General features: G+C 41.0%; 3 protein-coding genes and 1 long non-coding RNA gene across 4 annotated transcripts; 2 read left to right on the forward strand and 2 right to left on the reverse strand.

The window, feature by feature from the left end:
• Positions 1-3930: 3930 nt before the first annotated feature.
• On the forward strand, positions 3931-21895 carry LOC125263004 (trichohyalin-like). The gene is made up of 5 exons (XM_048181838.1): positions 3931-4897; positions 10798-11203; positions 12035-12441; positions 17658-19155; positions 21823-21895. The coding sequence occupies exons 1-5, from the start codon at positions 4069-4071 to the stop codon at positions 21893-21895; spliced, it is 3213 nt and encodes a 1070-aa protein (XP_048037795.1). The 5' UTR covers positions 3931-4068.
• A 7502-nt stretch (positions 21896-29397) lies between these two features.
• LOC125262783 (guanylyl cyclase-activating protein 1-like) lies at positions 29398-34120 on the reverse strand. Its single transcript, XM_048181665.1, has 4 exons — positions 33118-34120; positions 30100-30249; positions 29917-30007; positions 29398-29836 (listed from the first exon to the last, which is right to left on the reverse strand). Exons 1-4 carry the CDS (start codon positions 33313-33315, stop codon positions 29697-29699), a joined length of 579 nt encoding a protein of 192 aa, XP_048037622.1. The 5' UTR covers positions 33316-34120; the 3' UTR covers positions 29398-29696.
• A 6733-nt stretch (positions 34121-40853) lies between these two features.
• On the reverse strand, positions 40854-104137 carry LOC125263006 (trichohyalin-like). The gene is made up of 6 exons (XM_048181839.1): positions 104056-104137; positions 82165-82818; positions 76439-77098; positions 75431-76027; positions 69523-70794; positions 40854-43749 (listed from the first exon to the last, which is right to left on the reverse strand). The coding sequence occupies exons 1-6, from the start codon at positions 104069-104071 to the stop codon at positions 41909-41911; spliced, it is 5040 nt and encodes a 1679-aa protein (XP_048037796.1). The 5' UTR covers positions 104072-104137; the 3' UTR covers positions 40854-41908.
• Positions 57999-58885, forward strand: LOC125263085. The gene is made up of 2 exons (XR_007183682.1): positions 57999-58256; positions 58636-58885. It is a non-coding gene; the product is annotated as an uncharacterized LOC125263085 (long non-coding RNA).
• Positions 104138-105606: the final 1469 nt, after the last annotated feature.

The following is a 105606-nucleotide window of genomic DNA, read 5'->3' on the forward strand; positions in this document are numbered from 1 at the left end:
TATTTTGAGCTGAAACTTCACAGACACATTCAGGGGACACCTTAGACTTATATTACATCTTTTAAAAACATGTTCTTCGGCACCTTTAATGGACCGCGTTTCAGTCGCTATTTATAACAAAAAGAAAAATAAATAGATTAATTAATTTTTGGGGGATTTTGGCTGCATTAAAATACATTATGTTAGTACAAAGAGTAGCAGCAGAGAAGCAATCACATATGTATTTTATTATAGAAATTATAGCATAGCAAACATCCTGTTACAAAAAGGATAAAAAGCAGATCCATGTGTGAGATGACAATAAAATAAATACATAGATTTGATTAAACATTTAAACATTTAAACTCTGGAGCAGGTTATGTTCAGAGAGTAAGTTGCTATGGCTACCCTGAAAGTTACCTCCATTTTCAGAACCGAAAGTTGAGGTTATCCGCTTACTTACTCTTAAACACCCATATATGTCACATAAGCTGAATAATCGATTAAAGCCTTCTGATTAATCTGTGAAATAATCAGTGACGAGTCGATTAATCATTCTGATGATTGTTAGATGAATGTGTTGTTTTGAAGCCCCAGGGCTCTGTGTTCCTGTCTGCAGGTGTGTCACTCGTCTGTAAGCGTTTTTCTTTCGATTTTGATTTGAAGGTGTCGGTGTTGAAATGGCATCAAGTTCAGGTAAGAATCAAATATACAAATATATGCAGCACAGTTTCCTCAATGATTTCTGAAGTATTTATGAAATATTAGCCATCAGTAGACAATTGTTTACTTTGTTTAGTTTATTAAATGATATTTCACTGCGCTCTTACATTTCTGTTTAAAAGTGTCTTTGAACACCAGGAAGAAACTAATAATGACGTGAAAGGAAACATCTCACATACATTTTTATGCACTTTTCAATACACATCAGATCTGTTATCTAGGATTATTGCTTTACTTGTTTAGTTTCTTTTGCAGAAGAGATGTACGTGAGGCTTCCTCTATTAATCTCTGATTCCTTTACAGTTGATTTGTGCAAATTTATTCATTGTTATTCTTTTATTCATGTAGGCTATAGATCATTATGAGTTGAAGTGTAATTTTGACATACTGAAGATAAGGAAAATCTCAAAGTAATGCCACCAACTGAGTTTGTGTTGATCTGTGTATCATCAGCACTGTTCTGTACTCAATTATTTCTGATTAGTTTTTGCAAACATTGTGAAGTCACAGATTTTCAGTGCACAAAATGTAATTAATTTATAATGCTAAACCATCATTTATTTGTATTTTTCCCACAGCAGCAGCAGATAGAAGTAGTCCAGAATCTGATCATCCTAACAGTAAGTACATTTATAATGCAAAAAATTAGTTCAACCAAAAATGAAAATGACATTTACTCACTATCAAGTTGTCTTAAAATGTTTTCTTTTGCTGAACACAAACATCCAAATCGCTGCATTTCATATTGCAAAATGGATGTTGATTTTATGATTAAAAATAATAAAACTTGTACAAACAACAATACAGTATGCGCTGTAACCCAAGATTTGTGAAACCATTTCAAACAGACCAACAACTGAGTTGAATATATCACAGATTTGTGTCAGAGAAAAACAACATTATGTTCAGTAAATGCAATGATTATTACATGATGCATGATGTTTTCCAGGTCCGGGCATTAAAATGTTTTTTTTTTAGTCCTAAAATTGGTGTCTCACTCAGGTGTATCAAACTTTTCCTGGAAGACCTGCAGCCCTGCAGAGTTTGGTACATGAAGCAAGAATAAAATGATGTTTGTTTGTTTGTTTAAAAACACACATTCTTTTGATATATTGCATGTTCACATATTCTTAAAAATATATATTCATGAAAATTTGCTGCTGATGGCTTAACTCTGCTAAAAAAAATTCCTCATTTCCAAATCTCAAATATGCCGCACATCCCCTGAGGGCTGCTGCACAAACACAAGCGAGTTGGACAAACTCTACTGGTTACAAAAGTGTTTCAGTTTGACAAATCCAAACAAATCCAACTTTGCTCACAGCTGATTGGTCCAGATTTGGTTTGCAATCTCTAACCCAGAATAAAATCGTTAGCTGTGTAGCGCAAGTTACCATGATAATGAACACCGCTAAACACCAGAGGTGTGGACTCGAGTCATGTGACTTGGACTCGAGTCAGACTCGAGTCATGAATTTGATGACTTTAGACTCGACTCGACAAAATCTACAAAGACTTGCAACTCGACTTGGACTTTAACATCAATGACTCGTGACTTCACTTGGACTTGCGCCTTTTGACTCGAGAAGACTTGCTACTTCCCATGAAAACCTGGGGAAAAAAATGTTCACACGGCCGCGCCGCTCTCAGTGTATCTGCATCTGTGAAAAAAATGTGCACCACCTGTATGCATGCAGAGAGCACGACATCCAATCACTGTAGTCCCACGTTGGTTTGATTCGACAGCATCTAAGCAGGCACATTGCAAGACAACCACTGAAGCGCAACAAGCAACAACGCGCCAGTTGGCAAAATGATACCAAAGATAGTTTCGTTTGGCTATAAAAATTACGAGGTAGTCGACAAAAAACGAGTCGCAATTTGCAAAACATGCGGGTCGAACATTACAGATGGAGCTGCCACAACGTCCAACTTTGTTCGACACCTGAAGTTGCACAAAGAAAGGTAAGTTTTGAACGAATGCTAAGCACCTTATCGGATGTACCATAACTTGCTAGCTGAAATACAAGCATTTTTTGTGAAAATTTAAATTTTCAGTTTTTTACTGTATTTGATTAATGTCATTGTATAAAAAGAGGTTTAAATAAATACAAATCTTACAGACATACATGATTTGCATAAATTTTATTTCTGTGGTAAGAGGACTTGAAATGACTCGAAACTAAAATGGTAGGACTTTGGACTCGACTTGAGACTTGTTGGCTTTGACTTTTGACTCGACTCGGGACTCGAGGGCAAAGACTTGAGACTTACTTGTGACTTGCATAACAATGACTTTGTCCCACATCTGCTAAACACCAATCCACCTTCTTGAGCCCGAAAAAACTAGAGTTTGCTTAAAAGGGGGGTATAATGCTATTTATTTCATGCATTCTGACTTATTTACACAGTTAAAGAGTTGGATTTTCATGCTAAACATGGCCAAAGTTTCAAAACATGAGTTGGACATATGACGGAGTATTTCTGTGCCAAAAATTCTCTTCCAAATGGTCACAGGATTCAGATTTTTTTTTTCGAGCATCGGCCTGAGTGATGTAAACTGGGGAGGAACTCCTTGTACGGGCATTTCTCCCGGAAAGGCGCGCCGCACACGTGGACCTGAGCGAGAGAGCAGGGTAGAAACCAAAACTGGCTTCATCCAATTAAAAAAAAAAAAAATTAATCTTTTATAAATGTTATTAAACCTTCTGAAAGGGTTACTTGATATTTTAACATCACTGCTAGTGTCTTGTGTGAAAACTGGTTGAAATATTAAGCCAGACTACTGACACATTTTCATATGGCCAGTAATTTAATTCTGTCATAACTCTTGTAGAATTTTAATATGAGATTCTTCAGTGAAGATTGTGCAGTGCATTTTTTTTGCCTCGTGTGAGAGTGAGTGTTTAAGTGTATGTGTGTTTATGTGTGTGTGTGTCTGAGTGTGTGTCAGTGTTCTTGTTTAACCTACATCGTGAGGACCAAATGTCTCCACAAGGATAGTAAAACCTGAGATCGCCTACATTGTGGGGACCAGCCAGCAGTCCCCATGAGGGAAATTCATTAATAAACGTACTAAATTATGCTTATTTGAAAATTTAAAAATGCAGGTTAGGGTAGGAGATAGAAGATACAGTTTGTACAGTATAAAAATCATTAAGGAGAGTCCCCACAAAAGATGCAAACCAGACATAAATGTGTGTGTGTGTGTGTGTGTGTGTGTGTGGTATTCCCTAAATTATGGAGGCCAAACATCCCCACAAGGATAGTAATACCAGTAAATTTTGACCTTATACTGACATTTTTTGGTCACCATGAGGAAAACAGCTTATAAATCATATTAAATGGAGTATTTTGAAAATGTAAATGATGGGTGTGTTTAGGGGTAGGAGATATAATATACAGTTTGTACAGTATAAAAAAATGTTGTCTATAGAATGTGGAAATCCAGCATGTGTGTGTGCGTGTGTCTGCTTTTTTTCAGTCAGAATTGTTCTGCTAGGAAAGAATGTATCAGAAAACAGCAGAGTTGGAAACACTATACTGGGAACAGCAGTGTTTCACAGTGAAGCTCCTTCATCTTCTTCACAGCAGCACAGCGTGAGAATCAGTGGAAAGGTGGAGAAGAGACACATCGCAGTCATCAACACTTCTCACCTGCTCCAGCCAGAGCTCTCAGAGCATCAGATCACACAGACAGTGAGAGAGTGTGTGTCTCTGTCTGCTCCAGGACCTCATGTGATCTTACTCGTACTGCAGTATAATGACTTCACTGATGAGGACAGACACAGAGTGAAAACTGTGCTGAAACTCTTCAGTGAGAAGGCCATTAAACACACTATAGTGCTGACTACTGATGAAGAGCCACGCACATCAATGTTACCTTTTAAGATATGGAATAACACTATTGATAATTTAATAAAGGAGTGTGGAGGAGAACTTCTTCAGTTTGATACAAGAAACCCAGAATGGTGCTCTGAGATGTTGAGAAGGACAGAGGAGATGCTCAAAGAAGAACATGAAGAATTTATCTTCTGTAACAGGTATGAGGATAAAGATGATGGAACATCAGTGGACGAAGATCCGGCCAGATCTGGAGGTTCAGTCCAAAGAGACAACAAAGAGGAGGAGGATTCTGACCTTAATGAGGATGGAAAACTCCACAAGAACAAAAAAACAGGAAGTGATGGAGGAGGTTTGTCAAAGTCTTTTTTCTGGATAATACCTCTAAGAATATGCTCATGAACTACTGTTTTGTCCTTTAATAGTTAGAGTGTAGTAGAAAAAGAAAATGACAGGTAGAAAAATTAGTAGCACTACTTTGTGACTGGAACTGTTATTTATTCTTTTTACTGTTCTGTTTTGTTTAGGTTGAAAAGTTTCTAAAATGTTTGTACATAAACTGTTGTAACCTCCATTCCATGATGTAGGGAACGAGACATTGTGTCAAATAATTTAGACTCTAGGGGTAATTCTTGGAAAACCCAAACACCTCTGGCGTATTCAGAAAAGACCAATGAATTTGGCGTGTGGAATTTGCATGACTGGACACTCTTCCCGAACATACCAGTATAAAAGTAGGCCAGTGTAGCAAATTAGCTCAAAGGGGAAATCTTAATAATTATAATAAAAATATTAATAAATTAATCATAACTCATTATGATTATTCATTATGATAAATTATGAATATATGCATCAGAATACTTGATGTAGCTACATTAACTTTACAATCAATCAGTTCATCCTGTGAACACTCGGTACTTTTATTTATTAATTCTAAGAGAAGGTTATTTTTCATGGCCACAGAAAAATAATTCTTTCTTAGCATTTACAGCACTTAGAGCATGTAACATAATCGATCATTTAAGTGACAATTGATTTGCAGGCAGGGAGTCAGAACCAAATATGTTTTGTGCACAAGTTTTATTAACTAAATCACAAACATATAACTAACAAACACATACACACACACACACAAATCACACATACAGTACACGGGTAGAATGGGAACTAAAAATGAAAACAGGGAATGAAGCTAGGGAGAAGAGTTATTACAAGTGAGGCTCCCGCACTTCCTCTCTCGCACCACCGGAGGGAGCCATCACCTGAATATTGACTTGCTCATTTGGACTTAATTTCCCAGAGGCCTTCATTCCTGGGACTGATTGCACACACCTGCACCTCATTACACTCACACACTTTATAAGCAGCACGCACACACACACATTGCAAAGTCTTGATTTGCCCCGGTGATCATTTCTGAGGGTTATTGTGGATTGTTACTCTTGTGTTTGACTGGACTCTTCCTTGTGTTTGATTCTCTGCTGCCTGCCCCGACCATTGCCTGTTTCTGAACTATGTTTGTTTGCTGCCTGACCTGATTTCTGCCTTGCGAATCTGCCTTATCCTTGCCCTGTTGTGTTTGCCTTTTTAATAAAAGCTGCAAATGGATCTTCACTCTGTCGACCCATCATTACAAGAGTGATTAACCAGGAAGGAATCATCATCTTATCATTACAAAGCTCCTTTGTTTACAAAGGGGGTTCACAACTTTAACTAACTAGCAGCAATTTAGTATAGTGTACGATACTTGCATTATGCCTCAGCTGTTGAAGAGCGTCCGAATATACTGTTGCAGTAGAAAGTCCTGAGAGTTTGATCTGATTGTGTTGAAGTTGCAATCGAGCTCTCCTGTGTTGAATGAAGAAGCGATGCCAAACTTGTGTGTTTAGTTTGACTCTTAAGAGTCTCTACTCTCTACTAAAGGACATGGCTGGAGTGCAGGTTTAGGCCTACAGGCCTTGGCCTGAGAGGGCACCCAGCAGGAGTTATCTTGGGGCAGTCGTAGACTCCAAACTTGGTGTAGGTGAGGATACATTAACCTTTGGTTCTTATCATAAAATATGCATAAAACAAAAATACCATACAAAAGACACTACACAAAACAGTCATAATCATAAACATAATGTTGTGGGATGCATGTTCATTTATAGATCTGTTTATCTATAAATTAATGCAGGAAAGTCTGTCTTGAGGGCTATGGGTTTTTCTATGGCCTCTGCTTTTTCATGTGGCTACATAGTTCAGGGCAATAAACTAAGCCTTATCAGATGCTGTCCATAGTAACTGAGGCCGTTGCCCAGGCTGGTCCATTGGGGGAGGGTTCTGCAGACCCCAGAGTGAGTTTTAAAGATTAATTGTTAAATATGACAAATAACTGTGTCTGATTTGTCTCAGTAGTTACTCCAGGATGCTCCACACATTCAGCTTTGTGCCAAGGAGCCGAGATAGCGTCTCTACTATTTCAGCAGGTAGTTCAGTGTTGTGACAGGAGGCAAACAACGTCTTGCGTCCTCCATCAGGAAATGGGGGTTACATCAGTAACCAAAATGTTCCTGTCTATCGCTCAATTGACATTGTGTCGAATGAATTAACTAAATACCACAACTACTGAACTGTGTCACGAGACCTGGCGGTGCAGATGCATGCAAGCTTTCGTGTGCTACAAGCAAGTGCAGCTATACTAACATGTCAGGAGGAATCGCTTCCAAATTCACCACTTGGTCCCTGAAGGGAGTTGTGGGAACTTTAGGCACATAATCAGGCCAGGGTCTCAGGACCACATGCGAGTCTGCTGGGCCAAATTGTAGGCATGATTCACAAACAGAGAAGTTTTGTAGGTCCACCACACTCTTGACAGAGGTGAGCGCAATCAGAAGGGCCGTCTTCATAGAGAGGGCAGTGAGCTCAACTGATTGAAAGGGTTCAAATGGATCTTTATTTAAGGCTTGTAAGAATAAAGAGAGATCCCAAGAGGGGATGAGGCAAGGTCTTGAATAATTCAACCTTCAGGCACCTAGTGATCAGGTCATGCTTCCCCAGAGAACTGCCACCCACAGTGCTAATGCAGCTACATACACTTTTAGGGTGAAGTCGGAGAGGTGCCTCTTAAGGCCCTGTTGGAGAAAGGAAAGCACAGACCCAACACCAAACCTCAATGGGTCTTCACATTGGGAAGAACACCATGTAGTGAAGAGGCTGTACTTCAAGGCATACAGCCACGTAGTAGAGGGAGCTCTTGTCTGAGTAGGTATCGTATCTGGTAGGAAGCAGACATGTAGGTTCCACAGGTCTGGGAATGGGTACCAGATTGTGCCCTGCCCGTGAGACAGAAGGTGCCTTCTCAGGGGAATTTGCCAGGGAGGTGTTGACGCTAACAGCGTGAGCTCTGAGAACCAAGTCTGGCTGGGCCAGTACGGCTCAACCATTAGGACTTGTTCATCTCACTCCCTGACTTTGCACAATATCTGAGCAACGAGGCTCTCAGTCTGTCCAAGGGCTGAAAGTGCAACAAAACGGCGTGATGGCCATGATACGTGTGCCATGGCATCATGCCCAGCTTAGGACTCAAGCATGAAGCCAGGGCTGAAGCAGTCTCATATGCATCAACCCTAGCATCATTATCTCAGCTGAGGATGTCATTTGCCCTAGGAGCCTCTGGAAATATTTAAGAGAAACCACTGTCTTGTGCTTGAACAGATTCAAGCACCTGTGCAAAGTCCGGACATGGTGACTGACTCCACACTGAGAAAAGAGATGCTCGGCAAGGGGATGCTCTTCTCCCAACTGACTCAAAGTCCCAATCAGGCTAGCTGTTGAAGGACCAAGTCCCTGTGTGCACATACCAACTCCTGAGAGTGAGCTAGAATTAGCCAGTCATCGAGGTAGTTGAGTATGCGGATGCCCACTTCCCTTAACAGGGCAAGGGCAGCCTCTGCGACTTTAATAAAGATACAAGGAGACAGGGACAACTCGAAAGGGTGGGCCTTGTGCTGGTATGCCTGTCCCTTGAAGGCAAATCATAGAAATGATCTGTGACAAGGAATGATCAAAACATGAAAGTACGCGTCCTTCAGGTCAATCGCCGTGAACCAATCCTGGAGTCTGACATATGTGAGCACGTGTCTGTGCATCTTGAATGGGAGCTTGTGTAAGGCCCAATTCAATACTCACAGGTCTAAGATTGGACTTAACCCACCGCCCTTCTTGGTTATGATGAAGTATGGGCTATAGTACCCTTTCTTCATCTCGGCCAGAGTGACAGGCTCTATCACGTCTTTGGCTAGAAGGACTGCAATCTCTGTCTGCAGGACAGCAGCATCCTCACCTCGCACTGAGGTGAGAAGGACACCACTGTATTTGGAGGGGTGCCTGCAAACTGGATTGTGTAGCTGAGCTGGATTGTCCTGAATAGCCAGTGTGACAGGTTGTGAAGTACTAGCTACGTGCCCAAATGAGAATGTCGGGTGGGAAGCTTGCGGTGAGGTGGAGCAAGACATGCCATGTCAGGAGACTTTGCACCCCTTAAAGACCATGACGAATGATGTACAAGAGCATATACCTTGGTCCGGAGGCCCGCAGTGGCAGAGGTTAGTGACGGTGAAAGAAGCTGTGCTTCTTTGCAGCTTGTCAAACTTAACTGTGTACAGGCCTGATGCTGCAGAACGTGGGAAGTCATTTCCATCCACTGAGGTTCTAGTGCAAATTTCTGATGCATGGCCATCATAGTGATGATAGAAAATTCACTTCCCCCTCCGATAGGAGTGAGATTTATCCCCAGTCCTGGGGCAAGCGGGTCAGCAGTCAAAGCCCTGTGTGGGTTTTTGGTGGTGCACCTGCCTGCGTGAGGACAACTGGGATCTGGCTGCCAGGCAGGGCCGATGCAGTCTTCGCATGAGGCCGGCCCTGACAACGAGCAGGCAGGGCTTGAGACCTCAGGGGTCTGGCTTCCCTGGAAGTGGACTCATGCCAAGGCATGATATGTTTGATGGTCTTTGTCTGCTTTTTTTACTGCCAAGAACTGCTGTGCGCTGAAGAGGCCACCTTGGGCAATGGCGGCTTTCTCAAAATCCTGCATCTACGCAAGATTTAGCCATGGATGGTGCTCCTGGACCACCAATGTGGACATTGCCCGACCCAGGGCCTGCACCGCAATCTTCATAGCCCAAATGGAACGTAGTTCCTGCATTACCTCTGGGTCAGAAATACCCTTGTGCAGATCTTTTAATGCTTTGGCCTGGTAGACCCTCAGGATAACCATTGCATGCAGAACAGAGGTGGCTCTTCCAGCAGCGTTTTACATGCCTTGGACATGAGCCTCAGATGATTCCTCCAGGTGGCGGCAAACTAATTGTCCAATCGCGAGCCCTCGGAGCATGGTGGAGGATTCTGGTCCAGCTCAATATTCGCAACTGCCCTGGCAAGCACGGTTGCCAACTCGGCGTCAGCCTCAGACTGAGCCAACAAACCTGAGGGGGGTCTTACAATGGTACTTGTTGTGAACTTACAAGGGTACATTAAGTACTGGTTGTTTCAATAAGTACTGTACAGTGTTTCCTTTACTCTTTACTTTAAAAACTATGTCTATAATGGGTAATATTTTATGTATTTAAGGTCTGAGATGTGGCAAACATTATTATCTAATCAGCCAATATTGTCTTAAATATCCTGTATAGCACTTTGTCTTTTATTACATGAGATTTTAACCAAATGTTGATTTTGGTAAAATGTTGCAACAATGTTAATTGACAATTATAAGTGTTTGTATGAACATATGGGCATATGATGATATAATTGTTAGTTTTGGATGTTATGTTGTCATAAATCCATACTTTCTTTTTACAGTCAGTACAAGAGAGCAAATTTCCAAAACATGCATTCACTAAAACGTTAAGTCATAAACTATTGCAAAGTAGCATTCAATAGATAAAATAACGTATTGCGATCTAATATTTTACAATATAATATTTTGTTGTTGTTGTTGTTTAAGGAGCTGAACAGAGTCTACTGTCTCTAAATATTGTTGACAATTTTCACTTAAAATTCAATATACTGTTTTTAATTTTTATTTGATCTTTAGATTCAAGAGAGAGAGCAGATGATCTGAGGATTGTGCTGCTGGGAAGAACTGGAGTTGGGAAGAGTTCAACTGGAAACACAATCTTAGGAACAGACGCATTTATATCAGTACTAAAGAGAGTCAAGGAGATTCATGTGAAATTAACGGCCGGCACGTTACTGTGATGGACACTCCAGGACTGTTTGATACTAAACTGAGTAATGAGGAGATCCAGAGAGAAATCACCAACTGCATCTCCATGATCCTGCCTGGACCACATGTGTTTCTCTTACTGATACCAGTGGGACGATTCACTCAAGAAGAAGCAACAGCAGTGAAGATCATCCAAGAGACGTTTGGTGAAAAATCTTTAATGTTCACCATGGTGCTCTTCACCAGAGGAGATGACCTGAAGGACAAAACTGTTGAACAGTATCTGGGAAAACCTGGATCTCCTTTGATGAGCCTGATTGAAGCATGTGGAAACAGATACCATGTGTTCAATAATAATCAGACTGGAGACCGAACACAGGTGTCTGATCTACTGAAGAAGATAGATGACATGGTGAAAGAAAACGGAGATAGTTACTACTCATGTAAGATGTTCAGAGAGATGGAAAGAGAAATACAAGAAAAAGAAAAGATGATTCTGATGGAGAGAGTGGAACAACTGAACAGAGAAAAAGAAGAACTGATGAAAAAACATGAAGAAGAGAAAAAGAGGATGATGGAGGAAGAAAGACAAAATCATAATAAAGAGAGAAAGAGAAGAGAATAAGAATTTAGAGAGAGAGAAGACCGATATAAAAAAGACATTAAAGAAAGAGAGGAACAAGAAAGAAAGATACGAGATGAGATGAAGAGAGAACGAGAGGAATGGGAGAGACAGAAACAACAGGAAAAACAAAGAAAAGAAGAAGAGGATAAGAATAGGAGAAAGAAAGAACAGGAAATGTCAGATGAATATTATCAAAGACTTAAACAAGAGGAAGAGAAAATGAAGATGATACTGGAAAAAGAAAGACAAAATCATGATAAAGAGAGAAAGAGAAGAGAAGAATTATTTAAAGAGAGAGAAGAACAATATAAAAATTACATTAAAGAAAGAGAGGAAGAAGAGAGAAAGACACGAGAGGAGATGAAGAGAGAACGAGAGGAATGGGAGAGACAGAAACAACAGGAAAGACAAAGAAGAGATGAAGAGGATGAGAGAAGGAGAAAGAAAGAACAGGCAATGAGGGATGAATATAATCAGAGACTTAAACAAGATGAAGAGAGAATGATGATGATGATGGCGAAAGAAAGACAGAGTCATGACAAAGAGATAAAGAGAAGAGAAGAAGAATTCAGAGAGAGAGAAGAACGACATAAAACAGAGATGGAAAGAGAACGAGAGGAATGGGAGAGACAGAAACAACAGGAATGACAAAAAAGAGAGGAAGAGAATGAGAGAAGAAAAAAGATAGAACAGGAAACATGGGATGAATATTATCAGAGACTTAAACGAGAGATAGAAAGAAGACAGAGAGAGAGAGAGGTTCTTCAGTCCAAACATAAAGAAGAGAGAGAGATAATGAAGAAGATGATGGATGAAGAAAGACAGCATCATGATAAAGAGAGAAAGAGAAGAGAAGAGGAATATAAAGAAAGAGAAGAACAATATAAAAGAGATATTAAAGACATAGAGCATCATGAAACAAAGATAAGAGAGGAGATGAAGAGAGAACGAGAGGAATGGGAGAGACAGAAACAACAAGAAAGACAAAGAGAAGAAGAGGAGAAAGAAACACATATATCCAATGAACTTTATATGGGAACTCCTGAGGATCAGCTCACAAGCAGTAAGTAAAAATAATAACCAGCTAATTTTGAAATTAATTTACTAAAATATTGAACAGACAATATTAACTGAAGAAATCTACAAAGACAAAGAAATCATAATTTTCCAATTCATAAAAAAAAAGCTAGGAAATGACTCAGGAAACAAGTATTGAAACACACTAACTGAAATTGTATTCAATAGTTGGTGGAAAAGTCTTTTTTTGCAATGACGGCTTCAAGGTGCATCCTGTATGACCAAACTTTAAATCTTGAATATTCTGGGGATCTCTCTTGTGAATTTTGATCTTCAGTTCCTTCCACAAATGCTCTGTTGGGTTTAGGTCTGGTGATTTACTAGGACATTCAAACAGCTTTATTTATTCCTTCTTGAACCAATTCAAACTCTCCTTTGCAGTGTGTTTTGGATTGTTGTCCTGGTGGAAGGTCCACTAAAGTCTCATCTTCTTCTTCCTGGTGGATGGCAACAAATTTATCTCAAGTATTCCCAGTTCATAGTTCCATTCATCTTCCCTTCAATAATATTGATTCTGCCAGTACCATGAGAAGAGAAACAGCCCCATACCATGATGCTTCCACCTCGACAACATCAATGTTGGTGTGGTATTTTTAGGGCCATATGCAAAGCCATTTCTCCTCCATACATGGCATGTGGTTTTGTTGTGTTCGTTTTTTGTCACATCTGACCGCACTAAATACTCCCAGTAGTCCAGACCTTTTCAAATGTTGTGTAGAAAACTTAAAATGAGCTTCAACATGCCTTTTCTTCAATAATGGAGCTTTCTGTGGCGAGCGTGCATGGCTGTGGCTGTGGAGTGCATTTCCTAATGTTTTCTCTGTGACAACTGTACCAGCTGCCACCAAGTCTTTCTGGACCTCTTTCCGAGTGGTCCTTGGTTCTTGAGCTACTCTTCTGACTAACCTTCTGGCTCCCGGATCAGAAATCTGGCGAGGAGCTCCTTTGCATGGCCAATTGATGGTGGAATGATATTCCTTGTGAATATCATTGTGATTTGTGAAAAATGGCCCCAATGGTGCTTACAGGAACATTTAGGAGTTGGAAAATTCTTCTGTAACCATTTGTTAGGTTAGAAAAAGGCTTACCCACCTCTGAATGCAAGTATTGGACATCTCCTGATGGGTGGAGGCAAAGAGCTCTCCCAAGACTTTCAAAACAAGAATTTAAATTACTGTATTGCTTCAATCACAGCTTATCCTGCCATGAAAACTCCCATAGGCCAGAAAACCAATGAGAACGTGGGACAATAATGACGCTCCATAACAAAAGCGCGAAGGCGCAAAAGCTGCTGTAGATCAGCTTACGCGGAAGTCTCTGTAACTGGCAGATTTAAAGAAAATTACCGTCGTTTGGCAAATAAATAAATTAATGACAGTTACATAAGCATTACCAATCATGTAGGCTTTATGGTACACCTCAAACATGGGATTTATTATAATTTATAATGTTAATATTAATTGCCAAGTCCACGAATGGCTTGGGTATGCAGAGCATTCGCAGCTTATATGGACTGCACGCCACTGATATACTTTATATATACTTTCACTGCTTTTCAACAGTGTATGTGGTTGCTACTTACAGAATCATCTTAATGATGCTACGCTAGGGCATATCATCAGTGATATTACCTGGGGTCACAGATTGTTTCTGGTCTTTCCAATATCATACACTCTCACCCAGGTGACCCGACCAGGGTTGATCAGACCCCGGCCTGTGCCCTAGCAGCAACCAACATATCTGCCCTTTTTAGCCAAATCCACCTAGATGCTTCTGTGCTGCGTCTGTGGTGGTGTGAAGAGCACTCCTTCGTCTCTCTCATGATACCAAGTGCCCTGTATGCCCTGCACAACCCTGACATCCACCCTCCACAGGCCAACACTTGGCTCTCCAACCTTTTCTTTGGCAGTCACTCCTCAGTTCCTCATACTCTGCTCTTGCTTCCATCCTCCAATCCTGTGCCAAAAGAGTAGCCCAGTTGCCTTCTGGTGTTCTCTAGTTGGACTTTCTCCCTCTTTGACAAAGTGAATAGCATTCCTGCTCGGCCCTGTCCTTCGGCAGATGTTAAGAGTATTGCAAATGGTTTCTGCTATTGTTCTGAGGACCTGGTCATGCCGCCATCAAGAATGACCATCATTCCTTCCCTTAGAAACTGCTCCCATCAGCACTTTGTGGCGCAGTTACACCTCAGCTCCTTCAACTGCAGCTTCTGCTCTCCATTTCCTTGCTGTTCTTACTGCCAGTCTTGCTCCTGTAACCTTTGTGTCTGATTCACTGTACCACAGCACTTCTCTCACTCGCATTACCTTCAACTTCTCAATAAATTTCCAGGGGAGTCTCAGTTTGCAGGAGCTCCCATACAGCACAATACTATTGATATTTCTTGGTAAACCCAGCCATCTTTGCAGAAACTGGCTGACTACTGTCTCCAGTTCGGTAACGGTAGAAATTTGGAACTCACATAGCAGCAGTGGCCATAGGTTTCTTGGTAGTATGCCATGCTGGTAGATCCAAGCTTTAAACCGCCCTGGAAGGCCACTCCTGTCAACTTCCTGCAGCCATTGCTTACACTCCCCACAGGTGTATCTTATTGAAGCTTTGTCCTTGAGTGTCGCATTAAATATCTAACCAAGACTCTCCCCTTCTTCAGCACTACAAATCTTTACTTTGCAGGCTTGAAGGATATTCTTGCCCTCCCCATCAGCCTTTCCAGCCCCTTCAGTATCCACCTGGCACCTGGTACTGACTCTGTTGTAATCATCAAGAAAATCTGCCAAACATGACAGTTTATTGCAAACATGTTTATTGCCAGGCTCAATAGGTGACTGACATAGTGCAGCCTGTGATAATGCCAACCTCCAACCTGCACCATTCTGAGGTTATTGGTCCTGCTGAGACTCTCAGGTGGAACTCGTTGTAATAGCCATTATGAGCTTTCTGATGCCTTCAGGAACATGGTGCCTCTGCAGAGCACTCTCAACAACTTTGTGGGGAATTGAGCCATAGGCATTTACCAAAACTAACCACAGCACCACTAAGTTTCCCTTAGTTTCTCTGGCCTCCCTCAGCAGCTGTGTGATGACTCCTGTATGCTCCAAGCAACCTGGTAACTTTGGGATGCCGCCCTTTTGGACAGAGATGTCGCTGTAATTGTTCCTCAAGAAGTATTCAATTAAGTGCTTTGCTGCCACGCTAAAGAAGAATTTCCATCAACACTTAGCAAGGATATTATCCTAAACTGTTTCTTCTTTCAGGATCTACACACCATTCACATACCTCAATTGCTTGAGCACTTTGCCTCTCCTCCAGATACATTTGAGTATTTTCCACAACTTTCAGAGAAGACGAGGGAAGCATTTGTAGATGTTATAGGTGGTACCACTCAGACCAGGTGCTGAGCCAGCTCTGGCTTTCTTGAGGAGCGGCTCTCGAAGTCAAAGGCCTCTGCTGATTTTGGGGCTAATGAGAATGTCACATTCTCCAAGTTCAACTTCTCTGTTTGGATCGCTGTGTTACAATCACGCCTTCCCGGACTCCAGTTCCCAGCATCCTCCTGTTCTGTACACCTGTCTGCACTTCCTTCCTTAGTCTTCCCGCCATCTCCCCGGATTCCCAGCACCTGTTGTCCTCGTCAGCACTCCCTTTAAGTTGGACTCACTCCCTGCACTCCTTGTCAGTTCTCTTGTTTAGCATATGTGTGTGAAGCTGTTCATCTGCTCCGTTGTTGTAAATAAAGCCCTTGTTATTGTGGATTTCCGTACTCGCCTCGTCTCTACAGCACGTAACAGAAGAACTGACCCAAACCGCCTGGAAATCTACAAAGAAGATGGGCTTTTTCCTTGTTCCTGGCTCTCCCGTGTCTCGCAAACAAACTTCAGCGGAGGATCGCCGATGTGGGTTCCGGCAGGACGGTCGCTCGCTGGAGAGATATGTGGAGGAATTTGTTGAGCTTGCTTATTTGGTGAACTGGCTGGATGCCCCGTTGAACGCCTGTTTTCTGGCGGGGCTGGACGAGGACATGATCCGTTTTGAAGAACCTGCCTGTTGTTTTTCCCTAGTCAAAGCAATTAATCTGATTTTGTTTCTAAATTGTTCTGATTTTGTCATTGAGGAGGTTCTAGAAAAATCATGTAATCCTCGTCCAGTCCCCACAGAAACACAGGCGGCCTGGCCAGTTCACCAATCGCCGCTTTCCTCCACCTGCCCCTCCAGTGGGGATTCCCCTGGTGTCCTGCTGGACCCAAACCCTGTGAAGGCCGAAGATAGATCCTCTGCTGGGCCCAGACGGCCAAGAAAAAAGAGAAAGAAGGCCGCCAAGCAACCCCAGTCTCCAGTGTCTGCTGTCTCCGAACAGCCCCAGTCCCCAGCGGTCTCCGCCTCCGAGCCTGAGCCGTCGCCTCTAGCGATAACCCCTCCAGTGTCAGTGTGTCTCTTAATTGAGTATGAGGGGATGGACTGGACCTCGTTTTTAGACCCCTCTCCTACCCTCGACGAATCCACTCCAGCCTTCCATGAGCCCGCTCCCGCCTTCCACGAGCCCGCTCCCGCCTTCCACAGCAGCCCCCGAGCCCAATCTAGCAGCCTCTGAGCCCGCTCCAGCAGCCAAAGAGCCCGCTCCAACCATTCTCGAGCCCACTCAAGCCCACGAACCCACTCCTTACCACGAGCCCTTCCAGCCCCCCCTAAGACTCCCAAAAAATTTTTTTGGGGGGGCTATGTACCTGTGGGTGGGCCGCCCACGACCCCTGACCCGCCATGGCCGCCCACAGCTCCTGAACCGCCATGGCTGCCCACAGCTCCTGACCCGCCATGGCTGCCCACGTCTCCTGACCTGCCGTGACAGCCCAAGGTCCTAGACCCGCCCTGGAGACCTCCGCACCCGTCTAGCAATGGGAAATGAATGACAAAACAGACAATATTAAATATTTGGCTACAAAAGTTTATTTACAGATTTTGTTAGTAAGAAAGTAGGTGCTATACAAAAAACAAAAAAAAAACATAGATCTTTCTGCTTTTTTTCTTGTTCTTGTTTTCCATTGGAATCATTAATAAGAATTATTTTTGTTTGCTAATTAGTTCCATTTGTTTAAAACTGAAATATAATTTCTATTCACATGGAATGCTTTTGCTCCCTGTAAAACTCAGGGTCCCAAATTTAATCAGTTGTTGTTAATCTCTATACTCTGTTATTATCTTTTTCAGGTGATGAAGATTCACTATCGGATTCAGGATGTTTGCGAATCTTGATGTTTGGGAGGACAGGAAATGGAAAGAGTGCCACAGGAAACACTATCCTTGGAAAAAATGAGTTTCACAGTGAAGACAGTAAATGTTTGGTGACCACTATTTGTAAGAAGGGAGTTGTTGAAGATGATGGTAAATCAGTAGCTGTTATTGATACTCCAGGTCTCTTTGAGACGACACTGTCAAAAGAACAAGTGGTGGAAGAAATAATGAATTGTGTTTTACTGTCAGCACCTGGACCTCATGTGTTCATCATTGTGTTGAGTTTGGGAAGAATCACTCAAGAGGAGAGAGACACTCTAGAGATGATACAGAAGATCTTTGGCCCAAAAGCAGCAGAGTTCAGCATCGTTCTCTTCACTAGAGCAGATGATCTGAAAAAACAAACAATAGAAGAATATGTAGAGAAGATTAACAATGATGAACTCAAGAAACTGATCAGAGACTGTGGAAACAGATTCCTGGCTTTTAACAACACAGAAATGCAAGATCGGACACAAGTTACTAAACTGATACACATGATAGAAGAGCTGAAGGAATCTAATGAGGAACGATGCTTCACTAATGAGATGTTTGAGGAGGCAGCGATCTCCATTGAAAAGAGAAGGAACATGCTAGAAGAGAATAAAAGAAAAAAACAGGATCAAGTTGAAGAACTAGAAGCCAAATATGACATGGAAGACAAAAGCATGAGAAAGATACTGGAGGAAAAGAAACATAAAAAAGATGAAGAAAGAGTGAGGATGGAGAAAATGTTCAGAGAAAAAGTGGAAACACTCTGGAGAGAGTTTGAGGAGAAAGAAAAATCAGAGCAGAAGAAACGAGAAGAAGAATATCAGAAACGATCAGAAGAGGAAGAACAGCGAAGAGCTGAATATGATCAAAGAATAGATGAGATAAAGAGAGAGTTTGAAAATCAGAAATTACAGTATGAAAAACTGCAAAAAGAAAGAGAAGAGGAAGATAGAAAGAGAGAAGAGGAACATAAACAAGATCAAGAAAAGATGAAAAATGAGCAGGAGCGCATCCTGGCAGAGTTAAGAAGAAAACAGGAAGAGGAAATAAAAAAGAGAGATTCCGAGGAACAAATGAGGAAGAAGCAAGAAGAGAAAGAGAGAGAAGAATGGACGAGAAAAATAAAAGAGGCTGAAAATGATGAAGAGATTAAACGACGGCAGAGAGAATGGGAGGAAGAGAAGAAAAAACAGATGAGAGAACAAGAGGAAGAGGAAAGACAGAGACAAGAGAGACACGAGGAACAACTGAGAGAAAAACAAGAAGAACTGGAGAACATTAGAAATGAATTTGAAACCAACAGAGAAGAAGAAGAACAGATGATAGAGGAGGAGAAACACAAACAGATAAGAGAGAGAGAAGAAAAAGAGAGAGAATATGAAGAAAAGAGAAATGAAAAGAAAAACCGTTATGAGCAGCTGGAGAGAGAGAGGAAAGAGGAGTGGGAGAGAAGAAAACGAGAGGATGAAGAGAGAAGATCCGAAAAGAGAAAGAGATGGGAGAAAATGATGGAAGATCTGAAACAAGATCAAGAAGAAGAGATCAAGAGAAGAGAAAGAGAGGAGAGAGAAAGAATAGAAAGAGAAGAAAAAGAGTGTGATGAAATGAAACAGAAACATGAAGAAGAGATAGAGAAGATGAAGGAGAAATATCAAGATGAAGGTAGAGAACAAGAAGAAGAACTGAATGATTTCATAAGGAGAAGAGAGCAGCATGCTCAGCAGTTCAAGGAGAGGCTTGAACAACTATATGAAATGAAAAGGTTAAGAAAGGAACTAAAAGATAAATGGCCATGTCATGTCATGTGAAACATTTGAAGACTTCGGATGCAAAAGCCTCTGAATTTTTCAACAAATAGCATTTTTATTAAGCTTGTATGTTTATGTTCAGTTATTTCACTTTAATGGCAATGAAAATGACCTATTAAAGTGAAATTAAAATTGATAAAATTTTCAATTTTCCCCTATGTTTCTCTCTAATGACTTAATCAGGGCTCTTGACGTCAGCTCCTGCCCTGCAGAGTTTAGTTGTAACATTAAGCACTAAGTGATCATTAAGTGATCCTGAAGACCTTGATGAAGGTGTTTGTTTAGAGTTCAAGCTCTACAGGAGCAGATTTGAATAGAGCTAAAGTGATCAAACAAAATATATTTTCTCTTGGTAAATTTTAAAACATGATGGATATAACAAACCTCAAATACAACAACAACAAACTGATGTCAGCTGTTCATGTATGAAGATATAGATGAAATGAAGATAATAGATGAAACCTGAGATGCTGATGCTAAGATGCTAATTTTACAGTCCTGTTTCACATGTACATACTACTGTATATACTTATTGTAGTAATTACAATAACTGGGTAAAAACTAGGTACTAGTCCTGAACCTACCACTAAACATAATCTTGGGATGTGCCCAAAGCCGAATACTATATTCTGAACGGAAATGACGTGTACTACAGAGCCCCTAAAGGGAATACACATGAGATGGGAAGAAAAAATATATATCTTTCTATATATATGCTTTCTCTCGCAATTATATATTTGGGTAATTATAATGTAAATAATTTGCCAACATCAGGAAGCTGCTGTTAATATGCAGATTATTTTTTGAATGCACGCACGCTTTTACACTTTCGAGATTCGCAATCGCACATGCTGTGTGTATAGTGAAATCTGTTGTACTACAAAGTAACAGGCTCCTGCTAGAAAACGACTAACCATGTCCCTTTCGTGGCATCGTAGACTGCGTTTTTCCCCCCCCGTGCCTTTATGAATACGGATTTAGTATTTGGGCACACCCTATGTTATTCAGTACTTTCTTGTTAAGTACACTGTAAGTACATTGAAAGTGCATGCACTGTAAAATAAAGTGCAACAGAAGTTTTTATTTACTTCATATGTTCTTTTCATTTAATTATTTGTAACATGATCATTGTAATCTGAACATTATTCTGAAATTATGCTGTACTTTCACATATTTACTGATTACAAACACATAAAAGAATAAAATTTCTCATTCACACAGATCATGTGATGCTGTTCGTCTTCATCAATGAGATTCTGAACAGTAACCAAATAATACATTTTACAAACATGCAACAGGTCTCCACGGTCTTTAAACTGAGGCCCGAAACAGCCCGTACCTGAGATCTGTCGCTGTAGAGATGTACCTGCATTATTGCTATTATAAGCCAAGACAGCTTTGTAAGACCTATACTGCACATAACCACTGAGCTATTCATTGGTTAAAATGACAAGAACATATACAACGTTTAAATAGACATCAAGTAGCAGAAAAGAAATGCACAGAGATGGCGACACGGCTATTTGACTTGCTGTCACGTTTCATTTCATTCATATAGTTTGCACTCAATCATGTATCATATCATAGAAAAGCTTTCCAGCGCTGGAGAGAGTGGGAAGGCCTGAAAACTGGAAGAGTACCTTTTTATAAGTACTTGAGCATTTGGATTGATGATAAGCTATTGTTTAATGTACATTTTGCTAATCTAATCAGGAAACTCAAACTGAAGCTGGGCTTTTATTTTAGAAATAAATCTAATTTTACTTTTAAGACCAAAAAGAAACTTGTAGAAGCTACCTTTCTAACTGTGCTTGATTATGGTGGAATATTATACATGCATTTGGCCTCTTCTATCTTAACATGCCTTGATTTGGTATACCATGCTTGACTACGTTTTATTACAAATGCAAAATCCCATACTCATCATTGCATTTTATATGAGATGGTGGGTTGGTCATCATTAGCTATACATACATTATTATTTATAAAGCAATGTTAGGTAAACTTTCAGCTTATCTCTGTACTCTTCTTTGTCTTTGTTCTGGCAATTACCAGCTACGCTCTTCCAAGTGTTTGCCTTTTAACGTACCTCGAGCTTGTACAGAACTGGAGAAAACTGCTTTTCACATTATGCACCCTGGGCATGGAATAATTTGCAAAAAGATCTAAAACTATATAAATTTGTGTCTATTGGTGAATTTAAAGGCATTATAAAGAGAGAAGCTTGTATATATAAAGTATAGGAAGCTTGTGATTGTTTTTGTTGAGAGGATATGTTGAAATATTGTTGTAATGTATAGTGTGGCCCACATCCGGTACGTGCGGATTACACGTGGACCAGATGTGGGCTGGATCTGGACTGACACGATGTAGCAAGTTGAGTTGCAAGTCTTCTTTGATTATATCAAGGATTATGAGGACTGAGGCGGAGCCAGAGGGAAGCCGTAGAGGTGGATGATGGGCGACGACACCAATAAGGGATAAGCATGCTTAAAAAAAACGAAGAAATTAAAAAAAATTGATAAACTGTACTGTGAAACCTTTTACAAATCAGAATAGAGAAGTTAGGGACTCACAAATTTCACTAATCATAGATAGTCTATTTGAGCCAAGTATGACCTGGCTAGATGACCATTTTTAAACTTAAACTGATTTGACTAATGGCTTGGATTGGTGCAGACTGTTTCTTATTAATACACAAGAAAAAGAGGACAGAGCAGTGAAAAACATTGAAACACAATAAAATCCAGTTGTGAAAGTTTTCACAAATCAGGCTCAATCTAAAACAGGTGATTTTGTATTAATGCGGTCTGTGTGTTTATTGGAAATAGACAATAAACATGCTTATATTTCACATTCCTGACTAGCGAACATAACAAGGGGTTTACGGACAAGAGGATTTTTTTGCAATAAAAGAAAAAACATGGATCATTATAAAATTGTAAAGATCCCCCTATTGGCCCAAAAACGGAGTCCGACGGTGTTGGGCGAAGGTTAACGCGTGTATGCCTTTTCAGCGTCTCTGTGAAGTTCACTTAATTTCACTCGTTTAATCTGACTCCAATTTCAAATGATTCTTATTCTAAGGGTTGTGTCTCCAATTAGAAATTAATCATTTGTTATGTATTCATTTAGATATTTGATTATTCTGGGTATCTCTTATTTTCAATTATTCTTTCATTACGGACCCATTATCGCATCGGCCGACTGCGTTCTCACGGACATAAATTCGCCAGTTTATGATTCTTAGTCAGAGGGTGCAGAGTTTACTAATGCATTTGAGTCGAACCGCCACATGCTTGTTCATACAAAAATACAGTTTTCTTAGTCACGATACTGCAACTTGCTAAGTCAATAACAGACAAACTCAAAAAGTCCCATGATGTGCCCACATGCTCCTTTCATGGGGCTCTCTAGTTTGACCTGCCCTGACGCAGATTTACGGAAATAACAGACTCCAATAATCTACCGGTCATAATGATTTCAGAAGAATCCAGAGTAAATCAAATATAACATTTTATTTGTCAAGTAAAAATGGATCATGCCAATTACATTACAATTAGACAATTAGAAGCCAATTCAGAAATGATAAATGCATAACATCGATTACTCAAAGAAATGCATATACACACAGTGAAGTGTGAATATCTTCAGACATTCACCCATCTCTGTATGGGGGTTCTGGTTACAGAAGTTCCCACATGACTGCTTTGCTCTTTACCTTTTATACCAGGACCAGAACAAAAGGATCGTAAATGTTTATTACACCAACACCTGTTTTGGGGGAGAGGAGAAGAGACACCACCCAAAAAGAGGACAGAATTTTCCTTAGTTTTCCATCTTCTTCATAATTCTAGTGACTGCTGTGAAATTGAGACCATTTTACCAATCGCACCTGAGACATTTAAAATGATACCAAACATGAAAAGGGAAAAACAATAAATACACAAGTTACATTATATGTGTTGAATAACTTTCAGTCAGGGGGAAGGAGAGTTTGTGTGTGTGTGTGCGGGGGTTGCATACTGTAGATGTGTGGGGGCAAGGCGTTGTCCTATGCTATTATTCAATGCTTTATTGTTTTATTGCAGAATGCTTGATCTCAGTTTTCGTTTAGCAGGAAAATCAAGCCTTACAAAATTAAGAGTCACTATGAACAATAGATAACGCTATACAATGAGCTCTGTTTGAGAGCTGCATAATGCAGTTTATCTGTTCAATAAAACACCTTGCTCACCTGTTGAGTCATAAAAACACCATCTCCACGTCACTTTTATAACATTTCAAATCCCTCAGTTCTCGCCATTTCCAAATAATGTTTTATTAACGTAGTTCGGGAGGAACAAGTCAAATAAGCTATCCAATTATCACATCATCTCAACCAGCTGTCAACAATCAGTAATCAACATATCTACCCAATCAGAATGAGGCATATATATAACCACAGTCAACTCACCCATGAATCCTCTGCAGTTTTCAGCATCCTTCCTCCACCCCGTCTCCTCACACTCACTTAGTTACTATTTTATCTGACTTATTTGTAAGTGTGAACTTGTGAAAAAGCCAAACTGATGTTGATTCATGTTTTATTACGAGCTCTGTCGCATTCTCTTTTTGCAAGCAGACTCTCCTGTTTGGCATTTGTTTAAAACGGGTGATTCCCCGGAGATTCAAGATATAGCGGCGCCATGTCAACCTTTCACAACAAACCTGTGCCACTCCCACACCAGACATGTCTCGAAGCAGCCAGAGTAACTCTTCTCTATTTACGGATACAGATTATGATTTTGCCAAGTAAGACATATTCCTGGATCAACATTTTTGTCTGAAAATTTAAACTAATCCCTACATAACCCTACCCATAACTCTTCCCTAAAATCAGAGAAGTGAATAACACTACTGTAACAGCACCTAACCCTGGTTTTAACTTGGACTGGTAGATTGAAATGTTGTTCCAGAATCAACAAAGATGTTGAGCCAGGAACATGTTGTACTTGCACTTGCATGGGCAAGTGACGTATGTATGCAATTTTCCGTGAAAACCATCCTGACAGGTCTAAAATATAAACACTAATAACAGACTTACCATAGTGAATCAAAAACCCAGAGCGAGGCTTTGAACTTTTATTTTGAAATCTCGATGAACATTTTGCATATTTAGAAACACATTGATGTGTTCTCCTGTGTTGGCATAGGTTTAAAAATGATTTATTTTACAAATCTTGTGAAATGACACACATTGCGTTCCCTTTTGTTATGCTGTCAACAGATGCTGTTCTTCACAAGTCTCTGCGGTCATCATTGTGCCATCAGACACAATGAGAAGCTCATCAGAAAATGGAATATAATGTGTAATTTGTATTTGTGTATAGAGGGTCACCATGGTCCAATATTTTTTTTTTTTCTTTAATGAAAAACATGGTAAGTTTTGCTGAATCTAAGTTTAAATAAAAACTATTGGATTTGTCAATGAAATATGTCTCTTCATTAGTGATGTTGTTACATTTTATTTATTTTAATGGCCTTGAAAACAAATGCATTCAACTTTGGGAAAATGTGTTAAACTGTTTAAATAGTAGCACAACTGTATTGTGTGAGATTATGTAATTCAAAGTACAGTAGTCAACATTTGAAGTGGAACAAAAAAGTCAGGACAACTTTGATTAAAGGTTTTGATCCGCTTGAAATGTTGACTATATTATACAAAGTATAAGTAATAACAAAGTGTATTGTTATTGACTGCAAAGTGTGTAATGTTTAATATTTGGAATAAGCCAAAGGTACTGAGCATACAGTATATACTATTACCTGTAAAATAATATATTCAGTGTATATTGCTTGTGTTTTCTGAAGACACTCGTAATTATTTTGTAATGTACTTAAATCACAAATAAAGTGTACTTATAACACAAAGTGTACTCATAACAGAAATAAAGTATACTATTAACACAAATAAAAGTATACTTATAACACAAATTAAGTACACTTTAATATCACTAATCAAGCATGTAATTAGTCCCTACACAGACATATACTTAAAGTGTACTAAGTATACTTGAAGTTGTTCCAATTTAGCACACATAAGTATACTAAATATACTTAAAGTTGTATTTTAATACTACTTAATTTCAACTTAAATATACTTAGTACAAAATTAGTTGTTTCAAAATAGCACACTTTAAATGAACTAATCATTAACACACTTGAAATATACTGATAATTAGTCTTGCTGCAAGTATACTTAGTATACTTTTTTTTCACTAGGGGTGCATGCTCCCAAAACATCACTCCTTACCTACTGGCTTGCGAGATGGAAGTCTAACACATTAGAAAGAGGTACGTCATTGTATTTAAGTCCACATAGCAAAATAAGATGGATAGAACATTCTTTTTGAAGTGGTTAAAAAGTAATTACTTATTCAAAATAAATACCTACTCAAGAGAGTATGCGATTTCAGACACAGCCACACTGGTACGATACAAACACACTAATATAGGGCAAAATAGAGTGCCCCAGGGATGACGCATTTTTGTAGGCAAAACCCGGAAGCGAGTTAGCATTTTAGGGTTTCCGGTTCCAACGCCGTAAAGTCTATGGGTTTTTTGAATGGGTTTTTGCTAAATTGCCTGAAATAAGGTCTGTGGTTAACAAAGCCTCTAAATACTTTCACGTTTTGATCTATGACATAAATCACACCAGTTATAACCCGCTTGGGATTTTTTAAACCTTTACTGTGTCTTAAAAACGGTGGTTGCTAACAAACTGCTAAAAGGGACTACTTCCTTTGGCGGGGACTTTAGACGTCATCATTAAAAACGGGACATTTGGACAGCATTTCTCATGAAAAAGGGGATAAGTATTCACCCTAGTGAAAAAAAAGTATACTTTATTGTATTTTAAATATATTCCCTTTTTCTATAGTACACTGCAAATATACTAACAAAAAATGTACTATCATTAAATATATAAAAAGTATATTAGTATCATATTTTCACAATGCAACTTTTAACACACTTTAAAATAATTGTACTTTAGTATATTTTCTAAAAAATATATTTTAGAAAAATATACTTGAAGTGTAAGTTCAGTTTATTTTTTAAAAGTGTATTTATTTGCACTTTATAAAAATATATTTGAGGTATATTTTAACAGTGTGCTGGAAATGATCATTGTAACAATGCACTGAAAGTATATTTAAAAAATACATTATTTAATATCCTGAAGTTGTAGTGTATCTAATGTTAAATTTGAGTATATTTTTTAAGTTTACTTCTTCATCCTTGGAATTCATTATATTACTTGTGCTATTTATTTCAGTATGAATGCATTACAAGCCCATTTAGTATATGCAGTGTAGCCTATACAATTTCCAAATATGTGTAAATGTTTATTAAGTTTACACTGGCAGAATCATTTTACAATCGTACACACAAATCTATATTAAACAACACACCAGCAGCACAAGTAATGCGAAAAAAATATGTCGAGTGGTTAAACTTATCGGAATTCAAATGTCTCTTCAACTTGGTCTGTGACCAATCAGATTTTGTTGCTCACTGCCTTCAGCCAATCAGAGCTGCTGACGTCACGGTCGTCGTCTGAATCTCCTCGCTCAGTCACTCAGGTGAAGTATAATGTCGCAATGTGTAATTTATTTAATAAAACACTGAAAGCGCAATACATCGCTCAATCTTGGGGATTCTGACCAGTTCAATCAAGTGACATCGCAGACTGACCGTGATGGCGACGACAACCGGGAATTTAATGGCCTACGCGATCCTGAAAGAACCGGAGAAAAGTGCTGCTATTGGGAGGTGAGTTGTAGTCTACCAGTTAACAAACTTTATTTTATTTTCGTTAACAAACGGAGAGCGATATTTCGGCTTGATATCTCCTTTTTGAGTTTTTGTGTGGTGGTTTATGGCACGTTTGTATGCAGCACCAAAACATTCATATGATTGGTCATATCGGCCCGTATTCTGTACGATATTAATTCATAAAGTGTTTTATGCTTGACTATGTACCGAAAACAACATCGACATGCCATTCTGATACAGTTCCTGCTGCTAATCCTCATTTACTGTTCAAAAATAGTATTGGTTCAATGTAGGATTTAGACAGACTATTGTAAACGTGAATAAAGAGTTGAACATGCTGTCTTATATCTTTGGTATATTCTGTCAACGGATGCTGTTCTTCACGAGTCTCTGCGGTCATCATTGTGCCATCAGACACAATGAGAAGCTCATCAGAAAATGGAATATAATGTGTAATTTGTATTTGTGTATAGAGGGTTAGGGTTCTTTAATGAAAAACATGGTAAGTTTTGCTGAATCTAAGTTTAAATAAAAACTATTGGATTTGTCAATGAAATATGTCTCTTCATTAGTGATGTTGTTACATTTTATTTGTTTTAATGGCCTTGAAAACAAATTCATTCAACTTTGGGAAAATGTGTTAAACTGTATTTAAATAGTAGCACAACTGTATTGTGTGAGATTATGTAATTCAAAGTACAGTAATCAACATTTGAAGTGGATCAAAAAAGTTAGGACAACTTTGATTAAAGGTTTTGATCCGCTTCAAATGTTGACTATATTATACAAAGTATAAGTAATAACAAAGTGTATTGTTATTGACTGCAAAGTGTGTAATGTTTAATATTTGGAATAAGCCAAAAGTACTGAGCATACAGTATATACTATTACCTGTAAAATAATATATTCAGTGTATATTGCTTGTGTTTTCTGAAGACACTCGTAATTATTTTGTAATGTACTTAAATCACAAATAAAGTGTACTTATAACACAAAGTGTACTCATAACAGAAATAAAGTATACTTATAACACAAATAAAAGTATACTTATAACAGAAATAAAGTATACTTATAATACAACGTATATTATAACAAAAAATTATACTTTTAACACAAAGTATACTTATAACACAAATTAAGTACACTTTAATATCACTAATCAAGCATGTAATTAGTCCCTACACAGACATACTTAAAGTGTACTAAGTATACATGAAGTTGTTCCAATTTAGTACACATAAGTATACTAAATATACTTAAAGTTGTATTTTAATACTACTTAATTTCAACTTAAATATACTTAGTACAAAATTAGTTGTTTCAAAATAGCACACTTTAAATGAACTAATCATTAACACACTTGAAATATACTAATAATTAGTCTTGCTGCAAGTATACTTAGTATACTTTTTTTTCATTAGGGCATACACAGCACAGATCATAATCAGCGAGCATGTTTTTAAATAATGTTGTTTTTTAAATACAGTTTGAGGAAGTTTGGTGGTGATGATGTTGATCCACGACCATGGTGTGCTGTAGTCCGTTTATAGCCTACTGTTAGCCTTTTATATCTGACGACTTTATTTAGGCTTCAAAATCTATACATGTTGTGTTAACTTGTAAAGATTATCTTGATAGACAAAACGTGTAAGTGTCATAACCCTTTGTTAAACACAGAGCTTATTTTCTGTGATTTTCCAAAAGTCTATTGGAAAAATGCATAGGCTTTCAACCAAGGGAACCCGTGCGCCGCTAACTTCCGGGTTGGCCTACAAAAACACGTCATCCCTGAGGCACTCTATACAGGCGTAACAAATCAGGCGTAATGAGTGGTGTTCAGCAGGAGTGAAGAGTGGTGCCATCTGCTGATCTGGAGGATATATGAGTGTTAGTGCTTAGAGGCTGATTTATAGGGTCGCTCAGAAGAGAGCGCCTCCTGCTGGCCAGGAGTGGACTAGCAGTCCAGTGATGAGTCTATACAAGCATGTTCTTGCATGACACATTTTTTTACTGATATGCATCACAGGACCGAAATTTTTTTGCATTTTGCAGGTTTAATTTAATAAAAATTTTTTTTATTTTGATTGGACAGAAGTGCACTTAAATAAAGCATTTGCTCTAGTCTCAGTTATTCTGTGAGATTACAGGGAAATAATCATTCTGCTGGCTTTTGAAATGCAGTGCATCTAAGACGAACACTATTCTGTTAATAATACTGTTAATATCTGATGTGTTAAGAGTTTAAACCTCTTCGGTCAGTGCTGAATCAACAGGTTCAGTTCAGAGTTCAGAAACGGTCCAGACTCCCTTCCCTACATCATCATGTTTGGCAGCCTGATCTCAGTCTGGTCTGGGATCAGTCGACCTGCTGTTCAGAGTCAGTCTCGCTGTAGATATTACTGACGATATGAGTCAGATCCAAGCTCTGGGTCAACATCACCGTGAGAACCTCGTCTGCCCCGATGCCTTCAATGAACTCATCCAGAGACAGCTCGCCTAAACACACACAGCTACATATGTAAATCTTATTGTTTCATTTACATATTTAAATAGCATAGATTAATAAAAAAGATTACCGTCTCCATTGACGTCAATCTTGCTAAACACCATGTCAGCCAAGTCCTCAGCAGAAATCTCCGGCTCTAATCCGTTAATGGCTTGAACGGCCTGGAGCAGAAAAACAGGAAGAGATGAAAGTGAGCAGACATTCGGTGACACCAGCAGGTGGCGCCGAAGAGAAACTGAATAAAAAATGACACCTTGAAGATCAGCAGCAGCTCGTCGCGGTCAATGCATCCACTGCCGTCCATGTCAAACAGTTTGAAGTACCAGCGCAGCTTCTGCTGAACGCCGCCCTTCAGGACCAAACTCAGAGCCGCGACGTACTCCATGAAATCTATACAGCCGTCCTGACAACATCAACACACAATACACTTAAACAACATATCACCATATACATATCAAATTATCATAGTTATGATATAATAGACGTTCTTTCACTTACAGATATTATCTGTTTGATTATTTATGTCACGGCCACAGAAATAGAGCAGCAGAGACCAGGTGAGTGAAGTTTGATGACAAACTTTTATGTTGGCTTCTGTGAAAGTTCACAACACCTGCCCCTCACTCACAACGCCCCACCCCTCACTCACAACACCCCACCCCTCACTCACAACACCCCATCCCTCACTCACAACGCCCCACCCCTCACTCAAAACACCTGCCCCTCACTCACAACGCCCCACCCCTCACTCCCCTCATCCCTCACTCACAACACCTGCCCCTCACTCACAACGCCCCACCCCTCACTCACAACACCTGCCCCTCACTCACAACACCCCACCCCTCACTCAAAACACCTGCCCCTCACTCACAACGCCCACCCCCTCACTCCTCTCATCCCTCACTCACAACGCCCCACCCCTCACTCACAACACCTGCCCCTCACTCACAACACCCCACCCCTCACTCACAACACCTGCCCCTCACTCACAACGCCCCACCCCCTCACTCCTCTCATCCCTCACTCACAACGCCCCACCCCTCACTCACAACACCTGCCCTCACTCACAACGCCCCACCCCTCACTCACAACACCTGCCCTCACTCACAACACCCACCCCTCACTCAAAACACCTGCCCCTCACTCACAACGCCCCACCCCCTCACTCCCCTCATCCCTCACTCACAACACCTGCCCCTCACTCACAACGCCCCACCCCTCACTCACAACACCTGCCCCTCACTCACAACGCCCCACCCCTCACTCAAAACACCTGCCCCTCACTCACAACGCCCCACCCCCTCACTCCCCTCATCCCTCACTCACAACACCTGCCCCTCACTCACAACGCCCACCCCTCACTCACAACACCTGCCCTCACTCACAACACCCCACCCCTCACTCAAAACACCTGCCCCTCACTCACAACGCCCCACCCCTCACTCCCCTCATCCCTCACTCACAACACCTGCCCCTCACTCACAACGCCCACCCCTCACTCACAACACCTGCCCCTCACTCACAACACCCCACCCCTCACTCAAAACACCTGCCCCTCACTCACAACGCCCCACCCCTCACTCCTCTCATCCCTCACTCACAACGCCCCACCCCTCACTCACAACACCTGCCCCTCACTCACAACGCCCCACCCCTCACTCACAACACCTGCCCCTCACTCACAACGCCCCACCCCTCACTCAAAACACCTGCCCCTCACTCACAACGCCCCACCCCCTCACTCCCCTCATCCCTCACTCACAACACCTGCCCCTCACTCACAACGCCCCACCCCTCACTCACAACACCTGCCCCTCACTCACAACACCCCACCCCTCACTCAAAACACCTGCCCCTCACTCACAACGCCCCACCCCTCACTCCCCTCATCCCTCACTCACAACACCTGCCCCTCACTCACAACGCCCCACCCCTCACTCACAACACCTGCCCCTCACTCACAACGCCCCACCCCTCACTCAAAACACCTGCCCCTCACTCACAACGCCCCACCCCCTCACTCCCCTCATCCCTCACTCACAACACCTGCCCTCACTCACAACGCCCCACCCTCACTCACAACACCTGCCCCTCACTCACAACGCCCCACCCCTCACTCAAAACACCTGCCCCTCACTCACAACACCCCACCCCTCACTCAAAACACCTGCCCCTCACTCACAACGCCCCACCCCTCACTCACAACACCTGCCCCTCACTCACAACACCCCACCCTCACTCAAAACACCTGCCCCTCACTCACAACGCCCCACCCCTCACTCACAACACCTGCCCCTCACTCACAACACCCCACCCTCACTCAAAACACCTGCCCCTCACTCACAACACCCCACCCCTCACTCAAAACACCTGCCCCTCACTCACAACACCCCACCCCTCACTCACAACACCCCACCTCTCACAACGCCCACCTCTCACAACGCCCCACCCCTCACTTACAATGCCCCACCCCCTCACTCATAACACCCGCCCCCTCTCACAACACCCACCCCTCACTCACAATACCCCACCCCCTCATTCACAACGCCCCGCCCCTCACTCACAATGCCATGCCTCCTCATTCAAAAAGCCCCGCCTACTCAGACTGGCCAGTAATGGTTATTAACATACTAATTTATGACTTATATCAATTCAGAATCACACTTATGCACATTTGTGAAATTATCTTAGATCAAATGTAGGACAGTTTCTACACAACATTTTATAAATTAAAGCCCCAGGTCTTCTAGTTTTTGGTGGCCATGTAAAGATGAGTTTTTAAGTCATTATGAGCAAAAAATCAAGCTGTAATAGAGACATTAATCCATGACGTAATATTACAGACGTTCATGGAAAGTGTCGTGACGTGAATGAAAGCCGGGATCAGACATAAAGTAGAGCGGTCAATGAGGAGTATACACACACACTCCTCTGTTAACCAGATTACCGGCTTTGATGGGTCTTATTAAAGATCTCTGACCTTCTGCAGTGCTGCTGTTTGATCTGAGTTTACTGTATTAACACAGATCCAATTACCCACAATCCTCTGCTGAAATGAAGCAGAAGGGATGCGAGGCCATCGCTGACCAGTGAGTTCATTCAACACTCACATCTCTATATATCAGGTTTACACTTAAGGAAATTTCCTCATTTCATGAGAACTGATAACACACTTCAGAAAAGGATAATATAATATAATATAATATCAACAATGATGAGAACATTTAGCAGAACAGTAAATCATAAACAGAATAATAACAGACTGTCTTACGTCGTTGATGTCGAAGGTCTTGAACATGGTCTCGACGTACACGTTTGAGGACTCCGACAGATTCTTCAGCCCGAAGAACTTCTTGAACTCGTAGAAGGCGAGCTGACCGGACGGACACTCGGTCATGAATTTCCGGTACCACTTGTGAGAGTGGAATGCGGTCAGCTCCTCCACAGTCATGCTGGCCGAGTTCCCCATGATGCCGCGCTGCAGTGCCGGAGCTTCAGGAGAGATCGCTCACAGCTCCGCAGACAAACACACACTGAGACAGGAGCTCTTGCAGGACAGGGAGAGTGTCCTGACCAATTACTGCTGACGTCACTGCTTGGGCTGTTCTTTCCGCTCTGGAAAATACCATGAATTACTACCTGATTACAGGGAATCCGAGCGGAGTGTGTCAGCATGACCCAGTGACCTAAGATCATGACCATGACATTTTCAAAACAAAAGATTCATGTCGCAGTGCATACTGTGTGCTGTTGTTGAGTTTGGCACTTTTGTTTTGTTGATTGCCACCATTGCTGTGTTTTGTATGCTGAATTTTGATGTCTAGGTGTGAAATATTACGAACACTAGGGGGCCCCCAAGACAATTCTCTTTTGCGTTTTACAGTTTTTCTCAGTTGTTTTGGTACATTTCTCGAATCATCCTTAAAATTTGCAAAACAGTATGTTCATTTCTCAAAACAATTCGTAAAAAAAAAAACGGCACAACATATTGGATTACCTGCAAAAGCCTGTAACTTGCTCAAAATCCTTAGTTTATCTCTCAAAAGGAAGTATTTATGTCAATGAACATATCAGTGCCATCAGAATGACAAGTCCTTGTGTCATTGTTCTCGAACAAGATAGTCAATATGCTTAGCCATGTTGTCAATATAACAGTGATGAATATTTCAGATGCAAACTATGGCTACAGTTTTTATGACAGTGATTGAAACTGCACAACACTGCACTTTATCTGTATGGCATATCAATTTTAACAGTAAATGGACACATTACTGTATATGGGAGACTGCAAAAGTCTGGACAGGATTCACAGTTTTGTATTTACTGTTGGTCTGTCAACAAATCAATGTAAAATGTCCTTGTGATAAAAAAGACAAGACTATATACATATACTGTATATATGTATTCTTGTGTATATTATGTATAAAGTTCATTTAGCCTGCTATACTGTAAGTGTAAAGCAAGTGTAATATGCTACTGTAAGCATAAAAATGCTACTGTAATATTAGGATTATAGCATGCATACCATATTAGAGTGCAGTGCACATTGCTGAAATACATACGTCTATGAAATGCTTGAATGATTGAGGAAAAGGTTTTTCTCCAAACATTCAGCTGCACATTTAGACCTGCATAAGCCACTGTAAGGTCACGATTGAAAACATTGTTTACAATAGTGGTCCTTATTTCACTAGAAACATGCCTACGCTCTTTGCCTTATCCACCTCTTCCTCTGTTTTGCCTCCTTACCCTTCTACCACACATCCTTACTCTTCTTCTTCTTCCCAGCTGTTGACCCTGTTTGTTTCCATGATGTTCTTCCATTATCAGAAATTGTAAATGTAAGAAAATATGACAGTGGCACAGCATTTGAAAGCCGAAAGTTTGTTAATTGGGTCCCACTTTATATTAAGTGGCCTTAACTACTATGTACTTACATCAAAAAATAAGTACAATGTACTTATTGGGTTCATATTGAATTGCAAAACACTTTTGCTGCTATTGAGGTGGGGTACGGGTAAGGTTAGGGAAAGCTTTGGTGGTATGGGTAGGTTTAAGGGTAGGGGTAAGGGTTAAGGGATGGGTCAACAGTGTAATTATGAATGTAATTACAGAAATTAATTACAGATGTAATTACATGCAGGTGTTTTTAAGATATAAGTACAATGTAAAAACATGTATGTACACAATAAGTGCATTGTATCAAATGATTAATTTAAATGTAAGTACATAGTAGTTAAGGCCACTTAATATAAAGTGGGACCGTTAATGGTTTATGAAAATTTACTAACAAATTAAAGATGACAGTTAAGTACAAATCTTACTGCGATTATGGATGGCTGCACTACAAATAATGTGAAGTTCAGGCAGTAACAGAAAACAGCAAAGATTAAAAGATATTGAGAAAAAGATCCATATAAGTATCAATTAAAAATGGGGGCTTTGCATTCGTTAGCCCAAGACCCCGCAAAGGCTTAACGCAACACTGATCATGCCGTAATTTACAGAGGTAACACCTGCTTATCTGACCACAACACTATTGAATACTAAAAAGAACACTGAACATCATAATGGTGAGTAACTAACTATATTTACTAACAGCTTGCAGCAGCGCAAACCCTCTTTCTGTGTTAAAAAGCTACTGTCAGGATTTACTAAAGACACACAGTGCAAAATTTGCAGTAAAAAGTCTTGGACTGTTTTGTTTTTGTGGCTGACCTTATTCCATATGCATTTGTAGGAGTTTAGACCTATATATATGTAGGTGTTTGTCAGATTACATGTAACAAGTTGCGCCTGTGTTGACCTGCATGAGAGCATCACCTCTGCTTATTTGCATCCCAAAGCTAATTTGCACTGCTCTTGGTAGATTGCATTGGTAAATGATTTGACTCGTCTGTCTGACGTCTGTGTTCTTTATTTTGCGCTTCAGCAATAGATTGCACGCAAAACTTGTCACTCCCATCGGCACATTTGTGGAATTGCGCTCTCACATTAATTTGCCCTGTTTAGTAAATCTGGTCCTAGAGCATCTATCTAGAGCTCAACCTCTAACTCTAAATGAACAATTTTTACACCCAAACTATATACAATAATTAGGAACTCCCTTGGAGTGTTTTGACAAACCGCTTCTATATATTAGCAGTTCTGAACAACACATGCAGGACTTTTTTTGCTCTGAATGAGCAGCTTGTTTTGTGAGGAAAACGTTTAATTGTGAACAATGATCAACAATGAACAACATATTTCTTTAAAAATTATTGAAAATTGTGCATATGTTGTTAAAAAACCAAACCCTCATCCTAACCCTAACCCTATAGTAAGTATACATATAGTTAATTGTCATCACTCAGTACTTAAATGTATAATTACACCTTAAAATAAAGTTTAACCTAATATTTAAACAATAGTTGAGTTAAATAAAACTACCCAACAGGTTGGTCAAACATTTAACCCAACCGCTCGGTTTGTCCATTTTCAACCCAACTTGGGTTGTTTTTAACCCAGCATTTTTTAGAGTGTAAGTTTGTATAGAAATAATAACAAACTAAGAAAAAACTCAAATCTTGCCTAATGCAGAAGCTCTCAAATCACCATTTATCCCTTTGTACATCCAAACCTGATACACACCAGAACTAATTAGTTTGCTCAGTTTCTCATTGTTCTTTTACTCTTTCTATGGTGTTAGCTGTGCGCTGGGATTCTTACTGTGCAAATAATGAAGTTCTTGCATGAATCATGATTTTGAACATGCATGAGTAAACATTTTCAGTTAATAAAACTCTAATTTTTGATAAGTTCCTTACACAAAGTTATTGTATGGCTTTAGAAGATGATGTATGTTAAAGCTGAGGTGCAATTCATGACGCACAGTATAAGGAGCTGTTGATTCACAAGGTTTAAATATATTGTACCCATGTCTCAATCCCAATCCCATCTCTTCATCCCCAAACTTTTGTGTCACATTCAACTGGATTGTTAGCTTGTATTGTGTCATTCTTCTTGTTCCTTGCTTTGTTTGGGGATTTATGTATGTCTATTTATGCAACAGCAGCATATCTTACATGCTCACAGCAGTGTGTCTGTGTGTCCATAGAGACAGAGCGACATGCGTCATAATCTGAAAACTATGCCCACAGGGGGGAAAACAATGCAACCGTCTCCATTGACTTTGTCTTGCGTGTGGCTGCCTCCTTGTCATTTCTGACTTTTAACAAAAACAGAACGATGTCTTAAAGCTGCTGCGTGACATGGTGTACAGAAAACAAGCTAAAAAACCCAGAAGTTTTTATAAGCTGTCGACCCAAAAAACAAAAAAGCATTTAAGGACTAAAAAGTGGATACAGGCGATTGAGACAGAGCGCAACATGTCATATTACCAGTGTTGGGGAGTAGTTAACTACATGTAGCGGCGCTACTAGTTTAACTACATTTTTCAGTAGCTTGTATGTAGTTCAGCTACTTTTAAAACAGTGTAGCTTTTCCAGTAGTTAACTGCATTTTCCAGCAAGTATCGGTGTAGCACGACCAAAAGCTACAAGTTACATTCCGTTTTGCAATGCATTGAAGCAGCACAGTGTCTTCAGATCACGAACTAAAATCGTGCATTACCGCCATCTATTGATATATCACGCATCTTGCGGCTTTATCAGTTCATCGAGAAGAGATCGCCTGATGATTATGTAAAGGACAAATCATCCGTCAACTGAACAGAAAACAAAATCGCGTTACAGCTTAGTGCGCTTATCACACGGCAAAGGCTGATCTAATAAAAACGGTTGCTCAGGTATGAGAATATTCACGCGAGAAGCACATTCGCGTCTCAAAGCTTTATCACTGCATGTGCTGTGAGTTTAACCTGTATTTTTCTGTGCATCCAATTTAAGTTCCGGTTCGGTGCAGGTCCGGTTCCAGAATCAAATCATCGAGGGTGCTTCTGAAATCAGTGAGGGTGTTATAATAAAGTGCAGATGTAGCCTAATGTGTAAACAACGGCTCCACCATAATAAGAATAGCAATTTATAGTGAGACATTTAAGATTAAGTAATTTTACAAATAATTGGAATAGAATTTCAAAAATATTGATACAAAAATTCTAATATTTTTCTAGTCTGCATTTACATTTCTTATTCTTATTATTGCATATTTTTGTCCCGTGTTATGGTTATGGTAGCAATTTTGAGCATGAATCCTGCATTTATATGTAGAAATCTTCTGAAACTGCAGAGTGCAATTGGTGGGTGGTCCTCTCATAGCATGAAAAACAAAACTTATATTAAAATTCTGAATGTATTATATATAAAGTGTGCAAAGAGAGTCAGTGTGTCATGATCATGAGTTGGAGTGCCCCGTTTAGCCACCAGAGGGCACTCCAACATGGACTTTTGTCACTTGTCTGAACTGCAATTCCCATAATTCACTCCTGGACTCATTAACCTCGTTCATTGCACTCAGCTGTTTTGTGTTTTTTCATTAGTGTCTGTCTATTTAGTCTCAGTTGTTTCTGTCCTCAGTTGTGGTTTGTTGTAATTGTTATGTGCACTTTCGTTACCTCTGGTTTTGTGGACTGTTATATGGATTTTGACCCTTGCCTGTTCCCTGGATTTTGACTTTTGGATTACCCTACAATAAATGCTGCAACTGGATCCTTAACATCTTGTTCTTGTGTGCACCGTGACAGAACAAACCACCATGATCTCCCCAGGGTCTGACTACACTTCGCCAGAGGGGTATTGAGGTGAGGGCCTTCACCCAATGATTTTGGTCGCGGGCAGAGAGGCTAAATCTCCCTGATGTGGTCCTCAAGGACATATTCAATGGGTGTCTTGATAAACCTCTGCCGCAGTGGGAGATGGAGCTGGTAAGGGGGTTAAACTTTTGGAATTTCTCCAATTACCTGCATCTGCGTGGGAATGGGCTGATTCGACTACCTCCAGCACCCGCTCCAGCCCGTGAGCCCACTCCAGCCCGTGTGTCCACTCCAGAGTCCGCTCCAGCCCGTGAGTCCGCTCCAGCCCGTGAGTCCGCTCCAGCCCGTGAGTCCACTCCCGAATCCACAGAGGAGGTGGGCACAGAGTCACCGCCTCACTCACGTAAGAGGAGGAAGAGGAGGAGGAAGGCTTCAGTCATCCCTCAAGGCTTGGAGGCCTTCCCAGAGCCCGTTCCAGTCAGTGAGTCCGCTCCAGCCAGTGAGTCCGCTCCAGCCAGTGAGTCCGCTCCAGCCAGTGAGTCCGCTCCAGAGCCCGCTCCAGCTAGTGAGTCCGCTCCAGCCAGTGAGTCCGCTCCAGAGCCCGTTCCAGCCAGTGAGTCCGCTCCAGCCGGTGAGTCCGCTCCAGAGCCCGCTCCAGCCAGTGAGTCCGCTCCAGCCAGTGAGTCCGCTCCAGAGCCCGTTCCAGCCAGTGAGTCCGCTCCAGAGCCCGTTCCAGCCAGTGAGTCCGCTCCAGAGCCCGTTCCAGCAAGTGAGTCCGCTCCAGCCGGTGAGTCCGCTCCAGAGCAGCCTGCTGTCCTGGTTAGTCCTGTCTTGGCCCAGAGGGCTGTGTTCACCTTTTATGTTTTGGTTGTTCTGCGCGGGTGGAGGATGAACTCAAGCTCTATGGACTTTGGAGCAGTCTGCCAGCCCAAGGCCGCTGTCGTCCCAGAGCAGCCCGAGCAGCCTGCTGTCGTCCCAGAGCAGCCCGAGCAGCCTGCTGTCGTCCCAGAGCAGCCCGAGCAGCCTGCTGTCGTCCCAGAGCAGCCCGAGCAGCCTGCTGTCGTCCCAGAGCAGCCCGAGCAGCCTGCTGTCGTCCCAGAGCAGCCCGAGCAGCCTGCTGTCGTCCCAGAGCAGCCCGAGCAGCCTGCTGTCGTCCCAGAGCAGCCCGAGCAGCCTGCTGTCGTCCCAGAGCAGCCCGAGCAGCCTGCTGTCGTCCCAGAGCAGCCCGAGCAGCCTGCTGTCGTCCCAGAGCAGCCCGCTCTCCCTGATTCTGCCACGGAGGCCGTCACCGAGCTGCCCGCTCTCCCTGATATGACCACGGAGCACCCTTGGCCAGCCCTGCCGCCGCCACCGCCCAGGTCGTCTGCCCTGCCGCCGTCAACCGAGCCTTCTGTCCTGCCGCCACTGCCACGGCCGTCTGAACCGCTGGAACCCGCCTGGTCAGTTCCTCCAGTGCCGCCCTGGCATTCAGCCAGGACCCTGACCTTCTTAGAGCCCCCGTGGTAGCCGCTCCGTAAGGAGGGGGTACTGTCATGATCATGAGTTGGAGTGCCCCGTTTAGCCACCAGAGGGCACTCCAACTTGTCTGAACTGCAATTCCCATAATTCACTCCTGGACTCATTAACCTCGTTCATTGCACTCAGCTGTTTGGTGTTTGTTCATTAGTGTCTGTCTATTTAGTCTCAGTTGTTTCTGTCCTCAGTTGTGGTTTGTTGTAATTGTTACGTGCACTTTCGTTACCTCTGGTTTTCTGTTTTGTGGACTGTTATATGGATTTTGACCCTTGCCTGTTCCCTGGATTTTGACTTTTGGATTACCCTACAATAAATGCTGCAACTGGATCCTTAACATCTTGTTCTTGTGTGCACCGTGACACAGCGTGAGATATAGGCTACATTGAGTATTATCTTTTGATATAGTTTACAAAATAAAACAGTACACTTTGAAATAATTGTAGTGAATTGCTTTGTTTTAAACCCCAAACATCTTACTTAAACATTCTTCATGAACAGTTATCCAGTTATTTGTAATAAGCTAAAAAAAAAAAATCAAAGTAGTTTCAATGTAGCTAGCTACTTTTTGATCGTAACTTGTAGTGTAGCTAACTACTTTTTCAAAAGGGTAGCTTGACTGTAGTTTAACTACTTTAATTTATGAGTAGCTTGTAGCTCGTCAAACTAAAGTTTCAGAGTAGCTTCCCCAACACTGTATATTACTATGAGAACTACACTGGAGGGGAACGTAATCAGCGACAGGAAATATAATATATAAAACTGACATTTGGATATTTGACTTAACAGTGACTAAATTTTTACTGCACACGTAGGCTTACTGAGGCTTCACTTCTTATTGCCTGTATCCACTTTTGTCTCCTTAAAGGCTGGCTTTTATGGTTCAGTAGCTTATAAAAACTTAGTTCTGGGTTTTTTAGCTTGTTTGCTGTACACCTCGTCACACAGCAGCTTTAAGGCATTGTTCTGTTTTTTGCTATAAGTCAGAAATGACAAGGAGGCAGCTTCACACCATACATGCAGATGAAACTATTCAGAGAGTTGTCATGATTGAAATAGTTTTAAATGGTTTGTAAAATGTATTTGGTTACTGTTGTACATTTTCCTCATTGAAGGACTGACAGCATCACATGATCTGTGTGAATGAGTAATTTTATTTGATTTTTTTTATTTGTTATCATGTGAAAGTACAGTGTAATTTTAGAATAATGTTCAGATTACAATAATCAAATGATTCAAAGAATACAACATCCAAAGTAAATGAAAAAAACTTCCTTTAAAATGCTTTCAAACCTGTTACTGTATTTTTGATCAAATAAATGCAGCCTTGGTGAGCAGAAGATACTTTCAGAAATACACATTAAATGAATCCCAGAATGATGCTCTTTTAGTTTCTTAGTTCAGTTTTTTCTTCTTGCATTCTCGGTTTCAGATTCTTTCTTTCTTTTCTATCTTTTTATTTATTACTTTTCCTTTCTTTTTTTATTTTATTTTATTTTATTTTATTTTATTTTTGTCTTTTAAGGTCTGTTATAATTCATGTTATTTCATCGTGTTCTAAAATCTACCAAGAGAAAATGTATTTTGTATGATCACTTTAGTTCAGGTCTATTCTAATCTGCTCCTGTAGAGCCACAGCTTAACTTCACCTCTAATCAAACTCCTTCATCAAGGTCTTCAGGATCACTTAATGAGTGGCCAGTGTGTTAGTGCAGAGTTACGACTAAACTCTACAGGACAGGAGCAGATGTGAAGAGTCCTGACTGAAGTGAATAAAGAGAAAGAGAAATACAGAAAACCCTTCACATATATTACAAAAGACAAGTGCCTAGTTTTTGGCTCATCAATGTTTAAATCTGTTTCACATGACATGACACCGTTTTTCTTGCTTTCTTTTAAGTTCATATAGTTTTTCAAGTCTCTCCTTGAACTCCTGAACATGCTGATCTTCTCTCTTACTGAATTTATTCAATTCTTCTTCTTGTTTTCTGGCTTCATCTTGATGTTTCTTCATCATCTCCTTTATTTCATCTTCATGTTTCTTTTTCATTTCATCACACTCTTTTTCTTCTCTTCTAATTGTTTCTCTCTCCTCTCTTTCTCTTCTTTTTATCTCTTCTTCTTGATCTTGTTTCAGATCTTTCACCATTTTCTCCCATCTCTTTCTCTTCTCCTTTCTTCTCTTTTCATCCTCTCGTTTTCTTCTCTCCCACTCCTCTTTTCTCTCTCTCTCCAGCTGCTCATAATGTCTTTCCATTTCATTTCTCTCTTTCTCTTTTTCTTCTATCTCTCTTTTCTGTTTTTGTCTCTCCTCCTCTATCATCTGTTCTTCTTCTTCTCTGTCTCTTTCAAATCTCTCTCTCATGTTCTCCAGTTCTTCTTGTTTTTCTCTCAGTTGTTCCTGATGTATCTCTTTTATCTCTCTTTCCTCTTCCTCTCGTTCTCTCATCTGCCTGTTCTTCTCTACCTCCCATTTTTTCTGCTCTTGTTTAATTTCCTCTTGAATCTCTTTTTTGTCATTTTCAGCCTCTTTTATTTTTCTCTTCCATTCTTCTCTCTCTTTCTCTTCTTGTTTCTTCCTCACTTGTTCCTCTGAATCTCTCTTTTTTATTTCCTCTTCCTGTTTTTTTCTTAACTCTGCCAGGATGTGTTCCTGCTCATTTTTCATCTTTTCTTTATCTTGTTTATATTCTTCTTCTCTCTTTCTATCTTCCTCTTCTCTTTCTTTTTGCAGTTTTTCATACTGTAATCTCTCATTTTCAATCTCTCTCTCCATCTTGTCTATTGTTTGATCATGTTCAGCTCTTCGCTGTTCTTCTTCTTCTGATTGTTTCTGTTTCTCCTCATCCTCTTGTTTCTTCTGCTCTGATTTTTCTTTCTCCTCAAACTCTCTCCTCAGTGTTTCCTCTTTTTCACTGAACTTGTTCTTCAGCCTCTCTCTTTCCTCATTTGCCTTTTGTTTCTTCTCCTCCAGTCTGTCTTTCATGCTTTTGTCTTCCATGTCATATTTGGCTTTTAATTCTTCAACTTGAGCCTGATTTTTTCTTTCTTTCTCTTTTAGTTTTTCCAATCTCTTTTCAATGGAGATCGCTGCCTCAAACATCTCATTAGTGAAGTATTGTCCCTCATTAGATTTCTTCAGCTCTTCTATCATGTGTATCAGTTGAGTAACTTGTGTCCAATCTTCTTTTACTGTGTTGTTAAAAGCCAGGAATCTGTTTTCACAGTCACTGATCAGTTTCTTGAGTTCATCATTGTTACTCTTCTCTACATATTCTTCTATTGTTTGCTCTTTCAGTTCATCTGCTCTAGTGAAGAGAACGATGCTGAACTCTGCTGCTTTTGGGCCAAATATCTTCTTTATCATCTCTAGAGTATCTTGCTTCTCTTGAGTGATTCTTCCCACACTCAACACAATGATGAACACATGAGGTCCAGGTGCTGACAGTGAAACACATTTCATCATTTCTTCCTGAACTTGATCTTTTGACAGTGTCAGGTCAAAGAGTCCTGGAGTATCAACAACAGCTACTGATTTACCATCAACTTCACCATCTCCCTTCTTACAAGTAGTGGTCACCAAACGTTTACTATCTTCACTGTGAAACTCATTTTTTCCAAGGATAGTGTTTCCTGTGGCACTCTTTCCATTTCCTGTCCTTCCAAACAGCAAGATTCTCAAACATCCTGAATCTTCATCATCTGAAAATGACAATAACAAAGTTTAGAGAATAACAACAGCTTATTAAATTTGGGACCCTGAGCAACAAGTTTTAAAGTCAAACTTAAAATTTAAACTATTTACAATAGTCCATCTCTCAGTGGTTCTCAAGTATGGAGGACCAGGAGTGCCACTTAAAAATAAAATGAAGAATCAATTAATTAATTTAATAATTCAAACATAAAAATGTATATAAATTAATCACTTTTTATATGGGCAAATTAATAGACATATTTAAAGTTGTTTATTTAATTCCTGTTTTTAAATGTAGTTTAATAAAACAATAAAACAATAAATTTAAAAAATCTTTTTTGAATGTAAAAATAAATAGACAAATTTGAAACGGGTTATTTAATTCATTTTTTAAAACGTAGATCAATAAAACAATAAAAAGTTCATTAGTAAATAATTTTAAATGTGCATTTAAATCGCTTTTTTTTAAAAGAATTTGGCAAATGCTTTTTTCTCTCTATTTACCAATTGCTTTTCTTTGTCGGCTTGCCAAAATCTTTTTCTTTATCCATTTGTCAATCGAGTGGTAAAATGCCATTGGACAGTACACACGTGGGAGCAACCAATCAACTTTCACCTCAATGGGTTGTTTGTAATCACGTGGCTCTGGTGACGTGGGAAATTCCGGTGGAGGGCAAGCAGATCAGAATCGAAGAGATGGAGAAAAGTCCTTTCTGTGCTGGTTTAGAAAGGTTTAAACAGAAAATCACAACATATGTTGGACGTGATCCTTATGTTTTGAAGAGGAGCAACTTTTCCATTGAATTGAAAGACTGCCATTTTGGAGGACAGGCATTTCGCGGTCAGCAGTGACGTCATGTGCAAACAACCTTTTGAGGCAAAAGTTGATTGGTTGCTCCCATGTGTGTACTGTCCAATGGCATTTTACCACTCGATTGACAAATGGATAAAGAAAAGCATTTGGCAAATTCTTTTTAAAAAAGCCATTTAAATGCACATTTAAAATGATTTACTAATGTACATTTTATTGTTTTATTGATCTACGTTTTAAAAAATGAATTAAATAACCCGTTTCAAATTTGTCTATTTATTTATACATTCAAAAAAGATTTTTTTAAATTTATCCTTTTATTGTTTTATTAAACTACATTTAAAAACAGGAATTAAATAAACAACTTTAAATATGTCTATTAATTTGCCCATATAAAAAGTGATTAATTTATATACATTTTTATGTTTGAATTATTAAATTAATTAATTGATCGTTTTATTTTTAAGTGGCACTCCTGGTCCTCCATACTCAAGTAATAGATTTATTTCCTTGTTTCACAGGGAGCAAAAATATTACGTGAAGTTAGATTAAACAAATATAAAAACAACTATTACAACTGAACAAATATTTAAACAAATACAACTATTAGAAATTTTACATTTAGTGTTTAATTAGCTTATCACACACAGCAGCCAGCTACTGTGTGGAAATTATTTGGTCTATAAAGGAGGAAATGGAAACAACCTTTTTGTAAAAAAGAAAGAAAAAAAAAGCTTGTTCTACATTAGACAAGATTGGTTTGAGCTTTTACAAATATAAGGTCTGGAATATCAGTTTGCTTTGTTGAGAGGGGCTTAAAAGTACTTGGACAAGGAATATGTTTTAGCTGCTTGCACGCACGAGAAACAAATACATATTTGGGAAAAAGAAGGATATTAAAAGATATTCTTGGTATTCACACATATATTCCACAGTCCACAAAGCACACTAAGCTATGAAGACAGCTAACTTGAGTGTCAGTATATACAGTGCAAGTATTCACAGCGCTTCACTTTTTCCACATTTTGTTATGTTACAGCCTTATTCCAAAAGGTATTAAATTCATTATTCCTCAAAGTTCTTCAAACAATACCCCATAATGACAATGTGAAAGAAGTTTGTTTGAAATATTTGCAAATTTATTAAAAATAAAAAATGAAAAAAATCACATGTACATAAGTATTCACATCCTTTGCCATGACACTCAAAATTGAGCTGTATCCTGTTTCCACTGATCATCCCTTCTACAACTTGAGTTGATTGGACATGATTTGGAAAGGCACACACCTGTCTATATAAGGTCCCACAGTTAAAGGAACATGTCAGAGCACAAACCAAGCCATCAAGTCGAAGGAATTGTCTGTAGACCTCAGAGACAGGATTGTATTTAGGCACAGATCTGGAGAAGGGTACAGAAAAATTTCTGCAGCATTGAAGGTCCCAATGAGCACAGTGGCCTCCATCATCTGTAAATAGAAGAAGCTTGGAACCACCGGGACTCTTCCTAGAGCGGCCCGTCTGGCCAAACTGAGTGATTGGGGGAGAAGGGCCTTAGTCAGGGAGGTGACCAAGAAACCTGATGGTCACTCTGACAGAGCTCCAGCATTTCTCTGTGAAGAAAGGAGAACCTTCCAGAAGAACAACCATCTCTGCAGCACTCCACCAATCTGGCCTGTATGGTAGAGTAGCCAGACGGAAGCTACTCCTCAGTAAAAGGCACATGACAGCCTACCTGGAGGACTCTCAGACCATGAGAAACAAAATTCTCTCGTCTGATGAAACAAATATTGAACTCAAGCATCATGTGCACCGCTCATCACCTGGCCAATACCATCCCTACAGTGAAGCGTGGTGGTGGCAGCATCATGCTGTGATGATGTTTTTCAGCGTCAGGAACTGGGAAACTAGTCAGGATCGAGGGAAAGATAAATGCAGCAATGTACAGAGACATCCTTGATGACGTGCTCCAGAGTGCTCTGGATCTGAGGCTGGGGCGAAGGTTCATCTTCTAACAGGACAACGACACTAAGCACACAGCCAAGATAACAAAGGAGTGGCTACAGGACTTGAGTGGCCCAGCCAGAGCCTAGACTTGAAACCGATTGAACATCTCTAGAGAGATGAAAATGGCTGTGCACCGACGCTCCCCATCCAACCTGATGGAGCTTGAGAGGTCCTGCAAAGAAGAATGGGAGGAACTGCCCAAAAATAGGTGTGCCAAGCTTGTAGCATCATACTCAAAAAGACTTGAGGCTGTAATTGGTGCCAAAGGTGCTTCAACAAAGTATTGAGCAAAGGATGTGAATACTTATGAATATGTGATTTTGTTCCTTTTTTAGTTTTAATAAATTTGCAGATTGTTTGTAGAATTTTGAGGAAAATAATGAATTTAATCCCTTTTGGAATAAAGCTGTAACATAACAAAAGGTGGAAAAAGTGAAGAGCTGTGAATACTTTCTGGATGAGGGCAACGGACAAGAAAAATGCGGGTAGTTTTGGTGTACCCAGGGCAGGCTTAGTAACAATCAGGGCTTGACATTAACACCCGCCAACCCGCCAAATGCGGTAGTTTTTAGCTGTTTCAGTTCACACCGCACCGACAAACGCCAACAAACTCGTCTGTTGGAGTTTGTTGGATAGGTGTTGGCGTTGTCGGAGTCTGTTTACCCGACTGAACATGTTTAATCTGCGTTTGTTTGGTCGTCTGAGCATCCAACAAACTCTCACGTAATCTGACCTGTTCACGAACCATTACCATGACGATGAGGCAAGTCCCCTGCAAAGACAGCTGTTTGATCACGCCCGCGCCTCACGCACACACAACAAAGCACTGGAAACGTGACATCGCAGCTTGTTCATTATAAAAAATAAAATACAGTTTAAAAAAACATATGAAAGGTAAAATAGTCTGTAGTGCAATCCGTGCCATTCAGCAAGAGCACTGCTCCACTTCACCGAAAGAGAGAGGTATAACACCATGAGAGCAACGCAGGTTTACCTTCAGTTTCATTTTAAATTAATTAGTTTTGGCTTATTTAGCTACATGGTTGTATAGGACTATGGGTCACATAAATAAAAGGGTCACGCTTAAATAAAAAAAAAAGTTTAAAAACCGGTGTATACGATTTAAACGTCTCTCTACCGAACTAATGTTACCTAGCTTAATTTGCAGAGGACGAAGAGAAAGCACCCGTTTGATAGCCTAAATGATCCAGTAGTGGAGAAATAATAACTTATAAAAATCATCTTTTTTGAGTAATGCCCCCAACACTGGCTATGTCCTCCTTGCTGGAGTGTGACGTGATTTGATGTGCAGGTGTGATGGATCGCGTACAAACCAATAGGGTGTCAGAATGGTACATGTTTTATCTTCTCATCCAACCACAATCAAATTCATGCCGGATGGCGTGATTTATCTGGATAGTTTTTTTTTTTTCAAGCCGGAATGAAAACAAGCCGAGATGAAATAGGAGTAACGAGGCTATTTTTAAAATGTAAGGAGTAGAAAGTACAAATAATTGTGTGAAAATGTAAGGAGTAGAAGTAAAAAGTCAGCTGAAAAATAATTACTCCAGTAAAGTATAGATACCCACAATTTCTACTTAAGTAAGGTAACAAAGTATTTGTACTTCGTTACTTGACACTTCTGTACATAACGTCTCTGTTTCCTCCTTCACGGAATGAGGGTTACATACGTAACAGAGGCATTTCTGTTGTTTTACATCTTTACTGTTATAGATGATAATTAGCAGTGGGAACTAGTAATGAAAAAATAAGAGTATAGTTAAGAGTGGAAATCACCAGAACATAAAGTACAGAACATGTACATGTCATGATTTCGGTCTGATTTGCCAAGTTTTGTTGTCTTGTCTCTGTGTCTGCATGCCCTGTTGTCTTCTAGCTCATCAGTTTTGTTTTGACAGCCCTCCATGTGCTCTGCTGTCAGTGTTGCATTTTCCCCTCCCACTCATTATCCTTATCTTCAATTATGTTCTCTGTCACACCTGTTGCCACTTATCCCTCATTAGCTTTCCCCATATTAGATCCTCTTGTACTCAGTCTTTTGTCAGACCGTTGTTGTATGTTTGAGCTAACGCTTCACTCTTGACCTTCTCCTCTGGTTTGCCTAGTCTTGTCGTGTTGTGTCTATTAGGCTCCAAGTGCTGTTTTGTTTTGTTTTGTTTCTTTTGTTTTGATCAGTTCTTTCTCATTCTGCCAGACCTTTTTGTTCTACTCCCTGCCCTGACTCTCCTTGTGTCAGTTGAGACTTGGATGCATCGCTCCAGTCCCTCTCTGCAATCTCAACGCTCTCACCTGGAGACTCTAGGCAGAGTGACTTCCACGCTGTGTCACAAGCGACGCTAGGGCCTTGTTTTGGACATTCTCTCTCTTGTGTTCCTGTTTTCTTTCCCCCTTGTGCGCAGTGAGAGCAAAATAAAACTTTTCTGTTACCTGCATTTGAATCTGTGTCTCTTCCTGACAGAACGTTCTGACCCAAGATGGATTCAGCAGGTGCAGACCAAGTCAGAACTGCAGTAAGTCAACAGGGAATTCTTCTGGGACAGCATTCCAGTCAGTTAACTGCCACTTCAAGGGAGGTTGAGTGCCTGACAGCTCAAGTAGCAGATCTCAATCTACAGATACAAGAACTCCAGCGGGAAGCTTTGGCCAGCAGGTCAGCTGCTACTTTTGGCCATTCTCCATCTCATGCTGAGCCTGAACCCCATGCCAATAATCCGCCACCCTATGACGGGGATCCCAACTCTTGCCGGGCCTTCTTGTCCCAGTGCTCTCTTGTCTTCACACTCCAGCCTCGCCGCTGTAGTGATTTTTACTTTGTCCATCCAAGGACGTGAAGTAAAATAGGGATTGGTACTCACGTCACCGCTGAAGTTGTGATTTTAGGATCACACGTCACTTAAGGTGTGATTATGAGTACATTAGATGACCACTTCCCCCCCTTTCCCTAGTTCAGGGCACCAGTCAAGGTCTGTTACTTTGGCAGTATGAGAACACTCCCAACAGGGGCTTTCATTCATTTAGAGTTAATGTAAAGTGGTCAGCTGATTTATCTGAAAGATTGGTGATATTGCTAACTTGTAGAGCCTCTTCTGTATTATCAGCACAAGGAAGACACAAGTGTAATACAATAAATTTTATTAACAAAAAGATAAACAAGAATAACTAACACGACTACTAAATTAATGCCATGAATGATAAAGGAATAGTGCATAAGATACATAGAATACAAGTGATTAAGTTGGGTGTGGCTATGGAAGAGTTACGTTATCTTATGGAAAGATAAACTGTTTCTCTGAAAATAATAAGGTGGAGAACCTTATTATGCAACAAACAAATAAATGAGAGATTATTTGTTATTGACTAACATCAGCTATATTGAATATAATAGGAATTAGGAAACTATATACTGATAATATACAACGATGCCAAGGTCTCTGGAAAGAGGTTTGGTTAAGTGATATTTACGTTCCACTTGGTTGAGTCCGATGACGGTGTCGACTTCCACTGGTTGTTCTGGGTGACGATGCAGTGGGGAGAGGAGCCAGAATCTGTTTCATCAGTCTTGAACACGAAGCTCTGTGGGATGCTGATCTCTTGGAGCACCAAAGGGTCCTAAAATCTGGAACACGCAGATGAGGCCCTGGTGTAGGTGCAGAAGGTCCTTAACAATCTGGAACATGCAGACGAAGGTATCTTGAAGTGAAGGTTTGCTCTCCTGAGCTTAACCTTGTTGCAGATGTCGTCACTGTCTCACTGGACGGAAACTCTGAACGTAGTGATTGTTGATGTTTCTTTCCTCACAAGCTGGAGGCTTAGAACGTAGTTGTCTCTGTTGCTGCCTCACAAGCTGTAGACTCAGATCATGGGATCTGTTGTTGTCTCTCTGGATGGACCAGAGGCTCAGAACTGTGTTGTATCTGCTCTGTCTTTCCCCTTTGACGGGCAGACTCAGAACAGTATATCTGTTAATGTCTTCCCCCTTTGAAGGGCAGACTCAGAACGGTGTATCTGTTGTGTCTATCCTTGTGCAGGACAGACTCAGAACAATATCTGTTAATGTCTCACTCCATACAAAGTTGAGACCCATAACCGTGTATCTGTTGTGTCTCAGCTTCGCAAGCCAGGACTCAGAACAAGGAGTGTCTGTTGAAAGGGTACCTTTATCCCTTTCCGATGAGGAGGAGATTGCAATTTGGCGCTTCTCCATTCGAGTGCGGTGATTGGCTGCTGGCATCAGAGGGGACACACAGAGTGTGGCCCACCCTTCTCTCCCCTGTGGAACTCATTTGTATAGAGCAGTTAGTTGGAAGTCTTTACAGTGTCTTTAAAGTTTACCAATGCATTTCTCACTTTCCAAACCACCACCAGAATACCTTTGGCAATATTCTAAACAAATAGAGACTAAACATGATGGAAAAAGATTGAACTGTCATTCAATTGTACATTAACAGCTGGATTTGCGCCAGAGGTTGCACTACAAATAGCTGTCACTGAGAATACTTATTTCTGTGAATATGTATGAAATGGATGTGTGTAGTTTGCATCAGTTCTAAGGTTTGCAAACATAGTTTTGAATGGATTTGGATGGATCTTTGTGATCTCTCTTTGTTTCACCCATTGCTGCTAAGGTCCTGAGGAATTTTTATGACGGGTCTGTGGCCAACCTTAGGAAGTAGTCTCTAGATGGGTGAAGGGCAGAAACTGCCTGTGGACCAATGAGAAGTCCTGTCCTTTCCAGGCTTGGTACAAGAGGTCTTCCTCTTGCCCTCTAAGAGAGGTCTGGATGTTGTCCTTACATCTTTATCTGATGGCGTTGGACAGTTTGTTTGTGTTAGGCCGCCAAGATCTAATCAAAATGTTGCAAACCTTTATCCGCTGTTACGGACAGAGAGGGGCCCGGCCATAAACTGGGCCCTAGAATGTGCTGTTCACTACACCGCTATGTTACTGAGGAGTCCCAGGTAGCATTTGTTATCACCCTCTTGAAAGGAAGGGCCCGTGACTGGGCAACGGCTGTGTGGGATACTCGAGCTTCATTCTATGCAACATTTAAGGACTTCCGAGCTGAGATGATAAAGCTATTTGACCGCTCTGTTCAGGGCGATGAGGCAGCCTCCTAGTTGGCGCAGTTGAGTCAGGGCAGATGTTCAGTTACTGACTACTCAATCCAGTTCAGAACTCTTGTGGCCGCCTGTGACTGGAACGAGGCGGCTTTACGTGCAAGGTTTCGGGAGGGGTTGAATGACGACATCCAGGATGAGATCGTCACTCACGAGCTGCCTCATGATTTTGACACGCTGCTGCCTGCCTGCTGTCTGACCTACGCTCGGAGCTTCGTGGAGTTTATCCTAAATCCTTCTCTTTATTCCTATTCACATAATATAACTTTCTTATTTTTCACTAGATTACTTAACCTATTGCATAGTATTACTAAACGGAACGATTTATTACTAGCAATCCACCAGCGTAATCACCTAGTGTTAGCCATAGCCTGCTAGCTACCGTCTACTTTCTTTTTTCCTCTAAACCAACCTTCCTTGTCGATTTAATGGCGGATTTATCCGATGTATGTTATTCTGATCTGTCCTCGCCAGATCGGGAAGCTGTGGAGACGTTGCTGCCCGGCATTCATCGATCCACCGCGAGGTACAGCGTCCCGCACATCACCCTTGCCCCAGGCACCGGCAAGCGACCGAGACATCCAGCCAGCGAGTCCCGTGTGCGTTGCAGTTTTTCGGACGGCGTTCATCAAACACACGGTCAGTCATGTCCGACGATTATCATGTGTATTAAATGCAACATGTACAGCTTAGCTCTTTCTGTCAGCAGTGAGACTTACACATGTGATAAATGCAGGGATATTGTCAGGCTGACAGAGAGAATCTCAGAATTAGAGACACGCATCCAAACTTTAATTGAGGATAGTGAGAATGAAAGGGCCTTAGATACTGCTTTGGATGCGACTAGCCTAGTAAACACTGCACATTCGGTTCCGGTTGTAGAAACCACGCAGCAGGCTAACTGGGTGACTGTGAGGCGGCATAATGGCAAGAACAAACACCACTCTTCCGTTCCGATTAGAACATCAAACAGGTTCTCCCCACTCAGTGACGCACCCACTGAGAATCCTGTTGAAAGTGCCATAGTTATTGGCGATTCTATTACACGGAACGTGAAAATAGAGACACCAGCCACCATAGTCACATGTTTGCCGGGGGCCAGAGCACCTGACATCAAAGCAAATTTAAAAGTGCTGGCTAATGCTAAACGTAAATATTCTAAAATCATTATCCACGTCAGCACAAATGATGTTCGACTTCGCCAGTCGGAGATCACTAAAATTAACATTAAAGAGGTGTGTGAACTCGCAAATTCAATGTCAGCAGAAGTAATTTGTTCTGGCCCTCTTCCTGTTCGTCGGAGTGATGAGATAGTTAGCAGGTTATCATCACTCAATGGCTGGCTGTCTAAGTGGTGTCCGCAGAATAATATAGGTTTCATAGACAATTGGAAAAGCTTTTGGGGCAGACCTGATCTGTTGAAAAGAGATGGTATTCATCCCTCCCGGGATGGTGCTGCTCTTCTATCTAGAAATTTGGCAAATAGTCTTAGAGCTGAAAAATGACAAACCAGGGCCCAGATCAGGACGCAGACAAACTGGCTAAACCGACCGTCTGCTAGCCGCCTCACGTCACAGAACTCAAATAATTCACAGCACATAGAAACTCTTTCACCTAGATATTATCACATAGAGACTGTGTCTGTACCTCGAACTAGTAAATACAAAAAACTTCCGAAACCTTTTAAGGGTAAAAATTTAATTGATGTTCAAAAAATGAAAATCACAGATAGATCAGATAAACAAATGATAAAGCTTGGGTTACTGAATATTAGATCTATTTCTTCAAAAGCACTTATTGTAAATGAAATTATCACAGACAATAAACTAGACTTGCTGTGTTTGACAGAAACCTGGCTAAAACCAGACGATTACATTACTTTAAATGAATCTAGTCCTCAAGGTTATGATTATCGACACAATCCTCGACAGAAAGGCAAAGGGGGAGGTGTTGCTGTAATTTATAGTAATATATTCAGAATCATTCAAAAGAATTTCAAATATAATTCCTTTGAAGTGATGGTGCTTTATGTAACATTATGTAAGTTGACATTTGTGCTGGCTACTGTATACAGGCCACCAGGGCACCATACTGACTTTATCAAAGAATTTGCTGATTTTCTATCAGAGTTAGTACTGGCTGCGGATAAAGTCCTTGTTGTTGGTGATTTTAATATCCATGTAGATAATAATAAAGACGCATTTGGATTGGCATTTGCAGACATTTTAAACTCTATTGGAGTTAGACAACACGTGTCAGGACCCACTCATTGTCGTAATCATACCCTAGATCTAATACTGTCGCATGGAATTGATATTGATGCTGTTGAAATTCTACAGCAGAGCAATGATATATCAGATCATTATTTAGTCTCGTGTATAATACAATTAGCCAAGGCTACAAAACCACCACCCAGCCATAAATATTGTAGAACCATCACGTCTACCACTAAAGATTGCTTTATAAATAATCTCCCCGAGCAGTTTCATCGCCTTAGTATACCTGACAACTTAGAAGAACTCGATGCTGCAACAGAAACTATTGGCTCTCTCTTTTCCAGCACATTAGATGCAGTCGCTCCTTTACGTCTAAAGAAGATTAAGGAAACTAATCCAACGCGTGGTATGATGAGCATACTCGGGCTCTAAAACGAGCTGTTAGAAAAGCTGAACGTAGTTGGAAGAAAACAAAACTAGAAGTTTTTCGCCTTTCGTGGAAAGAAAAAATGATTGAGTACAGAACGGCTATAAGAAATGCTAGATCTACTTATTTTTCAAATCTCTTAATAGAAAACAAACATAATCCTAGGTATTTATTTGACACAGTGGCTAAATTAACTAGAAACAGAGATTCAACTGCTGACGTTTCCATAGAGCACAGCAGTAATGACTTTATGAACTTCTTTACTTGCAAGATTGACAATATTAGAGAGAAAATTATAAACATGCAACCGTCTACAGTTTCGCTTCAGACAGTGCACTGTAGTGTCCCTGAGGTAAAACTAGAATCATTCGCCACTATAGGAGAGGAAGAATTATCTAAACTTATCAAATCATCAAAATCAACGACATGTATGTTAGACCCAATGCCGACTAGACTACTGAAAGAAATGCTTCCAGAGGTCGTAGGTCCACTTCTTGATATAATTAATTCATCTTTAACACTAGGATACATACCAAAAACCTTTAAGCAGGCTATTATTAAACCTCTTATGAAAAAACCTCAACTAGATCCGAGAGATTTAGTAAATTACAGGCCAATCTCGAATCTACCTTTTCTGTCAAAGATACTAGAAAAGGCAGTTTCAACACAACTGTGCTCCTTTTTAGAAAGAAATGGAATCTGTGAGGATTTCGAGTCAGGATTTAGACCATACCATAGTACTGAGACTGCTCTCGTTAGAGTTACAAACGATCTACTCCTATCATCCGATCGTGGCTGTATTTCTCTATTAGTGTTATTAGATCTCAGTGCTGGTTTTGACACTATCGATCACAACATTCTTTTAAAAAGACTTGAAAACTATATTGGCATTAGTGGAATTGCTTTGGCATGGTTCAAATCGTACTTATCTGACCATTATCAGTCTGTAGTAGTTAATGAAGAGATGTCGTATCGATCACAGGTTCAATATGGAGTACCACAAGGCTCAGTACTAGGACCGTTGCTTTTCACTCTGTACATGCTGCCCTTAGGAGAGATAATTAGGAAGCATGGTGTTAGTTTTCACTGCTACGCTGACAATACTCAGCTCTATATTTCCTCGCGCCCTGACGAAACCTACAAATTCACAAAACTAACAGAATGCATAGCTGACATTAAAAACTGGATGACAAGAAATTTCTTATTATTAAATTCAGAAAAAACTGATATCCTAATCTTTGGAACAAAAACTTCCTCACGAAAAAACCTTGAATACTCTCTAACACTTGACGGGTGCTCCATTAAACCTTCATCCTCAGTTAGGAACTTGGGTGTGCTCTTTGATACCAATCTTTCATTTGAAAGTCATGTTTCTAGTATCTGTAAAACCGCCTTCTTCCATCTAAAAAAATATATCTAAATTACGACATATGCTCTCAATGGCAAATGCGGAACAGTTGGTTCATGCATTCATGACCTCAAGACTAGATTATTGTAACGCTCTACTGGGTGGTTGTTCTGCTCGGCTTTTAAACAGACTATAGTTGGTCCAAAATGCGGCAGCTAGAGTTCTTACTAGAACCAGAAAGTATGACCATATTAGCCCAGTTCTGTCAACATTACATTGGCTCCCAATTAAACATCGTATAGATTTTAAAATCTTGCTACTTACTTATAAAGCTCTAAATGGTTTAGCTCCCCAGTACCTAAGTGAGCTCTTAATGCATTATAGTCCTTCACGTTTATTGCGATCTCAGAATTCAGGCCAGTTGATAATACCCAGAATATCAAAATCAACTGAAGGCGGCAGATCCTTTTCCTATTTAGCACCTAAACTCTGGAACAATCTTCCTAGCATTGTTCGGGAAGCAGACACACTCTGTCAGTTTAAATCTAGACTAAAAACACATCTCTTTGCTCTTGCATACACATAACACATTATCAATACATTAACATTTTTTCAAATCCGTTAAAGGATTGTTACGCTGCAATAATTAGGTCGGCCGGAACCGAGAACATTTCCTATAACACTAGATATACCTGTACATCAGAATAAGAATGGCATCTACGCTAATATCTGTCTCTCTGCTTATCCTGAGGTTTGCCGGGTGCTGGATCCAGGCCGTATCCAGATCAGATGGAGAACCTGTGTCTGGACCTGACTACAACGTAGCCCAGGAGGCAATGGGCCTACAGATCCAGTTCTGGCTGCATCTATAATTCAGATTTTTAATCCCCGTATCCGCTTACATATATTTATATATAATCTATTTTTAATCTCTATAATAAAAATGTATAATTCAGATTTTGATCTCCATATCCATCTACATATATTATATATATCTTCCAAGGGTTTTTTTCCCTCCTAGGACTTTTTTCCCAGTGTTAGCACGCTGGGTTTTTCTCCTAGGGGTTTTTTTCCACCCCTGGGAGTCAGCCGACATTGGCTTAATGTAGCACCATCTTGTATATGTTACATATTACCACGCTTGTTTGTACAGCTTATTTTTAACCACTTCCCTTTTTTCTGTGCTTCTAATATGTAAAGCTGCTTTGAAACAATTACCAATTGTAAAAGCGCTATATAAATAAATTTGACTTGACTTGACTTGACCCTTGTGGAGCTGGCGCTTCGTGTGGAGGGGCGTCCTGAACGTCGACGCCAGCGGTGGACAACTCAATCTCCCTGGATGTTGAGGAGGGTGTCTCCGGTGCTGCTTCCTCTTCCTCGTCTCCTTCAGCGGACCCTGAGCCCATGCAAGTGGGGCGTCTTCGACTCACCCCTAAGGAGAAGCAGGATCGTTTGACTCGAGGTCTTTGCCTCTACTGTGGGAAGCCAGCCCATCGGGCTATCCGGTGTCCTTTAAAAGCCGGAGCCCATCAGTAACCCGGGGGCTCCTGGTGGGCACTACTCCTTGTCACGACTCCCCCATCTCATGTACACTGCTAAAGGGCCCCTGTTCAGTATAAGGACACCATCCATTCCTGTTCTGCTCTGATTGACTCAGGTGCCGAAGGCAACTTCCTGGATGTCTCTGTTGCTGCGCTGTGGGGTATTCCTGCCATTCCACTTTCCTCTCCTGTCCGCTCCCTCAATGGTCTCCTCATTTCCTCCATTACCCACTCCACACCTTCTGTAAGTCTTATTGTATCTGGCAATCACCGTGAGGTGATTGAGCTGTACCTCCTAAATTCCCCGGGTGCTCCCGTTGTCCTTGGACACCCATGGCTGGTGCAGCACAACCCTCACGTGGATTGTTCTGGTAATTCTGTGTTCTCTTGGAGTCAGTCTTGTCTTGCGTCATGTTTGGGTGCTGCCTTGTCTCCTGGCTCTGTGTCTTCTGTTTTTCAGGTTGAGGAGGTCGATCTCACGGGGGTCCCGGAGGGGTACCGCGATCTTTGTCAGGTCTTCAGCAAGTCCCGGGCCACATCCTTACCTCCTCATCGGCCATATGACTGTGCCACCGATCTCCTCCCAGGCACTTCTCCGCCCAAGGGTCATCTGTATTCCCTATCTGGTCCTAAGAGAGAGGCCATGGACAAGTATATTCAGGAATCCTTAAATGCCGGCCTCATCCGTCCTTCTTCCTCACCCGCTGGGGCTGGGTTCTTCTTCGTTAAGAAGGATGGCTCACTGCGACCCTGCATTGACTACCGGGGTCTTAATGACATCACCATAAGAAACAGGTATCCTCTGCCTCTGATGTCATCAGCCTTTGAATTGCTACAGGGAGCCAGGGTCTTTACCAAGCTAGACCTCCGTAATGCCTTCCATTTGGTCCGCATACGCGAAGGGCATGAGTGGAAGACAGCATTTAACACCCCAACGGGACACTTTGAATACCGGGTTCTACCCTTCGGGCTCACCAACGCCCCAGCTGTCTTCCAGGCCCTGGTGAATGATGTGTTGAGAGACATGGTGAACAGATTTGTCTTTGTGTACCTTGATGATATTCTCATCTGTTGTCTTGTCTCTGTGTCTGCGTGCCCTGTTGTCTTCTAGCTCATCAGTTTTGTTTTGACAGCCCTCCATGTGCTCTGTTGTCAGTGTTGCGTTTTCCCCTCCCACTCATTATCCTTATCTTCAATTGTGTTTTCTGTCACACCTGTTGCCACTTATCCCTCATTAGCTTTCCCCTATATTAGATCCTCTTGTTCTCAGTCTTTTGTCAGACTGTTGTTGTATGTTTGACCTTCTCCTCTGGTTTGCCTAGTCTTGTCGTGTTGTGTCTATTAGGCTCCAAGTGCTGTTTTGTTTTGTTTCTTTTGTTTTGATCAGTTCTTTCTCATTCTGCCAGACCTTTTTGTTCTACTCCCTGCCCTGACTCTCCTTGTGTCAGTTGAGACTTGGATGCATCGCTCCAGTCCCTCTCTGCAATCTCAACGCTCTCACCTGGAGACTTGGTGAGATTTCAACGCTGCGTCACGGACAGCGCTCTAGGCAGAGTGACCTAGGACCTAGTTTTGGACGTTCTCTCTCTTGTGTTCCTGTTTTCTTTCCCCCTTGTGCGCAGTGAGAGCAAAATAAAACTTTTCTGTTACCTGTAATTGAATCCGTGTTTTTCCCTGACAGTACAAGTTCTGTACATGGAAATGACATACAGTGAGTCTCAAACACCATTGTTTCCTCCTTCATATGTAAATCGTGTGCTTGAAAAACACTGCAGAAAAACAGGCGAATCTCAACATAATACTGACTGTAACAGTCGGGATCATTAATATGTACGCCCCCAACTTTTGCATATATCAGCCTATGTTCAAGGCAAGGCAGTATTAATGTCTGGAGCTGCACAGCTGAATCAACAGACGTTCTGTCGGTATTGTGAAGCATGCAAGCAAGGACAATAGCGAAAATGGCAGATGGATCAATAATAACTGTTCATGATACATGATATCATGATATATTTAGTGATATTTGTAAAATGTATTTCTAAATGTTTAATTAGCATGTTGCTAATGTACTGTTAAATGAGGTTAGAGTTACCATCGTTTCTTACTGTATTTGTCTACTGTAAAAGTGAAACTTTCTTACTCTTCCATCCAGACAGTGGTATTCAGATAATGGTTTTTACTGTTATTTTTAATTCTTATGCATTCCATATTTTTATTCTTATGTATTTAGTTATTATTTATGTAAAGCACTTTGAATTACCATTGTGTATGAAATGTGCTATACAAATAAAATTGCCTTGCCTTGCCTATTCACGGAGACCAGAGCCATGCCATTATTTTCATTTTTAAAGGCTTGCAGTCTGTATAATTCATAAAGACATCTTCATTCTTTATAAATCTCTCCAAGTGTGTAGCTTTAGCCACGTTAGTCATGCAGCACTATCAAACTCATTCAGAATTGAATGTAAACATCCACAAAATACTTATGTGATCTGATATGCTACATCACAAACAGTTTGTAAAGATCCATTTTAAGAGTTATATTTGCTGTGTGAACTTATTCTATTGTTTATGCAATGTTTAATAGAGTCGCAAGCTTGGGTGCAGGGAGCATGAGCATTTAAAGGTATACATGCACAGACCTAGCTCATTTTTAATCCCACTCTAAAACAGGCAGTTAAAACATGGTATACCAGTTATCGCTGTAAAGCTGCTTTGACACAATCTGCATTGTAAAAAGCGCTATATAAATAAGGGTGACTTGACTTGACTAATAAAAAATCTAGGGGGTATTTTGAGCTGAAACTTCACAGACACATTCTGGGGACACCTTAGACTTATCTTGTGAAATATAGATTCTAGATTCTAGGGCATTTAATTGGCAGTCATCTGAGGGTCTTATTATTTATCATGTATTGTATGCATGTATTTTGTGTATTTTGTATTACTGTGCACTGGAAGTCTATGTAACCAAGACATACCTTGTTTGTGTGAGAACACTTATTAAAAGCACATTCATTCATTTATGTCTAGAGTAGGCACTAGGGAGGTGAACTAATCATTTCTATATAGCCATGCAGCTGTCACGTGATGAAGGAACTAACGATTCAGACCAGAAAACTCGAAAGGTGATCAAATCAATTCTATTTCTTGTACACAAGACTTGACAGTATAGAATTCCAGTAAACAAAACAGAATTGATAAGTTCACCATCTGAGTCATTTCGTTCATAAACAAAATGAAATTTCACAAAAAAAAATTTATGAATCACTCTCTGACACAACTCGTTACTCCCGAGTCATATAAAGAATTCATTAAGAATGAATCTATCATTCATGATCGACCTATCACTAGGCAGATGGTGCATTAAAGTCATGTATAGACTGCATTTACAAGTTGAAAGCACATGAACACTACCACAAAATCGTAATTACGAATGGAAAACCCAGGTTCCCTTTCAGTCGGTCACGTTCGACGTACGTCAGTAGTGACCGACGAATTGGGATATCGCTAGAGAGCCCTATCAGCTTCGAGTGAACTAAAACAAGCCAATGGAATTGGCGTGCGATATTTGCATAATGCGCACCGCCTCCGACAGGTGTATATAAATAGGAAGCAGATGCAATCGCACTCTGTCTTTCGCTTCGGAGCCAACAGTTGGTGTCCAGCTTCAGACTTCACAAGAGTGAAACTAAACAGCCTTGGAGATTCAGCGTCTGTTTGTGTTGGCGTTAAGGCACAACAGCGAGGTCACGAGCTTCCCGGGGAGCCTGAGCTAAGCTCTCAACTGCTGTTTTAACAGCAACTGAATTCCCATATAAAACGCAGTTGTATGTTGCGATTTGGGCCGGTTCCTCCCGGTGTGTTCGGGGAGTGGTGTACCCGAACACATCGCGTCACTCCCTGTGTGCTTCAGCACGAGAGAGCTGACTCTTCCCCTTCTAAAAGAGTTTCACAGACAGACACTGCGTCTTTTTCAAGACGTCATTCTGTCTGTGCGTTTCTGGAGGCGGTCGTTTCCTATCCTCATTGACGGCCACAATCACTTTCTCTCATGTCTGCTTAGCGTGCTGAGACTGTGTTTGTGGGTGGTTCATATTTTCTTATGAGAATATGCCCACGTTGGCGCGTTGTTTGTCTCGCCTTTCTCGTAAGGGCTTGAGCGTTCAGCGCGCCGTGTGCCGTCGAGCTGCCGGGTGACAGCGCGCGTTGCCATGGCAACCCTGCGCGTTGTCTGGCGCTCTAGATGCACGGTCGAGACTCGAGCGCCTTTAATGAGGTGGAGTCCCCTCACTTATTCCCCGATCTAGTTTATTTTTCTGAATCAGAAAAATACTACTTTGGTTAATAAGCCTGGGTGACCAGAGGATCGCAGTGGGGCTATACCCGCCGAGTCATTCTCCGTGGGCCCCCCACTCCTCTAGTGCATCGCAAACATGCTGTGACTATGTCTGTGGGTGGTTCGTTTAGTACAACATGGCCACGTCGGCGCCCAGTGCGCCGTGTGTCGTCCAGTTGGACGGCCACGTTCACTGTCCAGCATGGCTGGTAGCTTCTGCTTGGATTGCTGGTCCTTCTCATGAGGGACCTAGCGTCTTAGTCTGGGCTCCAGCAGAGGATCAGATGTCGACTGCTACATTGGAGAGAGTATTGTTGGGCTCTGAACATGAAGATGATGCTGAGTGTCCCACTGTTGTGATGTGCTCATGCTGAATCAGATTCAGACTTGACAACCATGCTTTCCCGGGCCCCTGGTGGCGTTGTGCGACGCGTACTCGCCTTGCCCCGCCCCTGTCTTAGCCCGGACGTGCATGGAAAAACTTGGCAGTTTGTAGCCTCTTTGGTATCAAATATGGTACGCCAAAGGGGCCATAATCTGCATTACAAGTTTTTTCTCTCTCACTATCCTTTAGGGTGGGGTGGCAGTGCTACGGGCACACCACCTTTGCCCTGCATGGGTCTTGGCCCCTGGCAAGTCCGTGGTACGCCAAAGCACTCATTGCATGTGGGTAGTTCTGAGTCAGGGTTGAGCTACGCATGACCCAGGTCATAGCGCAGGCCCCTGGCCAGGCAATGTCCACTGTGGTGGTCCGGAAACACCCCTGGCTAGTCTTGCTGGGATGTGTCGTTGTCAAAGTACACTTTCTCGATGCACTCATCTCACAAGCTGGCCTAAAACCCAGCCCGCTCCCCCTGTAGCCAACCCAGTTGGTTAGCAGGAGGCGGTCCTGGGGATATGGCGACCTGAAGCTGAAGTAAACTGTTCTTTCCCCGGAGGAGGGCCGGGTGGAGAATTCTGGTCTGTTCCGCCGCTGGCTCTCCGGAGTCCAGCGGTACCCACGAATAGAACTGTTATCTGATCCTCCAGGTCCCAAGAGGGTGTGGCTGGTAGTGTGCAAGGCCCCGCCTTGCCGGTCTCAGCCCTCTCTCACTTCATCATCCAGGTTCCAGTGTGGTGGTTCAGGCCGCACCCCATGTGCCGTCTCCCATTCACACTGCTACCTCGCAGAGTCTGACCACACTCCGGGCCGCTTCCATGCCGTCCGAGTCGGGTCCCCGCACTCTGCCTCGCTGCCCCACCCCCGGTGCGTCTGTGGTGCCTTTGGTCCCGCTGGCTCGGTGTCTGGAAGCGTGGATAGCGCTCCCCAGCCCGTCCAGCTGGCTCATTCGTACCATCAGACTCGGCTATGCGATTCAGTTCGCCCGATGTCCCCCGGTTTTCAGGGGTGTCCACTACACTCAGGTGTCACTGGACAATGCTGGAGAAAAGCTGAACGTAGTTGGAAGAAAACAAAACTAGAAGTTTTTCGCCTTTCGTGGAAAGAAAAAATGATTGAATACAGAACGGCTATAAGAAATGCTAGATCTACTTATTTTTCAAATCTCTTAATAGAAAACAAACATAATCCTAGGTACTTATTTGACACAGTGGCTAAATTAACTAGAAACAGAGATTCAACTGCTGACGTTTCCAAAGAGCACAGCAGTAATGACTTTATGAACTTCTTTACTTGCAAGATTGACAATATTAGAGAGAAAATTATAAACATGCAACCGTCTACAGTTTCGCTTCAGACAGTGCACTGTAGTGTCCCTGAGGTAAAACTAGAATCATTCGCCGCTATAGGAGAGGAAGAATTATCTAAACTTATCAAATCATCAAAATCAACAACATGTATGTTAGACCCAATGCCGACTAAACTACTGAAAGAAATGCTTCCAGAGGTCGTAGGTCCACTTCTTGATATAATTAATTCATCGTTAGCACTAGGATACGTGCCAAAAACTTTTAAGCAGGCTATTATTAAACCTCTTATTAAAAAACCTCAACTAGATCCGAGAGATTTAGTAAATTACAGGCCAATCTCGAATCTACCTTTTCTGTCAAAGATACTAGAAAAGGCAGTTTCAACACAACTGTGCTCCTTTTTAGAAAGAAATGGAATCTGTGAGGATTTCCAGTCAGGATTTAGACCATACCATAGTACTGAGACTGCTCTCGTTAGAGTTACAAACGATCTACTCTTATCATCCGATCGTGGCTGTATTTCTCTATTAGTGTTATTAGATCTCAGTGCTGCTTTTGACACTATCGATCACAACATTCTTTTAAAAAGACTTGAAAACTATATTGGCATTAGTGGAATTGCTTTGGCATGGTCCAAATCTTACTTATCTGACCATTATCAGTCTGTAGTAGTTAATGAAGAGATGTCGTATGGATCACAAGTTCAATATGGAGTACCACAAGGCTCAGTACTAGGACCGTTGCTTTTCACTCTGTACATGCTGCCCTTAGGAGAGATAATTAGGAAGCATGGTGTTAGTTTTCACTCCTACGCTGACGATACTCAGCTCTATATTTCCTCGCGCCCTGACGAAACCTACAAATTCACAAAACTAACAGAATGCATAGCTGACATTAAAAACTGGATGACAAGAAATTTCTTATTATTAAATTCAGAAAAAACTGATATCCTAATCTTTGGACCAAAAACTTCCTCACGAAAAAACCTTGAATACGCTCTAACACTTGACGGGTGCTCCATTAAATCTTCGTCCTCAGTTAGGAACCTGGGTGTGCTCTTTGATACCAATCTTTCATTTGAAAGTCATGTTTCTAGTATCTGTAAAACCGCCTTCTTCCATCTAAAAAATATATCTAAATTACGACATATGCTCTCAATGACAAATGCGGAACAGTTGGTTCATGCATTCATGACCTCAAGAATAGATTACTGTAACGCTCTACTGGGTGGTTGTTCTGCTCGGCTTTTAAACAGACTACAGTTGGTCCAAAATGCGGCAGCTAGAGTTCTTACTAGAACCAGAAAGTATGACCATATTAGCCCAGTTCTGTCAACATTACATTGGCTCCCTATTAAACATCGTATAGACTTTAAAATCTTGCTACTTACTTATAAAGCTCTAAATGGTTTAGCTCCCCAATATCTAAGCGAGCTCTTGGTGCATTATAGTCCTTCACGTCTATTGCGATCTCAGAATTCAGGCCAGTTGATAATACCCAGAATATCAAAATCAACTGAAGGCGGCAGATCCTTTTCCTATTTAGCACCTAAACTCTGGAACAATCTTCCTAGCATTGTTCGGGAAGCAGACACACTCTGTCAGTTTAAATCTAGACTAAAAACACATCTCTTTGCTCTTGCATACACATAACACATTATCAATACATTAACATTTTTCAAATCCGTTAAAGGATTGTTACGCTGCAATAATTAGGTCGGCCGGAACCGAGAACATTTCCTATAACACTAGATATACCTGTACATCAGAATAAGAATGGCATCTACGCTAATATCAGTCTCTCTGCTTATCCTGAGGTTTGCCGGGTGCTGGATCCAGGCCGTATCCAGATCAGATGGAGAACCTGTGTCTGGACCTGACTACAACGTAGCCCAGGAGACAATGGGCCTACAGATCCAGTTCTGGCTGCATCTATAATTCAGATTTTTAAATCTCCGTATCCGCTTACATATATTTATATATAATCTATTTTTAATCTCTATAATAAAAATGTATAATTCAGATTTTGATCTCCATATCCATTTACATATATTATATATATCTTCCAAGGGGTTTTTTCCCTCCTAGGACTTTTTTCCCAGTGCTAGCACGCTGGGTTTTTCTCCTAGGGGTTTTTTTCCACCCCTGGGAGTCAGCCGACATTGGCTTAATGTAGCACCATCTTGTATATGTTACATATTACCACGCTTGCTTGTACAGCCTATTTTTAACCATTTCTCTTTTTTCTGTGCTCCTAATATGTAAAGCTGCTTTGAAACAATTACCAATTGTAAAAAGCGCTATATAAATAAATTTGACTTGACTTGACTTGACAATGCACCTGTTCTCCGGGCGGAGATTGCTGTCCTCCTGGCGAAGGATGCAATCGAGCCGGTCCCTCCAGCCGATATGAAGTCGGGGTTTTACAGCCCCTACTTCATTGTACCAAAAAGGGCGGTGGGCTATGGCCAATCCTGGATCTGCGCGTCCTGAGCCGGTACCTTCACAAGTTGCCGTTCAAGATGCTCACGCAGAAGCGCATTTTCGAATGCGTCCGTCCCCAGGATTAGTTTGCGGCAATCGACCTGAAGGACGCGTACTTTCATGTCTCGATTCTGCCTCGCCTCAGACTCTTCCTACGGTTTGCGTTCGAGGGTCGAGCATATCAGTACAAATTCCTACCCTTCGGGGTGGCCCAACTGGTTGATCCTGGCCAGCTCGCGAGAGCAGTTGTGCGAACACAGGGACGTGGTTCTAGCTCACCTCAGCCGGTTGGGTCTTCGGGTCAACTGGGACAAGAGCAAACTCACCCCCGGGCAGAGGATCTCTTATCTCGGTCTCGAGCTAGACTCGGTCGCCCGGACTGCGCGCCTCACCGAGGAGCGCGTCCAGTCGGTGTTGACCTGCCTGAGTACGCTCAAGCGCAGGACAGCGGCCCCACTGAAACGTTTTCAGAGGCTCCTGGGTCATATGGCATCTGCAGCCGCGGTCACGCCGCTCAGATTGCTCCATATGAGGCCGCTTCAACACTGGCTCCGCGGCCGGGTCCCGAGATGGGCGAGGCAGCACGGTACGCTCCATGTCCCCGTGACACCGAGCTGCCGTCGCACCCACATCCGGTGGTCGGACCCCTCGTTCCTGCAGGCAGGAGTGCCCCTGGAACAGGTGTCCAGGCACGCTGTGGTCTCCACAGATGCCTCTGCCACCGGATGGGGGGCCACGTACAACGGGCATGCAGTGTCAGGTCTGTGGACGGGGCCTCAACTGCATTGGCATATCAATTGCCTGGAGTTGCTAGCAGTACGTCTTGCACTGGGCCGCTTCAAGAAGCTGCTGTCAGACAAGCACGTACTGGTTCGCTCGGACAGCACTGCGGCCGTTGCGTACATCAACCATCAAGGTGGTCTACGCTCCTGTCGCATGTCGCAACTCGCCCGCCATCTCGTTATAGAGTCAGAAGCATCTGAGGTCGCTTCGTGCCATTCATGTCCCAGGTGTGCTCAACCGTGCAGCCGACGAGCTGTCACGGCGCCTCCACTTGCGGGCGAGTGGCGGCTCCATCCCCAGGTGGTCCAGCTGATCTGGCAGCACTTCGGCGAGGCCCAGGTAGACCTGTTTGCCTCCCCAGAAACTGCCTACTGCCAGTGGTTCTATTCCCTGACCGGCGGCACGCTCGGCACGGATGCCCTGGCACACAGCTGGCCCCCGGGTCTGCGCAAATATGCGTTTCCCCCAGTGAGCCTTCTCGCACAGCTCCTGTGCAAGGTCAGGGAGGACGAGGAGCAGGTCTTGTTAGTGGCTCCGTATTGGCCCACTCGGACCAGGTTTTCGGACCTGATGCTCCTCACGACAGCCCCTCCTTGGCCGATTCCTCTGAGGAAGGACCTCCTGACTCAGAGACGGGGCACCCTATGGCACCCGCGTCCCGACCTGTGGAACCTCCACGTGTGGTCCCTGGACGGGATGCAGAGGTTCTGAGTGATCTCCCACAAGCGGTCGTAGACACCATCACTTCCACGAGGAGCCTCTATGCGCTGAAGTGGAACCTGTTCGTTGAATGGTGCTCCTCTCGCTGAGAGGACCCCCGATCATGCTCGGTCAGATCTGTGCTTTCCTTCCTGCAAGAGGGCTTGGAGCGAAGGCTGTCTCCCTCCACCCTCAAGGTGTATGTCGCCGCTATCGCTGCACATCACCATGCAGTTGAGGGTAAGTCCCTGGGGAAACACGATCTGATCGTCAGGTTCCTGAGGGGGGCGAGGAGACTGAATCCTTCTCGCCCTTCCTCCATACCCTCTTGGGATCTGACCCTGGTTCTTACATCTCTCCGGGGTCATCCCTTCGAGCCTCTGCAGTCAGTCGAGTTAAAAGTACTGTCTCTCTAGACCGTCCTCCTGGTTGCACTGGCTTCGCTTAAGAGGGTAGGGGATCTGCACGCATTTTCGGTCGACGAATCGTGCCTAGAATTCGGGCCCAGTGACTCTCAGGTCATCCTGAGACCCCGGCCCGGATATGTGCCCAAGGTTCCTACCACTCCCTTCTGAGATCAGGTAGTGAACCTGCAAGTGCTGCCCTCGGAGGAGGCAGACCCAGCCCTAGCTTTGCTCTGTCCCGTCCGCGCTCTGCGTGTGTACGTGGACAGAACGCGAAGCTTCAGGACCTCAGATCAGCTCTTCGTCTGTTACGGAGGCCAGCAGAAGGGAAAGGCTGTCTCCAAGCATTTTCCAAGGCGTGCCTTGTCCGCTTGGGTTGAGAGCCCACTCCACCAGAGGAGTGGCCTCTTCCTGGGCGTTGGCTCATGGCGCCTCGCTGACAGATATCTGTAGAGCTGCGGGCTGTGCGACACCTAACACGTTCGCTAGATTCTATAGCCTACGTGTAGAGCCGGTATCTTCCCATGTACTCGCTTCCACTAGCCGGTAGATGCGTTGAACCCGCTCTAAGTGTCGGCTTGCAATGCCATTCCCGCCCCCTGGGCCGGATACGTGCATCTATTGACTCCAGTCGTGTTCCCCACTTGGCGAACCCTGTCGAGTTCCTCCGCCTCCCCCTTCGGCTCGGACATTGTGGAGTGTCTAATGCCAGGCCAACATCCGTCCCTGACGTTGTCTGTTGGCTGGGTTCCATATGTCGTGACTCCTCTACGTGAGCGGTCCCATATGTGTAATTGTCCACGGTTTAAAACTCCCTACGGCGAGTCCGTGTCTTTCCCTTAGCAGAGCCAGCTCTGCTGTCACCTGTCAGATGAGTCTCCCCCTACCCAGGTGGAGCCATCCCAGGGACTCCATATGCGTACTGCCCCCCGGGCCAGTCCATATGTGTTTTCTCCACGTAAACTCCTCCCCCATTGGGTAGGTAGTGGCCTCCGCAGCGTCCCCTACGGGTTCGCTTCCCCAGTGTAGTCTAGTTTACTTAGTGGGTATGTCGGAACAGCAGTAGACTCTCTCGGCGTAAGCTCGTCCCCTTCACCGTCCCAATTGGTGCGACGGGTGGCTAGAGCTTGCACTGGGCACTGGATTTCGTAACTGTGACGCTTTATTTGGGATCCCAATTCGTCGGTCACTACTGACGTACGTCGAACGTGACCGACTGAAAGGGAACGTCTCGGTTACGTATGTAACCCTCGTTCCCTGAAGGAGGGAACGGAGACGTACGTCCCATCGCCACAGTTTCTGTACCCTCGCTGATGTGCGGACACCAGTTGTCTCCTCAGCGAAAAACAGAGTGCGATTGCATCTGCTTCCTATTTATATACACCTGTCGGAGGCGGTGCGCATTATGCAAATATCGCACGCCAATTCCATTGGCTTGTTTTAGTTCACTCGAAGCTGATAGGGCTCTCTAGCGATATCCCAATTCGTCGGTCACTACTGACGTACGTCTCCGTTCCCTCCTTCAGGGAACGAGGGTTACATACGTAACCGAGACGTTTTCTGGTCTGACAACTCACATGACCTATGTGCACCAAGCCGAGTGTTCCCTTTAATTAATTAATTAATTTATTTATTTTCTAAAAATCCTTGCTGTATTTTTGTGTGGTAAATTAGGAAAAAGTACACTGACTTAGTAATTTCCAAACTCCAACTACATTCAATTACGAACATCCAAGGTGGATTTGAATGCACCAAGAGTATCTAAATATTGAACAGGTTTTAAGTTTCTCATAATTTGATAATCTGTGTCTGAGCAGGGTATTGTTTACACACAATTATTCATTTTTTTGTAAATTAATTTCAAAATTAGCTTTTTTATTTTTTATTTTGACTTACTGTTTGTGAGCTGACCCTCTGGATTTCTCTTAAGTTCATTAGATTTTCTTGTTTCTTTCTCCTCTTCTTCTCTTTGTCTTTCCTGTTGTTTCTGTCTCTCCCATTCCTCTTGTTCTCTCTTCAGCTCCTCTTGCATCTTTCTCTCTTGATCCTCTATGTCCTTAATGTCTCTTTTATATTGTTTGTCTTTCTCTCTAAGTTCCTCTTCTTTTCTCTTTCTCTCTTTATCATGATTCCATCTTTGTTCCTCAATCATTATCTTAAATTTTCCTTTCTCTTCTTCATATTTCAACTGAAGATCTTCTCTCTCTTTCAGTCTTCTTTCTCTCTCTTGTTCGAGTCTCTGATTGAACTTATCCCACATTTCCTGTTCTTTCTCTCTTCTTTTCTCATCCTCTTCATTTCTTCTTTGACTTTCCTGTCGTTTCTGTCTCTCCCAATCCTCCCGTTCTCTCTTCATCTCCTCTCGCATCTTTCTCTCATGTTCCTCTCTTTCTTTTATCTCTGTTTTATATCTTATTTCTCTCTTTCTAAATTCTTCTTCTCTTCTCTTACTGTTCTGTATCTCTTGCTTCCTTATCATCTTCATCTGATCTTTTTCTTCTTCATGTTTCATCACGAGCATCTTCTTTTCTTTTTCTTGTTTCTCTCTTTCCATCTCTCTGAACATCTTACATGAGTAGTAACTGTCTCCATTTTCTTTCACCATGTCATCTATCTTCTTCAGTAGATCAGACACCTGTTTTCTGTCTTCTCGAGTCTTTTTATTATTGAACACATGGTATCTGCTTCCACACGCTTCAATCAGCTTCATCAAAGGAGTTCCAGGATTTTCTAGATACTGTTCAATAGTTTTATTTTCCAGATCGTCTCCTCTGGTGAAGAGCACAATAGTGAACATTAATGAGTTTTCACAAAATGTATCTTGAATGAGCTTCACTGATTGTTCCTCCTCTTCAGTGAATCGTCCCAGTGATATCAGTAAGAGGAACGCATGTGGTCCAGGCAGAATCATGGAGATGCAGTTGCTGATTTCCCTCTGGATCTCCTTATTACTCAGTTTAGTATCAAACAGTCCTGGAGTGTCGATCACAGTAACATGTCGGCCGTTGATTTTCATTGTTTCTTTCTTACACACTTTAGTAATCGACTGTTGAGATAGTTCTGCTTTGAATGCATCTTTTCCTAAAATGGTGTTTGCTGTTGAACTCTTCCCAACTCCAGTTTTACCCAGCAGCACAATCCTCAGTTCATTTGCTTTTTCTTTTGAATCTAAAGATAGATCAAATTAAAAATAAAAAAATAAATAAATAAATAAATAATATACTCAATTTCAATTGAAGAAAGGCCTTTATCACAGTCTGCGTGTTGTCACATCTGGCTGCGATTAGTAGCATAAATTATTTTCCTCCTGCATTATTGTCAATAGAAGCTAGTCAATTTTAATACGAAAATTCAACTAATTTAGAAGAAGTAAATAATGTCAATAATTGCACATACCTAGGAAAGCAAGGGAGCACAAAAAGACATACAAGCAAGTCTTGGAAAAGCTAGTGGTGCATTTGCCAGATTAAAGACAGTTTGGAAATTTAGCCAATACAGCACAACTACAAAGCTAGTTGAGCTCAAAAGTTTACATACCCCTTGCAGAATCTGCAAAAATGTTAATTGTTTTAACAAACTAAGAAGGATCATAAAAATTGCATGCTATTTTTTATTTAGTACTGTCCTGAATATGCTATTTCACATAACAGATGTTTACATAAAGTAAAAAAAAAAAAATAGCTGAATTTATAACAATAACGCCAATCAAAAGTTTACATAAACTTGGTTACTGTGTTTCTTTAACTGGATGATCCACGACTGTTTTTGTGTTTTGTGATGGTTGTTCATGAGTCTCTTGTTTGTCCTGAGCAGTTAAACTGAGCTCTGTTCTTCAGAAAAATCCTTCAGCTCCTGCAGATTCTTCAGTTTTCAAGCATCTTCTGCATATTTGAACCCTTTCCAGCAGCGACTGAATGATTTTGAGATTCATCTTTTCACACTGAGGACAACTGAGGGTCTCAAACTCAACTATTAAAAAAGGTTCAAACATTCACTGATGCTCCAGAACGAAACACGATGCATTAAGAGCCGGGGGGTGAAAACTTTTGAACAGGATGATGTGCAAAATTTTCTTATTTTGTTTAAATATATTAAGGATTTAAAGATAGATATATTTAAAGATATTTTTTTCATTTAGTTCTGCCCTTCTGAAGCAACAGAAGATAGTTTCATGTTTCCCAGAATACAAAAAAAAGTACAATTTATCCTGTTCAAAAGTTTTCACGCCCCGACTCTTAATGCATCGTGTTTCCTTCTGGAGCATCAGTGAATGTTTGAACCTTGTTTAATAGTTGTGTTTGAGTCCATCAGTTGTCCTCAGTGTGAAAAGACGGATCTGAAAATCATTCAGTCACTGCTGGAAAGGGTTCAAATATGCAGAAGATGCTTGAAAACTGAAGAATCTGCAGGAGCTGAAGGATTTTTCTGAAGAACAGAGCTCAGAACAAACAAGATACTCATGAACAACCATCACAAAACACACAAACAGTCGTGGATCATCAGGTAACCACACACAGTATTGAGAATCAATGGTTCACATACTTATGAATGGAGTTATTTTAATAAATTCAGCTATTGTTTTGTCTTGTGAACTATATGTAAACATCTTTTATGTAAAATATCTTACTCAGGACAGTAGTAAATAAAAAAAATGCAATTTTCATGATTCTTCTTATTTTGTTAAAATGATTAACATTTTTGCAGATTCTGCAAGGGGTATGTAAACTTTCGAGCTCAACTATACATCTGTACAACAGTTTTGACAAACCAGTCTTGCTGTATGGCAAGTTACTAAGGGTGACAAGATCAGCGCCTTCCACAGTGGATGCCTTAGGAAGATATGTTGTATATTCTGGCCTATGAAAATCACCATTGAAGAGCTGTATAGGAGAGCAAAGAGTCAAAGCGTGGTCATTGAGATGAGATCAAGCACCATAGCATCCAATGGCTTGGATGGTGATGTCCTTAGAATGGAACAGGACCGAATTCCAAAGACTGCCCTGAGATGGAAACCACCAATGGCAGAACTAAATGAAATGGGTCTGTCATGGGGCGAGGCGCAGTACACCACAAATGACCGAGCCAGGTGGAAGCAAATCATTGATACCTTATGTCCCAATAGGAATGAAGCAGAGTAAGTAAGTATATGTCTTGGTCCAAGGTGCCACGATTGTCTATGAGGATATTTGCGTATCTCGAAAAACATGGCTGTCATCAACCAATGAAGTTTGAGCACCTATTAGACAAGGTTAAAGGTGGCCAATCGGAACAAAACTCAGTGGGCCTGTTTGGCTTGTGGCTCAAGAGGTCTGTGAAAAAATTTGAAAGAAATTGGCCACTGGGTGGTGCTATCACAATCTATGCCTTGTGTACCATGTGTTATTTCATGCATACACACAATATTCATATCACATGTTAGATTTCCTTTTTTGAACAAATCTCTCTCAAGAACAGAATATTTGAGAATATACATATATACACACACACACACACACATATATATATATATATATATATATATATATATATACACACACACACACACACACACATACATATATATATATTAGGGCTGTCAAAATAATGCGTTAATTTCGATTAATTAATCTGAGAAAAAATAACGCGTTAAAAAAATAATGCAGATTAATCCATTCCGTATTGAACCTGGAGCCGTTCTCGTGTGCGCGAGTTCTCTTTGTCTTCAAAGTAAGCACCGTCTTTGCACTCTCTCTACCTCACACATAATAGCAAGTGTGGTTAGTAAAATTAGCCTTAATAATCCACAATATTTTCAGGTTATTTAAATGTCAATGTGTAGTAAATTAGGCCTACCTATAAAATCAGTTAGTTTAGACTGGAGTGAGGTGAAACCAGAACAAAGCAAGTTGTTGTTAGCTAGGTGCATTCAATTGTATATGGTAGAAAATTATATTATTAGTTAATAACTTCTAAATGCTACTTTTTAATACTTTTCAGGTTTAGCAAAAAAAAGCATCTTCTCTTACAAAGCTATAAAATCACTTTTTTTTTCTTTCAAGAAAGAATTACAGTGAGAGTGACGGGTACTTTATTGTCAGTATCAGGCTCGCAGATCACGTGGGTAGGGCACTTTTTACTGTTTGTGTGGATGACCATGTCTGTCACCACCGAAGACCATTTTTGACCCAGGAAAAACCCTGCATTGATTCATTTGAATTGAAAAATTTAATACTTTCACAGCAAAAATTGTGTATGCGATTAATTTAGATTAATTAATCACAGAGTATGTAATTAATTAGATTAAAATGTTTAATCGATTGACAGCCCTAATATATATATATGTATATATATATATATATATATATATATATATATATATATATATAACTACTCCTAGATTTTTTGCTCAAACTCGATAAAACCACTGCAGTACAATTCTCTGGTCAAAAAGCATTTGGATAGCTATAACAGGGTCATTTAGAAAATGTGTGTGGCCAACTGTACACAAAAGCCTAAATGATTCCTAAATGAAATTTAGAACTTAAATTAGGTAAGCACCCAAAGAATGGATATCGGACCATAGGTAGCTCTGTAACTGTTACAAAGATAAAAATTACATTGGATTACTAAAAATGGTCTGTTGCATCTCTGATTTAGGGGCTAAATTTTGTTTACAGGCTAAATAATATATCTTTTTATAATTGTGCTTAAATGACTTAAAGTCATCGAACCCCAGTAACTGCAGCTTGCAGCTATATTTTTAATGTTATTAATTTTTATTTTTACATCAAATTTATTATGATTAATCTACCATTCTGTCCACAGTAAAATGCTTTTCTACACTCAATTACTGCATTAAAACCCAAACTGGAGGATATCACTCGTTATGTGATAGTGATAAAAAATTTCTCTGACCTAGCGATTGAAACTTTTACCTCGCAAGTACAATTGATTCAAAAACATTTAACATTTAACTGTTGAGGTTTACAAAAATACTATTATGTTATAGGCTAAAGGACACACTGTCAATACAATATTTTCGCCAAGCATTCGCAAAACTTTTTAAATGATGAATATGGCTTCATATGTTTTGATTCCAGCCTAAATGCTGTCACAACAATACTACACCAGATTTACTATGCTGCACACAAGTACACACTAATTTAAACACTTGTATACATGAGTCGAAACCTGATTAGAGATTTGATTGTAGCCACTGCTCATCAAAGTTTTTTAAAAGCTGCTCACTGCAGAGCTAATGGGTGGAGATTGTCGTCCAGCCACACCTTAAACCCACCCAACCCTACCCATAAACCCAACATGGTCAAGCTCCACCCAAGCTCCACCCAAGCTCCGCCCAGGCCCCTGTTGTAGGTTCATTTTGTAAATGATGGCCATTATGTGTTTCCATTTAAATCATGAAATATGCATCGGAATAACATGAACGATTTTGGTTGTTGTTTCATTTAATCCAATTAATGATTGTAAAGGTTGGTGTGTTTAGAAGTATTTGTGCTGAATTGTACATAAATAAATCACAACAATCTGGTGCTATGGGTGTATGCATTGATACAGGCTGCAACAAAAAAACATTTTACACTACTATTTGAAGCCTCCACTCTTTTCAAATGCTGAAGTGTGATAAAGGCCTATTGTCAATCATCTAGGTGATGAGAGAATATAATGTATAATTTATACTGAAGCGTAATGTGCTACTTATTATTTATTCTGAATTTTGCATATAATGTCATTTTTTTTGTCCCACAAGTGTAGACTTTTGCATTTGTGAAATATGTTTATTCCAAGCAGATTTTTTGATCGTTACCTTGTGAATGGATTCTTCTCTTCATTTCTTCAAATTTCAGCAGTTTTCCCATCTGTGCCTCCAGAAATGTCTCTGTGGAGAAAAACCCTTGTCTGTTTTCTTTCACCATCTGCTCCAATTTCTCCACCAACAAAGACAGTTGTGTGTTTGGGCCAATGGAATGATGCCGTCCTCCAAAACTCTCAATGACAGACTGTGTTTCTTCATTCAGTTCTGCTGTCTGATGCTCTGGATTCTGGTATATGAGGATCATGATGTGTTTGTTGATTCTTGAGCTGAATATCTTCTGGATCTTCTCCATTTCTGCTCTGTCTTCATTATTAAGTGAACCACCAGGAACAATGAGGAGGAACACATGAACTCCAGGATCACAGAGAGACACACAGCGGAGAGTCTGACGCATCACTTCCTCCTCTGAGAGCCGAGTGAGAGCTGGAAGCTCCAGCAGATTGATCAGACGTCCATAAAGCTCCACTTGCCGTCTCATACATTCTGAGCTGAGTTGTGATCCTCTCTCGCTCTGGTTCAGGATCAGGTTTGATATGAAAGATTTTAAATTTTCATTCCCACACAGAACCAGATTCAGCTTCACACCCTCTGAAATGAGCAACAACGTAGTTTAGCAATAAGATTCAATGTAAAAAGTTAGAATATGCTGCATTCACATCACATAAGAATTATTGTAATCAGGACTGTACTGTAATTTACTGTACTGTCATTTAGAGGAAGTGTTTAAGGATGTCCCATTTACAGAGGACATGTTCTTGTGTCCTTTAACATTGTTTTTTGTTTTGCAAAATAAACTAGACAGATGTCGTAAATTTTATCTACAAAAGGTTTAAGGTTATTTTTGAGTCCATAGATAGCTTATTTATAAAAAGGGCATTATTTCATGTATGGTTCACCCAGTAGGCTACGGATCTACTGTACTGTGAATAACCTGTAGGCTTATTACTACTGTATTTTCACAAAGACGCTTTATTCATAAAATTAAATGAATTCACTCACCCAGTGTCTTGATCTTCTCCTGTAACTCTTTGATGTCATTCTCTCTCTTACTCAGTTTCTCCTCTAGTTCATGTCTGACTCTCTTCTCTTGAGCTCTCATGTATGTCTGGAGTGAATAGGGTTCAATCTTCAGGCTGTCTATACCATTTAGCATCTTTAAGATCCCTCCATTGTTTTTATGGTCCTTTAACCCCATTATATAGTACCAACTCCCATAGAGACTCACGATCCTCTGAGATTCTGTGGCTAAAACAAAATCTGACACACTTTTGTCAACAGTGAGTTCAGAAGTGAAAAGAACTATGAAGTGCTGATTGGAGTTGAATATTGTTCGAATCTTCTCCATTTCTGCTTTTTCTTCATAAGTCAGTGGAGTGACTGGAATAATGAGGATGAACACATGAACTCCAGGATCACAGAGAGACACACAGTTGAGAGTCTCCCGCATCACTTCCTCCTCTGAGAGCCGAGTGAGAGCTGGAAACTCTATCACAGTGATCTGACGTCCTTGAATTGTTCCTTCTTTCTTCACACACACTTTACTCATCTCTTTCTGATGTTTGCTTGGTTTCCCTCTAATCATTTTAGACACTGAGGTCTTGAGTGTTGTATTATATCCACACAGCACAATGTTCAGCTTTGTTTTTCCAGAAGTAGTCCCTGAAAACATTAGTTAGAGACGTGAGTTTCAAATGAGTTTTGGTAACAAAATCTACACTTCCTTGAAGGATTAGTTCACTTTCAAATGAAAATTAGCCCAAGCTTTTCTCACCCTCAAACCATCCTAGGCAGGGACGGACTGGGACTAAAAAACGGCCCTGGACTTTGACTAAGCCCAGCCCAAAGCAATCGGCGCGTGGAAACTCGACAACAACAACAATAACGCCTGGCATGAGTGTCACAAGACTTTAATTGTGGCTCATGATACTATACCATCCAAATTATAGCAATAGCACTGATGTTGACTAATAGTGAGGGGAAAAAAACAGGTGATGACTGCGTGCGTGGCGGGTGGTGGGCCGTCCTGGAGTACCGGCCGTTCTGTGATTCTCCAGATCACACAGATGGCCAGTCCGCCCCTGATCCTAGGTGTATATGACTTTCTTCTTTCTGATGAACACAATCTGGGTTATATTAATAAATATCCTGACACATCCAAGCTTTATAATGGCAGTGAACAGGGGTCACGAGTACCCAGATAGCAACATTGAGTCGGCCCAGATTTGGCCCATATCTGGCCCATGTGGAATGATGATCTGGCCCACATGCTGCATGGAATGACAGTGAGTGTGTGGGCCGCTTCTGTTTGCCAGATCTGAGCCACAAGCAGGCCATATCAATGCCACATGTCAGCCAAGAGCAAAGAAATAAACTTAAACTGGACCTTATCTGAGCCATAAAATCTGTGTATATTAAATATAGAGTCATCCCAGCCTAATACGCTTGTTTTGATAATCACTGAAGGAAAGAAGAGCCACAGCCTTAGATGAAATCAAATGAAGATAAAATACATGAAATCTCTGAAGATCTGATTAAACAACTCCACAAACAGCATTACCAGCTTCACTTATTACTAACCAGGGTAGCGTTTCCCAAAGGCATCGTAAGCCTAAGTTGATCGTAGCTCCATCGAAACCAATGGAGCTACGATCAACGTAGGCTTATGATGCTTTTGGGAAACGCTACCCAGACTGACTTTATTTCTGTATGACGTTTACAGTTCTTTCTGAAAATTAACACTGGTTTAACTCTGTGTTTCATTTGAAGTCACCATAACGGTGATTAGGCAAGGCAAGGCACTTTTATTTGTATAGCACATTTCATACACAATGGTAATTCAAAGTGCTTTACATAAAGAAGAATAATAAAAATAGAACATAAGGAATAGAAATAACAGTACAAACTGAATTTTGCTATCTGGATGGATGAGCTAGGAAGTCTCAGGGAGTTTTTTTGTTGTTGTTGTTGTTGTTGTCCGTCAGAGTGGATCTAAACGGATCTATCCATCAGAGCGGATCTGAATGGATCTTCCTCACACGACAGGACTGCTACCTGTTAAGGCACTTCAAACTGATAAACAAAGTTTCAATCTCCCCTTTTGCCAAGACACCTCAAACTGCACCACACAGCCCTAATCCCCCTTCCGGAGATATCTTATCTATGCAACGCAGTTCAAATTTCCCCTTTGGAAAGTGTCCTGACTGTAATCCAGAGATATCTTAACCATGCACCACAGCTCAAATTTCCCCATGGTTTGTCCCCTTATCCAAATTTACCAAATTTTAACCTAATCACAAATGCTTTCTTCCTAATTCTCCCAGCACTTTCAACCAGACAGCAATATGTAAAATGCATTAAAAGTCAGAATAACAAGATGATACATAAAAGACATAAAATACATTAAAAATGAAATAAAAACAGTAAAAGGAATTAAAAGAATAAAAAGATAAAATGCAAACAGTTTGGACATAGCACAGTGCTCAATCAGCAAATGCATAGATAAAAAGATGTGTTCACATAAGTGTTCACATTAGTTTGGCTCTTAACTCTTATTAAATGTTTGTCTTCTTTGGCTGCTGTGAAAGCGTGTTTGTAAAACAGAATAGCTAAAATAGCTAAAACTGGCCAGATCATCATTCCACATGTGCCAGATGGGCTGACACAATGTTCCTATCTCTATATGAGCTAAATAAAGTACTTCCATCCACATCCATCCATCAAAAACGTACTTCACACAGCTCCGGGGGTTCATAAAGGCCTTCTGAAGCGAAGAGATGTGTTTGTGTAAAAAAATATCCATATGTAACAAGTGATGAAGTAAAATATCTTGCTTCTGCCAAACCGCCTTCCGTATTCAATTCATGAAGAAAATGTAAAACTCCTACAGTTCACAAAGCTTCGATACGACCTAAGCCTTCTCTATTCAAGTTATGGAAAAAGAGTAACCGACGCAACGTCAGTTTACACTTTCTTCATACGTTTAATAAGGAAGGTGGACTGGCAGAAGCTAGATACTTTACTTCATAACTTGCTATATATGGATATTTTTCTTACACAAACACAAAGCATCGCTTCAGAAGGCCTTTATTAACCCCCTGGAGCCATGTGGAGTACATTTATGATGCATGGAGGCCCTTTCTTCAGCTCATACTCACTGGTCTTGTTCACTGCCATTATAAAGCTTAGATGTGTCAGGATATTTATTAATATATCTACGTTCAACAGAAAGAAAAAGTCATATACACCTGGGATGGCTTGAGGGTGAGTAAAGCTTGGACTTATTTTCATTTTAAAGTGAACTAATCCTTTAAACAACTCCAATAATATTATATTTTAATATGTTTTAGGTGAAGATTGACAGTATTACTCAAATTGTGTCTGAAGACTGTATTCAGCTGCATACCCAGATAGCATGGTGACATAGCTACAATGTAAAGTTTTGATCCAAACCATCATTTTGGTTGAGATTGACATTTCAATGTTTAAAGTGTGTTGGATCAGCACTGAATTTTTGATTAAAGTCGACACAACACATGGGTGGAGAGAGTGATATTGAATTAATAGTGATTTGTAGTTGAAGACCACAAGATTCTGCTGGTTTGTATCTCTGCAGGACACTAGTGGGTGTTTCCCAATCAGTGGGGCGTTTTCAAACCACAATGGGCGTTTACCTGATTTGCTCACTGGGGGCTTGGTTTGATTTTAAACGTCAGCAGATCACTGTGCTGTTCAGACTACATAACTTGCTGTGGAAGTCGGTGTGGTGTTCACACTACACTACATGAGCTAAATTTTGAATTAAATTGAATTAAAATTGAAATAACATTATATTAAAAGTTTAAATCATTGTGGCTGACCTCCCAGAGTTAAGGCGACTGTTATTTTAGAACGTTTCCCTTTATTGTTAGCATTGACGACACTTCATGGTTGTCACATGACAAACCGCGGCCAGCCACACTGTATGACAGATGTATCGCTTTTCTCACCATGTCATCGACTATCTGATATACCGATTCTCAAATATGTGCAAGTGAGTGTTTTGTTATTTAAAAACCTATACAATGACCTTGATCTTAATATATAACGTGAAGTCATCCATTTGTCCCGAAATACATGTGGCCGGTGAACTGGGATAGAGTGAGTGAGCTTTATAGTTACTTACACAATGTGTATCTGATATGATTAAACTTTGGCAGATTATATTTGAATGGATTGTTATTGCTGCTTCCCTAGACATCAGTATATATTTAATTGGCTGTTGAGTTGCGACACGTGACACCACAGGATGAGTCTTTAAATTTAATTTAATCTCTTTGTCATTGATTGTGTTAAACTGTCAAATAAAATAAACTGACTCAGCTGCTGGAAAGGTGTCATTTATGTTTTAAAGGGTTTTCCCAAAACTTTGAAATGGTCAGAAATTTGTTGACGTACCATTGAAGTACAACAAATATTTATGTTGTTCAGAACATTATTTTATGTTGACATTTCAGTTGTTTTCAACGTTTCAACAAAAGTGATTTAGAATCAACATCACATTAACATTGATCAAACAATATTACTAATTATTTTTGGTAATTTCAATATTGATTCAACAGCAGTGATGTAGAATCAACACCACAGTATAACACTGATGCACTGATTTTACCATTGATTATTTTTGTAAATTTCAGTGTTGCTTCAACATCATTGATGTAGAATCAATCATAGTGTAATGCTGATCCAATAGCACCATTGTTTCAACATTAAATGTATAAATCAAACATGATATTGAACTAACATCACCTCAAAATGTTGATTCAATAACATTACCATTGATTTAAAGTTGAAATCTCAACATTGCATTAACTTACATTACATTAACTTACACTCTACATTAACATTAACTGAGGGTGCAAGAGTGATACTGAAGCAACGTGACTTTGTACGGTTAATTCAATGCAATAAGCGTTGAGAAATCAACACTGATTCAACATCGTTTTAATGATTACATGCTATCTGGGTAATTTGCCTTTCTGTCAATGTCTCAGTACTCCTTGCAGAAATACCTTGTTTTTATTTATTTATTTATTTTTTCCAAACGTTTTAGAAGTTATTCAACCAAAACAGATTAGTAAAAAGAGTAAATAATAGTTCAAGTCATTAGTGCTGCTGGATACTCAATTTCGTAATTTTTCTCTGTCATTTCCTGTCTCTACCACACTTTCCCCCAGTTTTACAGACAAGATTTAAGCTAGTCTCAGACTAAAATGCATGTTTGAGCTGTTTTGACTGAAAGCAACTTGTAATGACATATCTTAAAATAAGTCAGTGCCATTGTTTTGTCTCAAACAGAACCCCAGACATGACACGCAGGAAAAAAATAGTAGGCTAAATCGTGAGCATGATTTATTATTTCATTCCCTCGATTTAAATAGTAAATATTAAATAGGAAATAGTGCACACGAATAATTAAATCGAGGGATCAAATTAGTAAATCGTGCGGACAATTTAATTTTTTTTCTTGCATGTCATGTGCGGGGCTCCGTAGTCTCAAGATGCACACCAGTAATGTTTTTATGGTGTATGTTTAAAAAAGTTACTTAAAAACCCTAATTGAACTAATTGACTTAGTCTTAGCCCTGTCTGTGAAACCGGGCCTTTAAATATTAAAGGACAAAAAAAGTAGTTCATGAGCATATACTTTTTTTTTCAGGTATTAACCTGAAAAAAAAACTTTGACAAACCTCCTCCATCACTTCCTGTTTTTGTGCTCTGAAGGAATTTTCCACCCCCTTTGTGATCATAATTCTCTAGATCCTCATCCACTGATGTTCCAACACCTCCATCCTCATACATGTTACAGATGAGAAATTCTTCATGTTCTTCCTTGAGTATCTTATCTGAACATTTCAACATCTCAGAGCGCCATCCTGGGTTTCTTGAATCAAACTGAAGATGTCTTCCTCCACACTCCTTTATTAAGTTATGAATAGTATTATCAAATATCTTATTAGTAAATTTGGCTCTGAGTGGCTCTTCATCAGTAGTCAGCACTATAGTGTGTTTAATGGCCTTCTCACTGAAGAGTTTCAGCACATATTTCACTCTTCTCATGTCCTCATCTCTGAAGTCATTATACTGCAGTACGAGTAAGATCACATGAGGTCCTGGAGCAGACTGAGACACACACTCTCTCACTCCCTGTATTATCTCATGCTCTGAGAGATGTGTCTGGAGCAGGTGAGGAGTGTTGATGATTGTGATGTTTCTTTCAATGTGCTGCTGTGAATAATATGAAGGAGCTTCACTGTGAAATGCTGCTGAACCCTGGATGAACTTTTCCACTTTGATATTTTCTGAGAGATTCTTTCCTAGCAGAACAATCTTCAGATCACTCACTGAAAAAGAGCACAAACAGACACACAGGGTTTTCATGTTTAACAGGGTCTTTCCACTGACTTACTGATTTTTACTGTATACACTGTATATCATATCCTCTAACCAAAAACCTGCCCTTAAACCCACACACAAAACTTTCTGCACTTTTACATTTTCCAAAAATGTGGACATTGTATTCTTATTTGTTTTATTAAGTGTTTACATTTTTTACCTCACATGCTTTTCTTTTGAAGTCTGGAAAAGGAAGTGCAGCGGCACCCTGTGTGTACATTGGCGCACTTTTTACGTGAAGCGTCATTCTAATTTAACGTTACCAGAGAAAGGATAAACCCTTGGGTACTCACTGTACAAATATTTGTTTAAAAAGGTTTCTTTCTACATCTTAGCTCCTGTTTGTTTGTTTGTTTGTTTTTATTCAGCTCTTACGGTGTTTTTGGAAATTAAATTCTTTATAAACATCAGTTCCTGAGAGTAAATTGCATCTGTTCAGCCAGGAATACTACAAGTTGTGTGCGGTCCACATAAGCTTCAAATGCTCTGCATACCCAAGCTATTCGTGGACTCTGCAATTAGCCCACACCGGAGGGGAAAACAATCCAACCATCTCCATTGACTTTGTATAGCGTGAGGCTGCCTCCTTTTCATTTCAGGCTTATAACAAAAAACAGAACAATGTCTAAAAGCTGCTGTGTGACAAGGTGTACAGCTAACAAGCTAAAAAACCCAGAACTAAATTTTTATAAACTGTTGACCCCAAGAAACGAATGTTTAAGGACACAAAAGTGGATACAGGCAGTGAGACAGAGCGCACTATGGTCATATTACTATAAGAAATACACTGGAGGGAAACGTAATCGGCAACAGGTTATGCTAAACAAACAAAGAAAAAAAAACATTCATTATTTTTAATCATGTCAAAGAATTATTTTACCTGTCGCCGATTACGTTTCCCTCCAGTGTATTTCTTATAGTAATATGACCATAGTGCGCTCTGTCTCACTGCCTGTATCCACTTTTGTGTTCTTAAACATTCGTTTTTTGGGGTCAACAGTTTATAAAAATTTAGTTCTGGGTTTTTTAGCTTGTTAGCTGTACACCTTGTCACACAGCAGCTTTTAGACATTGTTCTGTTTTTTGTTATAAGCCAAAAATGACAAGGAGGCAGCCTCACGCAATACAAAGTCAATGGAGACGGTTGGATTGTTTTCCCCCCTGGTGGGCATGGTTTTCAAATTATGATAAGTGTTGCTCTGTTTCTATGATCCTTTGCACAGGGAAGTTGTTTGATGTCACAGAATGGGTACAGGAGGCTCGGAGTTCGATTTTAACTATAAATGTATGTATAATATTTTTCTGTACTACTGTAATATTTATATGAGTTAGATTTGGCACATTATTATGGTCAAAACGACATTGTACTTCAACAAAAATACTTTACAGCTCCCTTTATCAGTCCATTCAAATGTTTAAAATACATAGACACAATATAGCCTACATGCGATAAACCAAAAATAAATAAACTAACGTTAAACAGCTTGCACAATCTACTCCTCCTCGACTGTCTGGTTAAGATGACACTGAAGTGCGTTCCAAAAGAAGAGTTTTTTTGACCCCTACATCCTTCATCCCTTCAAAACTCTCACTCCGGAGGGTAAACACTTTGAAGGGATTAGGGCATAGGGATGAGCCCTTCCCAATGGAACGCAGGGTCTCTTTCAGTCTGGTTGAAGGGTTTTTGTTATAACAGCTGATATGCCAACTTTAGCACATTTGACAGCTAAACTTTCGTTCCGTGTTTCCCAATGACCCTGTACCGCCACCACCATTTCATAATGAACCGAAAATTTAAAACATAGGCTACATAGCCTAAATGGTCTCTAAGTTGTATTTTGCCAACGAACTAAAATCACAACCGTGATATGGCTTTGTGCCTTTATAAACGGAAAAAGACAGTGATTAAGTATATACAGTCTGTTTGTGCTGCATGTTTTAAATTGAAGTGCGCACATTGCTCATGCGATCAGCTGGTGATCTGGTAATCAAAATAAAAGCTCATGGATTTATCTTAGAAATTAGTACAAAAGTGTTGTAATTTCCCTATACTGTTGTGTAAAGTAACTAATAAAAAATGTTGTGGTATCCCCGGACCCCCCTAGAGGAGGTACAAACAACATAGTTTTACAAATTCCAGTGGGAAATAATGTAAATTGTATTAACTTTACTCAAGAATACTACAACAAAGCTCCTTTCATGTCAGTAAAGCTGTTAACAGAAAATTAAAATGTCATTGGACACAATAGATTTGGGCTAAACCCCGAATGTTAACAATGTCTGGCTCCGCCCCCATATATATATATATATATATATATATATATATAAAATTTCTCATATCATGGTCATATTGCCCATTCATTGCCCACTCGTCCTGTATTTCACCATGAGAAATCTGGTCACCCTAGGTTGTGTACAATGGTTCACAGTGTTATGTTATAAATATTTGTTCGGTAACACTTTACTTGAAGGGGTGTGCATAAGACTGACATGACACCTTCATAATCTTGACATGACACATATCATGAATATGAAGGAGGTTTTATGCATGTTTGAGAATGTCCGAGTTATGACAACTTGACATAAACCAATACATCATAACCTGTCAGTGTCTTTGTCATGACAACTTGACATTATTTAGCTTTATGGGTTAACATTACATTAAACTGTCATGTGGTTGGTTTTGACATTGGCTGTCATGAGGCCATTATAATAGTGTCATGAATATGTATCTTGAGCTCAAGTACAGTGGTACAAATTGAACTTGTCATTAAAATGTCATTAAGTGACAATACTCTGACAAATAATTTTATAACAGCGTCATGAATATTTTTCATTTCATGTTTTTTTTTTTTAGTTTTTTTGTTTTTTTTTAAGTTTCCTCCAACAGAAGGTCAGATAATAGACAATTTCAAATTTCTTAAAAAAGATGACACTGTTATAAAATAATGGTAACACTTTATTTTAGAGTCTTTTAACTAGTTGCTTATTACTATTAGCATTCATATGGCTAAAATATTGGCTGTTTATTAGTACTTATAAAGCACATATTAATGCCTTATTCTGCATGATCTTATTCTAAATTCTTAATCCTACCCAATACCTAAAGCTAACAATTAACTATAATAAGCAGTAAATTAAGAGTTTATTGAGGGAAAAGTCATAGTTAATCGTTTATATATGTGTTCCCTATACCAGTGGTTCTCAACTCCAGTCCTCGGGACCCACTGCTCTGCACATTTTGTATGTCTCTCTTATCTGACACACTCAATTCAGTTCATGCAGACTCTCCTAATGAGCTGATGATCTAAATCAGGTGTGTTAAATAAGGGATACATACAAAATGTGCAGAGCAGTGGGTCCCGAGGACTGGAGTTGAGAAACACTGCCCTATACTGAAGTGTTACCAAAATAATGTAATGTAATGTTAACCCATAAAGCTAATTAGTTTTTTTAAGTTTGATAATTAATCTGCTATGTCATGTTTATGACAGGTTATGATGTTTTGCTAATGTCAAGTTGTCATGACAAAGACACTGACAGGTTATGATGTGTTGGTTTATGTCAAGTTGTCGTAACAAAGACATCTCAAACAATGTCATCTTTGCATTAAAAATGACATAACTGACCGAATGACACTTAATGACAGTTGTCATAAACATGCATAAAACCTCCTTCATATTCATGACACATGTCATGTCAAGATTATGAAGGTGTCATGTCAGTCTTATGCACACCCCTTCAAGTAAAGTGTTACCATTTGTTCTGTAATATTCTTTTAGCAGGCACATTAAAAAGTACTTGAAGTATGTTTTTTTTTTAAATATATATGACTTTGGTAATTATGCCCTTTGAAGTTTATTGGAAACTGTGAAATTTGTGCTTTAAGTTTGTGACAAGCACATAAAAATTATTACTTTTTTTCATTAGAGTAATAATAAAGAAGCTGTCCTACATTCATTAGTCTCACTGTGTTGTGCTTCGAAAACTGCCACATCACCATAAAAAAACAAAAAGAAAAGAAAAAAAAGGAAATGAAATTAATAAATGTATTGGTATTGTCTAGTACCAGAAAAAAATATCGATACTCGTACTTGGTCCTTAAAAAATGGTAGCGGTGCATCCCTTATTCACTACACATGTAGTGAATAATTGACTGGCGTTTGACACTTCTTCACTGGCAACACTCTGACACAAAGTTTGCACATTGTTTGTGTGATATCCACTGGTTTGCCTTTGTGGTTTAAAATTGAAATCTTTTCAATATTGCAACGTGGCATTTTTTATCACCAGTAGCTTGCAAAATGATGGACAATGATTCACAAATCGTGTGCGTCATATCCTGTGATAATAAAATTAAGTAAATTATTAAACAAATCAGCATATAAACAAGTAACAAGAAATTTAAACTTGTTTGATTAAAATTTCTGTGAATAATTTGCTGATGCAGGTACAAAATACATGATTTTGTTTCTTGTCCACACCCCTCCCCTCTTTGATTTTATTTCTTGAGGGTCAAATGTTGACCACCTCCATGAACTCTTACTCCAGTGTTGGGAGGAGGGATCAGTTCCTCAGGACATGTGAGATGCCAACATCATTACGCTCTATAAGAACAAAGGAGACCGCAGTGACTGTAACAACTATCGCGGCATCTCCTTGCTGAGCATTGTGGGGAAGGTCTTCACCCATGTGGTGCTGAACAGACTACAAGTGCTGGCTGAACGTGTCTATCCAGAGGCGCAGTGCAGCTTCAGATCACAGAGATCAGCGATCAACATGATCTTTTCTCTGTGACAGCTACAGAAGAAGTGCCGGGAGCAGAGACAGCTACTCTACATCGCCTTCATCGACCTGACCAAGGCCTTTGACTTGGTCAGTAGGAAAGGCCTCTTCACTCTACTGCACAGGATCGGATGTCCCCCCAAGCTTCTGAAGATGGTCACGTCCTTCCATGATGAAATGAAAGGTACCGTCCAGTACGATAGCTCATCTTCGGAACCTTTCCTGATCCGAAGCAGTGTGAAGCAAGGCTGCGTCCTCACTCTGACACTCTTCGGCATCTTCTTCTCCATGCTGCTGCACCACGCCTTCAGTCAGTCAGAAGATGGTGTCTTCATCCACACTAGGAGCGATGGCAACCTTTTCAACCTTGCACGTCTGCGCGCAAAGACCAAGGTGCAAGGTCCTGATTAGGGAGATGCTGTTTACTGATGACGCCGCCCTGACTGCCCATACCGAGGAAGCATTACAGCGTCTCATCAGCAGCTTCGCTCGTGCCTCTGATGAGTTTGGGCTGACCATCAGCCTGAAGAAACAAACGTCATGGGCCAGGATGTCAGCAGCACTCCCTACATCTCAATCGGCGATTGCACCCTTGGGGTACTGGAGGACTTTACATATCTCGGCTCCACTATCTCCAGCAACCTCTCTCTGGACAACGAGCTGAACACCAGGATTGACAAGGCATCAATAGCGATGGCCCGTCTGACCAAGAGAGTGTGGAACAACAGTATGCTCACCATCAACACTAAGATGAAAGTGTACCAGGTCAGTGTCCTCAGCACTCTTCTTTTTGGCAGTGAGACGTGGACTATGTATACCTGGCAAGAACGCAGACTTAACTCTTTCCACCTGCGCTGCCTGAGCAGGATCCTGGGCATCACCTGGCAGGACCGTGTCCCAAACACTGAAGTGCTGGCTCAGACAAAAACATTCAGCATGCACGCACTCCTCTCACAAAGACGCCTACATTGGCTCGGCCATGTCTGCCAAAGGCAGGATGGCCGGATTCCTAAGGACACTAGACCAACAGGCAGACCAGCGCTCCGGTACAAAGATGTCTGCAAGCATGACCTGAAAGCCAGAAGCCTGAATTCTGCAGACTTGGAAGCTGCCACTGCAGACCGTGTCAGCTGGTGGATCGCCGTAAGGACCAGCATAAAGCTGAGCGAGGGAAAGAGAGAGGAACAGCAGGAGGAGAAGAGGCAGCGTAGACGGCAGAGAGCAGAGTCAATTCTCAAAGAAACAGTCACAGGCTTCACCTGTAGCAACTGCAACAGACTCTGCCGCTCTCATATTAGACTGTTCAGCCACAGCAGGTACTGCAATTCCACAACAGACTGACTTGGGAGCAGATACTCTATTGTCTCCAGAGACAGAAGGATGTCAGAAAAAGATGCCATTCTTCTTCTGATGTAACAAGTACATCGGGTGTTATAGGAAGTGTTCCCGGTATGTGTATGCCAGGTTAAAGAGATGTGTTTTTAGTCTAGATTTAAACTGACAGAGTGTGTCTGCTTCCCGAACAGTGATAGGAAGACTGTTCCTGTTAGGTGCCAAATAGGAGAAGGATCTACTGCCTACGGGTGATTTTGACATTCTAGGTATTATCAACTGGTCTGAATTCTGAGATCGCAATAGACGTGAAGGACTATAATGCATTAAGAGCTCACTTAGGTGCTGGGGAGCTAAACCATTTAGTGCTTTGTAAGTAATTAACAAGATTTCAAAATCTATACGATATTTAACAGGAAGCCAATGCAGTGATGACAGAACTGGGCTAATATGGTCATACTTCCTAGTTCTAGTAAGAACTCTAGCTGCTGCATTTTGTACGAGCTGTAGTTTGTTTATGAAGTGAGCAGAACAACCACCCAGTAGATGAACTAAATCCTGACTGGAAATCCTCACAGATACCATTTCTTTCCAAGAAGGAACGTAGTTGTGATGAAACTGCCTTTTCTAGTATTTTCGACAGAAAAGTAAGATTTGAGATCAGCCTGTAATTGACTAATTCTCTAGGATCAAGTTGTGTTTTTTTAATGAGAGGTTTAATAACAGCCAGCTTAAAAGTTTTCAGTACGTATCCTAGTGATAAAGATTAATTAATGATATTAAGAAGAGGATTTATGACCTTCGGAAGCATCTCTTTCAATAGCTTAGTCGGTATAGGGTCTAACATACATGTTGTTTCTTATAGCAGTGAATGAATGGAATTTTCAATTCCTCAGGGACACTACAATGCACTGTCTGACACAATGCTGTAGTAGACGGTTGCATAGTTATAATTTGCTCTCTAATATTGTCAATCTTGCAAGTAAAGAAGTTCATAAAGGCATTACTGCTGTGCTGTTTGGAAACATCAGAAGTTGAAGCTTTATTTCTTGTTAATTTAGCCACTGTATCAAATAAATACCTAGGGTTGTGTTTGTTTTCTTCTAAGAGATTTGAAAAATAAGAACATCTAGTTGTCACATGTAATATCGATGTGATAATATTAGATCTAAAGAATGATTACGACAATGAGTTGGTCCTGACACGTGTTGTCTAACACCAGTAGAGTTTAGAATGTCTGTAAATGCCAGTTTCAGTGTGTCTATTTTATTATCTACATGGATATTAAAATCACCAACAACAAGGACTTTATCTGCAGCTAGTACTAACTCTGATAGAAAATCAGCAAAATCTCTGATAAAGTTTTTAAGGTGCCCTGGTGACCTGTATACAGCAGCCAGCACAAATGTCAAATGGGATTTGTTGCTTACATTACATATCTTTACATAAAGCACCATTCCATCGAAGCATTACAATAAGAGCTTTTGAAGAAAGGTATATAATATTCAGCAACCCAAGCTTTATCATTTGATTTTTTAGTATTACAGGTGCTGGTCATATAATTAGAATATCATCAAAAAGTTAATTCATTTCACTAATTCCATTCAAAAAGTGAAACTTGTATATTATATTCATTCATTACACACAGACTGATATATTTCAAATGTTTATTTCTTTTAATTTTGATGATTATAACTGACAACTAAGGAAAATATCAAATTGAGTATCTCAGAAAATTAGAATATTACTTAAGACCAACACAAAGAAAGGATTTTTAGAAATCTTGGCCAACTGAAAAGTATGAAAATGAAAAGTATGAGCATGTACAGCACTCAATACTTAGTTGGGGCTCCTTTTGCCTGAATTACTGCAGCAGTGCGGCGTGGCATGGAGTCGATCAGTCTGTGGCACTGCTCAGGTGTTATGAGAGCCCAGGTTGCTCTGATAGTGGCCTTCAGCTCTTCTGCATTGTTGGGTCTGGCATATCGCATCTTCCTCTTCACAATACCCCATAGATTTTCTATGGGGTTAAGGTCAGGCGAGTTTGCTGGCCAATTAAGAACAGGGACACCATGGTCCTTAAACCAGGTACTGGTAGCTTTGGCACTGTGTGCAGGTGCCAAGTCCTGTTAGAAAATGAAATCTGCATCTCCATAAAGTTGGTCAGCAGCAGGAAGCATGAAGTGCTCTAAAACTTTCTGGTATACGGCTGCGTTGACCTTGGACCTCAGGGAAATGCAAAATTTACTTTCATCAGAGAACATAACTTTGGACCACTCAGCAGCAGTCCAGTCCTTTTTGTCTTTAGACGCTTCTGACGCTGTCTGTTGTTCAAGAGTGGCTTGACACAAGGAATGCGACAGCTGAAACCCATGTCTTGCATACGTCTGTGCGTAGTGGTTCTTGAAGCACTGACTCCAGCTGTAGTCCACTCTTTGTGAATCTCCCCCACATTTTTGAATGGGTTTTGTTTCACAATCCTCTTCGGGGTGTGGTTATCCCTATTGCTTGTACACTTTTTTCTACCACATCTTTTCCTTCCCTTCGCCTCTCTATTAATGTGCTTGGACACAGAGCTCTGTGAACAGCCAGCCTCTTTTGCAATGACCTTTTGTGTCTTGCCCTCCTTGTGCAAGGTGTCAACGGTCGTCTTTTGGACAACTGTCAAGTCAGCAGTCTTCCCCATGATTGTTTAGCCTACAGAAGTAGACTGAGAGACCATTTAAAGGCCTTTGCAGGTGTTTTGAGTTAATTAGCTGATTAGAGTGTGGCACCAGGTGTCTTCAATATTGAACCTTTTCACAATATTCTAATTTTCTGAGATACTGAATTTGGGATTTTCCTTAGTTGTCAGTTATAATCATCAAAATTAAAAGAAATAAACATTTGAAATATATCAGTCTGTGTGTAATGAATGAATATAATATACAAGTTTCACTTTTTGAATGGAATTAGTGAAATAAATCAACTTTTTGATGATATTCTAATTATATGACCAGAACCTGTATATCTGTTTTTTATTTGTTGAACATCAATTAAACTTTTACCCTTAAATGGGTTTGGGAGTTTTTTGTATTTACTAATTCAGGGTACAGACACAGTCTCTATGTGATGATATCTAAGTGAAAGAGTCTCTATGTGTTGGGATTTATCTGAATTCCGTGACATGAGACAGCTCGCAGATAGTCGATTTAGACAGTCTGTCTGCTTCCTGACCTGGGCCGTAGTTTGTCTTAAGACCTGTACACACTGGGACGAATATCGCACGCGATTATCGCCGACGTTTAACGCCTCGTGACTAAACAAAGGGCAGCAATGTGAGTGTGCACACTGACGCGAAAAACGCCAGGCGTAAAAGCATCTTTTTTTATAATACATCTCTGGTTCAAAACTGGCCGACCAATGAGAGTGGCGCTTTTGTTCACGTGCCTGGAGCTGCTGAAGTTTCAGTAAAACATGACTTGGTGGCGCTCAAGCACAAAACAGTCTTGCCGACCACACACTGATACCAAGATGACGAAGAGAAAGTAAGTAGACGAGGAAGACCCCTACAAACTACCCCTGCGTCTCAAACAGCTCCCTAGCTTCCTAGGTCGTATCAGTATACCATGTAAATGAATGTGGTCGACTCCCTGATCAGTGCCCTGACTAGTGAACTAGGGAGCTGATTGAGACGCACGCTATGGGTGCTCTGCCAGTTCTTGGCCACACCAATAGATGTGTATTATCTCTGTATTTTTACTGTTTGTTTTTTTCTTTTACATTCAAGAAATACAGTGGAGAATGTCTATTTCATAAATATGTTTATTTGCACTACCGTTTCTGACTACCATCTCTCATATGTCATATATATGTCATTTTATATCTGCATTTTTATCTTCTTTAACTTTATTAATATCATAAATATGTTTATTTGCACTACCGTTAAGCACAAGCGCCACATACTGTCAGGGAGTTAATTTGCATGTTCACTCTGCGCATTGCCAGTGAAAATCGCTTGGAAAAAAACGTCTTGAAAAACGCTGGCAATAAACGCGTGCAATATTCGTCCCGGTGTGTACAGGCCTTAAGACTATGTGCCATATTACTAGAGAGAAGAGCAGCACCATGCCGGGAGGGATGAGTACCATCTCTTTTCAACAGGTCAGGTCTGCCCCAAAAACTTTTCCAATTGTCTATGAAACTATATTGTTCTGCAGACACCACTTAGACAGTCAGACATTGAGTGATGATAGTGTGGTAAGTATCTCCTCACTCTGTAGTGATTTTTACTTTGTCCATCCAAGGACGCGAAGTAAAATAGGGATTGGTACTCACGTCACTGCTGACGTTGTGATTTTTGGATCACACGTCTCTTAAGGTGTGGTTATGAGTACATCAGATGACCACTTCCCCCCCTTTCCCTAGTTCAGGGCACCAGTCAAGGTCTTTTACCATTGGCAGTATGACAACACTCTCAACAGGGGCTTTCATTCATTTAGAGTTAATGTAAAGTGGTCAGCTGATTCATCTGAAAGATTGGTGATATTGCTAACTTGTAGAGCCTCTTCTGTATTATCAGCACAAGGAAGACAAAAGTGTAATAAAATAAATTTTATTAACAAAAGATAAACAAGAATAACTAACACGACTACTAAATGAATGCCATGAATGATAAAGGAATAAAGTGCATAAGATACAGAGAATACAAGTGATTAAGTTGGGTGTGGCTATGGAAGAGTTACGTTATCTTAGGGAAAGATAAACTGTTTCTCTAAAAATAATAAGGTGGAGAACCTTATTATGCACCAAACAAATAAACAAGAGATTATTTGTTATTAACTAACATCAGCTATCTTACATCAAATGGGAATTAGGAAATTATATACTGATAATATACAACAATGCCAAGGTCTCTGGAAAGAGGTTTGGTTAAGTGATATTTACGTTCCACTTGGTTGAGTCCGATGACGGTGACGACTTCCACTGGTTGTGCTGGGTGACAATGCAGTGGGGAGAGGAGCCAGCTGTTTCATCAGTCTTGAACACAAAGCTCTGTGGGATGCTGATCTCCTGGAGCACCAAAGGGTCCTAAAATCTGGAACACGTAAATGAGGCCCTGGTGTAGGTGCAGAAGGTCCTTAACAATCTGGAACACGCAGACGAAGCTACCTTGAAGTGAAGGTTTGCTCTCCTGAGCTTAACCTTGTTGCAGGTGTCGTTACTGTCTCGCTGAATGGAAACTTTGAACGTAGTGTTTGTTAATGTCTCTTTCCTCACAGGTTAAAGGCTAAGAACATGGTTGTCTAGGTTGCTGCCTCGCAAGCTGTGGACTCATAGGACCTTTTGTTGTCTCTCTGGATGAACCAGAGGCTCAGAACAGTGTTTTATCTGTTAATGTCTATCCCCGTGCAGGACAGACTCAGAACAATGTATCTGTTGTGTCTCAGCTTCGCAAGCTGGGACTCAGAACAATGTATCTGTTAATGTCTACCCCCTTTGAAGGGCAGACTCCGAACAGTATATCTGTTAATATCTCAGTCCTTACAGAGTTAAGACCCAAAATGCTATATCTGTTATGTCTTCCCCCTTTGAAGGGTAGACTCAGAACAAGGAGTGTCTGTTGAAAGGGTACCTTTATCCCTTTTCGATGAGGAGGAGATTGCAATTTGGCGCTTCTCCATTAAAAATTACTCCCAAAAGATCATTTAAAGTCATTGTTGTGTAAAGCATCAAATTTTAGACATTATAAAATAATAATTAGACATTATAAAAAGTAACTTCAGCAAGAAATTTTTTATTTGATTCAACATAGAATTTATCACACAAAGGCCTACTCTTTTAGACCATTGACGGTGAGTAAATGATGACTGAATTTTCATTTGTGGGTGAACTACACCAATTTTTTTTTATTTACTATGGAAATATGAAATATTTTTAAAATCAAATTATACTCTAAATAAGTAACTAAAACTGCCAGTAGGGGGTGGTAAATGTCTTTATTATTAAGTCATTGGCTGTGTCCGAAATCGCCCCCTATACCCTTAAATAGGCACTATTTGAGGTGACAGCCATTTTTAGTGGTGTCCGAAACCAGAGTGGACATTACTGAGTGCAGTCATTCAATCCCACAATGCATAAACGCGATAAATAGTGTGCAACCGATGTACATTCAACGGCTAGAGAATAGGCTTGTTCAAGATGCATCAGCACTGCGCAGACTGATCAGCGTATGGCATCAAAGTACCATGAGAGTGAATCAAAAGCATAAGGAGCTGTATGCTCTCCAATCGCTCTTGCAGTACTTGGATGTCATATGTTGATCAATCTGCGCAGCGCCGATGCATCTCGAACAAGCCCCCATACCATATTCACTATTCCCTACATTAGTCCATTTATATAGTCTACTTGAAGGAGTGAAGGAGTGAATTTGGACAGAGTGCACCGGATGTGATGCTGTTTTGTCTTTGTGCTTTGCTTGTTGGTTAAATAAATAAAATAAAATAAAAATTTTGACAGTATAGTTGTGATTGCTTTATGTAAGAGTTGCTGCTTCACTATGTCGTGCTTTCATGAAATTATATCTATTGTTCTTTGAATTATAGTACAAGTGTCATGAGCCAGGTTTGATTTGCTCCTTATTTTCTTCTTTCTCCCTTTTTCTTTCTTAAGTTGGTTCCAGCTGTGTCTCATCCCTCTGCTTCCTCTGCCAGGTTATATCCAGCTGCCTGCCGTGGTGAACTCCATCTTCTGTCAGAGGTGCTCAAGTTCTGAGACCGTGCTGCAGCTCGCTTCAGCCTGTGGACTGTGACTATATTTGTGTTCTGTTTTCTCCAGCTGCGAGTGTTTATGTGCTACGACACTCGGCAGTCTACCTTTGTTGTTTAAAAGACTCTGATTAAACTATTCATCATCTGCCCCACAACAGAATAATCCGACCAGAATTGACCTGGCGAATTTGGCATCCGTCTGTTCTGTCATCAGATGGCAGGGAATTTTGTTGGGTAGACATGAGCAAGAGCTCTCCGCAGCCAGACACGCAGTGGAGAGTCTCGCTGCCCAGATGACAGACTTGAATCACCGTTTCCAGTCTCTCTGCCACGAGCAAGCTGATCTTCCGTCCCCCAGCGCCTCATCCGAACCAAGAGTCAACAACACGTCATGATATTCGGGTGAGCCGAATGCAGAGCCTTTTTGATCCAGTGTGAAGTTGTCTTTTCCCTTCAGCCCTCTATGTTCGTGGCTGACCGCACCAGGATTGTGTTTGTCATTTCTCTATTGACTGGAAGGGCGCGTGACTGGGCCACGGCTGTCTGGGAGGCGGAGGCTGCCTGTTGTCAGACCTTCATCGCCTTTAAGGAGGAGATGATCAAGGTTTTCGATCAATCCATTTTTGGACCTGAGGCTTCTCGTCTGCTCGCTGTGCTGCGCCAGGGGAAATGATCCGTTCCTGATTACGCCATCGAATTTCGCACTCTTTCTGCAACGTGCGAGTGGAATGAACCAGCCCTGACTGCTCGTTTCCTGGAAGGATTGAACCCCGATCTCAAGGAGGAGATCTATGCACGTGAAGTCCCCGCTGCATTTGATCAGCTGGTGGAATTGGCTATCAGACTGGACAAGCGATCTGACCTACGGCGCCATGCCTGCTATGTGCCATCTGAACCACCCACTCCTCCTCCCGCTGCTGAGACTTTGTTCGAAGCTGCACTGATTCCGGAACCCTCACAGGTGGCGGGTGTTCGGACTGCTCCTGCCGAATGCCAGCTCCGCGTTTTGCATGAGCCATGCACGTACTGCGGCCGTTCAGGTCCGTTAAAAGGAAGCGCTCGCCAGTAGACTGGGGATTACTGTCGAGCGCAACTTCACAATCCCCCTGGAAGGATCCGCACCACATTCCCTGTCACCCTCCACTGGTCTGGTTCTATCGCTTCATGCCAAGCCTTCATTGATTCAGGTTGTGAAGGAAACTTCATGGTCGAAGCATGGGCCCTGGAACGAAACATTCCGTTACATGAGCTAGAGAGCCCTACCCCTTTGTTCGCTCTGGATGGGAGCGAACTGACTAGCGTTCGGCGTGCCACCATTCCGGTGAATCTCACCATCTCTGGCAATCATCAAGAGACTATTTCTTTTTTAATTTTTCATTCTTCTATTTCCCCTGTTGTTTTGAGTCATCCTTGGCTCGTTCAGCATAACCCTCACATTAATTGGACCGAGGGGACCATCATGTCCTGGAAACTGTCATGTCATGTCCATTGTCTTGTGTCTGCTGTTCCTGCTGTCTCTTCTGTTTCTGTTTTCAGGAGGAACCTGGTGATTTGTCTGGAGTGCCAGAGGAGTACCACGATCTGTGAGCTGTGTTCAGTCATTCCCGGGCCACTTCTCTTCCTTCTCATCACCCTTACGATTGCAGTATCGAGCTCCTTCCCGGTACTACACCCCCTCGAGGTCATTTATACTCGTTATCCGCTCCCGAACGCAAGGCTCTTGAGAAATACCTAACTGAGAGCCTTGCGGCCGGTACTATTGTTCGTCTACCTCGCCCGCCAGTGCGGGTTTTTTTTTTTCGTTAAGAAGAAGGACGGGTCTTTGCGACCTTGCATAGATTATAGGGGGCTTAACGACATAACAGTCAAGAACCATTATCCCTTGCCTCTTATGTCGTCAGCCTTCGAGATCTTGCAGGGAGCTAAGATTTTCACAAAGCTAGATCTCCGTAATGCTTACCACTTAGTTCGGATTAAGGAGGGCGATGAGTGGAAGATGGCGTTTAATACCCTCTTAGGGCACTTTGAATATCGGGTTTTACCTATCGGCCTAGTCAATGTACCGGCTGTTTTTCAGGCCATAGTAAACAACATCCTGAAAGACATGCTTAACATCTTTGTCTTTGTCTATTTGGACGACATTCTGATTTTCTCGCCCTCTCTCCAGGTGTATGTCCAGCATGTTCGCCGTGTTCTGCAGCGCCTGTTAGAGAACCGCCTCTTTGTAAAAGCTGAGAAATGCAGTTTTCATGTTCCTTCTGTAACGTTACTTGGCTCGGTAGTGTCTGCTGATGGCATCAGTATGGACCCAGCCAAGGTGTGTGCTGTTATTGAATGGCCCGTTCCCGACTCTCGTGTTGCACTCCAACGTTTTTTGGGGTTTACAAACATTTATCGTAGGTTTATCTCTAATTTCAGTCGTGTAGCTGCTCGTCTGACAGCTCTCACTTCGTCCAAGACTCGTTTCATTTGGTCCAAACCCACGCAACTTGTGTTTGACAAGCTCAAGGAGCTGTTTATCACAGCCCCTATACTAATTACTCCAGACCCTGAGCGACAATTTATCGTCGAGGTGGATCCCTCCGATGTGGCAGTTGGTGCCGTGCTTTCACAGCGCTCACCGCTTGATGAAAAGGTTCATCCGTGTGCATATTTCTCCCGTCGGCTTTCACTGGCTGAGCGAAATTATGATATTGGCAATCGCGAACTCCTTGCCATCCGTTTAGCCCTAGAAGAATGGCGCCATTGGTTAGAGGGTACCTCTATTCCGTTTGTAGTGTAGACAGACCACAAGAATTTGGAATACATTCGGATGGCAAAAAGACTTAATGCACGACAGGCTCGTTGGGCACTATTTTTTGGACGCTTTAATTTCTCTATTTCTTTTCGTCCCGGCGATAAGAATACTAAGCCTGACGCTCTCTCTCACCAGTTTGGTACCTCGGAGAGCGCCTCCACCCCTGAGACTATTCTACCTGAGGGTTGTGTGGTTGGGGGCGTGGTCTGGGGAATAGAGAGGCAGGTAAAGACAGCGTTGACCAGTGTCACTGTTCCTCGTCAATGCCCCTGTAATACATTGTTCGTTCCCATGTCCGTCCGTTCTGCAGTCCTACACTGGGAGCATTCATCTAAACTAGTAGTCCATCCTGGAATAAGAGGTACTCTCGTGGCCATTAGCCAAAGCTTTTGGTGGCCCACTCTTTCCCAGGATGTACGTCGTTTCGTTGCTTCTTGTGCCATTTGCGCTCAGACGAAGTCGAGTAGCACTCCTCCCGCGGGGCTGCTTCGACCTCTTCCTATTCCGTCTCGCCCTTGGTCGCATATCGCTATGGATTTCGTGACGGGGCTTCCTTCGTCTGCCGAAAATACTGTCATACTAACTGTCGTTGACCGTTTTTCTAAAGCTGCTCACTTTGTTCCACTCACTAAGCTGCCCTCCGCAAAGGAGACGGCCCAGTTAGTTATCGAACACGTTTTCCATTTGCATGGTCTCCCCACGGATATGGTTTCTGATAGGGGGCCACAATTTGCGTCGTTATTTTGAGTTTTGTCGTCAGATCGGTGCCTCGGCCAGTTTGTCATCTGGGTTCCATCCTCAGACTAATGGCCAGGCGGAACACACTAACCAGATTTTGGAGCGCATGCTCCGCACCCTGGCGTTTCGTAACCCCGCGTCGTGGAGCGAGCAATTGCTGTGGGTGGAATATGCACATAATTCTCTTCCTTCAGCTGCCACAGGGCTTTCACCCTTTCAGTCCTCGGTCCCCTCGGTCCAGGTTCATTCATCGTTGCCAGCGTACCTGGAGAACTGTCAGAGCTGCCCTGTGCCGTAACAGAGATTGAACACGTCGCAGCACACGTCGCAGCTCGCTTCAGCCTGTGGACTGTGACTATATTTGTGTTCTGTTTTCTCCAGCTGCGAGTGTTTATGTGCTACGGCACTCGGCAGTCTGCCTTTGTTGTTTAAAAGACTCTGATTAAACTATTTGATTGCACTCTCTCACCTCTGGGTCATCTGCCCCACAACAACAAGTGAGAGAACAACAAAATGAAGAAGATTTCAGAGAACAACGAATATAGTCTTGAAAGTTTGTTAACATGGGGATGTGTAGCCTACAATACTCACATATAAACGTAAATAAATAAATAAATAAATAAAGGCCTTGTGTTATCCATTGCTACACAAAAATGAGGTAAGCTTTGTGTTTTACATCATCTGCCGCGTGCACATGTTAAGACTGCAAACTCGGCGAGAAAAAATCCAGTAAACTCAGGTCTGATTTGGGTATGCTCTAGCTGTCTGTGTAATAACTACAATAATGTTTAAATATCATATTTTCTGGCATTTACTTTTTTATAATACACCATACTTTAACCCAGAATGAATAATTAAAAACAAGTTTAAATGAGTAAATCTTCTATAAATATTTTTTTATATTAATTTTCTTTCTTAGCCTAGGGGAGAGCGGGGCTGGTTGGGTCAAGGGTTGGTTGGCACGCAGTTAAATCCCAGTACACTAGAGGGTGCTGCCACAAAAATCTAACATTAAAATGACTGCCCTCTTGACCAGACCACCCCCATTTACTGTAATCATTCAACTGTCACTAACTATTGAGGTGAGGACAACTTATTTTAAGCCGAGTTCAGACTGCACGATTTTCAAAGTAGTCGGGTCACTGTTCCACATTTCCCTAATCTTCTGTCTTTACTGGTCCCACCCAGCTCCAAGTCTTCTTTATCACCGCTGGTCCTGCCCAGCCCTGACTCTTCTTCATTGCTACTGGTTCTGCGAGAAACAAGCCTTTTTCGTTGCCCAGCATAAGGCTTTTGTCATTGATGAAACACCCACCCAGCCTCCCTCTAACATGACCCTCTCCCGCCTCCTCTACCCAGTACAGCCAGTCCTTCTGCCCCACCTCTGCTAGCTCTCTTCAGTCTTTAGGCTCCTCTATTGGCTCCGCCAAACAAACTGGATCCGCCTTGGGCCTTCAGGTCACCAGCCTCGCCTTGGCAAGTGAATCCCCTGGCTCTGCTGCAAGCCGCTAAGCCTATCACTCCACCTCGACTCATTGACCTGTCAGCTTCACTTAGGCTCCCTTCTCCCTTGGCTTCACCTGGAACCATCATCCTAACGGCTCCACTGGGCTCCCTCATCCCTCTGACTCTGCCTTGGTCAGACGTCACTCTGCCTACACCATGGACATCCAGGCCGTCAGCTGCGCTTCGTCCCTCCACCCCTTCAGTTCAGTCTTTCCTGCAACTCTACCTTGGCCCTTAGTCCCACTAGCTCTGCCTCAGTCCTCTGGCACCCTGGCTCCACCTTGGACACTTGTCATTGTGGCTCCACCTTAGTCTCCTGAACCATCTGTGTCACATGGTGTCATCATCAATTCTGTTTTCTTTGTACATGTTACCACTTTGCCTTATTTGTCAAAAATATAACATTGCATATCATTGTTATGCAGATGACACTCAACTGTATCTTCCATTGAAGCCAGATGATGGCACTGCATTAAATGCTCTGATAAATTGCTTGAGTGAAACTAAACTATTGATGGCACAGAATTTTTACAACTTAATGAAGCTAAAACAGAATGTCTATATATTCACTTCCTGTGGAGTATTTTTTTTTCTGCAACTAAAACTAATAATTTTTTGTTTGACTAAACCTCTTCTAGTCGACTAACATTTAATTGAGTATTAGGGGGCAGCCTTAATTTGAGCATTCTTCTGACCATTCCTTGTAAACATTTCTCTACATTATATAGTGTAAGCAATAAACTCTGTCTTTACATTTAGGCTATATTTTTGCTTAAATTAATTCTAAATATCAAATACATTTTTGGAGTAGTACTAAATTTATTTCTGTAAAAATGTTTCTATTTCATAGGTACTTTTAGGTCTTTGAAAATATGTGGTTATAGTGCCACAACACTTAGTTTGATAAAAAATGCATAACTTTTATGATTAAAGATATGTATTATGAAACCATTTTCTGTCGGTCTTAGTACACAATGTAACTACAGAAGAGTCAAGTTTTAAATAGGAAAAATATCGCAACTCTTTGGTCATTTTTGAGCGAGATGCTAATGGTCTAATCAGATTCTATGCTAAGCTATGCTAAAAGTGGTACCTCTAGACCCAGAGATCGGCTGAATGGATTCGAAAACGGTAAAACTCAACTGTTCATTTTCAAAAAAAAGTGGAGTGTTCCATTAAGCACTGACTGCATTTCTTTATATTTGAGTCCAGTGAACTCTAAGGGGCCGTTCACACAGAACGCGTTTTTCTATTCCAATGCGCTACTTTCCCATTGTTTTTCTATGTAAACACGCGCTTGACGGACGTGCATGACCGTTACGCTCGCGTCTCGCGTCTTTTGCAGCGCCTCACACATGAGCGCCGCGTTTTTAAGACGCCGTGTCAAGTTAAAAGAATTTCAACTTTTACACGCAGCGCCGCTCATCAATGTCAGTTCCAAAACAGTGGACCAATCAGAAGAACTTGGAGGCGGGGCAAGCGTTGCGAGTTGGCATGACAACTGTTTTATATAATGGCAACATGGCGGAGGAGGCGCTCATTATTAACTTATTTTCTTTTTTTCCATGTCAAAACTTGTATCTGTAAATTCTTCAGTTTGCCTATTTCTATTATTTCCGTTATTGTCGTTATTGCATCACATCTCAAAGGCGTGTCTCGAGACACTCGCGTTCTATGCTGCGCTTTTTTTAAAACCACTCCTGAGCGCTCTAGACGCGAAAGACGCAAAGACGCGTTCTGTGTGAACAGCCCCTAAGAGCAGCACATAATTTGTGTGCATTATTAACGTATGGAGCTGACTGAAACACTGCTGCCAGCCAGTGGGACATTAAAGAGGAAGTGTTTGTCCAAGATCACAATAAGTGACTGATAATATATTTGCGTGAGAAAGCAAACGTTTTTTGGAAAAAAAAAAAAAGAAAGAAAAGAAAAAAAACCTCCACCACCACCTCCCTTTAGCAGCTCCATAGCTTCTCACACAAATGTAATAGAAATGGTTTCGAAATTCTTGGAATGCAGCACACACACAATTTCTGTTTTTTTTTTTTGTTTTGTTTTGTTTTGTTTTTTTGTTTTGTTTTGGGTTTTTTTATTATGAATGAACAATTTTTACAATATGAAAAGCAGAAGTTTGGATGTTTTGTGTTGCGCAAATGAAAAAGTCTAAAAATAGGATTTTAGAGCAACACGATGACTGCATTTGCATTTTGGGTGAATTATTACTTTTATAAAATATTTTTCACTGACATATAAATGTTTTAAGTGCAAATGCATCATATAGCCACAGTGCCTGCAGCTTAATATCATTGCCATTTAATTTACATAGTGTCAAGGCGATTAAAATCTGCACTACTTCTACCTGCTGCTGAAAAAAATCACACACACACACATACAGAGAAAGTAAAACAGATGGTTTAGCACGATAAATTAATATTTCTGTAAATACAGAGCATTTACAGAACAAGTGAAAGTCAAATGGTGAAATTTGTGATTTTCCTTATTTTCAGAACATGATCTATAGCCTACATAACAATAAAATAAATAGTATTTTTTTAAAAACACAACAAACAGTCTACTTGTTTATACTCATTAATAATTTACTTGATTAGGCTATTATCACGGGTTATTGTGCGCGCTAAAATGTGAATCGTTGTCCATCATTTTGCGAGCATTTGTTGATAAAGAAAAATGCCACGTCGCGATATTGAAAATATTTCCGTTTTAAACCATGCAGGCGAGTCACAAGCAAATTGCGTTGTAGTTATTCCGGTGAAGAAGCCTCAAACCACAGTCATTTAGCCTACTTACTACATAAAGTGAAAGTAAAAACTGAACAATGAGAACTGAATCTACTTCAACATGTTCTGATAACGATATAACGGTTTTAATTAATCCCATAAGTGGGGGGAAGAAAATGAGAAGAAAAGTATTTCATGTTAAACAAGTTGTTGTTGTTATTTTAAATGAAGAGTAGGCTATATCATCGCAGCACGTCGGTTATGCAGATTGTTGCAGGGAAAATTAATTGTAATTAATTTTCTAATTAGCCTAATAATAATCATTCAGATCAAGAGGGGCTTTGAGATCATCATGCGGTTATGAGAGTAGCCTTTAACGTTGGTTATAGTTTGTTCCTGGTGTTCAAAGCTACTTAAGCGCAGTGAAACTAAACGAAGTAAACGTGATGTTAATATTTCACCTAGCTATTATTTTATAAATACTCAATGAATAACTGAATAAACGTTGCTGCATATATTTATATCTAATTTGATTCTTACCTGAACTTGACGCCATTGTTACACCGACGCCTTGAAATCAAAAATCGAAAGAAAAAGCTTAGAGACGCGCCACGCCCGCAGAGGTTGGGGAAAAAGTGATTCTGAATTTATTTGAGTAAATTAAGAATGAAGCTTGAAATAGGGTGAGGCGAGGGTGAGTGGGACAGTTTTTTGATTTCCGCCTTAAATGAAAAATATCAGCTCAACACATGATACATTTCTGTGAAGATATCTATCCATTTGAGGAGGAAACAATGTTATATTATAATAAGAGGATGCGTGACATGCACTTTTCTGTAACATTTGGGTGATTGGGACAGAACATATTTCCATTGATTTAGGCAAGGCAAGACAATTTTATTTGTATAGCATATTTGATACACAATGGTAATTCAAAGTGCTTTACATAAAGAAGAGTCAAATACATAATAATAAAAATGGAACGCATAAGAAATAGAAATAACAGTAAAAACAGAGAATTCCGCTATCTGGATGGAAGAGCTAGGAAGTTTCAGGCAATTTTTTGTGGTCTCTCAGAGCGGATCTAAACAGATCTTCCTCACATGTCAGGACTGCTGTCTAGCTCTACCTGTTTAGGCACGTCAAACTGATACACAAAGTTTCAATCTCCCCTTTTGCCAAGACACCTTGGTTGGGTGGTGTAAGCATATTTACTGTATTGCACAAGTTATTTCATACTTTGATATAATTTTATATGCTATTTTTCTTTTTCTGTTCATCATTATTAAGAGTCCATGTTTATGTTTGTTCACCTTTATTTCTTCAAATGAAGGCTTGAAGTCATCAAAAACATTTAAAAATCAAGTAAACAAGTAAAATAATTTTATAGATCCAAAATTCACACATATATATATATATATATATATATATATATATATATATATATATATATACAGGTCCTTCTCAAAAAATTAGCAAATTGTGATAAAAGTTCATTATTTTCCATAATGTAATGATAAAAATTAAACTTTCATATATTTTAGATTCATTGCACACCAACTGAAATATTTCAGGTCTTTTATTGTTTTAATACTGATGATTTTGGCATACAGCTCATGAAAACCCAAAATTCCTATCTCAAAAAATTAGCATATTTCATCCGACCAATAAAAGAAAAGTGTTTTTAATACAAAAAAAGTCAACCTTCAAATAATTATGTTCAGTTATGCACTCAATACTTGGTCGGGAATCCTTTTGCAGAAATGACTGCTTCAATGCGGCGTGGCATGGAGGCAATCAGCCTGTGGCACTGCTGAGGTGTTATGGAGGCCCAGGATGCTTCGATAGCGGCCTTAAGCTCATCCAGAGTGTTGGGTCTTGCGTCTCTCAACTTTCTCTTCACAATATCCCACAGATTCTCTATGGGGTTCAGGTCAGGAGAGTTGGCAGGCCAATTGAGCACAGTAATACCATGGTCAGTAAACCATTTACCAGTGGTTTTGGCACTGTGAGCAGGTGCCAGGTCGTGCTGAAAAAACGAAATCTCCATAAAGCTTTTCAGCAGATGGAAGCATGAAGTGCTCCAAAATC

This window comes from Megalobrama amblycephala, linkage group LG2 (assembly GCF_018812025.1).
Source record: "Megalobrama amblycephala isolate DHTTF-2021 linkage group LG2, ASM1881202v1, whole genome shotgun sequence".
Taxonomy (NCBI): domain Eukaryota; kingdom Metazoa; phylum Chordata; class Actinopteri; order Cypriniformes; family Xenocyprididae; genus Megalobrama; species Megalobrama amblycephala.

Excerpts from the sequence above, each read along its gene's own strand:
- LOC125263006 (XM_048181839.1), bottom strand. Across the intron at positions 77,099-82,164 it reads AACAGGAAGTGATGGAGGAG|GGACTACTTCTGGAAAAACA; the intron begins GTTTGTCAAAGT and ends TAATGTTTTCAG. Across the intron at positions 70,795-75,430 it reads GAGAAGAATCCATTCACAAG|ATTCAAAAGAAAAAGCAAAT; the intron begins GTAACGATCAAA and ends ATCTATCTTTAG.
- LOC125262783 (XM_048181665.1), bottom strand. The coding sequence starts at position 33,315 with ATGGGGAACTCGGCCAGCATGACTGTGGAGGAGCTGACCGCATTCCAC. Across the intron at positions 30,008-30,099 it reads AGCTGCTGCTGATCTTCAAG|GCCGTTCAAGCCATTAACGG; the intron begins GTGTCATTTTTT and ends TTTCTGCTCCAG. Across the intron at positions 29,837-29,916 it reads GATTGACGTCAATGGAGACG|GCGAGCTGTCTCTGGATGAG; the intron begins GTAATCTTTTTT and ends GTGTGTGTTTAG.
- LOC125263004 (XM_048181838.1), top strand. The coding sequence starts at position 4,069 with ATGATGGGTGTGTTTAGGGGTAGGAGATATAATATACAGTTTGTACAG. Across the intron at positions 4,898-10,797 it reads AACAGGAAGTGATGGAGGAG|GACTGTTTGATACTAAACTG; the intron begins GTTTGTCAAAGT and ends TGGACACTCCAG. Across the intron at positions 12,442-17,657 it reads TGAGGATCAGCTCACAAGCA|GTGATGAAGATTCACTATCG; the intron begins GTAAGTAAAAAT and ends TATCTTTTTCAG.